The sequence below is a fragment of the Plecotus auritus genome (genome assembly GCF_963455305.1).
Source record: "Plecotus auritus genome assembly, chromosome: 13".
NCBI lineage: Eukaryota > Metazoa > Chordata > Mammalia > Chiroptera > Vespertilionidae > Plecotus > Plecotus auritus.
The window spans coordinates 29,914,143-30,026,087 of NC_137779.1; the positions used below are offsets into that span (position 1 = coordinate 29,914,143).

At 63.0% G+C, this 111,945-nt stretch overlaps 4 protein-coding genes across 6 annotated transcripts; all 4 read right to left on the minus strand.

Annotated features, from left to right (window-relative positions):
• Window positions 1-7,483: 7,483 nt before the first annotated feature.
• SUSD2 (sushi domain containing 2) lies at window positions 7,484-15,031 on the minus strand. Its single transcript, XM_080649816.1, has 15 exons — window positions 14,924-15,031; window positions 13,603-13,810; window positions 13,273-13,424; window positions 12,724-12,891; window positions 12,203-12,377; window positions 11,888-12,089; window positions 11,626-11,711; window positions 11,281-11,549; window positions 11,061-11,204; window positions 10,804-10,962; window positions 9,593-9,841; window positions 8,931-9,203; window positions 8,653-8,829; window positions 8,137-8,239; window positions 7,484-8,031 (listed from the first exon to the last, which is right to left on the minus strand). The coding sequence occupies exons 1-15, from the start codon at window positions 14,997-14,999 to the stop codon at window positions 8,007-8,009; spliced, it is 2,466 nt and encodes an 821-aa protein (XP_080505942.1). The 5' UTR covers window positions 15,000-15,031; the 3' UTR covers window positions 7,484-8,006.
• Window positions 15,032-18,699: 3,668 nt separating this feature from the next.
• On the minus strand, window positions 18,700-99,174 carry CABIN1 (calcineurin binding protein 1). 2 transcript variants are annotated; one of them, XM_080650108.1, is made up of 37 exons: window positions 98,764-99,174; window positions 95,745-95,807; window positions 94,460-94,552; window positions 94,093-94,206; window positions 92,552-92,686; window positions 91,534-91,714; window positions 90,265-90,394; window positions 88,813-88,962; window positions 86,573-86,859; window positions 85,160-85,328; window positions 84,556-84,692; window positions 83,136-83,353; window positions 82,035-82,113; window positions 81,457-81,647; window positions 80,207-80,359; window positions 79,320-79,514; window positions 75,867-76,109; window positions 75,008-75,164; window positions 73,469-73,584; window positions 70,638-70,799; window positions 69,323-69,529; window positions 69,048-69,193; window positions 67,177-67,438; window positions 66,182-66,442; window positions 64,261-64,412; window positions 62,469-62,560; window positions 53,138-53,320; window positions 50,905-51,236; window positions 44,661-44,774; window positions 25,575-25,738; window positions 24,827-24,923; window positions 23,349-24,032; window positions 22,650-22,724; window positions 21,589-21,871; window positions 20,090-20,254; window positions 19,232-19,458; window positions 18,700-19,142 (listed from the first exon to the last, which is right to left on the minus strand). In XM_080650108.1, the coding sequence occupies exons 2-37, from the start codon at window positions 95,745-95,747 to the stop codon at window positions 19,002-19,004; spliced, it is 6,498 nt and encodes a 2,165-aa protein (XP_080506234.1). In that variant the 5' UTR covers window positions 95,748-95,807; window positions 98,764-99,174; the 3' UTR covers window positions 18,700-19,001. The 2 variants fall into 2 exon arrangements, with proteins under 2 accessions (XP_080506234.1, XP_080506233.1); XM_080650107.1 differs by having other exon boundaries at window positions 62,382-62,560.
• A 2,016-nt stretch (window positions 99,175-101,190) lies between these two features.
• DDT (D-dopachrome tautomerase) lies at window positions 101,191-102,976 on the minus strand. Its single transcript, XM_080650444.1, has 3 exons — window positions 102,348-102,976; window positions 101,862-102,037; window positions 101,191-101,454 (listed from the first exon to the last, which is right to left on the minus strand). The coding sequence occupies exons 1-3, from the start codon at window positions 102,453-102,455 to the stop codon at window positions 101,382-101,384; spliced, it is 357 nt and encodes a 118-aa protein (XP_080506570.1). The 5' UTR covers window positions 102,456-102,976; the 3' UTR covers window positions 101,191-101,381.
• A 1,003-nt stretch (window positions 102,977-103,979) lies between these two features.
• Window positions 103,980-110,359, minus strand: LOC308238498 (glutathione S-transferase theta-3-like). Of its 2 annotated transcripts, none has more exons than XM_080650447.1 (5): window positions 109,640-109,911; window positions 107,413-107,500; window positions 106,455-106,605; window positions 104,945-105,121; window positions 103,980-104,649 (listed from the first exon to the last, which is right to left on the minus strand). In XM_080650447.1, exons 1-5 carry the CDS (start codon window positions 109,749-109,751, stop codon window positions 104,248-104,250), a joined length of 930 nt encoding a protein of 309 aa, XP_080506573.1. In that variant the 5' UTR covers window positions 109,752-109,911; the 3' UTR covers window positions 103,980-104,247. The 2 variants fall into 2 exon arrangements, with proteins under 2 accessions (XP_080506573.1, XP_080506574.1); XM_080650448.1 differs by having other exon boundaries at window positions 104,347-104,633; window positions 109,640-110,359.
• Window positions 110,360-111,945: the final 1,586 nt, after the last annotated feature.

The window sequence follows — 111,945 nt, forward strand, 5'->3', positions numbered from 1 at the left end:
CCGGCCTCTCCCGGAGCTATCAGTGTGGGGAGGGCTGGGTGGCTTAGGTCCACGGGACCAACCCTCAGAGCTGACCCAAACCCTGTGGCGAGGAGGCTGTTCTCGGGAGCCTGCTCGTGCGCCCCAGCCAGCCCTGTGCCAGCCCGGGGGCCAGGCGGCTGCCCTGTGCCAGCCCGGGGGCCAGGCGGCTGCCCTGTGCCAGCCCGGGGGCCAGGCGGCTGCCCTGTGCCAGCCCGGGAGGCCTGCCTGCCTGGGAAGGCCCTGGCAGCCCCTGCAGTGCCTGCTCCCCTCACGGAGCAGAGCGTGTCTCTGCACAGTGGCCCCTCCTGACTCCCCCTCGGCCCTCCACACCCAGAGAGGCAGCAGACCTGGGGGGGCGGGGGGGGACAGCAGGACCAGCTGCGATGACTGCCCACCCCCTGCCCTGACACGGACCAATCAGGGGAGAGCGACCCTGGAGGGGCCGCCTAGAAAACAGATGACTGTTCTGCTGAGACCCTCCCCGGGGACCTCCCTGGAGATTCCCGCCTGTGAGAGAGATCGAGCACCAGGACAGAGGACCCTCTGAGACCCCTTCCTGCCGTTCCCTCCCTCCCCCCATCTCCTCCCCCCACAGGTGCGCATCTCCTAACCCTAAGGGACCCCATGAGGCTGGCAATGGCAGTGATGGGCAGTGGCCCCTCGTCCCAGGCTAACCTCTGAACTTGATCCTGACCCCCCGCCCTTTTTTGTTAATGGAAAGTTTTTTTAAAGTTGATTTTAGAAAGAGGAAGTAAGAGAGAGAGAGAGAGAGAGAGAGAGAGAGAGAGAGAGAGACGGATGGATTGCCTCCCATGGGGATGGAACTGAAACCTGGGTATGTGGCCTGACTGGGAATCGAACCCTCCACCTGACAACACTCCAAACCACTGAGCCACACAGGCCAGGCCAAGGCCCCCTCTTCTCCGGCTCCCAGGTCGAGGGCCACCCGCCTGGGCGCTCCCGTGGCTTCGCCTATGCTCAGCCCTCCCCGGTGTCACTGGCCCCAGGGGTAATAAACGGTCCCTCAGCGTCACCTGGCCTCGCTTGTGAAATCTTTCCTGCACGGAGTCAGCGACCCACACCCTACGGGCGGGGGTCCCCTTTCTGTAACACAGCCCTGAGCTGCCCGGGGCCGGGGCTGTTGTGTCAGTGATCAGGGGAGCGGCTTCCTGGGGGCACAGGCCCGAGGGAGCTCGCCCAGAGGGAGGGGGCGGCTGCTCCTGGGACAGAGGGGAGGACAGTCCCAAAGACGCCCGGGCGGGAAGGAGGCCGTGTGAGGGGGACGTCAAGGATGGGCGGGGCCTGGAGCTTGCATAGCGCAATGCGGTGGGCGGGACGGACCAGGTGTCTGACCCGTGGGGTCAGGCCCAACCTGGGCTCTGTGAGCTCGGGCCTTGGGTTCTGGCGAGGAAAGAATTCAGAGCGAGACCCACTCGCAAGAGAACTTTTTAAAATTTATTTTTGGATATTTTTACTGATTTCATAGACGAAGGGAGACGGGGAGAGAGATAGAAACATCGATGATGAGAATCATGGACTGGCCTCCTGCACGCCCCCCACTGGGGATGGAGCCTGCAACCCGGGCCTGTGCCCTGACCGGGGAATCGAACCGTGACCTCCTGGTTCCTAGGTCAACGCTCAACCCCTGAGCCACGCCGGCCGGGCTGTAAGAGAACATTTATTGGGCCCTGGCTGGTTAAGCTCAGTGGATAGAGCGTCGGCCTCCAGACTGAAGGGTCCCAGGTTCAATTCCGGTCAAGGGCACATGCCTGGGTTGCGGGCTTGATCCCCAGTAGGGGGCGTGCAAGAGGCAGCCAATCAATGATTCTCATCATTGATGTTTCTATCTCTGTCTCCCTCTCCCTTCTCTGAAATTAATTTTAAAAAATTTTTTTAATAAAAAAAAATAAAGAGAACATTTAGAGAACATTTATTGGGTAGATCTCAGAACACTCATTGGAAGAAGGAATTCCTAGCAGAAATGGGCTCAGGAAACAAATGATGGAGGTAAAAGAAGGGCCCTTGGAGCTGGGGAGGGAGGAAGGTGATGGTGACGGGCCTGGGAGGGGGGCGGGGAGGGAGGAAGGTGATGGTGACGGGCCTGGGAGGGGTGGGGCTAGGTCCTCCGTCCTAAGGGCTTTAGGGGAGATTTTAGGGGAGGCCCCAGGGGAGGATCCAATAGGAAATTCAGCAGTTCCCCAGGTGTGTCCTTCAGGGTCGGGATCTCCCCTGATGGCTTGGCGGGTGCCGGGGTGGGGGTGGGGGTCACACTCACTGCAGCTGGCCCTGACCTCAGCCTCAGCCTCAGCCTCAGCCTCAGCCTCAGCCTCAGCCTCAGCCTCAGCCTCAGCCTCAGCCTCAGCCTCAGCCTCAGCCGGGGCCGGCTTTGCTGCTTCTCTGGGCCTGGAGCTGAGACACAGCTGAGGCCTAGATGCTCTCTCAGGGAGGAAAGGCCAGGGGGTCCAAACCACAGGACCCGCGATATGCGGGGGGAGGGGGGGAGGGGAGGAGGAGGGTCACCAGGGCAAGGTCCCGTCCACAGTGGATTGTCCCGCGAGGCCTGGGGCTCTCCGCCTGGGGACCTCCCGCTGTTCTTGCCCGACTCATGCCCACGGCCTCCAGCACCACCACGTGCTCCCTCACACGTGGCCTTGGTACCCGTGACGCCGGCGGTGAAATGGCACCAGCTGTTACCGGCCAAGTCGGATCCAGCTCTGGCGTGGGGCAAAGAGAGAATTCGGAGCCCAGGACTCCAACGGGAAGGGGTTGTTTATTTCAGACGTCACCGAGGGAGAGGGCAGCGGCCAGCTGGGCCTCATGCACTCGGGAAACGCGTCCCAGAAGCAAAGGAAGGGACCTTGGAGCTCAGCAGAAAGAAAGGAAAGTGCATTCCTTTGGAAAGAAGATTCCAGTCCCGCCGGCGGGGCTCAGGGGTTGAGCGCCGACCTGTGAACCGGGAGGTCAGGGGTTCGATTCCCAGTCAGGGCACAGGCCCGAGCTGTGGGCTCGGTCCCAAGTGTGGGGCGTGCAGGAGGCGGTCGATCTAATCACTGATGTTTCTCTCTCTCTCTCTCCCTTCCTCTCTGAAATAATAATAATCAAAGAATATTCCATCGGGTGTGCTCTTGGGCGGGTGGGGGCGGAGATCCTCGAATCTTAAAATTCTTTTTTTTTTTTTAAAATATATTTCATTGATTTTTTACAGAGAGGAAAGGAGAGATATAGAGAGCTAGAAACATCGATGAGAGAGAAACATCGATTCAGCTGCCTCCTGCACACTCCCTACTGGGGATGTGCCCGCAACCAAGGTACATGCCCTTGACCGAAATCGAACCTGGGACCCCTCAGTCCGCAGGCCGACGCTCTATCCACTGAGCCACACCGGTCAGGGCCGAATCTTAAAATTCTTAAATATTTAATATCAAAGATCAAGAATGCATTAGAAAGATGGACAGGGCTTGACTCATTAGACCACAGAAAGCTGCAAATGGCTGTCTCAACTGGGAAGAAAGTTGCTCAAACACACTCACAAATACGCCTTTCCAGTTAAAACAACGGCGATCCCAGGAGACAGAGGAAATAGCTCCGGGCCAGAGGCGACCTGGAGAAAAACAGCCTCAGACCGACTCTCCCGCAGAGCAGAGGAGCGGGAACGTTGCCCGGCGCTTCTAATGAGACCAGCATAATCTTGGGAAGAAAACCCAACAAAGAACCATTTTAGAAATATATGTTTTTATTGATTTTGGAGAGGAAGGGAGAGAAACATCCATGAGGAGAGAGAATCACGGCTCGGCTGCCTCCTGCCCGCTCGCCCGCTGGGGATCGAGCCCACAACCGGGCCTGTGCCCTGACCGAGGACTCGAACCCTGACCTCCTGGTTCCTAGGTCGACGCTCAGCCACGGAGCCACCAGGGCCGGGCCCAACAAAAACATTTCATGTAGGAACACGAGAGGCTGATTTCACTCCTACACAGGGGTGCAAGACGCCACACAATATAAGCACAGCAAATGCGAGAGAGAGGCTATCTCCACCCACGTGGGCGCACTCTTTGGATGCCAGATGGGTTGCACCTTGGAAAATCAAGCAACGCGATTCACCACGTGATCCCGCCGACAGAGAAAAGAAGAAAAAAAAAATTGTTGAGCATCTCCGTCAACGCAGAAAAAAGCATTTGATAACATTTCCCAACTTGCCCTCAAAATACACTCTCTCAGGGGAAGGCGGCTCGGCTGGGGCGGTAAACACCAGACAGTGCACAGAGGAGGGGCTAGAGAGCTGTCCCCCCAGACAATGCACAGAGGAGGGGCTAGAGAGCTGTCCCCCCAGACAATGCACAGAGGAGGGGCTAGGGAGCTGTCCCCCCAGACAATGCACAGAGGAGGGGCTAGGGAGCTGTCCCCCCAGACAATGCACAGAGGAGGGGCTAGGGAGCTGCCCGCCCCCCCAGACAATGCTCAGAGGAGGGGCTAGAGAGCTGTCCCCCCAGACAATGCTCAGAGGAGGGGCTAGAGAGCTGTCCCCCCAGACAATGCACAGAGGAGGGGCTAGAGAGCTGTCCCCCCAGACAATGCACAGAGGAGGGGCTAGGGAGCTGTCCCCCCAGACAATGCACAGAGGAGGGGCTAGGGAGCTGTCCCCCCAGACAATGCACAGAGGAGGGGCTAGGGAGCTGTCCCCCCAGACAATGCGCAGAGGAGGGGCTAGAGAGCTGTCCCCCCAGACAATGCACAGAGGAGGGGCTAGGGAGCTGTCCCCCCAACCCCCGCAGCCGGTGGGATTGCATGACCAGTGTTGTTAGCAGCGATGCTGGCCGGCGCTCGGTTCTTGGGTTCGGCAGATCGGGAATTCCGAGCCAAGAGCCGGGAGCCTGTCTTTGCGATCCCACGGGTACGTGAGGCCATAGTGTTTGTTTTTCTCGGTGGCTGCCCTGACCTAGCATAATGCCCTCAGGCCCTACGCGTGTTTTTGCAGGTGGCCCGATCTTTTTCTCACAGGTGAGGGAACAATATTCCATGGTACATATGAGCCACCTCTTCTCTATCTAGTCATCTCTTTTAAAAACAACATTATTATTATTTTAAATGTTTTTATTGATGTCAGAGAGGAGGGGAGAGGGAGAGAGAGAAACATCCAGGATGAGAGAGAGTCACGGACCGGCTGCCTCCTGCACGCCCCACACCGGGGATTGAGCCCGCAACCCGGGCCTGTGCCCCTGACTGGGAATCGAACCCTGACCTCCTGGTTCACAGGTCGATGCTCAACCGCTGCGCCAGGCCGGCCTGGCAGCGGCTTCACGTATTGACGCATTCATTGATTGATTCCTGTATGTGGCGTGACCACTGGGCTTGGATGTCTTGATTCCTGGGGGTTCCATTTCCCTGAGGTGGGGGTCCCTGCCTTTGATATCCCTAGGGAGGGAGTCCATGCCGGGCTCCGGGAACTTCCGCCCTCACACAGACCCAGACAGAAGCCCTGCCCCCTGGGGCCCCTGGGAAAACCCTGTCAGGTGTTGGGGCTTCCCAGCCTGGTCTGCCCCTGGCACAGAGGATGCCTGATGCCGGGGGCCCAGGCAGCACACCCCTCCTCCCGCTGGGGAGGGGCAAGGGCAGCTCCAGGCCTGTCCCAGAAGTGGGGGGGGGGGCTGGATGCTCAGGGGAGCCATGCTTTACTGGGGGGGGGGGGAGTGCAGCCTCAACGCCAGGGCCTGATGGGGAGGAGGCTTGGCTGCCAGGCCCTTCCTGTCCCTCCCCCCCCACAACCTTCCTGCTCGTCCACCTGGAGGCCCCTCACATGGTGGCTGAGGATCCCACGGTGCCTCTGAGGCTTGTTGTGGGAGCTGTGAGCCCCCCGAGCCCCCCAGGCGCATGTCTGCTCCCACGTGTCCGACTGCCTGGACCACCAGACTGACCTCTCACCCACAGACGAGCACCCGGCTGGGCTGCTCGGCTCAGGAGACGGGGGGGGGGGGGGGGGGGCGGGGGCTGCCCCACCTCCTGTGCAGTGGGAAGGACCCACCCGCAGCCAAGCCAAGGGGTCGCTCAGCCCCCATCCTGAGCTGGAAGCCGGAGGCGGAGAAGCGGGGGGTCTGGGGTCTGGAAGGGCAGGAGGCACCAACCTTCTTGCCCTCCTTTCCTCTTCTGGGCCCCGTCCCTGGGAGTCCCCCAAATCCCCCGCATTGTGTGTGCTTGCCCACTTCCAGAAACCCCGCAGACTAGACCTGCCCCTGCCACCCAGCCCCCTACCTCTGTCCGGGCCCCTCACCAAAGGGGGCACTCTGGGGAGGGGGGGCAGGTCTGGGCTGCCACCTGGCAGTCAGTGCCAGCTGGATAACCTGGGGTGACCGGTGCAGCTTCGAGCTCCTGAGACTTGGGGACGGCTCCAAGCCCTCCCAGCTGAGCTGCACGGGGTGAGGCTGTGAGCACAAGCTTGTGGCCCAGCTGCAGGCGGGGGCTCGCTGCCCTCCCTCCCATGTTCTGGGTCCTGGCGCAGCCTCCACCTGGGCTGGCCGTTCTTACCCTCTGCTTCCCCCATGTGGCCACGCTTGGTGCTGCAGGCCACGGTGAGGAGGGCTTCCCCAACCACCCCATTGGTTTTTAGAGAGAGTGGGGGAGGGAGAGACAGAGAGAAACATGGACGTGAGAGAAACACATCGATGGTTGCCTCCTGCACGCCCTCAACCAGGCCCAGGCCCAGGCCGGGGACGAGCCTCCAACCGAGGTACATGCCCTTGATTGGAATCAAACCCAGGACCCTTCAGTCTACAGGCCAATGCTCTATCCACTGAGCAACACCGGCTAGGGCCCTCCCGAGGCTCTTCATCCTGTAGGCACGCTATCCCCTTGGCCCCTGCCCCTCAGACGGAGATGCCCGCCTGGCACAGGGGGCACCAGCCTCCAACCCCACCCTCCTCGGTGCTTTCTGACATGCAGAGTGCAACTCCTACCCTGTCAGGCCCTCCATGACCCCCATGACCAAAGGGAACTTGGGGCTCCTCGCCGTGTTCCCAGGCCAGCCGCCTGGCCCTGGAAGAGGGGCCGGGGCTCAAGGGGGCAGCAGTGGCATGGCCCTGTGCTCCGTGTTCAGCGTCTGGACTCTCCTGGGTGGCGTGTCCGGGGACCCAGAACATGGACCCGGGTCAGAGGACGTTGGGCATGCCACCAGCTTCGGGGCACTGCCGGGACAGGGTGGGGGACCCAGGGCCAGCTTTCTGCAGGTGAAGGGGCAGGTGGTGGGACTGGGGAGGGCAGGCTGGCTCCATCCGTCTCATCGTCTCATCTCCTGGCCACCCAGGGAGGCATCCCAGACACCACCCCCTTCCTCCCCACGCCACCAGGGGTCCCTGTCTCAACCCACTTCTCGGACGGAGGGACGGAGGCCAAGGAGGGACCTGACCCAGGACGCTCTGGACCCTGAGGGGCATGTGGAACTCTCTGGAACCAAAGCACAGCACGAACACGGGACGCCAGGGCGGGGCAGCACGGCCTTGTTTTCTCCTGTTACAGGCACGCGGGCTGTTTCCGTGACATTTCAGGGCGTCGGTTACAAGCCTGGCGCTCAGAGGGTGACTCTTGGCTAGGGGTCCTGCGACCTCGCCATGCCCTGGCCTGGGCCCACCTGCCATGGTGGCTGGGCCCAGGGGCTGAGGATCAAGGCAGCTGAGTGTTGGGGCACCAGGTGCCCGTATATCAGGCATCGGGCGCCGGGATGAGGTATTGACAGTTGAGTACCAGACGCTGGAGGGCTGGGGCTGGGAGGCAGCTGTTAGAGCTCAGGGCCATGGGGCCTGGAGTCTGGGGAAACGGGCTCGGGAGTGCACAGTCAGAGGTCCGGGCCGAGGTGGCAGAGCAGGGCCCTGCCTCGGGACCACGGTGGTCAGGCATCTGGGCCCAGGTGCCAGGCTTTGGCGCGCTCGGGAGTTGGGGCCTTGCTCCGGGGAGGCTGGTCTTCGGCCCCAGGTGGCCTGGCCGGGTGCAGAGTGCCCCTCTCAGGGCCTCGAAGTCCAGGTGGTCCTGCAACAGAGAAGAGGGCTAGAGCAGGCTCCGCCATCCCACCAGCGCAGGGGGCCCCGGGGCCAGGGAGCCGAGCGGGGGCAGGACCGTGGGGGCGGGTCTCACGTGCGGCTTTTCCTGCGTCGCAGCAGCACGTAGATCAGTGTGACCACAGCCACCGTGGCCAGGCCTCCAAAGATGATGCTCAGCAGCACGGCGTGGCTCCGGCCTGGGGAGGGGGCGGGAGGTCAGCGCGGCCCGGAGCGGAGCGCGGAGTGGGGCGGGGTCATGAGCGCTTGGGCAAAGAACGTGGGCGGGGCCACTGTGGGAGGGGCGGGGCCAGTGTGTGGGCGGGGCCGGACCAGGAGGGTGGGGCCAGTGTGCGGGCGGGGCGGGGGCAATTGTGTGGGCGGGGCCTGGGGGCGGGACAAGTGTGTGGGCGGGGCCATGCTGGGCGGGGCGTGACAAGTGTGTGGGCGGGGCAGGGCGGGGCGTGACAAGCGTGTGGGCGGGGCCATGCTGGGCGGGGCGTGGTAAGTATGTGGGCGGGGCCGGGCTGGCCGGGGCGTGGCAAGTGTGTGGGCGGGGTCTTACGGGGTTGGGCAGCAGGGGTCGTAGGACCAGGGGGCCGGGCTTCCTCACCTGGCCGGCAGGTCGGGGTGGGCCTAGACCAGGTGCCGTCGGCCTGGCAGTGGCTGACCTCTGCCCCGTCCAGGCTGTAGCCGTTGTCGCAGTGGAAGAAGACAGTGGAGCCCATCAGGTAGCGGGTGCCATCCTTTCGCCCATTGGGGGGCGGGGCCAGCCAGCCGCAGGACACCACTGGGGCGGAGACAGGGTGCAGATGACAACCGTGAGCCGCTGGGAGGCCCTGTCCCCGTGCAAGGCGCCTGCCCCTCCCCGCGACGCCCTGCCCCCCTCACCAGGCTGCAGACTCTGCACATGCCGTTGGTGCAGCTGGTGGGCCGCCCGGGTGGCATTGCCCACGCTCAGGCTCCCGGTGGCGGCCACGTCGAAGCTGCAGAAGTGGTCGTCCCCGCACAGCTCGGCTGCCTCGGCGGCCTGCCTGGGGCTGAGGGGCATCTCCTCGGGGAACAGGGGCTGGAAGGTGGGGTCATGCTTGGGCCCGTACAGGAAGTTGTTGACCAGGAGCCGAGAGTCATAGGTGAGCAGGGAGGAGGCGTTCCTCACGGCCCCTGGGGAGACACGAGGCAGGCCTGGCTGGGGGTGTGGGCCTGGGGTCTCCTGGCTGGGGGTGGGGGCCTGGGGTCTCCTGGCTGGGGGTGTGGGCCTGGGGTCTCCTGGCTGGGGGTGTGGGCCTGGGGTCTCCTGGCTGGGGGTGTGGGCCTGGGGTCTCCTGGCTGGGGGTGTGGGCCTGAGGTCTCCTGGCTGGGGGTGTGGGCCTGGGGTCTCCTGGCTGGGGGTGTGGGCCTGGGGTCTCCTGGCTGGGGGTGTGGGCCTGGGGTCTCCTGGCTGGGGGTGTGGGCCTGGGGTCTCCTGGCTGGGGGTGTGGACCTGGGGTCCCCTCCCTGCACTGACCCCGCCCTGCTACGCTCCTCCCCCCAGCGTGGGCCCCGTCACTCACAGTCAGCCCCAAACCGGTGCAGCTCCCGGGAGCTTGCAGTGGGGGGCAGGACCTGGCCGTTGCGCAGCGTGAAGTCGTCGGCGGGGTTGTCATTGAGTGTCCCCAGGAGGCCGCACGTGTGGGTGAGGAACTTCTCCGGCAGCAGGACGGCCACGCTCAGGAAGGGGCCCTGGACGCTGACCTCCAAGCCCGCCCCCGACGAGAGCATGATGGACACTCTGTCCCCGGCGGCCACCGACAGGAACATGCCTGGCACAGGTGGTGTGGGGTCAGCCTCCTGTGGGCCCTGTGACCCCGCCCCCCCAGGATGGGTGGGCCTGCATCCTTGGGCTTCCGGGGAAGGACAGCGCCCCAGGACCAGCGCTGCTCCTGGGACTCCACGCCGGGCCCACACCGTACCGGGACCCCCAGCCCCTGCTGATCGGGGGTGCCCAGGCCCTGAAGAGACACCCCGCCCCCCCCGATCTGAGGCCATGCGTGGGGTTGCCTGTTGGCCCTCCATCCCTGACTGGGAGGCAGCAGCTTCTGCCCTTGCCAGGGTCCCTGCATTCTCAGTGCCCACAGCCGTCCCACGCGCCCACGCCCCCAGCCGGGAGCCATTTCACTCATTCACTCCCTGAGGCCGCGGCACCGGGAGGGCAGGGGGTGGACAGGGAGCGGCTGCTCCTCAGCCCCCAGCCAGCTTCCCGGGAGCATGGCAGCTCCCAGCTCCTCCGGTTCCAGGGAGGACGCACCCCCGTCCTGGCATCTCCGGACTCTGACCAGGGAGGGGGGCGGGGGTCAAGGGCTCCCTGGGCGTGAAGGCTGAGGACCAGACCAGGTTCTCCAGGCCGGACTTCGCTCTAGGATCCTAGAGCCATGTCTGCCCACAGCCGCCCTGGCAGGGCACTTCAGGTGGGGGGGGAGGGGTGCAGTAAAGAGGGCTGCCTGTGGCTCCATCTCCACATCTGGACCCTGGACACAGCCCTGTCCCCAGCAGGCCCGGGAGAGGCGGGAGGCCGGGAGAGGTGGGGAGGCCGGGAGAGGCGGGGAGGCCGGGAGAGGCGGGAGGCCCGGGAGAGGTGGGGAGGCCGGGAGAGGCGGGAGGCCGGGAGAGGCGGGGAGGCCGGGAGAGGCGGGAGGCCGGGAGAGGCGGGAGGCCGGGAGAGGCGGGAGGCCCGGGTGGAAGAGCCGGGTGTCGGGACGGGCAACCTGCCTGGCCGCCCACTCACCCTTCAGGTCCATCCAGTTCTGCTCGGCGAAGCTGAGCACCTCCTGGTTCAGCAGCACCTGCAGCGGCCCCGCCCCGCCCACCAGCCGCACCTCCACCACGTCCGAGTTGTCCTCTTGGACGGCCACAGCGGTCAGCCCGGTGCCTCGCGCCTGCACGCCTGGGGGGTTGGGGGGGGCGTGCAGAACGGGCCCACTCAGCTGCAGCTCCCCAGCCGGGTGACCCTGAGCCGCCCCAGCCCCTGGGCCCCGGCCTCACCCTCGGCCGTCATCCCGGGCTCGGCGCGGGCCTGCACACTCAGGCGGGTCAGCGCCGACTCCAGCAGCACGTACTCGCCGCGCCCGTTGAAGGTAAAATTGGCGCCATCGAAGGTGACAAAGTGCGGGTCCCCGAAAGCAGAGGCTGTGGACAGTGGAGGGTCAGCGGGCCGCCCCCCGCCGGGCCCTGCCCCGGGCCCCCCGCTCTGCCGGGCACCCACCGAGGCGAGGGGGCCGGTAGCTGCGGCAGTCGCTGGAGGGCCGCCGGCGCATGTAGCGGGGACAGTCGGGCGCCCAGAGGCAGCAGTGGTAGAAGCTGATGACGTCGTAGAGCCAGTGGGAGAGGCCGGGCACGCGGGGCGGGGCACGGAAGGGGGGTGAGCCCCAGTCGTGGCCGCGATCCGGGGTGCTGCCGCTGGTGCTGTCGGCCGTCAGGATCTGCGTGCCTTCCTTGGTGTAACAGCACTGCTGGCCGGCGGCGTACCGGGGGCTGGGGGGCCGGGCAGGTCAGCCAGCAGCGGGCACCCCGCCCCCGGGCCCCGCCCCCAGGGACCACCCGGGCTCACCTGGCCTGCACGGAGCGCACGCAGTGCACGGCCCCCGGGTGGTAGGTGCACACGCTGCCCCGCTCCACGTCACAGCCGTAGTCCGTCTGCAGAGCGGCGGGTGGCTGTCAGGCTCTGCCAGGCCCATCTCCCAGCTCGGCTCCCACCAGGGCCCTCGGACCCCGGCCCCACCTCCAGGGGCCTCCGTCTGCCCAGCCTGTGTGGTCCTGGCCCCACGTGCACCCTCGCTGGTCCCTGGGCCCCGGCCCGGGTGGGGACTCACGTGGAAGCGGCCGGAGTCGGCCCGGGCCTGGGCCAGGGTGCAGGGGCAGTCGGGCAGCTCCCCCAGGAAGTCGGGCAGTTGGTCCTCCAGCTCCTCCCAGGCCTGGCACTGCTTGCGGGCCCAGGCCACCGGGTCGGCCTGGAAGTCCTGGCCCAGGTGCCAGGCCAGGGCGTGCTCGTTGCTCCAGAGTGCCTGCACGTCCCTGCGAGACGCACACGGTAAGGGCTGCCTCCCCCGGCTGCCCGGCCTCCTGCCAGGTGAGGTGCGGGCAGCGGGCAGCGGGCAGCGGCCCTCCCGGCCTCCGCGCGTCCTTACTTGGCGCCCGCGTGGTGCTTGCTGCTGACGATCCTCAGCGCCCCCAGCTCCCACCTCTGGTAGTTCTGGGGCGCGGGCTTGGGCACGAAGGTGAAGGAGCCGGAGTTGGGGGTGTTGGTGTCCAGAGAGTACAGGTAGGACCATTTTGCCATCCACTCCCCTGAGTATGGCTTCCCTGAGGGAGAGAGGCCCCCATCAGCCCTGCACCCCGGCCGAGGACCCCCGGGGCAGAGGAGGCGTGGGGGACCCGCTGCTCCCACAACCCCCTCCTGCCCCTGCACTCAGGGTCACTGTCCCTGCTCCGGGCCAGACCCAGGACTCAGAGAGGAGGGGGCAGCAGCCTTTCTGTTACCGGGAGGCCAGGCATCCCCGCCCCCCGGCCCCCGCACTGTTCCCTCCGCCCTCACGCCCCTGCCAGTTCCCCTTCCGGGTCCACACTGTCCTCACTGCGGTCCCTGCTGGGGCTTCCCCCTCCGGGGATTCCCTTTCCCTCCTCCTGCGAGCAGCCGGCAGGGGCCCACCTGTCTCCTCGTAGCCCCACAGCTCGATGTTGACGGCGCTGCTGGGCAGGGCCGAGGCGTTCCAGGTGAGCGAGAGGTTGCCCCCGGAGCCCGGGGTGCCGTAGTATTGCCAGAGGGTCTCGTTCACCAGCTGGCTCTTCTCTGAATCCGACACTTTGCTGGGGTGCACTGAGCAGAGGGAGAGGAGGTAAGGGGGGCCCTGGGGCCCGGGGAGTCCAGGGCAGGAGCCCCTGGGGCTCTAAGGGCCTCGGGGACCCCCGGCCCCTCACAGTGGGAGGAAAGGACAGAGGCTGGGAGAGCGGGGCCCCCCCCCCCTGGCCTGGCCCAGCACTCTGGGGTGCCCCTGGGGCCCCCACACCCTCTGGGCGGAGACACCTGTCTGGATGCCACGGGGATGGGGGAGGAGCTCGGGAACCCAAATCCCTGTGTCGGGCGGGGCCTCTGGAGGGACTGGCTCGGCTTGAGTAGCAGGGCGGGGTGCGCATAGATCAGCACCGGGACAGTCCCCACGGGGCGGGGCGCGGGCCCGGACCAGCAAGGGGTGCTCACTAGCCAGCCAGGTGCCCGATCGCGGGAAGGAGCGGCCGTTGTCCATGGAGATGGTGAAGGGGATGCGGCCCGTCTCGTAGAGCAGGGGTGACACACAGTGGACGCGGCCCAAGGAGTCCACGTGGCCAAGGGTCTGGACACTCTCCTTAAACCTGTGGAGGGCAGAGGTGGCGGGAGAGGCCGGGCCAGGCTGGGCGGCGGGCCCCTGAGCTCCCTGGGGGACCCATGCAGCCCGCTGTCCCCATCCTGGGTTCTCAGGGCTCCACCCAGCACGTGGGCGGGGGGCGGGGCGGGGCCCCCAGCATGCGCGGCGGCCCCTCGCGCTCCCACCTGCAGATCACGGCCTCGGTGGGGCTGGACCACTGGAGGTGCTGCACCAGGAAGTCCTTGCCGCCCATCATGGAGCCCGAGTAGGGCTGGATCTCCAGGCAGAAGTCCCGCATGTCGGGGCAGCAGTTGCCCAGGCCGGTGCAGGTCGGGTGGCAGGAGCACAGGCTGCCCCGGTCCCCACAGCGGTTGGAGCAGGTCCCCTGGGCCCCTGGAGAAGAGGGTCCTGAGCAGCTGTTCCCGGCGGAGGCGCCCCCTCCCCCCCCCCCCCCCCCGCCATTCCTGTAGGCCCCGTGTGTTTCCGGGAGCCCATTAGAGAGGAGCGTGCCCGGCAGAAGGCGGCCGGGGTTGTACGTGGACAGTGGACACCCACAGGGCCTGTGGCCGGGTGATTCTCATGCAGGTCACCCAGCAGTTCACCGAGCGACGGGCTAGCACGAGGGGAGGAAGGGCAAATGCCTCCAGAGGTACAACTCTGTGGCGTCGGGAGGAGCCCCAGCCCCAGCAGGTTTGGTATCTGCTCCGGGACTGGCTGCCACAGACAGATGAACAGACAGGGGGACAGAAGGACAGGGGGATAGAGCCTCGGCCTGCAGACGGAAGGAAGGGTCCCGGGTTCGATTCTGTCAGGGCACATGCCCGGTTCCAGGCTCCATCCCCAGTAGGGGGCGTGCAGGAGGCCCCCTCCGCCACCAAGTCCGGAGCTGATGCACCCTCACTGGCCCCAGGGACCTGTCTGCACGACTTGGTAGAGGTGCTGAGGCTGGGGTCACCCCCTAAAGGGGACAGTCCAAGGTCAGGCCTGGGCTGAGCCTCCCCCGTGGCCACCCTCCACCCAGAGGGCCAATAAATATTTATTGACTGAGGATGAGCTGGCGGCTCCCGGAGGTGGGGCTGAGTGATGCCGGGGAGATAGGTGGCGGCTCTTCTCTGCTGGGGAGACAGGGACGGCCCGGCCCAGGTCTGGAGGCCCGTGACCTCTAGCCTTGCCCAGAGGGCAGGGGCAGGCGGTGGGGGGCGGGAGTGGGACTAAAGGGGGCTCCTCCGAGGTCAAGCACACCCTCCATCAGGGCTGGGGTTCAGGCCAAGGGCTTTCTGAGCCTGCCACCTGCCTAGCTACTCCCCTCCCGGGCAGCAATGCCTCCCGGCTCCCAGGGTGGCCCCTTGACCCTGGAACCCCCAATTTCTTCCCACGGCCCCCAGTACTGCCCACAGCTAGTCTGACAGATGGTCCGAGGCTGAGCCCGGAGGGGCATCTGCTCTGGGACTGTCTGCCACAGACAGATGGACAGACGGGGGGACAGGAAGACGGGGTGGGACATACCTGCCACGGGCCAGGGGCTGGGGCCGGGGGCCGTCGCGAGCAGCAGCAGGGCCCAGCGCAGCAGGAGCGGCTTCATGGTGCAGCGTGTCTGCAGCCGGTGGTGCAGCAGTGCTGGGAGGCTGGGAGGCTGCAGGCCGGCTGAGTTCCAGAGCCCGCCCCGCCCTCCCCGCCCGCCCCGCCCGCCCCGCCCTGCACCAACGCCCCGCCCTGCCCGCCTCACCCCGCCCAGACCCGCCGGACCCTCACTGGGTCCCTCTCAAAGTCCACAGGTGCCTGTGCGCGCCAGCAGGGCCCCATCTGCGCCGTTAGCACTTTCCTGGCCGGCCTGGGACTCGGGGGTGGGGCCCGGCCCCGGCGGCCAGACCTCTGGGGCCAAAGGAGCCGGATGTCCAGAGGCTGGGGCTCTGACCGCTGGATCCCAACCCTGGCGCCTGCTGAGTGGCCCGGGGAGGCTCCCGGAAGGGCCAGAGCTTTGGGGGTGGGGGGAGGGGGTCAGGCGGGATTGCCCTTGGGATCTCAGGATTCCACTCCAGCGGAGGCCCCACCTCTAGGCCTCAGTTTTCCTGCAGGGAGGTGCCTGGGCCCTGAAGGAGGGCCCCGGGGCATGGGGTGGGGGTAGGTGGGTGGGAGTTGAAAGGTTCCATCCAGTTTTGCTGGCTGCGATCTCAAGGGAGGTGGTGATTGGGGAGGGATGGGCCCGGGTGGGGAATAGGACCAGAGCCCGGGATTCTGGAGAGAAGCGTCCCAGCCCCACCTCGCCGGGCAGTCACTCCGGAGTTTGCATAACCTCCGTGTCGCCCTGCCTCCTGGCGGTATAGGTGAGGCGGCAGGTCCCCGGGGCTGGGTGTGCAGACTGACCGTCCCCCCCCCCCCAGAGCCATCGTCTCAGCCTCCCACCTGTCAGACAGGAGCACAGTGGGACCACCGTGTGTGTCACTAACAGATCAGGAGTAGTTGGTCTTAATTCCATTAAAATCAGATGCCTTTTTAGGATAGGGCCGTGGTTGGCAAACTGCGGCTCTTTGGCCCCTTGAGGATGGCTCTTCCACAAAATACCACAGCCTGGGCGAGTCTATTTTGAAGTGGCGTTAGAAGAAGTTTAAGTTTAAAAAAATTTGGCTCTCCAAAGAAATTTCCATCGTTGTACTGCTGATATTTGGCTCTGTGGACTAACGAGTTTGCCGACCACTGGATAGGGGATTGCCATATTTATTTATTTTTTTAAAATATATTTTATTGATTTTTTTACAGAGAGGAAGGGAGAGGGAGAGTTAGAAACATCGATCAGCTGCCTCCTGCACACCTCCTACTGGGGATGTGCCCGCAACCAAGGTACATGCCCCCGACCGGAATCGGACCTGGGACCCTTCAGTCCGCAGGCCAACGCTCTATCCACTGAGCCACACCGGCCAGGGCGGGGATTGCCATATTTAACCATTAACCTTGATCAGGATCTAGAAGTCCTGAAAGCCTTAAAGCAGATACAGTTGCCATTAACACTTGGACGAGGTTTTTATTTTACTGTTGTTTGTTCGTCCGCAGAGGATCAGTCCTGGATGTTAAGCAAGGAATCGCTGCTGCAGGTAAAACTGGTTTCTTCAATGACGTTGATGCGCTCACTTTCTCTGTTTTGAATATTGGAGTGACATTTATTAAAACTTTTAAAATTAAAGGGTGCCGTCGAGTTGCGAGAAGTCCACTGGATTCCTCGCCAGGAGCTGGGGCAGGAGCTTAGACCCTGGGCTGTGACCGGCTCCGCCTCCGGGTCTGCCAGCCTGTTCCCCGGGCACCGCCCCTCTCGAGTGGCGGGCGAGCCGGAGTTGCGCCAGAGAGGTGGCACCTGCAGGCACCCGGGAAGCCAGTGTTGGGGGGATGGAAACACACCTCCCAGCTGGGCTGCTGGGGGCCTGGGCACCTCCTGTGGGCATGAGGCAGGTTCGGAAGAAGCTAGGAAAATTCCTTGGCAAGTGGGATGGGAGAACAGAGGCAGAGAGACCCCCTGACCTTTCATATCGCTGCTCATGCGGTGTAGACAGAGGGCCATGACCTTTCCGCCCAACAGATAACAGCTAGGTTAGTGCAGCTCCGGGCCCAGAAAAGCAGCAAAACCAGGACCCGTGGCAATGACTGATGACACCTGGTGCTTTCCGGTCGGCAGAGACCGGGGCCCTGAAGGCTCCCAGCTGGAAAGCCGAGACATCTTCTAGTCATCAGCCCCTGCGCTCCCAGCCTTTGGCAAACTCTCAAAACAGCACTGACCGGTGTGCTCCGTGGTTAGAGCGCCGGCCCGCTAACCGTTCGATCCTGGCCCCGGTCAGGGCCGGTCGGGGAGGCAGCCTACGATGTGTCTCTCTCACATCGATGTTTCTCACTCTCTCTCTCGCTCTCTCTCCTTCCCACTCTCTCTGAAAATCACTGGAAAAAATATCCTCAGGTGAGGATTAACATCAAATGAAAGGCCAAGAAAACTCTCCAGGAGCGCAGCGTGGCGCCCCTAGGAGCACGCCCACACCCACGCCTTTCCCTTCCTCCTCTTCTCCCCCCACAGGCACCAACCTCCTAACCCTAAGGGTCCCCAGAGACTTGCGACCAGGGGAGCAATAGGCGGCAGCAGCTCCTCCCAGGCTCCCCCCTGAACTGTCTCCCAGGCCCCCTTCCCTCCCCCTCCCCTCCCCCTTCCCACGGAGCCCCAACGGCCCAGCCTGGGCTCCTCTGTCTGCTGAGCCATCCATGCTTCGCTGGCCCCGGCTCTAAGAAGCGTTCCCTCAAAATCACCTTTCCTGTAGGAGATCGGGAACCGCACGCCGGGCCGAGGCAGACCCGCTGGGGGCCGGGTCCCCTTTGGGCTAACGGGCCGGCGGGTGGGCACAGAGGCCCTGACCGGGGAGCGGCCCGGACACCCAGCCTGGGGGCTGGCGCGGGGCCTCAGCCCGGGTCCAGGTGTTCCTGGGGTCGGGTTAGGGAAGGCCGGTGGGGGGTGAGGGGCGGGTGGAGGTGTGCCGCTGGAAGGCCCTGGAAACGCCCGGCCGTTCCCAGGAAGCGGTCCGAGGACCAGGAGAAAGGAAGGCGCCATTTCCCCTTCCTAGCCCGGCACCGGAGCTGCGTGCTTCTATTTACTTATTTATTTATTATTGATTTCCGAGAGGGAGGGAGAGGGAAACAGCGATGATGAGCGAGAACCATGGATCGGCTGCCTCCTGCACGGCCCCTACTGGGGATCGAGCCCCCAACCCGGGCCTGTGCCCTGACTGGGAATCGAACCCGGGGCTGCAGTCTGCAGGCCGACGCTCCACCCACTGAGCCACACCAGCCAGGGCCAGGGGATGTTTTAGGAAGAGGAAGGGAGAGACGTCGGTTGGCTGGCCTGTGTCCTGACTGGGGACTGCGACCTTCTGGTGCAAGGGCCAGCGCCCAACCACCTTTGTATCTGGCAGGAGCCCCACTCGTGTGGCTGGTCCTGTGAGAGGGCGTGTGGGGGGCCCTTCCTGACACAGCCCCGGCGCCTCAGGAACCCCTAGGGCCCCACCACATTGGGGTGCAAGCCAGCTCCTCAGCACAGCCTGGGCCCTGCCTGCCCCCTGGCCTCCCCGATCCCCACAGCAGAGGGACCAGCCCTCACCCGTGTCCTCAAGGGGCCTCCTCACCCCCTTCCAGGTCTGGCTCGCCTCATCGGAAGGACCTGGGAACCTGGGGGCTGCAGCAGGCCGATGGGAGGAGCCTGGGGACTCTGACAGCCATCGGCCGAGGGAGCCCCAGGTGAACAAAGACACAAAAGGAACAGCTGCATCTTTATTAGAAAAGAAACCCAAAAAAGGGAGTGAGGGACCTGACACGGGCAGGGCCCGCTTGTCGCTGGCCTGGCCGCGGCCCGGCTGGGCTGGGCAGTGAGTCAGCATTCCACAGACAAGGCGGCCGCGGTGCCAGCTCCCACCATCGCCGTCCTTTCCTCGCGGCTGAGCTGGGCCTCCCCGGCCCCTTGGTGGGGCCAGCCCCCCAACCCGGGCGGGCAGGGAGGAGGCCCCGTGGGAGGGAGGCCCGGGAGCTGGGGGTGCGCGGGGCCGGGCGTGGCGGGCGGCCCTCAGATGTCCATGTAGTCGTCCTCGTCCGTGTCGCTGTCCAGCGAGGACTCCTGGCTGGACGTCTCGAGGACCTCCAGCGCCGGCTGGCACAGGCTCTCCTTCCGCACGGTGGCAGCCGACTGGGCGGACAGGATGGCTGACTGCAGACCGGGCGGGGCACTGGTCAGGCGGCCGGCCGGCCCCAGGCCCCCGCGGCCCCAGCCCCCGCCCGCCCCCGCCCGCCCGTCACCTTCAGTTTCTGCTTGGTCTCCTCCGAGACGCTGCCCTTGGGTGAGAGCAGGGTCGGGGTGGGCGGCGTGACGGTGATCTCGGGGGGGAACTTGGTGGCGGCCGAGGGGATGACCAGCTTCGGCATGTTGGGCAGGGGGCGAGCTTTGGCCCGGCCGGGCTCCGCCTGGCCCAGGTGGCCCTCGGGGGGCTGGGCACTCCCACTGCTGGGCACCCTGGAGCTGGCCGCTGGGGATGGGCCACGGGCTGAGCCTGGCTCGGTCTCCAGGGCCTACCTCCCCGCCCCTCCCCAGTTCGGACCCAGAGCCCAGGGGGTCCGTCCCCTCCCGCTCGGGCGGCATGGCTGTGTGTGCCGGAGCCCGAGGCAGCGGTTCCGCTGGCAGCCCCTGGGGAGCTGTGGGAGCCTGGCCGGCCTCCACGTCCCTCTGAGCCCTGCCTTTATAAGGAGCAGCTCTCTCAGCGCGGCGGCGCCAGCCCTGCCTCCGAGCAGGTCTGAGAGGCTCGGCCCGAGGAGTCCCGGGGCCTGGCTGGGTGGGGCGGCGGGCAGCAATGGGCTCTGACCAGGCCACTGGCCACCCTCCCTGCCGGCCTGCCCCGCCCATGTGCCTGCCTCCCGGTCCCGTTGGGCAAGGGCCCCCCTCCGCCCCATCAGCAGCTGGGCCGGGGCGCCGCCTGCCCTCGCTTCCCCTGTGGAGCTGAGGGTGGGAGAGGGACTCTCGGGGCTCCTGTCCTACCCCTCCCTACTCACCACCCCCACCAGGCTCCTCAGCTGGGGCTCCCCTGCCTGTACCCCCCATCCTTCCAAGGGAGGGAGGCGCTGCTGCTGGGGAGTCACCCTGGCTGCCCTCCGAAGCCTTACCCTGGCCACCGGTGGGCTCGGCACCGGGATGGGGGGCGGCCGTGGCAGGCCAGCCGTGTGGCTCTGCTGGGGGGCCCTGGGGGGCCGTCTTCACCTGCTCAGCGCATTGCGGCTCCGGGGGCGGGAAGCCGGCATCCTCTGCCCCTCCTGCCAGCTCTTCTCGCTCTGGGGGCACACAGCGGGCTGTGGCTACAGCCTCACCCAGCCCGAGGCACAGGGCCCTCCCCCACGCCCGGGGACACCCACAGGGGACCTGCTCGGGGGTGGGCGGGGGGCAGCTGTCTACGCCCCCAAGGGGCCCACGGACCAGCAGCGGCTCCTCTGGGACAATGGCTTAGTGAGGCCAGGCTGCTGCTGGCGGGAAGCCATCGCCCCTCCCCGCACCTGGACCGTGGGCACCTGGCACGGGGGTGGCCACGCCGAGGCCACGGGCCCCCACCCCCGCTCACAGGAAGGGCGAGCAGAAAGTGCGACGAACTGCTACGCCCAGACTGGAGGGGGCGGTGTGCGGGCGCCGTGCCCTCCCATCAGGCCACACCTTCCCTGGCACGAGGCAGGGCCAGGAACTGGCCTTGGTCGAGCCAAGACTGGATGGGCCCGACGGACGAAGACTGCACCATGGCCAGCAGCCAGGCCATTAGCCACCGTCGGCTTGCTCCCAGGCCCCGGCCCTGCCCTCTCCGCTCCCCGCTGCACCCCGGCCTCTCCAGGGTCCGGGTCCTGACCCTGCTCCCCCCTCCTGCTCACTCGGGCCCAGAAGCCCCTGCCGCACTGGCCAGCTCCCCTACCCTTCCCCTCTGCTCTGCCTGTGGAGGGCCCTCTTCCAGGAGCACCCGCCTCCTCCCGCAGGTGAGGGGCCGCCCTGCCCGGCAGGAATGACCGACCGCTCCTGGTGCCCGACACAGGCAGGCGTGGACACAGGCAGGCGTGACCAGCCCAGCCCCGGCCTGTGGCCTCAGGTCCCGAGGACAGAGGCTGCCCTGCTGCAGGCCTGGCCACTCCCGGCCTCACTGCCGCCTGGCCATCAGCGCAAGACTGTCCGCACACAGCGCGGCGGGGAGCTCCTGGGCCCCTGTGCGCCCTCCTGGGCCCGGGGCAGGGAGAGCAGGCCTCCTGCCAAGGACAGATGGCGCCCCACAGCCAGGCACGTGCCCACGAGGCAGGCCCCCTCCTGCATGAGCCCATCAGCCCGCCCTGCCCCCCACTCAACAGGCCTGTGAGGTCACGTGTGCACAGGGTCGCACCCACCCCAAGCCTCCCCCCTAGGACTTTATCCCTTTATCTGTTCATCCCAAGATAAAGAGATAACGGCTCAGCCAAATCAGGGCTGGGTCCCACCCTCCTCACTGCACTCTACAGACCAGGAGACTGAGGCAGGCGGGTGGGGGCGGGGGGAAGGTTCAGGGTTCAGAGAGGTGGTGCAGGGTGTGCCCCGGGGTGAGCGGCTGAAGCTGGGGGCCCTGCCCCCCCTCCCCCCACTCCTCAGGTACTGGACTCACCGGGGCCGGGGGAGGCCATGCTGGGGGTGGCCTCGAGCCTGTGTGGCTGGGGGGGCCCGGGGTCCTTGGATGGGTCTGGGGTGGAGGCTGACACGGAGGGGGGGCAGGGGGTGATGGCGGAGGCGGCCGGCAGCACAGGCCGGGGCTTGGGGTGGGTGTCGCCGGGACGTTGGAGAGGGTCTGCTGGCACCGGGTCGGGGGCTGCGGGGGCCACAGCCGCAGGGAAGAAGTTCTCCCGACTGTCCTTGGGGTGCTTTGGGGTGGTGGGTGTGTCCCCTGAGGCCTGTGAGGGCAAAGGGAGGTGAGGAAGGCAGGCTGGGCAGCCCCGAGCCTGCGCTGTCCCACAGCCCCACTCGGCCTCGCTCTGCCCCACGCTGCCCCCGAGGACCCTGCTGGGACCCGAGGAGGCTCCTGGGCACGGGATGGAGTGTCCGAGGTGGGGGCTGCAGTGCCGGGCCGTCCTTGGGACCTGACAGGACGCTACAGGCCTTCGGTTCTCTACCCGCTGGGCCGCCCTGCCTTCACCCCCCGTCTCTTCTACTGAGCGCTCACCCTCCGGGGGCGGGGAGACGGCACAGCTCCCCAGGAGGGGACAGCCACAGGGGCCGGGTGCCCTGAGCAGAGGCGGGTGCCCTGCACTGAGCGGTGGGACCCCTGCTGAGGCTGTACGGTCGGGTGAGCCTCAGGCCTGCTGGGGGCACCTCGCCAGGCCAGTGCCCCAGGACCTGCCTCTTCTGACACTGCTGCTGCTTGAGATCCGCCCCCGCTCCATGCGGTGGGGTCGCCCCGAGCCCGCGTGGGGGTGGGCGGGACACTGCTGTCTCCCGGGGGCAGGCACGCCCGGGCGAGGGCAGCACCGGTCCCTGTCCTCCTTCACAGAAAAGGGAGCTGAGGGGAAGCTGAGGTCACACTCCGAGGTGGGTCTGGGCTGTACGATGGCCCCCCACAGGCCAGTGGTCAGGGGCTCCCCGTGGGCCGGAGGCTCGGCTCCCTCTGCCCACCTCCCCTCGGCCCCACTGACCACAGGGCCCTGCGGGGGGGGGGGGGGGGGGAGGCCTCACCTGTCTCTGGGCGGCGGCCCCCAGGTGCACCTGACAGAACTTCACAGCCTGCTCCAGCGCAGCCTCCTCGTCCACCTGAGCAGGGGACACCCCAAGTCAGAGGCCCGGCCCAGCCCCCCGGGAGACCTGGGCAGGTGCACCTCCGCCCCCAGGTCTGCCCCTAGGACCGAAGCTCTGGCCCCTCTGGCCACGCCAACGGCTGCTTCCTGTGTGTGTCCTGACCGGGACTGGACCTGACCCCGTGGCGTATGGGGAGGCCTCTGACAAGTGAACCGTCGGACGGGCGGGCATTGCTTGGAGCGGAGGAAGAGCTGCGTGCCTACGGCATCTTTTTAAAGAGGCAGGCACCGTCGGAAGAAGGACTCCTCCGCTCTCAGGCAGGGCTCTGAGGAGGGGCCTCAGCGGTCTCCCTCCCTGGACTTGATCCCGTTTCTGTCAAGTGGCTTCTTCCCTTTGGAACTGAACAGACTTGCTGAAGGGGGTGTTTCTGGGTCTTTACTGTCCTATTGGTGTGGTGACAAGTACAGGTGCACACAGCACGGCGCCTCGACACGCTCGCTGTTTCTCTGAGCAGGGACCCTCGGACAGTGACGGGGGGTGGTGGGGACCACGCCGAATATGCCCAAGCCAGGCCCTCGACACCGGGAGGCAGACGGCTCCATGGGCCAGGGGACACCCCAGCCGCCACCCCGCACCCACCTGCTTGATGAGCATGTAGGTCTCGGCCATGATCCTCTCGATGCGACCCAGGTCGTAGGCCACGCCCTTCTGGCCCTGCTGCCACACGCGGTAGGCGTCCAGCAGCAGCGTCTTGCCCGACTCCGTGTCCTCCAGGAGCTTCCTCTTGCGGCTGGGCCGCGGCGGCGGCTCCTCGGGGTGGCCCCCTGCCCTCGGGGCGGAGGCGGCCGGGGCGGAGGCGGCCGTGGCCGGGGCCGGCACCGGCTGGGGGGCGGTGAGCGGGCTGGGCTGCTGCCTGGCGCTGATGCTCAGCTCCTCCAGGGACAGCTCGGCGGGCCGGCTCTCCGGGGCCCGATCCCGGGGGGGGCGGCCCAGCGGCTGGGGCAGCGCCCGCTCCGAGTCCAGGCGGCGAGCGGCGGCCTCACCGGTGTCCATGGGCTCCGTGGGGCCTGCCCGGGGGCTCTCCTTGTCCTTCCGCTCCCCGCCCTGGTCTGCACCGGCCCCTGCGTCCACCACAGGCCGGTGGTTGAGGGGACACGCTCTGCCTCCTGGCTCGGTCCCGGGCCCTGAGCCATCAGCCAGGGGCGGCTTCTTGGGCTGGGGGAGGCCCTCCTGGCCGTCTTCGGGACTGGCCTTGTGGGAGACGTCGGTGGTCATCCTGGCTCCGGGGGGGCCGCAGGCCTTGGGCCCTGGGTGTTCTGACCCCTACGAGAAAGCCGAAGGAGAAACGGCAGCCTCGGTGTCTCCACCGAAAGGCACCCGGCCCCAGGCTGGCCCGGCCAAGGCCACTCTGGCTCTGCCCGTCTGCCTGCGAACCCCCAGCCTGGAGAGGGCAGTGGGGCTGGAGGGGCCCGGCTGCAAACCGGCCTGGGCCGGGCCAGCGTGAGCCTCAGGGCAGCCCTGGGTGCCGGGTGGGGGAGGGGGGCGGCTCTCACGTGCCCCCCGTGCAAAGGCCGGGGGGAGAGGCTAGGGGGCTGCCCTGGGCCCTGCACCCTGCACCCCAGCCCAGCCAGTCCTACTGGGCAGGGGCGATGCAGGGCACTGTTCTCGCTCAGGTCCCATCTGCAAAGCCAGTGGCCCACCCCCTGGGCTTCTGGTGCGCAGCTGTGAAACGGATGAGGACTGCGCGTGCCTCGGGGGGCGGGCAGGGACCGGGGGCCGGGCTCAGAGCCCTGCTCAGCCAGCGGAGCCGGGGGCGAGGGGACGGCCCGCTTTGCCACGCTCTGTCATTACAGCTGCTGTTGGCAGGCTCAGGGCTGGGACAGGGACCGTGGGCGCAGCAGCCTGGGGAACGTCACTGTCGCCCTCACTGACCACAAGCCCACGTCTGCCTCGCGTGTGGGCACCCGGCTGCGTGCTTGCGCACTGCGGTCCAACTCCCATGTGGGGCAGCAGGAGGTGCCATTCACAGGCGGTGACAGGAGGGCAGTAGGAGTGCACGGCGGGACCGGGACCCCGGGAGGAGAGGGGGGCGGGGAGGGGCAGGGGGCGGGCGGTACCTCCGCGAGCTCGCTCAGCGAGTCCTCCAGCACCTTCACCGTCAGGATGAAGGCCCGCTGCGCCAGGACCTGGCGGTCGGCATCTCGCAGGTACTTCCTGCGGCACAGGGCGCGGCAGAGCGTCAGGGCCACACAGCACTGCTGGGCGGGGCCCAGCCCCTGCTGCCCGCATACCTGCTGGACCCTCAGGCGCCCCCATTTGCCGGGGCTGCTCTCCAGGAGCCTGTCCTGGGCTCGCAGTGGGGGGGCCAGCTCAGTGAGCACGGGGCTCTGGCCTCTCCCCCACAAACCTGTGCGCCCCAGGCCCCGCCCCGCGCCTGGCACAGGGCAGTGGAACGAGAAGGCGAGGAGGGGAGGCGGCACAGGCACCGGGACAGCTGCTGGCAGCGCGGGGACCCACAGCCGGGCCAGACCACGTGAGCTGCGTCTCTCCTGGACCCCCACTCCCTGCACGTGGCGGGTGTCCCCCCGTTCTCTGGTAGAGGATCCCTGGTTGCCTCTGAGGCCCAGGCCCTCCTGGTGCCTGGCCTGCCGTTCCTGGCGTTCACCTGGGACCCCAGCTCTGACCTGACCTGTTCCCGGGCCTGGCAGCATCCCTGGGCCCACGGTGGGGGCGGCAGGAGGAGAGGAAAGACTGGGACGCCAAACCGCACAGGAGCCTGTGCTCCCAGCGTCGGGCGCGGGTGGCGCGTGTGGGCCCTGGACTCTGGCGCAGACGCCGGGCAGAGGGGCCGCGCGCTGCACTCACTTGCCCTGGTCCGGGGTCCGCTGCAGCATGGAGGACACCCTCAGCAGGGTGCCGTGGTCCCGCAGCTGGGCCAGCACCTTGAGCAGCAGCACGATGGAGCGGTTCATGTGCCAGGCAAAGCTGCCCGGCCGGTCGATCTCGTCCACGGGGATCCGCCAGATGCCCTGCGGGGTGAATGGGGGGTGAGGAGGGCTGCCCCCGCAGCCGCCATGGAGCCAGGGGACTCTGCTCAAGGGGGCGGAAGTGTGGCCACCCCACCCTGCTTCCCCCCCAAATGGCATGAAAGGGTCCCCGCGCTGCTGTGCCCCCCCCTTCTGAATGCCTCCCCACACGTGTTCTGCTCCTACGGGAAGCACGCGGGTCACAACCGGTCAAATGCCACCACCGGCCACATGCAGGCAGCTCTGTGCCCGCTCGCCCACACGGGCGCAGATCCGCAGGGAGCCCAATTCCGGGAGGTAAACTGAGGGTCAAAAGGTCGCTGTCATGAGCGTGAGCGTTTGGCAGGAGCCACCAGCCAGCCAGGTGCAGGCGCGGACCCCGTCCCGCACGCGCACGCCCTCCAGCAGCGTCAGGGAACCCAGGTTTAAGCAGGAAATGACCTGCGGCTCCAGAAGGCTCCGTTCCCGCTAACGCGCCTTTGTCCGCGGTTTGCTCTGGCCAGGACCCCTCCCTCCGCCACTTCTTGCCCATCCTGCCCGCTGTCGGAAGGCTGGGCTGGGAGCACCCCTCACCTCCCTCCGCCCCCAGGAGGGCCAGGGAGTGGCTGACAGCCAGCGGAGAGCACCCTGTGGGCGGGCCTCAGGCCTGGGACCAGGACAGGGACCGTGAGGCCTGGAAGGGCTGGCAGCCCCAGACAGCCCCGTGGCCAACACCCTTGAGAAATCGCGGCCCCGAACGGCCCAGGCTGTGAGCGACCCTGCCTCCTCCACACGGCCTGTCCCTGGACGCTGCCTCCCCGCTGGCACCCACCCTCTGCAGGCCGGGGCGGGGAGCCCGGCACCAGGAGGACGTGAAACCCTCAGCCGAGTCCCCGCGGACTCCACACTGGGCGGGGGCAGTGGAGCTGGCAGCCACCCGCACGCCCGGCAGTGCCAGAGGAGGCCCCAGCGGCCCCCTGGCCCAGGGCACGAACACCAGCGCTGCACCCCCCCCCCCCCCCGGCAGGTGTGGCTTCCGCCGCAGCTCAGGGCAAGGTGCCGCTGGAGAGGACGGGACGGCCGAGCGGCTGCCCCCAGGTGGCCCCGGCAGCCCACCCTGCTCTGCTGCAGCGGCCGGGAGGGTGCTGCTCTGTTGCCCGCAGGAAGGGCCCGGCCCTGCGAGGCCCTCCAGACAGCGTGGCCCTCACACAGCTTCGCGCAGTGACGCCAGGGGCAGCGCAGAGCCCTCGGGTCGGTCACGCAGTGGGGCCTCCCCCCGGAGATCAGAGGGAAGCCTCGGCCGCTGGCCCCGGGGTAACGGCAGGGAGGAAAGCTGGCAGCACTGCCCAGCCTCGTGCCGCCACCACAGGCGCGTGCCGGGCGGGCCAGGGCCCCAGGCATGACCGCATCCCGGGTCTCACTCAACCACAGAGCCACACCCCACGGAATACCTCCTAGGGAGCGACCAGGAAGGAGGAGAAAAGGGCCACATTTGCCCCCAGGTCGTGTCTGGGGTGGGTGTGAGGAGGGGGCATTGACTTCTCTGGGCCCCTCCCTGGGAAGTGGCCCTGCCCCTCCTATGCCACCCCTGCCATCCATACCCAAGCGGCCAGGGCACAGGCGAGGGGGAGGGGAGGGAGGAGGGCTGGAGACGGCCTCCAGGGACTCGGGGTCAACCTGGCCGAGAGGTGGGCAGAGGCAGGGGCCATGGGGGCCTCAGATATGGTGCCAATGCCCTGGGAGGCTCCAGGTACTTGGGGTATCTGGGCCTCAATGTCTGCCCTCCACGCCTGCAAGGGGGTGCCCACCTCGGTCCGCACACCTGGGGAGCTCACCGCCCTGGGGGACCCGTTCCATCTCTGGTTAATTACTAGACAAGGCCCCTTCTTCACACTGCGCTGGACCCCAAACCTGCACCTCGTACCCCTAAACCCCTGCTCCAGCTCAGGCCTCATCCAGCCTCTTCCTTCTACTCTTGCCCCCAGATCCATCCACCCGGCCTGGGCCAAGGCCCGGGCCAGCTGGGAAAGGACAACGCGCGGCCTCCCTCCCTGCTGACCGCCCCACGGGGTTCCCCGTGCCCACTCAGCCGGTCTGAGCCGTGGGGCGCTCACACCGCTCCTGCCTCAACTCGGGACACTCACCGCCCGTTCGCACGGCCGCGAACCTCACAGTGCTCACCTTTCCAGGTGCCCTCCTGCCGCCTCTGCCCAGCTGTGGCACCACCTCCTCCCTGAAGCCCTCCTTGCTTGCTGCCCCGCTAAGACTCTGCCAGGACCACTGGGGGCCAGCCCCTCCAATGGGCGGGAGGGGGGGGGGGTCTGTGGCTGGGGATATGTCCTACACAGGAGCGGGTCCTTCAGCCCTGGGTCCGTCCCTGGGGCCCCAGCGCACACCTGGCTGAGCGGGCGAGGCGCCCAGCCTGAGCAAGGCTCGGGGAGGGCTGGCCCCGCATCCTCGTGGCCCCTCGCCCTGGAGACTGCCAAAGTGGGTAGGCGCGCCCAGCCCTGCACGGGGACAGGGGAGCAGGCGGTGACACTTCTCTGCCCTGAAAGGGCAACAGCAAGTCACCAACCCCACACTCACTGGGGCGCGGGCCAGGCTCCTGGTGGGGCGAGGCTGGCTCTCCTCCCCCAAAAACGGGGCTGCGAAGGCTCTGCCGAGGCAACACTCTGGCTCTCGGCGGGGCAGGGCAGGGCAGGCGGTGGGCACAGCGGCCTTCGTGGAGGGGGGGGGGCTGTGGAGGGGGATCCCAAGCACCTGCTGCTGCTCCCAAGCTCTGGAACGGAAGCCAAGGGCCACGCACCGGTTTCAGTCTTCCCTCCGGGGGGGTGTGTGAGCCACCGGGCAGCCACAGAAACGCCCTGCCGCCGCCGTGCCCTGCAGGGGGCTCCCGGGGACCGCGCAGCACAGCCCCGCTGCCAGCCTCTCCGGGGAGGGGATCGGGGGCGCCGGGGCTGCCCTCTGGTCACTGAAGCGAGCCGGTGCTCATCGAAGAGGCTTTCTGGGTGCACGACCTGCCCGTCACGCACGCACGGCACCGCTCGCCTCCTCGCACCCTCTGGGCCCGCCCCCCCCCCCCCGCCCTCCTTCCTGCATCCCCTCCCGACTGCAGGACGCTGCCCACAGGAAGCTGGGGCATCAGTTACACAATCGCACCCACGTGCCAGCACACTTGGCTGGCGGAACCTGCTCCCGGTGCAGTGGGAAGCCGAGGCCGGTGAGGGGCCGCCCGCCCCGGCCACACTGCACGGCCGCCGAGCCCAGGCCGTGCGTGGGCTCCCGCCTCGAGTCGGGGCTGGAGGGCCTGTCTGAGCCGCCACTCCGTGGCCGGGCAGGGTCCCTGGCCCAGGAGCCAGCTTCCCGCAGGCTTTCAGCTAGTCCCCGAGGAGGGCCAGGGCCCGGGCACACCCCCGAGGTCAGGCCTGGCCGCATCCCCGCACAGGGGGGCTCCCTACCACCATATCCTCTCCTGGTAGAGGGTCCGTCAATCCACGTTCCCCCAGGTGCCAGCACGCAGGCATCACACACCGCCACCTGGCCCGGCTGGCGGCGGGGCCGAGCGGAGAGCGGGCTCTGCTCGTGCCCAGGCGGGTGCCCGTTGGGCTGGGGAGGGGCCTGGCCGCTGCACAGAACGCCAGGGGTACTCCGGGCCGCGGGCCATGCGGATGGCCAGCCACGCCCCCCAATGGGGGCTCCACTAGTGGGACAGAGACACATGGTTGCCATCCAGGCTGAGGGGTTGGACGAGGCAGTTACCAGGGTGACAGGCCGAGAGAGCAAGGAATCTGGGGGGGCCGGAGAGAAGCCAAGAAGGAGCAGGAGCTAGAAGAGGGGAGCCTCTCCCAAGTGGGGGACAGGGGCAGCCCCCGGGGCCGACTTGGTCCCCTGGGAGTCCTGAGCAGACGGAACCGAGGGCAGTGACTTCTGCCGGAACTTTGACTCAGCGTATACAGCACACGTATTTTCCCGCATCATCAAAAACTCCCCATCATTCAAAATGGCCAGGGCACGTCACCCCACGGGATCCCCTCACTAGTCAAGGCCCCACTGATGGGTGTTGGGATCTGAGTCTTCAGGTTTATGATGAAGGATACTGGCTGGCCCGGCCGGCGTGGCTCAGTGGTTGAGCGTCGACCTACGAACCAGGACACAATTCAATTCCCAGTCAGGGCACGTGCCTGGGTTGTGGGCTCGATCCCCAATGGGGGGCGCACAGGAGGCAGCCGATCCATGATTCTCTCATCACTGATGTTTTTCTCACTCTCCCTCTCCTCCTCTCTGAAATCGATTAGAAAATAAAAAAGGCAGCTGAACAGCCTTCTCCACGTGGCTTCTCACCCTCCTCAGGACGGAGCCGAGGGGGCCACGAGGGCGGGCGGGCAGCCGCAGTGCACTCCTGGGGCAGGCCTGGGCCCTGTCGCCATGTGACAGATGAGCATGACTCCCGGGCCCTCAGCATCCACAGCCCTGTCCCCAGGGCACCCGGGGAGAGCCCCCCGCAGAGGGATTCCTCCGGGCCCCCTTGGCACGGGCGCAGCGGTGACTCAGCTTCAAACAGGCGAGGGCGGGCGCCTGCTGGCATCCCCGTCTGGGGAGCAGCAGGCTGCTGCAGCTGAGGACCAGCTGCTGCGGGGGCAGCTGGCCTGGAGAGCGAGGGAGCCCCTCAGCATGAGGGGTGCTGGGGTAGCCTCTGTCCCCCGAGAAGCTAAGAGTTGTTTCTAGGACAACCAAGGAGGGTGGAATCTCTGCAGGCCCTGAGGTTAGGAGCAGCCTTAGGGAGAAGACCAACGTCCTCCAGGCTTGGGGAGACACCTGTCACCCACAAACACACAGGAACCTCCCAAACAGCAAATCCACCTGGTGCCCATGAGCTCCGGGGGCCAACAGTACCCGCAGGGCGGCTGCCCAGCAGCAGGAATGAGCCCACAGCAGCACCCAACCCGCCCACCCTGCTGCCCCCAGTAAGGAGGGCAGCCCCTCCCGCCGGGGAACCCTGGGCTCAGGCTGTTTCCAGGTGTCAGCCCCACACCTTCCTGAGGTCCCGAGGAGCTAACGGCCTGCCCCTCCGATCTGCTCCAGGCCTAAGGTTGGGGTGACCCAGGGCCGCGACGCTGAACACCCCTGGGGGCAGGAAGTCCTGCAGTTCCCACTGCAAACCCCTCAGGGCTGGCCCCGCCGGCCGCAGGGTGTACAGAGGCCGCCAGGGGCGCCATTGCCCTCCCCGAGCCGCCAGGGCGAGGGATTCCCCGCCATCCACAGGTAACCCCCCAGCGCGGGCAGGGCCGGGGAAGCCTGCGATCGGCCTGCAGGCGGCCCGCCGTTCCAGCCTCTTCTGCCAAGTGAGACGTCGCAGGCTGGGTCCCCGAGCTGCCGGGGCGTCTCCCCCCCCACACTCCCCTCCCCTCCCGGGGAAACGCTGAAACTGCTCAGTGCGTCGGGGAGCCGGCGGGCAACTCCTCCGCGGCCCCACCCTGGGCCCGGCCCCCGCGTCGCTCGACCCACGCCTCCCACTGACTCGGGCAAGGGCCTGGCCCGGCCAGGGCTCTGAGCAGGCTGGGCGCCGCAAAGCGCTGGCACCATCTTCCCGCCCCGCGCACAGCTATTCTTAGCGGGGAAGCCCCGCTGCCCACCCGGTGGTCCGCTCACCATCCCTGGGAGCGCCCCGCGCAGCTCCTCGTCCCGCCGCCCGCCGCGAAGTTGCTGGGGCCCGAGGCCCGCGAGCAGCTTTCGCTTTCGCGCGCGGCGCTGCGCACACCCCCGCGCGCCCGCCCGCCCGCGGCCCCGGGCTGGGTAGGCTGGGCGCGCTGCGCCGCTGCTCCCGGCGACGCGGGCGAGTGCGGCTCCGCCGGTGCCCGGTGGCCGCCCCCGCACGCCGCCTCCCGGCCCGCCCTTCCGCCCACCTGACGCCGCGCAGGGCGCCTGCCGGGGCCAGGGGCGCCGCGGCCCCCCACCCGCCGACTTCCTCCGCAGCGGCGCCCGGGAAACCACGGCCCGCGGGCTTCCTGCTGCGCCAGGCGGGCTGGGGCCGGCCGCCCCGGTGGACTCGGGGAGCTCGGAAAAGCGAGCGCCGGGAGGGCGGAGGGGAGGCAGTGGCGGCCCAGGCCCCCGCCCCCGGGCAAGTTCCTACCCGCCAGCTCCGTCGTGGCATCTGTGCAGGAGCTGCTGCAGGCGCCGGGCCATGGCCGCGGAGGCGCTCGCGGCGGGCCGGGGCGGGGCCCCGGGCAGAGCCGGACGGGGCGCGGGCTCGGCTGGAAGCGGGCCCAGCAGCACAACAGACTTTTGTTGGCCAATCCCCGCGGGCTCCGAAGCGCGGCAGAGGCGGTGGGCTGCTGACCCGCGGGCTGGGCAGAGCAGTGTAGAGGAGGCCAGGTGGGCAGCGGCCAGGGGCTGGCCTCACCTCGCCCCTCCCCCCCCCCGCCCCCAGTTAGCTGTGTGAATGGCGCCCTGGAGTTGTGCCACGAGGCCGTGGAGGCAGAGCCGTGGGTGTGGAAGGGCATGCGGCCACAACACGCTGTCCTTGCTGATCCCTCAGTGGGCAGGACACCCTCAGGGGTGGGGCAGGACAGAGGGGCTCAGCTGGAGGGGCCTCGCTGAGGCCCAGCGAGAAGGCACTGGGCCCAAGGGTGCGAGGGCGAGGCTGGGCAGAAGCCAGCGAGGCTCGGGCCTCCCCTCGGCCTCTGTATTCAATAGGGCACAGCCTCCCTCTCAGCGCGGGCAGCCTTCTGTAGTGTTGGGAGGCCTGCTCTTGGGCACGTTTGCCCTGCTGATGCCAGGAAGGGGGTCCTGTGCCCATTCCACATGAGTGGGCTCCGAAGGGAAGAGCTTCACCCAGGAGCAGACGGCACCCAGCGCTCCTGTGTGGACAGCACCTTCCTCCCGTTTCCTGGGGGCAGGCTGCCCGGGCACTGCCCACCAGCTGCTGGTGGGTCCTCCAGCCCAGCTCAGGAAAGGCCAGCAGAGGCGGGGGCAGGGCTGGAGGGAGAGAGGTTGCCCCCAAACCAGTTTCTCTCTCAGCACCCCAAGCTCCTTGCTCCCTCCTCCCTCCCACACCCAGACACTTCCGGTCCGCCTGGCCCCCATACTGGTGGCACTTGTCTAGGTGTCATCTCCCAAGATGGCTCGTCTCCACCTGTCTTCCACCCAGGCTGGCTCCAGCCCACGAGCGTTCCCAGGTTTGCCACGCCCCCTCGCCAGGTGCCCCCAGTCCATAGCAGCCCAGGTCCGACCTATCCCTCTAGCCAGGTCCCGATGTGGCACTCTGTCCTCTGCCCTCCCCCTGGGACCCAGAAGTGGCATCTCAGCACCCCTGGAGGACTGCTACTCTGCTAGGTACTGGGAGGACCAGGCCTGGGCACCAAGAGGTCCCCCACTTGTAGGCGCCAAGCATGAGGACCAGCCACCCCGAGGCTGGGTGAGGAGAGCATGGGCTCCCACTGAGCGCTCACTAGGGGCTGGGTCTCAGGCAAGGAGTTTAAACCCACACATCACTCCGTCACAGCAGCCCCTCCTCACCCACATGTGTAGCATGACACCCACATGTGGGGACGGGTTCAGTCGGGCACTGGTTCAGTCCCACAGCAGTGAGTCCAGTCTGGCCAGGACTCACCCCGGGCCTGGACAGCACCATAGCTGGCATTCCTCCTGGCTGTCCCCAGGGCTGGAGCAGACATGTGACACTGTGCGTTGCACAGCTCATGACCTCATTTCATACCTTATCCACTTCCTGGAAGGCAGACCAGAGGAGGCCGAGAACGTGCCCCTCACACCTGAGCCCGGAAGAAACGGTCTGTTGAGGGTGGTTAGAATCAGCCCTGCGCCAGGCCTCCGGGTCTGACCCCTGGGGGCCCCCGCCCACGCGCCCTCCCACCCGAGCCTGGGACAGCGGCCGAGGCTGGCCAGGGCAGCCCAGGGTCCTGGGCCTTGGCTGTCACAGCAGGAGGAGCCGCCGGTGATGGGAGGGAGCTCAGGGGTGCTGTGCCAGGCGCCTGCTGAGCCGAGCCTCTGGGGGCACCTCGCTGGGAGGAGGTCTGTTCTTGCCAGTCGCCAACCTCCTCAGTCCTGCTCCTGGCACCACAGGATGCCTGTACCCTGAGCCCTGCTTGTGCCAGAAGATGGGCATCTCCGTCTCTAGCTGACAGGCCCAGGAGAGGGAGGGAGGTCACGCTCCCTGACCCCCAAGGGTAGCACGCCTGCGTACACTGGGAGCCCCAGGGTGGCGGTGGGGGTCACATGTAGAGTACCTGCAAGTGCAGGCTTGGTGGGCCTGAGCCTCCTGGGACTTGTCAGCACCCTATGCAGGAACCCCTGGGTCCTAACTGCCACAGGGCACCTGGACATGCAGGCACACCGGAAGAGACAGACACCTAGGCCACCCCGAGGGCCCAAGGGGTTAGAGGTCCCTGCAAGCCTTGGGGACCCAGGAGGCCAGGCCACCCTGACGGCGCCCTGGGCCAGCAGGAGCCCGTGAGCAGGGAGGGGCTGGCCTAACCTGTGAGCTGGCCACTCTGGGTCAACCCTGGGTTTGGGGTGTCCCTGGCCATGTGTCCCAGCCTGTCCCTGAGGCACTGCTCTTGCCCACTGGCCTGGTCACAGCAAGAGCCCAGGTCGCTCCTGGCTCCTTTCTGCGACTGGTACCTCGGGCCCCACCGGGCCTAACCCGTCGCCCCGGGGCTGGGCCCGTGCTGCCCAGCAGGTGGCCAGAATGCTTCTGGGCGTTGGTCTGAATTCTCAGCCTTGGCGCTCCGAGATGCCAGCGAATTTGGAGCCACGGGCCTTTGCCACTTCTCCCTGCCTCCCTGCTGTGGGGCAGCTTCTCTGCCCAGTGCCCGCTGGAGGCTGCGGGCCTGAGTGCCACACCAGCCGCGTCCTCTCTTCCTGTGATGCTAGGACAGGGAACATGCCGCTCTGCACAGGCACAGGGGCCAGCCGCACCCACGGCACTCTGGCCTGGCCTCTGGCTCGGACTGTTCTGACTGCGCGCTGAGCTGTTCTGACTGCGCGCTGAGCTGCGCAGAGTCCAGCCAATCTTGCCTGTCTGACCCCTGAGTGAGGACACGGGTAGAACAGGGTAAGGACCTGCCCAGGGAAACAGCCAGGCTCGAAGCAAGGGTCCCTGTCCCTCAGGAGACAGTCACGCCCAGGCCACGCTCAGCTGCACGGGCACCAGCACGTGAGTCCCTGGTATGCCTGCACCGCCGGTGCTTACCGGGAGGGAACGGAGTGCCCTGAGAGTCCCCCACGTCCCCGTGTCACCAGGAGGCAGGGTCATTCCCCAGAGCCTGGGCGGAGCCACAGCGCGGCCTGAGCCCAGGGCCTGCACCGCCTCCGAGTAGGGCCAGGGGGTCCCTCTCTGGGAGCAAAGCCGAGCGCCGAGCCGAGGTTCCCTCCAGAGGTTCCTACAGCTGGACAGACCGTGCCCCCACCAGGGATGGGCGGGGTGCGCGGGGGAAGTGCCACCTGTTCTGACACGCCCTAACTTTAGAATTCTCACTCGTGTAGAAAGCAGCATTTCAAAATTTGTTTTTAATCAGCGAAATCCCTGCACTTCCTTCAAAGGGCCTTCTCTACGGACCTGGGCCCACCTCGCCTCCTCCTCCACGGAGCCCTGAAAGCCCGCTCCCTCCGGGCCCTCGTCCACAAGGCCCCTCCGTGCAGCCCAGAGCTGGCCGCTCCCCTCCTCCTGCCCTAGGGTCTTCCTGGAGACCATGGCCCAGGGCAGCAAGTCCCCTGTGGTCCTCCGTCCCCCGGGAGGCGGCCTGGGCAGGCCGCTGTGCAGGTGAAGAAACAGCCTGACAGATGCCGGCCCACAGGCGGGTGAGGTGAGCCTGGGGACAGGACACCAGCGAGAAGGCAGAGCGTGGGAGACCCACGTGTCGGAGGGAGTCCGCACCCATCACTATGGGAACCAGGCAGGAGTTCCTGAGCCCAACGCTCTGGTTTGGATTTCCAGCCCAACGCTGTTCTTTCAGAAGCCACTTGGTCAAACTTTCCAAGTAGGAAAAGTGGAAAAAACGAGGGGAGCAGGGGGACAGGCTCCCAGACTGAAGCTACTCCAGAAGGAAGGCCTGGCTGCCGAGCTCGGGGGCGTGTGTGTGTGTGTGTGTGTGTGTGTGTGTGTGTGTGTCAGAGACCCCACGGCCTCTGGGGCGCACGCCCCTCTCCAGGAGCGGGGTGGGGGGGGGGTGGCACGGGGTGCAGCCGGAGCAGCTGGGCCCAGCCCTTCCTGTCCCTGCCGGAGGGGCTGCCCTTTCCGGCCCCGGGGGCGAGGAAGACCTCTTTGGGAAAAAGCAACAAGGCCCACCCTGGCCTCAGGAACCCGTCCGCCTGGGGCTTCACTGGAGCTTAGGGAGCCTCAGGGTGGCAAGGGCTGCCTCTCTGGGACCCCCTGAGGCCACCAATGACCTGCCACGAGGGACCCCCAGGAGGCCTCGGCAAGGGAGGCGAGGCCAGAGGTGAACTCCAAGGGGCAGCAGCCCAGGGGGGTGGTGACAAAGGTGACCAGCATACCGTGCCCTCCCGTGCCCCCACGCCTGCCACCGCCCACACCCAGAATCCTCCCCAATGGGGATGCTACAGCTGTTTTCATGTCCAGGCAGCGTTTTTGGAGGCACATGGGAATGTCAGGGATAATGGCCCGCCAGTGCTGTGGCACGTGTCAGGCAGGGCAGGATGGTCCCTCCGAATGACCTGCGGCCCATCTGCCTCCCAGGCCTGGGCGGCCCTCCCGCAGGCCCTGTCCTCCCTGCACTGGCTGCTCACAGCTCCCGCCGCCGAGGTGAGACGGGCTGAGTGGTCACCTCGCAGAGGACAGCGCGCTTCCAGGCCTGGCTCAGTGGCCCAGGACTCACCACCTCCTTTTCCTCGCTGCGAACAGGGAAACGCGCTGTCCCTCCCCCTGCCGGGTGGGCGGGGTGGACGGGAGGGCCCGGTAAGCAGGACACAGCCAGGCGGGGGGGGGGGGGGGGCGGGGGCGGGGCGGTGGGCGCTCACAGCAGCCCTGCAGGCTCCCCCCCTCTGCCCAGCACCACGCCATGCGGTGTGGGCTCTGCCTGTGCTTTAACCTCGGACCCCGCAGGCTGGGCGCTCTGTGGCTGGGATCCCAGCTCTGCTCCTCACAGGCTGAGCAACCCCGGCCTGCGCTGCCATCACGGTGGGCCTCACCCTGCTCATCACGACATGGGTGTCACTGGGCCGCGGGGAGGAGTAGATGGGAGAGGATCTGGAAGGTGCCTGCCACCCCGAGACCCTCAGCACCCCACGGAACAGTCCCTGTGGCCTCCCTCCCCTGGCAGAGGCCACTCACTGCCATTGCGTCCCACCCCCCTAGGAGCCAGGCTGCCCACCGCCTCCCCCAGGCTGGGGGCGGGCCCAGGGAGGACCTGGATCTGGGGTGAGAGCCACATGGGGCCGAGTGAACAGAGCAGAGGCTGGCATTGCCAAGCCTTCTTTTCCAAAGGGCACATTTTCCAGTGCCTGCCTCAGCGAGGGCACCCACAGCCCCTGACCCCCGCCCCGGGTCTTGCACCTCAACAGCCACTGCCCTCCCTCGGCCTCTCCCCTGGCTCCTGGCCACCCGCAGGTCCTTGGTCTGAGCGGGCTGCTTGCCCTGTTCCGCTGTCCAGGGCCTCAGAGGCCCCGTGCCTCCCCCGCTCCCAGAAGAAAGCCTCTCCTGCACCCTCAGGACCGGGGTGCTGCCCCTCCGGACGGGGGTGGTGTGGGGGCCCCGGAGGACCCGGCTCAGCGCTCGGTCACGCTGAGCGGGCAGGTCGGCCTCAGGAAGGCACAGAGGAAACTTCTGAAAAATAACGGGGCCGCTGGGAAAGCTCCTCTCCTCAGGAATGCGAAGCAGCCGGCTCCGGCCTGAGCCCCAGTGTACACAAACACCGCCAGGGCCCGGCCGGCCACAAACTCCGGCGTGGAGGCCGCCTGCAGGATGCGGGGCCCGGCCTGGGCTCTAGGCAGGGCTCTGACGTGTAGGGGCTGCGTGACCCACGGTAAGTCGCGGCTGTGCAGGCTACGGGGGTTCCCACACCCCCCTGCAGGACTGCAGGGTGCAGCTGTGCATGCAGCACATCCTTCCTCTGCCTGAGCATCCCAGCACGGCCACACTGAATCCACACCTGGAGACGGACAGTCCCAGATGGCTGCCCGAAGGCTGCTCACCGTTGCATCTTGGTTCAATTCTAGCCGTGAACGAGGTGGCTTGGCTTGGGCAGGGGTTTCTGTGCGGTGGTTCTGTCAGGGCAGGGGTCTGGGCATCCTGGGGCCTTGTCCTGCCTATACTTCCTGCCAGCCCCTGGGGTGAGGGCAGGAGTCAGCCCTGCCCTGCCTGCTGCCTTGGGCTCCCGGGCAAGGAGGCAGGGAGAGGAGAGGGGAGGGGAGGGGAGGGGAGGGGAGGGGAGGGGAGGGGAGGGAAGGCCTGGGACTCGGCTGCAGGCTGAACCCAGGCCTACGCGCTGGGAGCTGGAAGTCAGGGACGCCGGCAGAGCCCAGGATGGAAGGAGGAGCTCGGGGTGGGTTCAGAAGCCACAGTTTGCTAGCCTTTTCCAGACGCACGGACTGGGCCTTCTTCCCTGGAGAACTTGACCTGATCCCTTTGTTTACTCTGCTTTTGCAACTGGCCCGCAGATCATCCCAGCAAGGCTGAAAATAGCGCCTGCGGCCACTCCTGCTGCGCCACGGAGCCCCTGGCTCTTCAATGTAAACTCCCCTTCTTTTGTCCTGGTTCCCACTGTGATGTCACGGGGTTTCCTTGCCCCTCACTGCCGCAAGCTCGGATCCTACCGAGGAAGGGGGCCAGGGCCCTGCCCGTCACTGCCAGCAGGGCGGGCCCCGGCGCAGAGGCCATCGGGGACCAGGCACCCTGGGGAAGAGGAACAGTCACAACAAACCCCGGGCAGTCCGCTGGAATCGGAAGACAGCACAGGAGCGAGGCCACAAGGGAACTGGGTGACGCAGCGGCCCTTCAGGGACCCACAGGCGCACGCACAGACTCGGGCCCACACCAGGCAGACGCCTGGGACCGTGGACCTGGTGCCCCAGAGCAGAGCTGAGTACCTTCCAGGCCAGGCTCCCCGCCCCCATAGTCCCCGTCCTTACAGCCCTGCCCACCTGCCCACAGGCCCTGGTCCTCCAGCGGCCCGTCCCTGGGGCCTGTCCACTCTGCCATTTCCATCGCCTGTGTTGGCGTGAAGGCTGGCTCCCGCCTTAGAAGCTGACACTGCTGTGGATCCAGGTCCCGGCCCCAGGGCTGACTGGGGACTGCCCAAGCCTCAGTTTCCTGTCTGTAAGGCAGGGATAACGGCACCACCGATACCCTGAGGGTCACGAGGACGCAATGAGCTGTCGGGTGTGGCGCAGTCCGAGAAGGGCAGTCGGCAGCACTCCCAGGCCCCGCCCAGCCGGCCCTCCAGTACACCTGTGTCCTGGCGTGACGTGGGCAGGTGTGGGGTGTCTGCCAGCCCCCGCACGCACACAGCACTCGGCCATGCCCCTCGCTGGCTCCCATGCTCCCTCATTCGGAAGCTCCTCCCTGCTCTGTCAGGCAGGTCCCTCCCCCAGTGTCACTTCCTCTGCCTTTTTCACACTCTGCCCGCCCTCAGGTTATGGGGTCTGAGCTCCAGGAGGTGTTGGGGCTTATTCAGGCCTAGAGACCTTAAACAGCTCATGTCAGCCCAGTCGGCGTGGCTCAGGGGTTGAGCGTCAACCTAGGAACCAGGAGGTCAGGGTTAGATTCCCGGTCAGGGCACCTGCCCGGGTTGCGAGCTCCATCCCCAGTGGGAGGCGTGCAGGAGGCAGCCAATCGATGATTCTCTCTCATCATGGATGTTTCTCTCTCTCCCTCTCCCTTCCTCTCGGAAGTCAATAAAAACCTATCTTTAAAAAGGTTTAGTTAGGAACAGGCAGCCACAGCATGAAGTGGAGAGAAGGTGATGTGGGCGGGGCCAACTTCAGGAAAGGCGTGGGGCTGCTGCCCACCGGGCCCTTCCGACCCAACGTTCCCTGGTCCTGACCGAGGGCGGGGGGGGGGGGGGAGGGGCTCGGAGCGAGGCCGGGCGGGGGGGCACCTCACTGAGGCCCGGGGCCTGCTTGGGCTCAGATGCTGTCTGAGGAGTGGGGCTAACTGGCTGGGTGCAGACCACACCTCCCCTGGGCGAGCCTTGCTCTGCTAAGTCTGCCAGCAAAAGCCCTGAACGTGGGGCAGGCGTCCGGGCGGGTGTCAGTGACTCAGCTTTGGGGTGGATGTGAGTGAGGCAGAGGCTCCACAAGCCCCCCAGCGCGGTGCCTTTCGGGGGCTGGGAGGGGTGGGAGGGAAGGGCCAGTCTGGCCCCCCAACAGGAGGGGCTGTCTCAGGCACAGACCCAGGCCTGACCAGGCTGGTGGCGGGGCCCGCAGCCAGGATGGCGCCTGCTCCCGTGCTCTGGGGCTGCGGCTTCCTCGAGCGCCTGTCCCGGGACCTGCTGCTGGCGCTGGCCGAGGCGTCAGGAGCACGATGGCAGCGCTGCTGAGGCCCCGCCCAGGGCTCCACCTGGACCGCCGCTCTCTCTGGAGGCTGAGGGCACGGGCCGAGGCCTGGCTGCAGCAGTGAGCACCCCTCTGGCGGGCCATGCCTTAGGTCAGCGGCTGGGGTGCCCTGCCAAGGCCTCCTCCTTACCGCCTGGCATCTGCTCACTGGGTGGGGGAGGCCACCCCGAGGTCACACCGCCAACTGGCAGTCACAGCAGAAGGGCGTGACTGAGTCTGGCCGAGAAGGATGGGTGGCAGGGGCGTTAGAGAGAAACCCTCTGTCCTTCCTCCCAGTTGCTGTCCCACCAGTGAGGGCCCTGCTGTCAGAGGAGCCCCGGGCGGGCCGCACGCACAAACGCTGCAGAAACAAGACGGCTTGTGGCGACTGCACCTCCGTCAGCGGGAGCCACACAGCGTCACGACGGAGAAGCACCAGGCCTGCGTGAGCCCGGCAGACAGAGGGACGGGCCCCAGGTGGGGGAAGGAGCTCCCCTGGTCCCCACAGATGGGCCAGAATGAGAGCGGTCTGTGGTGTGAAGGCCAGGAGGGGGCAGGACAGCGGCTGGGGGAGGGGGATGAGGGGCCCGGCTCAGCTCTGCAGAAGCGCTGGCCATGAGTGGAGGCTCTGGGGGCAGGGGCCTGCAGCCCGGCCTCCGTCCAGCACTCTCCCGGGGCCTGCAGTGAGGAAGGCGACCAGGGAAGAACTGGCGGCCACCTGTCTGCGGGGAAGGGCGGGCAGGTGCTGGGAGACGACAGGCAGACAGTGGACAGCTGCACGGCGGCGACCGAGGACAGAGCGACACAGGCTCCAACAGCCCAGCCAGGCCGCGCAGAAGCGGGTCCACGTGGCGAGCAGGGAAGGCCCCGTCTGCATCTCAGGTGGCCCCACTTGGGCCAGGGCAGCCGGGAGCCTCTGGAGAGCCCTGGCCAGGCAAGAGCTGGGGCTCCCATCCCCCGCCCCCTCCAGCTACATCTCTCTGATACCAGCACTGTCCTCCGGAGGTGCCACTAGGACCCAGAGAGCAGGCCGGGCTCCGTGCAGGCCGCTTTCTGTCCTGAGAGGTGTGGGATGCGCCACTACGTGCTGAGGGCGCCTGTCCACTGTGGCCACTGCCTGTGCCAAGAGCTGAGCCTGCCTGAGCCCCAAATCTGTGCTCTTCTCCGTGACCTCGAGCCCAGCGCCCAGTCCCCCAGGACATGGGCTGCTCCCCGTGCTGCAGGCTGTGGAGGCCGCGAGGCAGGGCGGGCCCGCTGCAGCAGGCAGCACCTCCCCCCCCGGCCCCCGCCCGCCCCCAACACACACACTCAGGCCCCACGCTGCCAGCCGGCACAGCCTCGGAAACAGGAAGCAGTCCTGGCCGGGCCTCGGCCCCCTGTGCTGCTTCACAGTGGCTGGGAACTGCGTGGAAACAAGACAAACCTACTTGCTAAACTACGCAGACATTTGGGGGAAGGAGGAAGCACCCGCTCTAGCTTGGTTGCTATGGGAACGTTTCTGCATCAACTACCAGAGGAAGAGATGTCCACTCTGGCCAGGCATCCCTGCTCCACGGCCCTCCTGCCAGAGGCGTGCACACCTGCACGGGATGTCTGCGCCTGCTTTCCTGGGCCCTCTGCCCAGGGAGAGGCCGCCCGTGCCTCCCCGCAGGGATGGCACTGTCTCAGAGGGCCTCAGGCCCCGGCCAGGCCCAGCCTCCATGTCCTCCCTGTCCCCATCCGCCCACCCCATGCTGTGACCTGTGCAAGGACAGGCCCCTGGGCTCAGGAGGACTCACTGGGGCAGGGAGGGCACAGGACCTCAACCACAACGCCCGACGACTCTGGCTGTGTTTTGGCAAACACCAGGCTCCCCTGCCCGGCGAGGCTCCGGGCTGCCTGGAGCAGAGCCCTGCCAGAGCGCTGACCTGCGCGGAGACGGCGCAAAGCGGGGGGCGGGGAGGTGCCCTCTCAGCCAAGTTGGAAACGGTGGGACTGGAAACGCACAAGTTCACTCCTTTCCCAAGGGCTCACCCACCCTCCCTGCTGGGACCTGCTACACGCCGCCCGCGTCCTGCTCGGCGCCCTCCAGCGCCATCCCGCACGCCCCCACTGCGTGGGCCTGCTCCAGCCTCAGGAGCTCTGAGGGCTCCCAGCTGGTCTCCTTCTCTTCGCCCCGTCCTTGCTGAGCAGCACCCACCCTCCCAGTGGGAGCCCTGCCTCCAGCCCACCCCGGTGCCCAGAGAGTCCTGCACAAGGGGCCACGCATGTGGGCTCTACTGAGCCTCCCGGCGTCCCTGGGCCAGAGCATGCTGCGGGGCCATCTGCTAAGGGAGGAGGCGTGAATGGGAACGATCCGCGATCGCTCATAAGCACCGCCTTTGCGCCAGGCAGGCTGGCCGGGACTCCGGGAGGAACGCGGGGACACCACAACGACGCTCAGGACGGAGGCCACTGCCGCCTGCGTGTGCACCAAGCTGCCCCACACACGTGCTCACCCCACGCACGACGCAATGCAGGGCGGCAACTGCAGAGCGCGGCCAGCCTGTACTTCTCACAGGGCAAGTCCAAGACTTCGTGTCAGTGGAAAAAGCAAGTCGCCTAAAAGCATCCCCCCCACGCCCACGCCCACGCCCATGCCCACGCCTTTTTTAAAGCTGCGTGACCAACGTGGCTGGTTTATACACGCACCAGAAAACAGAACAGCCGGCCACTCACGCAAGGCCCTCTGGAGAAGGACACGGCGCCGGGAAGAGCAGAGCGGGCGTCTGGGCTCTGCGCGTGTCGGAACTGCGTCGCTGAAATTAGCAGGAGGGTCCCTTCGCCTGGACCCAGTGGGGCCCCAGACAGCCTCCTGGGGGAGTAACACCAAGGCTGGGCAGTGTGGGTGGCCCAGGACAAGGGTTGCTTAGAGGGATGACAGGGCGGGGTCCCCGATGGCCCTGCCCTGCCCCGTTCCCCATGCTCCCGAGGGCTGGCCCGCCCGTGCTTTGCCCCGCCCAGGCGGTCACCAGTGCCCGTCGCAGAGAAGAACCAGCCGCTAACCCTGACCTGCAGCCCGGCTGCCCCGGGTGCTCGTCCCAGTGGGAGCTAACCACTTCCCACACTTGGCAAAGTCTGCGACAGCCTCGTGTGCGAGGGTGCAGGTCCCACTTTCAATGTGCTGGGTGCGAGGTCCGCTAGAGGTGTCCACCCTGGAGGTGCACCTGTAGCAGCAGCAAGGATGGGGGGCCCTAAGGGCCGTCCTGCCACCAGCCAGCTGGGTGTGCTTGTCCCTCGGGGACTCATCAATGAAGGCGCGTCTGTCTGGCCTCTGTCCAGAGGTGAACGTTTCAGGCTCCAGGAACACAAGGAGCCCGACTCACCTCCAAAGAGAAGAGCTAAGGAGGCAGAGCCCGGGGTCAGGCTGGGAGAGGGCGAGGGACAGAGGCTGTGATGGGGCAGCGGCGAGGCCCGGGCGCCTGGGTGGGAGGGACTCTGTCACTGCCAATGCCCTGGCCCCACGGAGACTGCAGGTGCTATCTGCCACTTGTCGATAACGTGCCCACACAGAGGGCTGGCAGGCGCAGGGCTCCCAGCTCCAGCGCCCCCACCTGGCCGCAAGACGCTCGCAGCCGGGGAGAGGAAGGCCATGGACCCCGACCCCCCCCCCACCGCTCTCAGCGGCCCTCACCCTGTCCACCTGCTTCCAGAAGCAGCCTCGGCCACACCTTCTAGACCTGAGACCTGCCCTCCCTGGCTCCTGTCCAAGTCAACCCGCTCTTCCCTTTCTCTCCATGTGACAAGGAGCCGGGAAGATACAGAAGAAACCAACGCTCGGCGGGTCCTGGACTTGCCAGAGCCATCCCAGCTGGGAGCTGGCTGTGCTGAGACGGTGGGAGGGCGGGGACTCGGCGCGGAGCAGAATGAAGTGCCATCTGTCTGCAGGACAGAGAGAACGAGGAAGGACGCAGGTCCCAGGGCCTCGGGGACGGGAGACACAGGCCTCGGTGCAGGGCACGTCCTGCCCGGCGGGGGGGTCTCCCTCTGCAGAGGATGTGAGGGCTGGAAGGCCTTTCTGAAAGCCCAGCCACTCGCCACACTTGTTTGTAAGCAGCAGCCAGCTTCAGTCCCGTCCGTCAGAACCCCCAGGGCTGGCGCGGGGCCCAGGGGCTGCCCAGGAGGAAGCGTGGGCGTGGAGCCCTCCCCACTGCCCGCCGTGCTCCAGAGAACACACCGAGCTCGCCCATGCCTCTCTCCAAAGACGAGCAGACCGGTGCCCGCAGCGGGCAGCGACACGCCAGGGGTCCCTCGGCAAGCACGGCCCCACGCCTGAGCCTGGCGCACCTACTGCACCCCCGTGCCTGCCCCTGAGGATGCCACAGGCCCGTGGTCCTGGGAGCGCCCCGGGGTCCATGCGCACGCCTCTGGTGAAAAGCAGTGGCAGGAGCGGCTGTGGAAATCCACAAGGCAAAGTACTCACGTTGAAGAAATTGGTCTTGTTCCTCTCGCAGAAGAGCCCCTGTGCCGGCATGTGCTGCAGTTGTTGCCACGGGATACTGCTGCCTAGCAACACGTCGCGGGCCCACTGGAGGTTCTGGGGAAACAAGAAGTAGGTTGGAAGTGAGTGTGTGGGCAGCTCAGGGCACCCACGGGAAGGGAGGCTGCACTGGCGACGCAGCGTGGAGCAGCAGCTCCGCCGACATCGACACCGCGGCTCCAGGCAGCTCGGGCTGCTGGCTCTGACCCCCTGGCCGGGAGCGCGTTTCCGGGACTGAGCTCTCGCCCAGCACAGCTGACAAGGGGAGCGTGGCCTCAAGCTGCCCAAGGAGGGCCCTCACCCCGACTGACCAACCTTGTAAAGCTGCCGCAAGGACCAGGGCCCCCCTTTCTGCAGGGAGACCCCCACAGCCCAAATGGTCGTCCTGGGGCTCTGCCGGGGCCAGGCCTGCGTGCTTCCGGGGAGGGGCTCTGTCCAAGTGCTCAGGCCCGTGCTCTCTGGGCAATGGTGCCCTCGGGGAGCCTGGCAGGGTAAGAGCAGAGTTTGCCGGCCTCGGGGGTGCTGGGGGGCAGAGTGGGGCAGAGTACAGCAGGTGCAAACCTGGCGGCCTGGCCTTCTCACCGAACCAGAGAGCAGCCCTTCCCACCAGTCGCCGGGCCGGCTCCGAGCGCCTGCATGTCCATTTCAGCCACTCAGGACAGAACTGGCTGCAGGGAGAGCCCGCGGGGCAGAGAGGGGCAGAGCGCAGGACTGCACAATGCCAGACCCTGTTTGTCCCCAGCCCCAGCCGGCCCGGCCCCCAGCCAGCCAGCCCTCGGCCCTCCATCCCCAGCAGGTGCCTCTGCACGGGGCCAGGCCTTCCTCACCTCGTGTCCCAGCTACTGTGAGCTCCTCTCCCTTCTCAGCCTGCGTGCGAGCCGCCCCCGCCTGCTCCCACTCTGGTCGCTGCTGGCCCCGCGGAACTTAGGAAAGAGCTCCTTTTGTCACGGCTTCAGACAAAAGCGCAGACCCAGCTCCCTGGCTTGCTGGGCTGCTCCGGAGCCTCTGCTCCCACCGCTGCGGAGAGGGACCAGCCCGAGGCTACTGTGGGGCTGCGGGCTGCTCCCCGGGGCGCAGGCTGGCAGGCACTGCACAGGCCTGAGCGACCCCAGAGCTATGACCCCACACCTCTTCTGGGGCTCCCTGGGCAGTTGTGGGAAGTATCCGGGTAACCCCTTGGAGTAGCAGCAGCCTTTGGGGGCTCCGTGGGGGAACAAGGCTCGGAGGAGCACCTCCACAGTGGCCATCATGTTCTTAGGCATGCCAGAAAAACAGAGCCAGCAGAGCCTTCCTGCCGGCGGGGACAGCGCAGCGCGGTAAGGAGCCGAGGGAGGCGGGGCGGGCCCTCGTCCAGGCCCAAGGCTGCGGGACAGAAAGGCACGTCCTCGTCTGCCGCCATGGACACCAGCACCAACTGCGGCCCTGCCGACCGACCGCCAGGCAGAGCGGGAGGCCCAGGGAGGGGAGGCCCAGGGCTCTCAGACCTGGAAATCAGGCCCCTGATGAGAGTGCGAGACGCACTGGCCCCCAAACCCAACCAGGATGGGCAATTAGCCTCCTGCAGACGGCGCCGGCGCACCCCGCGGGGAGCGTGCTCCCCAGCCTCCCCGGCCTCCGGAGGAAGAGCCGGTCGATAGCGAAGGCACAAAGTGTCCAGTCAGACCTTCACGCCTGAGGCCCCAGCTGGGAGCTGGCAGAGACCAGGCCGGTGGGTGAGGGGCGGGGGGCTAACCCGCATGCTGCGCCCAGAGCACAGAGCCTGGCGCCGTGGCGAGGCAAGGCTTCGTGCCACGTGGGCGGAGCAGAGCTCTAACGCCTCGTCCCATTAGCTGTCCTTTTCGCGAGGAGGTTTGGAAACTGAGGCTCAGACAGGGCCAGAAGGGGTGGAGCCAGGCTTGCCTTCTGGTCCAGGCCAGAGGGACTCAGACGTGGGCGCTTCCCCTGCCCCACAGGGTGGGCGAACCACTTTACCCATCTGCCTGGTCAGGTGCTGTGTGCCTGGCCCAGGGCCGGCCGCCAGGGGACCGCCCATGGCAGCACCGACCCCTGCCAGCGCCTCTGGCTCACCACCCCCTCCGGGATGGGAGGCACACGCAAGCCAGAGCGCGGCACCGACTCCCCGGGACCCTCCTGGGACAGGCAGAGCACACGAAACCTCTGAGAAGGGCCAGACAGGGCGGGGCCCTCACCAGAGGCACCCCTCTGCTCCAAGGCCTCGCCTTCCGCACTACAGACAACCGCCCCCGCCAGTCCCTTCCCGTCTCCCCATCAGCCCCCTAGCCACACCTGCCTCTGCCCCCGCCGCCCCCCCGCCTCTGAGTCTCTCGCCTGGCACCATATCCCCCCCACCCCCACCCCCGCCATCCTAAACAGCCTCTCCCCCTGACTGGCGGGCAGCTCTGCTGTCTGTCAGCCCCAGGAGGACAGGCCCACGGTCTGACTTCCCTACCGATGGCTCCTGGGGGCCAGGCCAGGACCAATCTAGAGAGGAGGCGGGTCTTCAGGGAAAGGCCTGAGGGAAGGGAACAGGGCTGCAGCTTGCAGAGAATGCCGAGCCCACGGCCCACGGGCGAGAGGACAGCACGTGGAGGAGGGGGCCCAGGGGGCCTGGGGGTGGGAGCGCGGGCAGAGCTGTGGGAGGAGAGACAGCTGGAGAGCCCTGTGCTGGGAGCCGGGAGCACGAGTCTGCCTTTCCCGAGTGACCCAGCCTGTCCCCCCCCAGCAGCCACGCGGAGGCCCTGCTTGCGCACAGCTCTCCGTGGGCCAGCACACACGGCCACCGGGAGGGATTCCCTCTGCATCCCAGCACCTCCCACGGCTCGCGGCTCGCACACACCGCCGCTGCCAGCCAGCTGTGGAGCGAGGGAGCGAGCCAGCGGGGAAACGCGCAGGAACCACGCTGCAGGGGACACAGGACAACACCAGCGGTTCTGCCGCGGCGTCGTGGTGGCGGGACAGTGAGCTGGTGGTCACTTCACCCTTCCGTCCAAGCTGCAACGGACTTGTAATGGCTGCGGCCGGCAGAGGGCTCGGCCCAGGCACACGGCTGGAAGCACGCTTCCTGTGCAAAGCAGCCCAGGAAGGCAGCCGCCCGATGGGGCCCTCTGGCCCACCTCTTCTGGCCCTAAAGGCGCAACCGAACCTTCAAACCACGTGGCGGACAGACTTTGAAGTGCCTGGCTAAGGTTCCCAAGCTGAGAAAATCCTGAGTTTTCATCTTGCCAACCACAGAGCCGGCCGGGAGCTGCAGCAGCCGCCAGGCTTCCGCACGGGCTGGGCACGGCGGCCCTCGGCGGCGGGGCCACTCTGGATGCAGAAAGGGCAGGGCTGAAGGAAGGCGGAGGGAGACGCCCTGCTCTGTGGCCGGCACGCCCTGTAGCGCCTGTCCCACGTCTGGCTGGAGCGGGAAGCTCACCACCTGCCCCTGGGACGCCCACCTGCATGCCCGGGCCGGAAGGGGGCGACTGCGTCCCGCCCTGGAGGAGCGGCCCTTCAGAGCACCCAGCCAGAAGGGCACCTACCCAGACGCCCTCTCGTCTACCCTGGCTCTGCAGGGTCCACACGTGAGCTGGTGGCATAGGACATAGAGAACTGTTCCCACAGCAGACGGGTGAGGGGCAAGAGCTCCCGCCAGCAGCACAGCTGCCTCTGAAGTGGAAGCCAGCAGCTCGCCCGGAGAGAGCAGGGCACCCCAGGCCGCCAGGCAGGAGGCAGCCTCCAGGCAGGTGAGTCCTAAGCTGACATGGGGCCTGGGCTCGTCCACAGGAAGGGAATCTGATGGGGCTGGGGCGGCCAGGCCGCTGGGCTGCCACACGGACAGGCCCTTGGGGGCTGGGTCGGACACGGTGCACACTGGGATGGGAACACACTGCTCAGAGTGAGGGCCTTCTGCTCCCACCGGAGGCTCAAGCATGTGGGGCTTGCAAGGCAGGCTGCTCGCTGAGGGCACGTTTCCCACCTGGTGAGGCAGCACTGACTCCCATGAACCCCACAACCAAGCCTCCAGCTAAGGGGCCGTGATCCCCGCCGGCCTGAGAGCTCACGGGACTGAAGCGGGAAGCCGTCTGGCTGACCCTGAGGGAGGGAGGGAGGCGCGGGTGCTAGCACGGACACTCGCAGGGGGACAAGTGGTGAGAGGGGGTGCACCCTAAACACGGTGTCCAGGGAAGGTCAGGCCTGTGACCAGGGAAGGCTGACTAGCCTCTTCCTCCTCTCGCACCCCTCAATCTCCTGGAAAATGCGCACCTGGGGTCCCCTCCTGGTGACAACTTGGTGCCAGCTGTGTCAGAGCTGCTCCCGCCCTGAGGGGAATCACAGCAAAGGGCTTCGTCCCACAGCACCACGGCCGTGAGCCCCAGGCCCCGCGAGAGCAGGCGGAGAGGCCTTGGGCCGAGCAGCGCCGACTGAAGGGCAAGCCTTGCCGTGGGCGGTGCGGGGCTGCCTGAGGGGCACGGAGGGGGTGCCAGGCGGGAGAGCCCTGGGCAACAGCCGCCGCACCCCTTCCTCCCACAGCTGTGAGAGCCGCTGCCCTGGAGGGAGAAGGTCCCAAAGCAGCGCTGGAGCACGGGCAGGAGGTCGCACCGGCCGGCGGGCCCGCAGCTATACTGAAGGGCATCAAACCCAGCTCGGCCGGGGTCCAGAAAGCCCGGACACCAGAGAGAAGTGCCACTGTGGGTGCAGGGCGGGCACCGGCAGCGTTGGGCAGCGGCGCTGGGAAAGACAGGCGCCCTGCAGCGGAAACAGAGCGCAGAGATGCCCCGCAGCCCCGGGCCGGAGGACCGCAGTGCCCTGCTCTGCTCGGAGAGACCAGGGAGGCCTCGGCAGTGCTGGGCGGTGTCCACGGCCACAGCCCCTGCCCTGTGCCCCGCCTCACACAGAATGTGGCCCAGGAACAACCTCCTGACACACTAGTGCCCGGCCAGTGCTGTCTCAGGCCACCTCCCCTCCCCGGTGCGGCGGGCAGGGGCGCTGGGAGGCGGCAGCTCGGAGGCCGGGCCTTGCTGAGGAGGCAGCAGACAAAACCTAGACCGCAGCTGCCCCCGCTGCTCCTGCCGCCCGGGCCGCGCCTCACCCGGGACGCTCCCAGGCCTGCCAGGCGCCCAGGCTGCTTCCCCGCCGCCCTCCACTGCGCACCGGGCCACCCCAAAGGGCTCAGCATACGGATGCCTTCAAGGAGCACAGCACCCGCCCCCCCCCCCTTGTGCACCCCTTCTCCTCTCTGTAGCGTTTATTACAATGTGCTTGCTTTATCCTTACCTGAGGGTATTTTCCCATTGGTTTTTGGAGAGCGGATGGGAAAGGGAGACACAGAGAGAGGAACATCGATGTGAGAGAGACACATCAACTGGCGCCTCCCGTGGGGATCGAGCCTGCCACCGAGGTCCATGCTCTTGACCAGAATGGAGCCCAGGACCCTTCAGTCCACAGGCTGACGCTCTATCCACTGAGCCACACCAGTTAGGGCTCAGGTGCACATTTTTAATCTGCCTGCCGCTCTAACTGTAGCTCAACAGGGGCCAGAGACCGCGACGAGGGCACTGTCTCCACAGGGCCTCCTGGGGAAGTGACGGGAGAGTGAAAGAATGCACAACACGCCACGATCCCTCCTCAGACACGGAACGCCAGGTCAGAGGCCTGGCGGAGCTCCCGGGAGGCTAAGCCTGGGCAGCTGTAGGAAGTGCTGCCTCACCCGCTTTCCAGAGCGCCAGGCCGCTGGCAGCAGCAGAGGCTGCGAAGATCTTGGACGGGTGAGCCCCGGGGCCAGGCCGCGCTGAAAGGCCTCTGACGCAGCCAGAGACACTGGCCCAGGGCACGCAAGGCCTGGACCGAGAGGGGGAGACCTCCGGCCTCTGGGAGCTGTGCACCTGGGCCTGCGGGGGTGACGAGGGAACCTGGCAGCGGAGCGCGAGGCGCCACCCAGATCCTCAGAGGTCAGAGGTGAGCCTCTTGCCCTTCTCCTTCACCCACAACAAGCACCCACACCTGTGCCGCTGTGGGAGCAGCCTCCACGCCCACTCCCCCTGCAGCCCTCCCTGCAGCCTGCGCCTCACCGCCGGCCCCTGGAAGCGGGCCCGCCCCTGCCCTTGCTTCTCCCATCCCCCCAGGAGGCCACCAAGCCCTGGAGCAGCTCCCTGCCTCGTCCTGCTCACCCAGCACCCGCTCGCGCCGCGCCCCCGGTCCCACTCACGCGGTGGGTCTTGCTGTGGGTGTAGAGGAAGGCCAGCCGGTAGAGGCTCTTGTAGTGCTGGGGGAAGCGGCTGAGGCACAGGCGGAAGGCGGCGATGCACTGCTCCGTGAGGAACTGGCGCTGCTCCTCGGCCCCGGCCGGCAGCCCCTGCGGGAAGGCTGCTGGCTCCCCGGGGGCGTCCCCTCTCTTCCTGCCGTCCCACAGGGTGGGGGCCGACGCGGAGGCCTTGACAGGGACGCAGGCAGAGGCTGGGGGGTCTGCGGCGGGCTTCTGGCCGCCCTGCTCTGTGGCTCGGAAGCCTTCTGTGCCCTCCGAGGACTCCTCGGGTCTCCCTAGTGACGAAGGAAAAGACAGTCCCTCAGCGTCAGGCTCTGCCCTGGGTGGTCCGTCCCCCGCGGAGGAGCCCTCGGGGAGGTGGCAGCACAGCTCCCCTCCTCCCGTGAGACAGGGCATCCAGTTGGCACACAAAGGGGCCCCGAGAAGGGGTAGGGTTGGGCTTGATGTGGTGGCACAGGGCTGTCCCGCCTCCAGGGCCTGTGCAGGTGCGCATGGAAGCGGCACCCAGGGCGGGTGTGGCCGCCGCCGCCGCAGAACACAACAGCGGGAGAGGCCCCCCAAGGGCTGCACCGCAGCCCACAGGCCTGGCACCCCTCTCCAGGGCGGCGGCGGTGAGTGAGCCACGAGCTCAGCACCTGGGCTCCCAAGGCCCGCTCCCGGGGCAGGCAGGCAGGCGGCTGGGGGAGCGTGCGCCGGGCGCAGGGCTGCAGAAGGCTGTCTGGCCAGCGGGAAGGGATGGAAGGAAGGCGGTGGGTGCAAGTATCAAGGGAGAGACAGCCCCAGGCTCCCAGGCCCGGCACAGACTGCCTGGAGGCGGCCAGCGGAGCAGGCTGGTACCAACGCTCTCTGTCCTGTGCGCTGAGGCCTTCCCAGTGCAAATGGCTCCGGCCCCTGCCACCACCCCCCCCGCCCCCCCGTGCGAGCTCCTGAAGCTTGATGCTCCCAGCCAGGCCTGTGCGGGACTTCTCGGGGCCAGGCCTGGACACCGGGGTGCCCAGGTTATCATCAACCTCCCCTGCCCATGCACCCCCACCCCCCGGAGAGGCAGCATGGGGTAGAAGTTAGAGGTGCAGACCAACCCTGGGCAAATTACCGCCCACACTGAGTCCCAAGCTCCTCGCCTGTGACATGGGACTCATCAGAGTGAGTTTTTCCAGGGAGGTTGAGTTAAAACCGTGTCTAGCATGGGACCCCCGCGCGTGGGTCTGGGTGGTGGGGGTTACTGTTTGACAAGCACCTGTCTGGTCCTGGCCGGCGCGGAAAAGCTTTCAAAATCCTTGGCCGGCCGACCAGTCCCAGCCTCAGGGCAGCACCGGATGCCTGGCCTGCATCCCTCTCCCAGCAAGCCTGGCTGCGGCGCTCTGGTCACAAGTCCACAAAAGGGACTTGGGGACCCCAAAAGAGCTGGGCACACCCCAGGGTGAAGTCAGCCCTACTCCCCACCAAATAAAGGGAGATTTCCTTTTTCTAACGGTCTGATATGATTCAGACTGAAAAAAAACCCCACATTTGTGACATTTACAATCCAAAGACTTTGTAAAGAACCATTTACCAAGAAGGAAAATAGGGGCACTCATGCGGGGACATGGCTTCCTACACTGGGCCGGGGGCGGGGGGGGGGGGGTCATACCGCCAAGGACAAGTGTGTCTCAGGGCCATGCGGGCACCTGCTGAGCTCTCTCATCTAATCCTCACAACCCGGGAGTGGCCTTGGCAGCACGCGCATCCACAGAGGAACCACGGAGGTCCAGACTGGCGAGGAACGTGCCCAGCCAGGCGCCAGGGCAGCAGGTGGGAGCAGGAGGACGGAGCCTGGCTGGGCCTGGGCCACTCCAGAGCCCGCTTCCCCAGCGCTACCCGGACTGCCAAAGGACATCAAGCAGCCCTCGCCGGTGTGGCTCAGTGGATAGCGCATCGGCCGGCAGATTGAAGGGTCCCAGGTGCGATTCCGGTCAAAAGGGCACCTACGTCGGCTGCAGGTTCCCCGGTCCTGGTCAGGGTGTGTGCAGGAGGCAACCAATAGATGTGTCTCTCTCACATCGATGTTTCTCTCTGTCTCTCCTCCTTCATTCCACGCTCTCTCTGAAAATCAGCGGAAAGGTATCCTTGGCTGAGGATTAACAACAAAAAGACAAGGACACCCCAGCAGCGCCATCCCCGAGAGAGGGCTCCATACCTCTTTCCTCTGTGGCCCCTGGCAGGTCTTTGCCAGCTGGTCCTGCTTGGGAACTGGGAACGGGCGGCCTCTTTTCAGCACAGGGTTTCCGGGCGCCCTCCAGCGAGCGGGGGGGCTCGTTAAAGAACTCCTGGGTGGAGCTGGAGTCCGAGAGTGCCACGGCCGTGCTGTCCTGGCTGCGCTCTGAGGGGAGAGGCGGGGAGGGAGGGAGGGAGCAGCATGAAATACCACCGCCCACACGGAGGGGCCTCCCCAGGCGAGCCGCCCTGCCAGAGGCCTGGTGGCCGCCCTGCGGACCGGCCCGAACACAGCCACTCTGCCACTGCCGAGCCGACTGCCCTGGAGCCGCGAGCCCTCACCAAAGGCGCCCCTCTCCATGGTCCCCTCCTGGAGTGCCCCCAGCAAGGCCTTCTGGCCAGTGTTTAACAGCCGGCTCTTGGGGGGCGGGAAAAGCCCTCCTTTGTAGCATCTATCGCTTCTGTGGTATCAGCGCTCCCATCGGGCTGATTCCCAGCTTCCAGTGTGATGCTGCTGAGCGTGGGGCTGGGAGGAGACGCAGAGCAGGACCCTGTAGGGAGCCCCCATCTCGATACCATGGGCACAAACCACCGAAGTGCTAAGAACTCAGCCAACACGGTTCACCAGCCGCTCAAGGCCAAGCGGCGTCTAGCGCACGAGCACAGGTTCCCGGGAGCCGCAGGGACAGGGAGGGTGGCGCCTACTTGCTGGCTCCTCCCTCAGGCCTGCACAGGTGCTCTTGGCAAGCGTCCTGGGGTGCAGGCCCGGCGGAGAGGAGTGGCCGCTGCCTGGAGGCCTGCGGCCCTGGTGGGCCTTTCTCCCTAAGGAACAAAGCCAGGAGCCAATGGGGGGGGGGCACCTGGTGCCTCCGGGTACAGGGGACATGCAGCTGGGACCTGGAGGAGGCCAGAGGAAAGCCGGCCCTGGGGGGGGCAGGAAGCCTGCCGCCACGGGGAGGAACGAGTCACGGAGAGACCCACCCCCGACGCGGGGCACGGCCTGCCTGAGTCTGCGGCTGGACCACCCTGCCCCCCTCCCACTACCGAGCGTGAGTAACAGGAAAAGCATCGCCTGCAGAGCGAGGCAGGGACCCGGGCAGGAGAAGGCGGGATGGAACACTAAGACAGTCCCACAAACCGGCTCCCATGTTAAGCATAAAAGCACACGGGGGAGCGGGAAGCTGGGGCAGAAGACTGGCAACAAGATGCAGAGCCGGCTCCACAGGTCAAAGCCGGGACTCCGGGAGACGGCTGCTCTGCGGCTGACGGGGGCGCCTGCGCGAGGCCACACCCCCTCCTCCGGTCCCTCACGTGCGAAACCGTGACTGTAAGTGCGCCCTTCCTAGGACTGTCTGAGGATTAACAGGTTCATCCGTGTAAAGTGCATGAAACCGCCTGATCGCGGTGAATGCTCACGGAAGGCCAGCCCAGCCACATCCCTGCTTCCAAGAACCGGCCCCTATTTCCCTGCTGTCTGCCACGTGCTGTCACAGCGCGGCCTAATGAACGGCAGAGGCTTGCTCCTGCCGGAGACGAGGCCGAGCAGCGTGCCGATGGGGTGGTGACCGCTCTTACACGCTGACAGGACAGGCCCTCCAAAGCGGGCCTGCGCACAGAGGACTGAGAGCTCTGCCCCCTTCGCCCACATCTGGTCACCGGCCAGGCCTGGGGCAGCAGCCTCTCAGCCTGGGCCATGTCCACTGCCCAGTGACCGGGTCATCAGCGGCAGCAGAACGGATGGAGCCTACGAAGCTAGGCGGCCAGGTGTGTGAGGCCCGAGTGACCACGCGGAAGCTGTGTCCCACTTAGAGGGGAGCAGGGATCTGCTGGACCCCTCTGCCTCACACTCAGTAAGTAAGGCCAGACCCCAAAGCTCCATGAGCACTGACGGGATGACAGGAAGGCCCGCAGCCCCCAGGAGTCCCAAGCCAGTCCCCAGTGGGAGGTCACTTCTCCCAGAGGGGCAGGTGCCACTCATTCTGTGGTGCAAAGGGAGGGCCAGAACAGAGACCTTGGTCCCAGAGGCCGTGCCGGTCCCTGCAGAGCTCGGGACCCAGCAGGTCCACACCTGCCCTCCAACCCCAGACCGGCCCCTCGGCCACTCCAGGCCCCACCTGACACTTTCTAACGTGTTTGTCACCGCTCTCCCTGCCTCTGTCCCTGGCACACACGCAGGATCCCACGGGGCCTGGCTAGTGCCGGGCACGTGACAGGAGCAACGGCCGCGGAGCGTAAGGAGTCCGCTGGACGTCGGGCGGGGCGGGGCGGGCTCCGAAGCGGCACCGCGCCAGGTGGAGTCACTGCACGCTGAGCAGCAGGCCGCGGGGCGAGCATCCAGGAAGCCAGCCTGGCTGGAAGGAGCGTGAACGCTGGCACGCTGCCCGGGGAGCGCATGCCCGTGCAGCTGCTGGGCTTTGGGCCTGGAGAGCTGCTAATTCGGTGGGATCCAGTGCGATCACCACGAAAGCAGGGACGGGCGTACGCAAGCGGAGAGCTACTCCCAACGTGCTGGTGGCCTCTCGCAGCTGCTTGCCAGTGAGCCTCCAAGCACCGGAGCGTGCGGCAAAGGCAGCAGCCCACACCGGAGCGTGCGGCAAAGGGCTTCGGGGCCCTGCTCCCGGGACAATTCCGTCCACAGCAACAGCCACCGCGGAAGAGCAAGACCTGAGCGAGCACGACCTGGCAGCGAAGGGGCGAGACGCTTCCCTGGAGCCTCTGACGCGGCGAGAACCCACACGCTGACCCGGAGGGGCGAGAGCAGCGGCGGCGCTGGTCCTGGGAGGCACTGCGTGCTTCTGGACAGGCCCTTGTCCTGGGGTGACCGGGCACCTATGAAGCCCTGAGGTCTGGTGCTCGGAAGGGAAGGAAAAGGGTTGTGGTGCCCGGGGTGCTCCCTGCGGGCTGCGGGGTCAGATCTGGGGGGTGGGACTGTGCACTCGAAGCCCCGGCTGGAGCGGCCACGCTCTCTTCCCCAGGCCTGCGAAGCAAGGGGCGGCGTGCTGTCCAGGTGCTGCCGGGACTGCGGTCCCGGGACACGGAACAATGCATCGCTGCCAACTAGCCACCACCAGGACGCGGGCCAGGCTGCTCCCTCCCTCTGGGTCTGTGTGTCTGGAAGGGCGGGCACGGGCTCTGTACAACGATCCCGATCAGCCTGGCCGCATCGCTCAGTGGCTGGAGTGTGGCCCACGCCCCGAAGGGGAGCGGATTCAATTCCCAATGAAGGGCGCGGACCTGGGTTGCAGGTTCGATCCCTGCCCCACTCGTGGGAGAGGCAACCAATCGCTATGCCTCTCTCACATCAACGTTTCTCGTTCTCTCCTCCTCGCTCCTTGCCACTTCCTCTAAAAAGAAACAAAACAAGCAATCGAAAAAGTATCCTCAGGTGAGAATTAGCAAAAATAAAATAAACAAGATTAAAAATATTAAACGTTCCTAATTTTAAATACTAAGAAGCAACCCAGGGTTTCACACCAAGAAGCAAGTCAGAACACAAGAACACCAAGTTTCATTTCTTTTACATCAACAGCGTGCAAGAACGAAGAAGCCTTTTTAAAACGTCACTCTACAGACCTGGGCACTGGCACCTCACCCCGCCCTCCTCTCCTGTAATCGGGACCTTCCCTGGCCCAGCAAACCAACGGCCTCCGGGAGGCACAGAGAGCGGGCTGAGGGGGGATCTGCGGTGAGGGCCATCCCTGCCAGCAGCCACGCTGCTCGGACGGGACAGCTCAGGGCTGGGCCAGATGGGACGGGGAAGGCTCACAGGGCTGGGAAGCCGGTCTCGGAGACCAGGGCCCCGCCTTACAACACTGCAGCCAGAGGAGCTGGTGGGCAGGTGGCAGCGGGGGAGTGGGGAGCAGAGACCAGAGGGGACTCTGGACTGGGGTGTGCTCCTGCCTGAGGCAGCTGCAGGGGCAGGAGAGGGGAGGATGCCACTGGCCCCTCCCCTCTCCCCACTCCCACAAGGCCCCTCTGTTGCGGTCAACTCGCCGGCCAGGGTACCCAGGGAATGACCCTGATTAGGCCTGGCCATCAGCACCGGGGAAGCTCCTCTGGGAAAAGCAAATAGCCCTGGACACACACCCCCTGCCCGAAGCTCGGTGCCTCTGGGCAAGGACCCGCCCTGAGCCACACTACGCCTGCCTCCGGCACAGCTGAGTTCCGCACGGGCTCCAGCACCACCGTGCACAGCCCTCCCGCTGCCGCTCCCTGATCAAGGCGCCTGGGGAGCCAGTATGTGTATGGAGGGCGGGGCTGTTCTGACCTGGGGACACTCAGCCTCCAGCCACGGGCCGCACCTCCAGGCCTGGCTCCAGCCGGCCCTCCACAGGGGCCCTGAGAGCCAGTCCTCTTCGGGGACTGTAATCAGGCCCAGGCTCTGAAGGCGAGGGCACGTGGCATTGTGCACGGCGCCCTAACGGCCTGGGTGCTTCCTCCGCATCCCAGAGGCCCAGGCACAAGCCGGGCGCAGCGGGACCTGCCCAGGGCGCTGGCCTGTGCTGAGAAGAACCGGGTGGGTCTGCTGATGCTCTGCAGGCAAAGGATGCCAACCTGGCGGCAGCACCCTCCACCCTCCCGCCTGCCTGGTGGAGGAGGGCCCCAGAAGCGGCTGCCGTTCTGTCCCAGCCACCCCCTGGAGGTTTTGCGGAGGGACCCAGGCCGGGCTTCTCCTGGCCCCTGGGCCTGCGGCAGAGCAGGAGGGGGGTGGGTACTGCTTCTGTGGAGAGCGGGGAGCGTGCACGCTGAAGGAGACCCCAGGGACTGCCCGCAGCCCGGGCTCCCATTTTCTGCAGAGCGGCCTGCAGGCCCCGGAGAAAGGAGACTGGCCCCAGTCTGCCCACAAAGCCCGCTCACACTAATTCAGTTGTGGCCGGATTATAATACTTCCTCCTCTCACTGTTAACCACGGGACTCCTCACTCCCATCCTCTGGGACGGCCCGCCCCGCCGCCGAGTCCTAGAGGGATGCGCATCACCAGCCAGCTGCTGCTGACACGCCTGCTTCTAAGCCCCGGCCCCTCCGCTGCAGAGCACGACCCGCAGGGCCAAGCGCAGAGCAGTGGGAGCTGGGGCAGCGGCAGGGATCTGGCGTGGTGACAGGAAGGCTGCCCGTCCACCTGACAGGGATGCCACGACCACGTCACTCCCCACGCCCCACAGGAAAGAAGCCCCTCTGGCCCAGCTGGTTTCCCAAGCTCTCGCCTCTCCTACCCACCCTGGTCACCTCGGAATTCAAAAGCCGTAGGACTCCCCAACCTCCATGTCTCTGCTCCCATTGTCTGTCACCCAAAATGACCCAAAGGCCTCTCTGGAGGCCTGCTCCCGCCAGCAAGTCCTCCAATCCACCAAACCCCAGGGCCAGCTCAGGCACCGACCGCTGCTCCGCGACACCGCCTGCAGACACACAGATGCAACCCGGCAGCAGGGTCGGGGCCCAGCGTGGCTTTCCCTGCGGCACCCTCTTCCGTCCTAGCGCTCTGCAGGCATTCGGTCATCTCCGTGACCAGCTGTGGCCTGAACAGGCTTTTTATTTTGGGTAATCCTCACCTAAGGATATTTATTCATTGATTTTTTTTTTTTTTTTTTTTTAGAGAGTGGAAGGGGTCGGGGGGCAGAGACACACACACGCATCGATTTGAGAGAGACACATCGATTGGTTGCCTCCCACCTGTGCCCGACTGGAGTGGGGCTCAAACCTGCAACCCAGGTACATTCCCTTGACCAGGGAATCGAACCTGTGACCCTTCGGTGCACAGGCGGACACTCTCGCCACTGGGGAACACCGGCCAGGCAGCCCGAAGAGGTTTTATAAAAGGTAAGAATGAAGGAGAACCAATGAGGGGACTGGCTCTGCCCTCCAACAGCCTCCCTCCCCGCCCCAAGCCAGTCCCCACTCGGTGGGGGACACGCAAGACGAACTGAGCTGTGCTCGGAGTCCCCTCCACTCTGAGGAGATCTGTCCATGGACACAGCTTCCCACCACAGCTGCCTCCCTGCCCACCCGGGCTGTGAGCAGGGACCAGGCCGGGCCTGCCCTCCAGCACTGACTGCCCTCTGAGCTTCTCCCTGTGGCACTTTGGCTACTGCGCACCACCTGTACTTCACACCTGTCCTTACAAGGTAGCCTGGGATCTTGGAGTCCGTTGCCTTTTTGGTTTCTTTAAAGCAAGAAAGAGCGAAGCAATGGGATACAGGACTGAGACACCCGCGGGCGGCAGGCAGGCGGGGAGGCCACGGCTGCGCTGCACCCGCCCAGAGCTGGGGAGATGGGCCGGGGCAGAAGCCAAGCACATCAGACACACGCTCTCCAGATCACAGACCAGCGGATGTGCAGGCGCTCGGGGCACAGGGAGCAGGGAGCCGGACTGAGGGCGGAGCATGCGGTCTGCGCCGTCCCCTGAAGCGAGCCGTGACCGTGCAGGCAAAGGACAAAGCCTGGAGACAGAGCGTGGCCGGGTTAGGGGCGGCACGGGCAATGCTGACGGAGGCGTGTGGGCGAGCAGCGGAGTGAGCACACAGGACACGACACAGACGGGACAGCATGGAGGTGAGGATGAGTCGCATGGGGTGCACGGGCACTGGCTCTCCGGGAGGCCCCCGAGCCCACACCGTGACCGCCGGACATGCCATCTAGTGCAGCTGACTGCAGGGAGCCACGCCAGGCAGCCCTATCCTGGGCGCAGGGCAGCCTCTGCTCCTGCTGTCAACGGGGCCGGATGGGCATCCTGAAAGCATGGACAGCAGCCCTCCCGGCCCCCTCCTCTGACCCGCCCGGTCCCTCCTGCCCACCCCTCATAGGAAACACCAGCACACTGAGATCCTGGCTAAGCTTGGCTCCTCAGGAAGACCCCCGCCCCCCAAGAGGCCAGGCCAGGTCTCTTTGGGAATTTCAGTTGCACCCCAACCAGGAGCTGTGCAATCACTGGTTCCTCCCGGCCCCCTCCTAAGAGCCTGTCGCGGGGCTCCCTGGCCCACGGGCTGGGGCTGAGCAAAGTGGGCCATGGCGTCTCAGTGGCTCCATATCCCTGACAGAAACCGCTTTCCACAACCACTGAAAACGCCTTGGCACGGCCCCCTCTGCAACGCCCACAACCAGCACCCTCATACCGGCAGCCAGGCATGTCACCACAGCTCCGGGCACGTGTGCGCCAACATGGGATGGCTGGGTGGCAGTGCCCGGTGGCACCACGGCCCCTGTCTGAAGCAGTCCTGCCTCGTCCTCCGCTGCTCCCCAGGGTGCCCACACCAGGGGAGGCACCCCCAGCTCTGTGGACGGACAGAGCCAAGCACAATCCTGCTCCCTGCGTTTGGCTCGAGCCTGAGGGCTGAGGAGGGTGCAGCCAGGCTGGGGGCCAGGTGAGAAGAGCCCTCCCTCCTGGAACCAGCAGGTGAGAACAGCCCTCCCTCCTGAACCAGCAGGTGAGAACAGCCCTCCCTCCTGAACCAGCAGGTGAGAACAGCCCTCCCTCCTGAACCAGCAGGTGAGAAGCAGCCCTCCCTCCTGGAACCAGCAGGTGAGAACAGCCCTCCCTCCTGAACCAGCAGGTGAGAACAGCCCTCCCTCCTGAACCAGCAGGTGAGAACAGCCCTCCCTCCTGAACCAGCAGGTGAGAACAGCCCTCCCTCCTGAACCAGCAGGTGAGAACAGCCCTCCCTCCTGAACCAGCAGGTGAGAACAGCCCTCCCTCCTGAACCAGCAGGTGAGAACAGCCCTCCCTCCTGAACCAGCAGGTGAGAACAGCCCTCCCTCCTGAACCAGCAGGTGAGAATAGCCCTCCCTCCTGAACCAGCAGGTGAGAAGCAGCCCTCCCTCCTGAACCAGCAGGTGAGAAGCAGCCCTCCCTCCTGAACCAGCAGGTGAGAAGCAGCCCTCCCTCCTGAACCAGCAGGTGAGAACAGCCCTCCCTCCTGGAACCAGCAGGTGAGAACAGCCCTCCCTCCTGAACCAGCAGGTGAGAACAGCCCTCCCTCCTGAACCAGCAGGTGAGAACAGCCCTCCCTCCTGGAACCAGCAGGTGAGAACAGCCCTCCCTCCTGAACCAGCAGGTGAGAACAGCCCTCCCTCCTGAACCAGCAGGTGCTGAAGCGCACGGGAAGCGCATGGGAGAAACGAACCCGAGCAGGATTTGCTTCCAACGCTTTCTCGTGTTGTCATGAGTGAAAGGTTGGAGGCAAACGGGAGGGAGAAGGACCTCGCTTTGGGACTGTCTCAGAGGGAAGCCTGGGGGAGCAGGCCGGCCATTATTCCACCTCTACTCACCCCTCTGGGCGGTCAGGGCCCAACAGCCAGATGACCGGAGGGAGGTGACAGAGCCAGCCAGCACACACTGGGATCCCAGCCTCTCTCTCCGCACACTCACTTGGGCCCGCCTGAGCCCCGGAGGGGACGCTTGCAGGTCTCCTTGCCTCTCAGGTCACATGTCCCCTGGTCCCCCTCCGCCAGCTCTTCTCTAACCCTGCTCTCCACCCACGCACTCCTCGATGCCCTGGGGAAGGCAGAGCGAGGCCCACCCCCACAGCCCCCAGGAGATGGTGACGCCTGAGAAGCTGGTGTCATTCAGCACTGTCACCACCTCCACGAGGCTCTGCTTTAAAGGCCCTCTAAGCCCGCCAGTTTGGCTCACTCCGGCCAATACCCCGTCCCCAGCTTATCCTAGATATGTGGGAGCATGAAGTCGAGCTGCGAGGGCGCATGCGAGCCTCCAAATGTTAGTAAGGAATGTGGTTGAACAGTCGCCACCTGCCCCATCCCACATGGATGGCCTTGTGCAGTCCCAGCTGACACCCCCCAACCTGTCTAGATTCCCAGGGGTGCCGACAGTCATAGCCTGCCCGTGACCGCCAGAAGGGCATGCCATAATAGTGCAGCCGACTGCACGGGAGCCACGCTAGGCAGCCCGCGGACCTACAGCAAGCCCCCCGTCTTCAACTGTCCTTCCAGGCCCCCAATTGGCAGGGGGGAGGATGCAGGCTCCGAGAGGCAGGCACGGAGCTTTAGCCTGCCTCACCCACCCCGGCCCCCAGAGGGCAGGTGGCGACCCTGAACACGTCTCGGAAGCACAGAATCACCGTGAGTCCATGAGGTTAATGAACAGCCACAACATTGCCCGTGTCACCCCAGACCCAGCACCCCCCTCGCCGAAACAAAGCGACTCATCGCCCAAAGCTCCCGCCCCCGACTGGCGTGCCGCCCTGGGCTGGCAGTAGGGAGAACAGGGACTGTACCGTCCGGCGTCGCCTGCTGGTGGGGTTTTTTACATTTGACGTAATCGTGGTCAATCGGAGTGGCTGTGTAAGGTGGGGATGTCAGACCTGGGCCAGAGGAGGAGGGAAGGGAGGCTCCGGGGCCCGGCAGTGTCCCAGCTGAAGAGTGGGAGTCCTCGTCCACCAGGCAGGCCTTCTCCCTGTGGGGCAGAGGGGTGCGGGTCAGCAGCTCCACGTGGCACTGAAGGACGTGTGCAAGGCTGGACAAGGCCCCTCCCAGCTGTCGAGTCCCCAAGCCACCCTTCCCGGGGCCCAGCTCCCAGGCACTCCCCGCACCCCTCTGGCTGGTGTTCCAGGCCCCGCAGGAGTGGCCCACGTGGCACCACTCAGGCCCAGCCCCCAATATGGCTGGGCTCTGCAGGCGGCTCAGGTCTCAGGCCCCGGAGACTGGCGGGACCGGATCAAGCCCACCCCAGCGCCCTCCACACCCAGTCAGGTCCTTCTGTGCGATGCCGGGGCCAGGAGACTAACCCCGACCAGGGCAGCGAGAGGAACGCCCGCTCCCGTGCCCGGGACATCGCTGCAGAGCTAGAGACACCTGTCACGTCGCCACGGCCGCAGAAACAAGGGCATCCCTGCTGCGGCCAGGACAGCCACCGGCCACCGGCAGCCACTAGGAAGCTTTCGTGTGATTTCACTAGAAGGAATGAGGAAAGCGGGGCACTAGCTCTGTGGGTGGGTCCCAGGCCCGTTGCCAGGGAAACGAAGACTCCAGAAAACACCTTCGGGATTCGTTTTCCCGGTAACTGTATCTGTACGTGTAAGTGTGCACACGCACAGAAAACGACTTGAGAAACTAATCAGTGATCAGCGATGAACTCTGGGCAGGAGAGGGTTTCTCTGTATGTTTATGAACTGTCAGAATTTTCTGTAACTAGGATACATTCATGTGTCATTTGTGTAACTCTTAAATTTTTTGAAAAAGAAGTATGGGAGACAAAAGGTAACGTCACTAAATCGGGAGCCCTTTGTGACTAAAAAATATGTCTCACCCTAACTGGTTTGGCTCAGTGGATAGAGCGTCGGCCTGTGGACTGAAGGGTCCCAGGTTCGATTCCGGTCAAGGGCACGTACCTTGGTTGCGGGCACATCCCTAGGGGGCGGTGTGCAGGAGGCAGCTGATCGATGTTTCTCTCTCATCAATGTTTTTAACTCTCTATCCCTAACCCTTCCTCTCTGTAAAAAATGAATAAAATATATTTTTAAAAAATAATAAAAAAAGAAAATAAAAAATATGTCTCTCTAACTTTGGGGCATCCTGTGTCCCCTGGTGTGACCTGCCACGCGTGTGCCCATCCCCCCGTTGGCCTGTCCTCAAGGCCAGGGCCTGGTGCTGGCCCCCGTGGACTCAGCTGAGCCCTGCCCAGTGCCCGGCCGGGCAGAGGCCCAGAAGCGGGGCGAGCTGAGCCAAAGCTCCAGGATCTGGACACCCACAGAGATACAACTAAGTCGAGGGGAGGCCGGGGACACCAGGGCCGCAGCATCCTCGAGCCCTCTGACCCTGCAGAGCCCGTGCCTCCCACACCTCTCCCTGCTTCTTGGAACAGCGGGTGGCAGAGGCCCTGGGGAGGCCCCAGGAGCAGGAGGCACAGTGTCCTGCACAGGGCGGAGCTGCGCCCCGGCGGGAAGGGGTGGGGGCACCAGGCACGGCCACAGGGTGAGGTGACACAGCCTCTCCTTCTCAAGTTCAACAGAAAAGCCTCAGCCCAGCCTCAGGAACTCCAGGCGAGGCCCAGAAGCTCCCAGAACTCGGCCTCCTCAGCAGCCCCGTCGGCGCCCCCTTGCCATGAAGGACCCTCCGGGGCACAGGGACGAGGGGCTGGGGGAGCGTGCCACTCACTTTTCTGAAGCTTTGGGGGTGTTCTTCTCCTCGCCCCTGGCAAAGGGCCCTTCCGCAGCCTCCTTCATGAAGTTGACCAGGACCTCGGCACCAACCCCCAACTCGGGCTTCCCCAGGAGCTTCAGGATGGAGGCGTGGAGCCGGAAGTACACCTAGGGGATACACTCAGGTGTGAGCAGCCCCCCAGGGGCTCGGGTCGTTCCACGGGCCAGTCAGCCACACAGGAAAGGGGACCCCGCGGCTCGAAGCCACTCGGCATGAAGCATTGTAAAAAGGCAAATGGTTTAAATGAGACTTTCTGCTGGCTCCCAAGATTATCAAACATTAAAGAGGACACCAGCTAAGTTGATGAAAAGCATGGAAGTTCACAGGTCAGTACAACCTTTTAGGGCAACGCGACATCGTGGATCAAATGTTAAGTGACCCTTGGCAATGAGCTGGCCCTTGAACCATTCGTGCTTTCATTGGGCAGATACACGTATACGTGGACTTTTCTCAGTTGCCCTGTGCAGCTCGAACTCGCACTGTTCCGAGGTCGGCCGGTGGCTGGGAATCTGAGCGTGTGCAGGGCCAGCCGTAGGTGTACGTGATCTTCCACCACAGGCAGCCGGCCCGAACCTCCCACGTTCAAGGGACAACTGTGCTCAGGGTGTGCTCCCTGATGCGTGTCCAGCTATGCCCTGACGGCACCCCGTCATGGAGTAAGTGGGAGAGAAGGCCAAAGCCAGGGAGAGAGGGCCAGGCAGATACACGGATGCCCAGCCAGACTGGATGGAGGGCGCAGGACAGGGAAGGAGCCCGCACGCCTTCTACCACATCGTGTCCAGTGAGAAAGGCAGGTTGCTAAATAGAATGTATCCGTGTTAATAAGAAGAACATCCAGACAGGCAGGCGTGCCCACACTGGACACAGGTATGACGGGTGGGGGGACTAGAATCACGGGGGACTTCAACTTTTCGTTTTTAACACTTCCCAATTGTTTGATTCTTATATATATTCTTGAACCAAGAACATGTGTTAATTTTACCTTTTAAAATCCTCACCCAGGGGGATGTTTTTCATTGATTTGGGGGCGGGGGGGCAGAGAAAGAGAACCAACCAGGATTGAACCCGAAAACTGGGCATGTGCCCTGACTGGGAATCAAACCTGCAACCTTCTGTGCCCACCCAACTGAGCCGCACCGGCCAGGGCGTAGGCTACGTTACTTTATAATCGGAAAAGACACGAAAAGGCATAAGCAAGTGGCTCTGCCCCAAATCCCAGAAGCTGGGCCCGTGCACGCTGGGGGGCGTGGGGAGGGGGGATGGAGGGGGGGACCCAGGCTCTGGGCCTTGGAAAGTGGAGAGTCCTGGGTCGGGCCAAGCAGGGTGGATCCACACCCGTGTCCTAGTCCCCTCCCTACAGAATGTGCTGGTCACGGCCACCCATCCACTCGCAGGACTGCGTGAGCATCATGTGAAATGGCCCTGAAAACACAGCCACGCCGAGCAGTGAACAAGTGCTCTCTGCTCTTGGGGGGCGGTGGGAGACCCCAAACCTGAGGTTAGGAGAACCAGCCGCTCCCCCGGCTCAGTCCTGCCGAGGCAGGCTGTCTCCTCTGCGCCTGGAGCACAAGGGCCCGCTCCCTGACACCTGCCAGCCGCAGGGTGGATGCCTGCCCCAGCGCCATCGGCCAGGCCCTCGGAACCTGCGTGTGCTCATGAGGAGGGACAAGAACGAAGAGCTCCCTGTCCCGGCAAGGATGGCGCGCACCCCTCAGAGAGCGAGCGAAGAGGCTGCTTTAATGTAACTGCACGCAAGGCTGCTAAACACAGGGTTCCGCCGGGCAGCAGGGAGTCACTGGGACCGCAGGCCCCGTGCCCAGGGAGAGACGGGCCCGCCCTGGCCCCGCTTCCCCGCCCAGGGCTGGCCCAGCGTCACCTCCAGGGCCTCCATGGCCAGCTCAGGCGGGTTGTGGTAGTGGATCTTCTTGGGGTACCGGGCGGCCTCCTCATGCAGGTAGTGGCCGGCCTGCCGGTAGTGCAGCAGGTAGACGGTGGGCGGCTGCTGCTGCTTCTCGGCCACCTTGCCCAGCATGTAGTGGATGAGCCACTCCTCCTCGTCCCCGTCCCCCTCGCAGCGCGCCGCCGACAGGAAGCAGTGCCGGGCCGTCTCCAGCATGCTGTCCCGCCGGCCCTCCATCTGCAACGAGACCACAGGCCAGACCGGCCTTAGGCGCACGCCGAGCCGGCAGGACCAGCTCAGGCCGGCACCGCAGGAAGCCCGCTGCCTGGTTTGCGCAGGGCAATCCTCTCACCAAGCCCGAGCCCCACAGGAGTGCGGGCGCCACATCCGGCTGGGACACCGCGCGGAGGCCCCCACTCCTCAGAACCCCACGTCAAGTCAGGCAACAGCGCTGGACGGACAGCAGGCCCCCTGCCACGCCATGTTCTTTCTCCCCTCCCCTGCAGCACCGGTGTGGAGCGGTTTGTGCGTTCATGAAGTGCCCCTGACACCTTCTAACGGTCCCAACTACCACCAGAGGCTGTAGCGAGGCCCTGCGCCTGGGCGGGGGCGCCAGCAGGGGCGGGGGCGCCAGCAGGGGCGGGGGCTGCGTGGCTGCCGGCATCACTGCAGGGGCCTGAGGAGACCGGGACACCAGAGCTGATGTTCTGAGAAGGGCCCCCAGGGCAGACAGTGAGGCCCTATCCCCCTCCCCAGGGGGGGCCAGCAGAGCTGGGGAAGGCACGCACCAGCTCCCAGCTCCACGGCCCCAGAGGATGCCCAGCGCTGGGGTCCAACAGGACTGCCCACCCTCGCTCCCCACGCTTCTCAGGACTTGGGGTGCTTCTAAGAGGGCAGATCCCCCAGCCCCACCCCTGCTCCACTGACTGGGAGCCTGTGATCCGGAGCAGCGCCTCCAGGCCCCTCCTCACCTGCTGCACGAGCTCGGAGGGCAGGTCGCCCCTCCACTGTTTGAGCTGGCGCGAGGCGAAGGCGTGCAGGGCGTAAGACATGGTGCCATACTCGATCCACAGGGACAGGTTGGAGCTGTCGATCTCCAGCGCCCGCCGGAAGCAGTTCAGGACGGGCGTGGCGTGCTTCCAGATCGGCCAGTCACTCTTCAGCTCATTGGAATTCAGCTTGTCCTGAATGCGACTGGCCCGGGCCAGGGCCATGCCTGCCCAGGAGTCAAACCTGTGGTCACGACAAAGGCACCAGTAAACACTCCTTGTCTTTTGTTGTTGTTTTTTAATATATTTTTATTGATTTCAGAGGAAGGGAGAGGGAGAGGAAGACACAGAAACATCAATGATGAGAGAATCATGGATCGGCTGCCTCCTGCACAACCCACACAGGGGAGCGAGCCCGCAACCCAGGCATGTGCCCTGACCAGAGACTGAACCGTGACCTCCTGGTTCCTAGGTCAACGGTCAATGCTCAACCACTGAGCCACACGGCCGGGCGAGTCTGGAATGTTCTGAGTGCTGTACAGAGAGGCACTGACTTTGAAACTGCAAACTGGCTTCCTGGACTCTGACAGTCCCCGGATGTGACGCAGTGCAGTGCTGGCAGGAGCCATAGTAAGTACGGGGGGGAATGCAGACGAGCCCCCTGTGTCCAGCTCGTGCTTTCCTCCCACTGTGCTGGCGGCTTTTCCTTAAACTGCAGCGATCGGCCTGCTGTCCTGCGGTGCCTGCTAAGCTCGTGAAGTGTGATTTGCTTGACTGAGCGGGCATATTTTCTCATGGCTGCCAAACCTAGGAGGTGAACCTCGGGTCAAGGTCAAAACGAGGCTCCCCTCTATGCTGCCCTGCGCCTGCAGGGTCCAGAGCAGCATGTGCAGGCAGCCTCCTGGGAGCAGCCAGGGCCAGCCTCTGGTGGTCGCCCCGAACCGGGGGAGAGCCCCCTTTTCTACCTTGTCAGGACCCACCTGGCCCCGGGGACAAGGGGCTGCGGTCTGAGCGCAGAAGCCCGTTTTCAGGACTTCATCCCGGGGGGGAAAGGCTGACCCCCTCCGCTCAGCCTGCGGCTCCTCCAGGCAGGGAGCCGGGTGGCCCTGTCTGAAAAGTGAGGGGTCACACCCGCCTTTCCACGGCGAGTGAGAGCCTGGCGTGGCACCTCGCACAGGACATCCCTCAGCAGCGTGAAGGTCACGACGGCGCCACGGGGCCCCTCGGCCTGTGCTCCCACTGGGCCGAGGGTGTCAACTCCTCAGCCCAGCCCCCCAAGAGCCGTGCAGAGAGGCGGGTGTCCTGGGAGGACATGCCCAGGACCAGGAGGGGCTTGGTGGCTCGCCCCTGGGCGTCCTTCAGTCCAGCCCTTACAGGCACCCGCCCGGGAAGACGTGACGATCACTGCTGCCGACAACGCACTGCGGCGGAGCGAGGAGCGAGAACTCCTGCTTCGGTGTCTCCGTGACTGCCTCCCCGCCCCCAGAGGAGAAACCACACAGACAGTGCAGGGGACGAAGCAGAGGGCACACCACCAGCCTCCAGGCGGAAGCTAGGCAAGCGGGCAGCACGCAGGGCACGGGACAGGGCCAGGCTGCACATCCCTCCCTGCAGGCAGACGCGGTGCGCGCCTCAGCCCTCCTCTGACCCCGTGCCCACCCCAGAGGACTTCCCGAGGGGCCCTGTCCCTTGCTTCTCTTTTTATGGAGAGCCTTTCCCAGTAACTGTGGCGTCTAAGCCACCTCGTCACTCCTCCCCCCTGGGCAGGGAGAGCCTCCTGAGCTGCAGGCACCCCGGCTGCCCACCAGCCTGGCCCACACCCAGGTCCCTGGCCGCAGCCGCCGGGCACTCACCTGTCAGGGCAGATGCAGATGTCGTGCATGTAGAATCGGATCGCCTTGGACTGCTCTTTGTTTTTAAAGTGGTAGTCGGCCAGCAGGTAGTAGAGCTCATTCACCACCGCAGGGGAGGGGTCAGCCCCTTCTGGGAGGCAAGGGACCTGGCAGGGGAGAGGGCAAGGGTCAGGGGAGGCGGAGCCAGGGACTCCACGGTGGCCAGTGATGCTTCAAACCCAGGACCGTTGACGTCAGCATGGCTGAAGGAGCAGGTGACGGGACACGGCTCCTACCTCGGCCGAGGTCCCCTCAATGTACGCAGAGACCCTGTCCAGGCTCAGGGCCGGCCGCTCCGTGCGGGGCACTATGGTGGCGATTCTCTTCAGCAGGTTGGCCAAGTCAGCAGACACGGTGCTCGTCTTGTAGCTGTCAAACTCAGGAAGGGTCTTGGGCTTAAAATACTCAAACATAAAGAGGGCATCTTCCCAGATGAGGTCCACCTGGAAGGAAGACAGAAAGCCAATCGCAGTGCGGCCAGGGAAGCAGAGTTCCCCTAAGTGCCCGCTGGCCGTCCCAGACCCACGCGCCGGAGAGCGGACAGGGACCCGGCCCCAGCCTGCCCTTTATGAAGAGCGTGCTGGAACTCAGGGCTGCACTTTGTGGGTCCATGTGGCCAGGCCGGGGGGGACCGTGGGCCCCTGACCCTCTCCTCACCTCAGTCGCCCCATCAACCACTTGGTTGTCAAATACTGACCAAGTGCTTGCTCTGGGCCGGGGGGTCCACAACCGGTGCAGTGGCCGAAGCAGGGGCCCTGCGCAAAGGAGCTGCCACTCGGGGTGACACGCTTAAGATCAGAGAACTACGGACAGCACTGCTGAGCGGGACGCACCCCGAGTGCTCTGAAGACCAAAACATGAAAAATGAGCAACCTCTTGCCCTGACTGGTTTGTCTCAGTGGATAGAGCGTCAGCCTGCGGACTGAAGGGTCCCAGGTTCGATTCCGGTCAAGGGCACGTACCTTGGTTGCGGGCACATCCCCAGTGGGGGTTGTGCAGGAGGCAGCTGATCGATGTTTCTCTCTCATCGATGTTTCTAGCTCTCTATCCCTCTCCCTTCCTCTCTGTAAAATATCAATAAAATATATTTAAAAAAAGAAATTATTCATATTATCCAAATTGTTAAAAGAAAATCTCCTGCCCGACCGGCATGGCTCAGAGACTGAGCGTGGGCCTATGAGCCAGGAGGTCACGGTTCCATTCCCGGTCAGGGCACAGGCCCGGGTTGTGGGCTCGATTCCCAGCGGGGGGCGTGCAGGAGGCAGCCGATCCATGGTTCTCTCTCATCACGGATGTTTCTCTCTCTCGCTCTCCCTTCCTCTCTGAAATAAAAATGTTTTTGAAGAAGGAAGAGAATCTATTAAAATCGCATGTTGCATTCTTGAGGGATTGGGCAGCACTTAGGAAGCGCGTCCTGCAAGGTCGGACCCATCGGAGCACCTTCATCCTCCTGTCGCCTCCACCCGGGCCTTCGAGGCTGCGTGTCGGCAGACGCCGCCCTCGGTGCGGAGCCCCCCTCCGGGGGCGGGCACAGCGGCCTGCGGGCCTCACCTGCGGGGCCGAGTGCTCCTCCAGGTACCGGGCCTTGCTCTTCTTGCTGGGGAAGCTGTACAGGCAGTAGAAGCACTGCTCCAAGGCCGTCTCCAGCTCCTCCTTGTAGGGGTGCGTGTCCTCGGCGGGGGGTTCCGCAAGCTCCTTCTGGAGAACCCGGACCTACAGCGGGGGCGGGAAGAGACGCCTGAGGAGAGGGCCCCGGGGACACCCGTTAACCTGAGGAGGAGGCCTTGTCTACTTGGGCCCTTGTCTGGAAAGGGCCTGTCACCCTCCCGGGAGCCGCTCCAGGCCCAGCCCTCGCAGTGGCCTTCCTCTCAGCACACCCAGTCAGCGTCTATCAGCTGCTAGAGGAGACATTATACGCCCTCTGAGAAATTCTGATTGACTCAGCCGTTCCTTTACTCCTCCAGTATGTACTGAGCACCTTCCTATGCTGGGCACAGAGCAGCAAGTCCCTGCTTTTAAGAAGCTCAGATTCTGCCCGACCGGCGTGGCTCAGTGGTTGAGCGTCGGTTGACCTATGAACCAGGAGGTCATGGTTCGATTCCCAGTCAGGACATATGCCCGGTTGGGGGTTTGATCCCCAGTGGGGGGGCGTGCAGGAGGCAGCCGATCAATGACTCTCTCTCATCATTGATGTTGTATCTCCCTCTCCCTTCCGCTCTGAAATCAATAAAAATATATTAAAAAGAGAAGCTCAGATTCCAATGGAGGGCAGTTAAACAAATTAATCACTATTGTTATGCCCAACTACTAGCAAATATACATTCTTTTCAAACATCCATGAGATTTTGACCAAAACTAGACAAGCAAATCTCAACAAATACCACAGACTAGATAGGATACAGACAACATCCTCTGAACATAACTCAATAAAGTTAGAAGTCAATTCCATAAAGAGCGCAAACACCAAATGTCAAAACTATGGCATGTGGCTAAAAATGTACTTGGGAAAAAATGATAACCTTTAATGCATGAATTACAAGAGTGAAAACTAAAATAATCATTCAACTCAATAAGAGAGAAAAAACTTAGTAAATCCGAAAAAGAGAAGATAAATAAAAGAGCAAAAATCAAATCAAATTTTTTTTAGATCCTGGCAGCTAAAATTCATGTTCCACCAAAAAAAGACACAGACCAAGAAAAACCAGGAGAACCCTCCCCTCCTCACCCCTCTGCCTGCTCTTGCCTCTCGGTGCCACTCTCACTGGCCGCCCGGCTGCAAGGGCCGACTCGGTCTCGCCTGGGCCCTAAGCCAGCATGAGGGTGCTGCCTTGGAGAGGCGCCCGGTGGGAGCGCCCCACGTGCTCTAATGGGAGAGCAGGCAGCAGGGGGAGGCACTGGCGCCTGGGCAGCATTGGAGACTCAGCCTAGCACCATTTTTCCAAAACCGGAGCTGACCCAGGGTGAGCACCTAGAGGCCCTCGAAGCTCACAGGTGGGGCAGGCACTCAGGCCTCTACGCTGGACCCACCTCAGACGCTAACCAGCTCTGGGGTCCCGGGCCAGCCAGCCAGGTCTCCTGGCCAAGTCCAGGTCCTCCTACAAGTCTTTACACATACACGAGCTCCGTGCATATGCTTTGTCTCATTCACTCATATTTACTAAGCACCTACTGTGGGCTAGGAGCTGTGCTAGGTACTGGGATCCAGTGGTGAACCAAACAAAAACCCCTACCTTCATGGAAGGTGCATTTCAATGGAGAAGAGACACACAACACACATCTTAAGTAAATTCCGGCTCATCAGAGCCAGGAGGAAAGCAAGGGCAGTGCAGGAGGGTCAGGATGGGGAGGGAGCTGGGAGGAGGATATGCTCACTAGCGGGTATAAAGCAGAAGAGGGCAAACCTGTCCCAAAAGGCCCGATATTCCCAGACCGTATGGACTCCACCAGAGCTAATCAACCTGCTAGCAGGGGTCCTCAAACTGCGGCCCACCGAGGACATGGCTCCGGCCCGCCGAGGACATGGCTCCGGCCCGCCGAGGACATGGCTCCGGCCCGCCGAGGACATGGATCCGGCCCGCCGAGGACATGGATCCGGCCCGCCGAGGACATGGATCCGGCCCGCCGGGGGCCGCTGCCTGTCCTGCTTAGCAGCCGACGCGCCCCGGGCCCGCGGTGCTCACAGGAATTTGTTCATAGTTTTTTATTCAACTACAGTCCAGCCCTCCAACGGTCTGAGGGACAGTGAACTGGCCCCCTGTTTAAAAAGTTTGAGGACCCCTGTGCTACTGCATTGCAAAACCCCGCCCTGGTTAACATTAATATGCAAATGATGGGAGCGGCTACGTTCCACTACAACATTCACTGACAGACATTACAGGTGGGCTAGGGGCCCCTCCTGTGCCCTGTACCTTGTCTAAGTGCTGCTTGGCCTCTGACTCAGCAGTACGATCTGGGGCCTGGGACGATGCTGCTGTCACCAGGAAGCCATCAGTCACAGCTGGCGAGTGAGGGGAAGGCTATGTCTGCTCACAAAATACGCATTTACTGACTGAATGAATGCAGTAACTACTCACTGAGCAACTCCCAGCTGGCATGGGAGTGGTGCTTGGCAAACAGGACTCACTGGAAGGTGGTGAATGCAGTATTTACTTCTAAAATTACTACTGAAGGCTGGCCCCGTGCCCGACACATAACAGACTCGGTAACAACGAGTGGATCTAAGTCTGCCTACAGTTCAAGGCCAGGTCCAGAGCCCCCGAGCCTCGGGTGCACAGGACGCCACGTGCAGACTTTCTGAAAACTTTGAGTCACATCTGGGCCACAAGTCAAAGCAGCACAGCAGGCCCCGCAGGGGGGGCCACGCAAGCCCCGGCAGCACTTACGTAGAACCGCAGCAGCGCCCCGTCCGAATTGCAGCACCAGGACCTCCTGCCCAAGTACTCGTGGGCGGTGTTGAGCAGCATGAGGGAGGATGGGAGCATGGATGTCTCGGCCATCGCTGGGGAAAGACCAGACCGACAGGGAGTGAGCGGCGCGGGGAGAGGGGGAGACACGGGAGGGAGCTGCAGGCACAGTCTCTCCTTTGCGGGCTTTGCTTTCATTACTAAGGTAGCCGCAGAGTTTTCTTTCTTTCTTTCCTTTTTTACCTTTTAAAACAAGTAGTGACCTGACTGGCTTTACCAAGCCATGCAGACCCTGCAGCATGTACAGGAGAAACGCTTCACCCACGGAGCAGACGTTTGGGGAGCATTGCGGGGAGAGTCTATCTGTGCATTTAGGAAGCCTTTTGAGAGAGATGAGTAATTTATAATAGTTCTAAATACACCATTTCTCAAATGAAAAATTCTCACACTTAGGTCTACCTCAATATTACAGAAGGAAAAAAACTATCAAATTTCAGTTCAGTGTTCACCACTGGAACTATTACTAGTTCCTTCTCAGTATTTTAGAAGCTGTGGGCCATAACCCATTAGTGGACTTGTAACTAACATTTTTAAAGAGGGTTAGGGTTAGGAGAAACCGGAAATGAGGCTCATTTTTTTGTCCCATGAAGATTAACTTTTTCAGTTTAGAAATCTAAAAGAATATTATTTAAAAAAAAATGTTTATTGATTCCAGAGAGGAAAGGAGAGAGAGAGAGAAATGTCAATGATGAGAGAGAATCATTGATTAGCTGCCTCCTGCACGCCCCCTACTGGGGTTAGAGCTCACAACCCCTGTATGTGCCCTGACCGGGAATCAAACCATGACTTCCCGGTTCATAGGTCAATGCGCAACCACTGAGCCACGCCGGCCGGGCTGGCCTCTCATATATAATGACTACTCCAGACTCGGTGCCTCCATGTGTCTGCACTGATTTGCTGTGGCAAGTGATGGATTTTGCTCTCAGAACAGCCCCTGGGACAGGTGCCACTGCTCCCAGCATGGATACAGGGAATAGAGCTGAGCCTTTACATGACTGCCCACCGCCAGGAGTGCCAGCTGGGATTTGGAGCCGCACTGCCTCCAGCCGCCCACACGCCCAGCCTCACTGGCCCACACCCAGGAGGAGCGGTTCGTGGGGGTTTAAGTGCGAGGCCTGGCACACGCTGCCCATCTCACAGGGCTCTTGCGGGGATCGAAGCGGTTAGCAGGTCTGAGGCCTCAGAGCGCTGACGGCGCCTTCGTAAGCACTCGCCCCGCCGTCGTGTCCTCTGCACCGCCGCTGCAGCAGACATGTGACATTCCACACGCCACTGACCCCGGCCCCACTGCACAGTGAGCTCGCTCCCTGGGGAGCCTCTGCCTCTGTCCAGGTGCCCCAGAAATCCTGTCAGCGACACCCCACGCCACTCACAGCCCCGGGGAGGGCTGCCGGGCCCTGGGCAGAGGCCGGGGGCAGGTCACACGGGCCAAGGCCACCCCAGACGCACTTCCCTCACCTTCCTCCGCTGAGCTCTGAAGCTGCTGCTGCTGGCACAGCGAGCGGAAGGCGTCCTCTTCCTGCCAGATGATGCGATGCAGGATGATCCAGGGCAGCACCGAGGAGACGTGGGGCTCCTTGGGCTCCTCCTGCACAGCCATGCTGCAGTCAATGATCTGGGGAGGGGGCAGCGATGTCACAGCAGGGCCAGCTCCCCGACCCAGGCTGAGTCCTCGGGGCAGAACGGGGCTGTTTTGCTGGGGGAACACGGGCGCAGCGGCACCCCATCAGGTCACCAGACAGAGGGTCACAGAGCCCGACGGTAGGGCCATGCTCGACTCCAGAGGAGCCAGCTCGGACCAGCCTCTCATGCCACCTGCAGCTTCTCCTGTGAGCTGGGCCCTGTGCCACGGTGAGGGGACAGAGGTGAACAGGGCACAGAGGAGCTGACCGCTCAGGGGGAAGAGAGCCAGAGACAAGCCACACGAGAGCCATGGGTCAGCGTGGCTGCTGCAATGGAAGCGACTGAGGGCTGCAGTGCTGTCGCAGAGGCGCGGGGACAGGTAGAGCCCTTGCCAGAAGGTTTCCAGGTGAGTAGCTGTGGGTGCCCGATCCCCAGAGAGGGAGGAGCGGGGGCAGAGGACAGGCAGGCAGGCCGAGGGCCCCGAGGCGGCCACGAAAGCCAACGAGAGGGTGGAGAGAGAGGCTGGCGGGCCAGTGCACTCTGGGGCAGGCGCCCTGGAGCGAGTGTGAAGGGTGAAGAGAGGGAGAAGCACATTCGCACTTCCGTGTCGGAAAGGGCCTCCTGGCAGGGTGGGGGCTGGCCTGGAAGGGGACAGCCCCCGTTGCGGGGCAGGGCAGGAGGAGCAGGGCATCACCTGGATCAGGTTGGTGGTGAGCCGGGTGAGGCCGGCGGCCGCGGACGCGTCCCTCAGGATGCTGCCGCCGCTGTCCGCCGAGAGCGCCTGCTCGATGCCCAGCAGCAGCTGCGTCACGGTGGCCACCCACTCCTCCTTGGCTGCAGCCTCGCTTGCGTTCACCATCTGCTGGACCGCCTCGTTCAGAGCCACGTCGGAGCACTCGAAGCACTGCCGGTGGTCCTTGCACCGGAGCAGGGAGTCCTACACACAGGGAGGGGCGCGGGGGCGCTGACGTGCCACCCACCTGGCCTGAGGACGGAGGGCAGGCAGGCGGGGCGAAGACGAGGGGCAGCCCAGGAAAGGGAAGCGCTATAGCCCAGCCCCGGGGCGTCTGCCGGGGCCTGCGGGCGGGGCCTGTGTGCAGGCACAGCGTGGCAGGCCACAGCCAGGAAGCCGTCGGAAAGGTGCTTAACCTCGGTGCCTCAGTTTCCCTTTAGAGCTGGGAGCAGCCAAATAAGGCTGACTCCACCACCTCTGTCAGCCCTGACTGTGCCCAGGCCGCCCAGTCACGTGCTCACCCAGGGCCATGGCTCTGGGGGTCTCAGCGGGGGGAACTGCCAGGAGGGATCGCCTCGGGAGGAGGGGCACTGGCCAGGCAGCCCTGAAGCCAGGTGCCAGGCGGAGCAGGGCTTGAGCCCCCTGAGCCCCAGCCACGCCCGGCCCGCGAGGTGCCCGAGCGCGAGGTGTGCTGACGTCCGTGCGCCCTCGGCGGGTCCGAGGGAGCAGCTCTCGGTGTGCACACCGCACTGTTACTTTAAAATCTCCCTCCGGGAGCCATCGCCTCTGCCAAGCTTCCTTTCCTTCTGCTCCAGAACAAACCTCTCGGCTTCTCTCGCGCCCGAGCTGGCTGCGGAGTCACAGATCTGGCTGCAGCCTGCAGAGCCACGGGAAGCACCTGCCCCCTGGCGCCTATGGGCTCTGACTCGGCACAGCTGAGGCCCAGCAGTGGCTCCTGCCCGCCGCCTGCCAGCCTCGGCACGTGCAGCTGCCGCACGCTGAGGTGACACGGACAGGTGTGGGGACGGAAACGTCCCAAACTGCCCTGGTATGTGCTGCGACATCCGAGCACAGGTCAAAACCACCCGATTTAAAAGCCCTAATTACCAGGGACACGTGGCGGGTGTTTCTTTAGAGAAAACGCGCCCTCCCGCAGGCGGCCGCTGGGTGCGAGGGTGCCCACGCTGACCCTCCCAATCAAATGCCGCACGTGCCAGGGCGGGGGCTCTCCTCGGGCAGGAGGGAGACCACTGACTGTGTAACTGCAGCCAGAGTTGCCGTGAAAGTCAAGGCCAAGACGAGGACCTGCCAGCAGCACTCCAGTGTGACACAATCCCCCGTGCTCAAGGCCAGGAAGAGCTAAAAGGCAGAAGAATAACTGCCAGCAAATGAGGAGACCAAATTACCGCCATCAGAAATAACAGGAATTCAGTGCAGTGGCCGGATTCCAAACAAACATGCAAAAATCAACAGGGTTCCCGTAAACCAGAAATGCGCTGAGAAAACAGAACGACGGACCAAAAGGCCCTGCACGAAGCAGCAACCCAAACATCAAGGACGAAAACTCAGCTCAGCCGTCAGAAGGACACAGTCGTCTTGAAGACTGTAAAAGGCGGAGGGACAGCCGCCACACGTGGCGGGGAGGGTCCCCGCAGACGCCCACCCTCTCAGCTAGATGAAGTCACTGAAATGCAAACGGGAACCACCAACATGGCTGAAGGAACCAAAGCACGCGGGCCTTTCTGTGCGTTTGCTGAGTGCCCTGTCTGTCTGCCAGGCACCGGGAACTCGATCCATGTGTGTGGGACGAGTGGGTGAATGTTTTTTCACTCTCAGAAAGGCTGTCTAAGCGTAATGAACAAAATCACGAGCATTTGACAACATCAAGAGATTTGACAACATACTTCAACACTTCTGTATGTCAAAAAACACACAAACTACAATTAAAAAGCAAACATCAAACTGGGGGAAATATTAGCGACGTTTGATGAGAAAAAGGTTAGTCTCTTTAATACGTAAAAAGGATTCCAAATCAATAAGAACCCCCCTCCCACCAACAGGAAATTGAGCAAAAGCCAGGATTCACTTATTTGCAAAGAGCAGGAGCTTCCCTGGTGCTTGGCCCAGGCCTTAGCCCACAGGCTGCTCGGTGCCTGGCCAACGGGCATGTGCCACTCCAGGAGTTCTAGACCGCGGGAGCAAGATGGCCCTGAGCCATTGGGGCCTTTTCCCAGAGGCAGAGAGGACTGGCCTCTGCCTTCCTCCCCACCCAGTGGCCCCGGGGTACACCCAGCTGTCCCTCCCACACAGCCACGCTGGACTCTTCCCGCACCTGCCATGGTAACTGAGGTCGGACGAATCTCATCCCTCGACCTCAGCTTGGGCCGCCTGACTCCCTCCGCCCAGCTCTCTCCTCCACACATTGACCAGGAGCGAGAGGCCTCTCCCTCTGCTCCCACAATTGCACCCTTCATCTACTTCCCAGTTCAAGAAAGTGAATCCTAGTAACTACAATGTCTCACGTAGTCTGAGCAAAAAAACCTGAGCGAAGACTGGGCTGGCTTTCCAAACTGAAGGGGAAGGACCCAATAAGATAATAACTATAGGGTGGTTAGTGTGAGAACCGTAAGGGACAGGACACGGGACCACCCAGTGCCATCAGCGCATCGTTTCTATCATCTTCCCCGTCAGCCTCCGTGGCCGACTCCGTGCTTCCTGAGGATGCTGGCAATGATGACAGCTGGCACCCACATGGCACTTGCTACAAGCCAGGCATGGTGCCCACACATGCTAATTCTTAGAATCCCACAACAGCCGTCTGAGGTAGGACAACGATCATCCCCATCTAGCGCTGGGAGGGGAGCGAGGCACAGGGGCGTGTAGATTCCAGCGCCACCACATCCTGGCACCGCGAGCTCTCAGGAGGGTTTACTTCCTGAGGAGCAGAGGCGTAAGGAAGCCGAGCGTGCACATGGGCTCCACGTCACACTGCTGTTCTTTTCCTTCAACGACGAGACCACGTGGGTATTCGTTTTATCTTGATTCTTTACATTATACAGATATTTTACCCACTCTCTTATCTACTCACTAGTTAACTTTTAAAGTGATTCCAAAGCCAGGCAAAGGAACAAGCGGTTGGATGGATGGCTAAGGTCCTGACTACGCGTCCTCCTCTGCCGTGCGGAGTTCAGAGTCAAGTGCGGGCTCACGCTGAGCCGCGTACATGAACCCTGGGACCCGCACTCCTAAGTTCCCGCTTCCTCCCGTATCTGCTGACTGGCACCCTCCTGGCTGCCGAGTTAGTGGTGTTTACTCCCCTTTTTGTAGGTTCTCAAGGGCCACCTCAAAGCCTCGGGGAATAAACGCACACCAAGCGAAGGAGGTCCGATGGGGCGGGGCCAGGGTAGCACGCACCTGCAGCAGCAGCAGCTGCGCCGGCCTCTCGGGAACGGACGTCATGAACTCCAGGTGCTTGGCCCGGTCGAACCCACCGGTGCACAAGGTGGGCCGGAGCAGCTGCACCACGGCCGCGTAGTCGCCAGCCTCGTACAGCCGCTGAATCTCCTCCAGGGACTGGCACCGCTCCAGCGACTTCAGGTTCTTATCAATCTGGAAGAATCCCAGAATTCCGAGCGGTGGTAAACCCCTCACATGCTCCCTGAACCCGGCCAGTGTTTGCATGTATCAAACCCAAGATCAGACTCCCCTTAATATATCAGCATTTACATTAGGCAAATACTTTATCAAAAGTATTTCTATGAAACCCTGGCGGGTGTATCTCAGTTAGAGTGCCGGCCCACACACCAAAGGGTCAAGGGTTCGAGTCCCAGTCAAGGGCACGTACCTGGGCTGTGGGTTCGCTCCCTGGCCCTGGTCAGGGCACATGCAGGAAGCAACCAACCAATGTGTCTCTCTTGCATCGATGTTTCCCTTTCTCTCAACCCCACTCCCTCCCCTCCACTCTCTCTCAATAGAAAAAATATCCTCAGGTGAGGGGTAACAAAACAAACAAAAAATTATTTCTAGTCAAGGCATTCCATTCTTTAAAAAACAAACCCAAGAAAACAACAACAAACTCCCCAGAACCAGAGCGGATCAGAAAAGTGTCTGCCAAAAGAGGAGTCTTGTAGCCAGTCAGCAAACCAGACTCATGGAGCCCTGGGCCAAAGGTCACATGCCCCATTACCCACAAGCCTCTCCTCACCGGGAGGCCTGCAGGGGCCCCGGGAGGTAGCAGCTGGGGCGCCGCACTTGGCCTTGCCCTCCAACAGCTCTGCACCGTGAAGACAGCGCCCACGCACCTCCGCCAGGGAAACGACCGAGTCGTTGTGGAGGTTGGGAAGCCGGATGACAGTGTCGCCTTGCTCAGCCCCTGCCTCTGCCTGGATGGCAGCGGGGCTCTGGAGCATCTCCGTGCAGATGTCATAGTTCTCCAGGGCCTGCTCCATGGCCCCCTGGTCAAAGGAAGAGCAGAGGACAGAGGGTGAAGGGAGAGGACTCGCTGCTATGCCAGGGCCTCACCTCCCTGACCCACCAGCCTGCAGGCACAGGCAGGGCAGTTTCACCCAATTCCTGCCAGACCCTAGAAGGGGCCTGATGCACAGCGGGACTCAGGGAGTATTTGTGGGATGGATGGATGGATGGATGGATGGATGGATGGACGGATGGACGGATGGATGGACAGACGAACAAATAGACAAACGAATTCACATCACAACTCTAAGGGGAGGTATCATTACCTCATGTTACAGGTAAGGACACTTAAGACACTTGAGTGAGGCTGAGCATCTTGTTCAAAAAGCACGATAATATGCCCTAACCCGTTTGGCTCAGTGGATAGAGCGTCGGCCTGCAGACTGAGGGGTCCCAGGTTCAATCCCGGTCAAGGGCATGTACCTTGGTTGCGGGCACATTCCCAGTGGGGGGTGTGCAGGAGGCAGCTGATCAATGTTTCTCTCTCATCGATGTTTCTAACTCTCTCCCCCTCTCCCTTCCTCTCTGTAGAAAATCAATAAAATATCTATTTTTTTTAAAAAGCACGGTAATAAATGCAGGGCCAGGACTACAAGCTAGGCCTGTCCTAACTCCAGAACCGACCATGCACTCCGTGGCTCATGCCACCACAGGGCACCAGGGACCACCATGTGCGAAGGGCTGGGTAACAGCCCGTCACTGGCCTTCCAGTCCAGGCTCCAAAGCAGCTTTCCGGGAACGGACTCCCTCTAGAAAGCTCTGCAGCCGCCGGTGCGCTCGCTCGGGCTTTCTCAGGAAAGCGTCAGCAAAGGGTCCAGGCCCCGAGGCAAGCTTGGCTGAGGGCTGCAGGGGGGCACAGGAGGCCCCTTTCAGGCCCCGTTGTGCTGTGATTTACAGACTGGAGCTACGCTGGGATTCCCGCGATGCTGAAAATCCCCCACCGGGTCCCCCTTCCTCAAGCTGAGCCCGGGCAGGGGCCACACACGTGCACACGCACGTCCTCAAGGAGGCATCCAGCTCTCTTCCATCCCGCTGGGTGCCAGGGCATGCTCCCCGCTCGGCCGAGCACAGAACCAACCTGCAGTGCCAGGAACCGAGCCTTCAGCCAATACACGCGGACCACAAACTCCAGCCAGCCATCCTCAAACAGGTCCCGCTGAGACGAGGCAAATGACATTTGCAGGAGGTCCCCCAGGAAGTGGGCTCCCGGGAAATCAGGCCCAAACCTGCCATTCGCCCCACCGGCGGCAGGGCAGTTCCGAGGAGACACTGAAAGCAGTCAGACAGAACAAGTCAACTTCATGTGCAGGTCCAGGCGCCCTTCTGCTTCCAGAGCTCTCCCTCGGCCCTCGCTCTGCTGGAGAAATTACTGGGACACGGAAATGGTCACGTGATAACTTGGGAACACGAAGCTCTCACTTCCTTCCATCCCAAGGAAGAGAAAAGCAGGTAGGTGGCTCCCTCTGGTGGTCAGCTGCTGCTAACACTTCTCGGCGGAGACCCTGGATCCTTTCAGGCCTGACAAGCCAACCCAGGAAATGTGCCCACTGCAGATTCGCAGACTCAATCTGAATCCCAGGGCTCGGCTCCCCACGCCCCTTCCTGCTGACCGCTAAGGGTCCGAAATGCTCCCGCCACAGGAAACAGTGCTCCTACCCGAGGCGCTTCTGCCCTTGGTCAGCAGCCACTGGTCCAGCTGCAGCTCCATGCAGCAGAGAGACATCAGCATCATGCCCTGGGGGACAGGCACCACGAGGTCAGGGACGGGCACAGAGTGGCCAAAGGGTGGGGAATGGAACAAATGAAACTGAAATTTACTTTGACTTAAAAAAATCCCTCTTCTACCCGCTTCCCATCTAGCACAGCATCATCAACGGCACCCTGCCAGGACACAGAGGGAGCATGTGGACCTACTCGGGGCGTCACCTGGAGGAGCCTGGAAACCGGTCTTCAGTCCTGAGGGACTAGCCCGGACGGGCAGCTCTGTCACCTGCCCAGAGCTGGGCCAGCTGCCGTGTCCACAGCGCAGCACTCAACCCGTAAAGGGAGCCGGGGCCGGCCCTGGTCAACTTGGTTCAGTGGTTAGAGTGCTGGCTCTTGGACTGAAAGGGTGCGTGTTCAATTCCGGTTAAGGCACGTACCTCGATTGCAGGCTCCATCCCTGACCCCGTGCAGGGGGCAACCAATCGATGTGTCTTTCTTACATCGATGCTTCTCTCTCCCCCTCCCTTCTACTCTCTCTAAAGATCCATGGAAATATCCTCGGGTGAGGACTAACCCAACAAGGGTCTGCAGGGTCAGAGCACTGCTCTCAGGCACAAAAGGAAGTGGCCAGCAGAGGCTGCACAACCTGCAGTGCCCTGGCCGGAAGGATCACCAGGCCAGGCAGGCCCTGCAGGCTCCGGCGCCCCCTCCTCAGCATCCGGCCTCTTCCCCCACTGGGAGCGGGGCCAACACGCTGGGCCCCCTTGAGCCCTGGGAGGCACCGAGGGGAGGAGCCTGCGGTACGGAGTGCTGTGGGCAGGTGGACGGCATGGCGTGGCCCCTACTACTAAAGACCCACCACCCGCTCAGCCACCAGCGATCTCTCTCGGCACAAACCAGGTTCCATGCTTTCCTGCTTCAAACCCCCAGGGGCCCGCGTTCCAGGCCCAGAAGTCAGTGCAGCTCAGCAGGCTCAACGCAGCAACAGCCCCGTCCCCCAGAAGGCCCCCGAGCCCCTCCCTGGTCCCAGTCTGACACGGGCCTGGCCCCCACCTTGATGTGCTGGTTGCTGCAGTCGCGCAGCAGCGGGTTGGGCAGGCTGGTGCTGTGCCTCCGCCAGCTGTGGTGGATGCTGAGCACGACCTCCGCCAGCCCGGGGGGCCACCTCAGCAGGAACTTGTGGCCCATGGCCTTCAGGTAGCGCATCATCAGCTCCAAGATGCCCCCGTTGGTCAAGTTCTCCAGCAGGAATGTGTGCACGTCCTGCCGCTCTGCCGGGGAGGGGGACAACCTGCTTGACTAAAGGCCCTTCTGTGCCAGGGTCTCCCATTTTCTTTGGAAGAGAGGAGGTGGGCAGGGGCGGGGGGAGCAGAAGAGAGCCCGTGTGCCCCACCACAGGGGCCCCATCCCTGGCTCCAGCCCTCGGCGGCCGAGCAGGCCTCTCTGAACCTCCAGGTCTGAGACGGGCACTAAAGGGCTGGCCTCTCTGAACCTCCAGGTCTGAGACGGGCACTCTGAACCTCCAGGTCTGAGACGGGCACTAAAGGGCTGGCCGCTCTGAACCTCCAGGTCTGAGATGGGCACTCTGAACCCCCAGGTCTGAGATGGGCACTCTGAACCTCCAGGTCTGAGATGGGCACTCTGAACCCCCAGGTCTGAGATGGGCACTCTGAACCCCCAGGTCTGAGATGGGCACTCTGAACCCCCAGGTCTGAGATGGGCACTCTGAACCCCCAGGTCTGAGATGGGCACTCTGAACCTCCAGGTCTGAGATGGGCACTCTGAACCTCCAGGTCTGAGATGGGCACTCTGAACCTCCAGGTCTGAGATGGGCACTCTGAACCTCCAGGTCTGAGATGGGCACTCTGAACCTCCAGGTCTGAGATGGGCACTCTGAACCTCCAGGTCTGAGACGGGCACTAAAGGGATGACCTCTCTGAACCCCCAGGTCTGAGACGGGCACTAAAGGGCTGGCCTCTCTGAACCTCCAGGTCTGAGACGGGCACTAAAGGGCTGGCCTCTCTGAACCCCCAGGTCTGAGACGGGCACTAAAGGGCTGGCTTCTCTGAACCTCCAGGTCTGAGACGGGCACTAAAGGGATGACCTCTCTGAACCTCCAGGTCTGAGATGGGCACTAAAGGGCTGGCCTCCAGGTGCTGCCATGCACACTCGCGAGACTGCGCACAGAAAATACAGAGCCTGGTGCCTGGCACCACGTGCCCTCCAGAGCGGGGTCGGGTAGACTGGCCACAGAGCCCGCCCTGGTTTGGCCTGAAGCCCACGCCCTGCAGGAAGCAGTCGAGTGTGAGCAAGGACAGACCTCCCAGCTGCCATGGAGCTCAGGCCCAGACCAGTCCAGGCAGCCCCTTGGCCACACTTTAAACCACACCAGATGCATTCTCCCAGGAGAAACCGGACAGGCTCGAGGGTGGAGGAGGACGATCCCCACGGGACATGATCACAGCCCTCCTACCAGATTCCATGAACGTGGCCGCGTCGAAGGACAGCCTCTGAGGCCCCGAGCTCGGGCAGCTCTCCAGCTTGGCTTCCGACTGCACCTCGTAGCTGTGGAAGGGGTCGTCTTCCTCCTCGGGGTCCAGCTTCCTCAGCCTGCAGGACACACCCAGTCACAGAAGCCACGCACACATCTGCCCCTGAATGCTTGCTGTTCACCTCGTTCCCCTGGCAGAGTCAGGAAGGCTTCTGAGGGGCGGGGGAGAGCGTGCATGCCGACCCTGGAGGGCGGGCCAAGCAGACGCAGCAGCCCCGGCCCCCGAAAGCGGGTGTGAGTGCACGGGGACCCGAGTGCGTCGCCTCCAGCTCCGGAAGCCACGCATCTCTGAGGGCCCGGAAGTGCCTGGCCTTCTAAAAGATGCGCAAGTCCTGGTCCCTGCCCTCACGAAGCTCCAAGGCAGGAGAACAAGGACCACGGAGCCCAATCCAGGGAGAGCCGTGCTTTGGCCACTGGCACGGGTGTTACGGGAAAACAGGTGCCGGAGCGGCCGCAGTGGAGGAGAAACACGGGCGGGGCAGGCCGAAGCTGGGGTGTCTGCAAATGCGAGAAGGTGGGACTATACCTGGGCGGCAGGAACTTGAGCAGAAGCTCCTGGAAGTCTACTTTCTCCTCCTTTTTGCACTTGGTGTTCCGGACGCGGGCGGACCGCCGCTTCGCTGTCTCCCCGTTCTCCTCCGAGATTTTCTTCCGCTTCACGCCCTTCCTGGCTTTATCTCCGGCAGACAGGTCGCCTGCACAGAGAGCGCAGTGCCGTCACCCGGGGCAGAGGACTGACGGCGCACACAGGGCGAGTCTCTCAGTCTCTGCCCGCAGGCTTCATCTGCATCGTCCTCAACGTCCTGAGCAAGGTCACTTTCAAACCCCCAAACTGTCTAACCCCACACCTTCTCAAAGTCGCAGGGCCCACAGCCAGATCTCAAGGCTACTCTCCGTGCTACGGAACACGGTCTCCAGCCAGGCGTTCCCCGCCCCCACCCTCACGCCGGATGGCTGCAGGGGCCTCTGCGGCCTCGCGGACCAGCTGGGATGGGTTAGAGCAAGTAGCAGGCACACTGACTCCACCCACTGTCCAGCCTGAGCACCTGATGCTATGATGCGAGGGAAAGAATCCCGTGAATTCCACAGAAAGCAGAGGAGTCCCGTGTGACTGAGTTAAAAAGGTAGAAACAACTCCATGTGTGTTCATTCAGAAGCTTTTTTGTGTGACACAGAAAATCAAGAAAAGGCCTGCGAGTTTCTGTCTGAAATGTCTTACAATTTCAATGGCAATAAAAATTGGTAGACCTTGCCCTAACCGGTGTGGCTCAGTGGATAGAGCGTCAGCCTGCGGACTGAAGGGTCCCAGGTTCGATTCCAGTCAAGGGCATGTACTTTGGTTGCGGGCACATCCCCGTGGGGAGTGTGCAGGAGGCAGCTGATCAATGTTTCTCTCTCATCGATGTTTCTAACTCTCTATCCCTCTCCCTTCCTCTCTGTAAAAAATCAATAAAATATATTTTTTTTAAAAATTGGTAGACCATCCAAAGCGATTCTAGCACACGTGGTGGGACCTTGCTGACTGTTCGTTCAGGCCGAAGAACTCGGACTGCTGGTGCGGCCGTGCTGAGCGCTGTGCAGCCTGGCCAGCAACGGAGCCGAACCAGCGGAGGGACCTGCCGGCTCACAGCACGAGCAGGAAGAGCGGCCTTTCTGCCGGGACAGGCCGGGTGCCGAGGGCCCGGGAGCTGCATCCTCAGCCCCGGCCGTCCCTGAGGGGCTTCGTTACTGAGCGGCCCCTGAGGAGGGGGCCCGAGAAGGGGGCCCGAGGAGCAGCCCCAGAGCAGGCGGAGACTCCCCTGGGGTCCAGGGCCTCCTGCTTAAACCTCAGACCAGGGGGATGAGCAGCACCTGTCCCTCTGAGAGACCCAAACAGCCCAAGATCCTTCCTGCCCAGCAAACTGGGCCTCCCCAGAAGCCAGCCCCGGGGGGTGCTCACCCAGGGGGACACCGGACTCCAGCAGGCTGGGGCTGTGCAGCGGGAAGCTGGCTGCGGCCACAGGGGAGCAGGAGAGCGCAGGCTCCGCGACGGCCACGGAGGAGCTGGCGCTGACGGGGCTGGGCTGGCCCACGCTGACAGGCGCCGCCGCGGCCGCGGGCACTGGGGGCTGGCTGGGGTCCTGGTAGTCAGACAGGTCCACCCGCTTGCCGAGGCTGGGCCGCGGCGGCTCGCAGGTGGTGAGGTGGTTGTACATGGCCAGCAGGCTCTCGCCCAGGCACTTCCAGCTGCAGAGACACGGTCAGCGCAGCGGTCAGCGCCGTCTCCCAGGCGCTCTGAGCGCAGGGCCAGCTGGCCTCGGAGAGGCGGCAGAGGTGGCCCCAGGGCTGCGACCGCCCCAAGGGCAGGGAGAGCTGTCGTGGTTTTACTGTCATTACTGACAAAATCTTGAGTCTAACACAGCTGAAGGGGAGCAGCGGGGACAGGGGCAGGGCCTAGCAACCCCCCCCCCCCACCTCACCCCATCAGGAGCCCTGTAGCACCTCAGCCTCAGGCACCTTCAGACTCACTGACTCACCTGAAAAGGTCCTTCCCCACAAGTCAGATCTTTAAAACATCTGTGAGTTCTCTGCTGCACCATCTGGGGTATTTTTTGGGGGGAAGAGGACTGCTAACAAGGACCTGGTCTGAGGAGCTAAATGGGCCCTTAGGGAGCAGCATCTCAGCGTGTCCCATGTGGGTCAGAGCAGCTGGAGAGCAAACCAAGACCACTGGTTTTACGGTGCACTACGGGGTGTGCGTGATGTGTCGCTGTGCGCTACGGGGTGTGCGTGACGCGTCGTTGTGCGCCATGGGGTGTGCGTGACGCGTCGTTGTGCGCCATGGGGTGTGCGTGACGCGTCGCTGTGCGCCATGGGGTGTGCGTGACGCGTCGCTGTGCGCCATGGGGTGTGCGTGACGCGTCGCTGTGCGCCATGGGGTGTGCGTGACGCGTCGCTGTGCGCCATGGGGTGTGCGTGACGCGTCGCTGTGCGCCATGGGGTGTGCGTGACGCGTCGCTGTGCGCCATGGGGTGTGCGTGACGCGTCGCTGTGCGCCATGGGGTGTGCGTGACGCGTCGCTGTGCGCCATGGGGTGTGCGTGACGCGTCGCTGTGCGCCATGGGGTGTGCGTGACGCGTCGCTGTGCGCCATGGGGTGTGCGTGACGTGTCACTGTGCGCCATGGGGTGTGCGTGACGTGTCACTGTGCGCCATGGGGTGTGCGTGACGTGTCACTGTGCGCCATGGGGTGTGCGTGATGTGTCGCTGTGCGCCATGGGGTGTGCGTGACGTGTCACTGTGCGCCATGGGGTGTGCGTGATGTGTCGCTGTGCGCCATGGGGTGCACGTGATGTGTCGCTGTGTGCTATGGGGGTGCTGTGCTATGTTGTGTGCTGTTACTGTGTTCTCTGTTGTGTTGTGTGTTGGTGTGAGGGGGAATGACATGCTATATCTATCCATCCATCCATCACCCCTGAATGGCTTCCCATGCTCTAGAGCATCGGCCTGCGAACTGAAGGGTCCCAGGTTCGATTCCAGCCAAGGGCACATGCCTGGGTTGTGGGCTCCATCCCCAGTAGGGGGAGAGCAGGAGGCAGCCAATCAATGATTCTCTCTCATCACTGATGTTTCTATCTCTCTCTCCCTCTCCCTTCCTCTCTGAAATCTATCTATATATATAAAAGCCTAAGCGACCGTCCAACCTGTAACTATGATGCACAATGACCACCAGGGGGCAGACGCTCAATGCAGGAGCTGCCGAGCTGCAGTGCCTTGGCAGCTGCGGTTCTCGGGTGAAACACCAGAACCGGGGAGGAGGAAGCCCGATTCCGGGGTGCGTCACCTGAGAACTGCCCTCTCGCAACCCGGGACCCCTCGGGGGATGTTGGAGAGCCGGTTTCAGCCGGATCCCCATCCCCACAGGCCAGCCAGAGGGACCCCACCGGTGCACGAATCCATGCACCAGGCCTCTAGTAAAAATATATTAAAAAAAAAAAAAGAATGGCAACAGCAAAGAGGGACTTAGACTGGGCCTCCTGGAGAGGCCCCACTACTTCTTATGGGTCAAAAAGTAGTCTACACGCCTCCAGCCGTCTGTCAATGTGCCCCAGCTCCACCCACGCCACCGCCTGGAGTCAGACTCTCACTGTGTGCAGGGCCCACCGGCCGACCCAGCATCCCAGAGGCACAAACCACCTACGTGAGAAAGGGGATGGGCCGCACGAGCTTCAGGTCCGGCTCCTCCTCCCGCACCGTCAGCGCCTGCCTCTTCTTGCGCAGCCCCAGGGCCTCATCCACGATGGCCTGTGTCTCTGCCGCGCTCACCGACACATCGTGGATCGACATGTCACTAATAGCACAGCATATAAGACAGGGAGAAATTTCAATGTTACACACCAGCGCCGAAGCTGACATTTCACAGGCAGGGACGCGGCTAAGTGAACACCCTTTAATCCATATTAATTCTTCCTACAAATAAAATAACCACTTGAGTCTGGCCTCTGAGGGCAGTAATTAGCATTCTGAGTGCCCACACACACTAGACGTGACTAATACCCTTTGTTCCTGCTGCAATTTGAAATTGAGCAAAGGGTTTTAATATGCATTAACAGTATCAGAGTGATGTCAGAAAAGCCGCAGGAAAACCAAATCTTGCTCTTTAATTATTTTTAAAGAATTTAACTAGACCATCCTGCCCATCCCAACAGGAAGTCATCAGCCAGCCACGCTCGCCAGTCTATGGTGTCTCCACAGACACACCTCTGCCTGCGGTGGCCCAGCAGGACCGGCCCTCCCGCCCAGACCGTCTTGACGCCTCCCATCAGGGCTCCAGCACAGAGCCACCTGGCTAAGGACCTACCTGCTTTCTCTCTCTCCAAAGGTCAGGCCCCGGAGGACAGATGTGGACCAGAGAGTCTTACACGGGACAGACTGAGCTAAACAACCCCCCACCACCCGCTGAGTTCCCGGCCCAGGAAACACCAGAGGCGGAGGAGCTGGCGCAGCGGGAGGGAGGGAGGGAGGCAGCCAGAGCATGGCACGCTGCGGAGAGGCGGCCTGAGAACGGGAACGTGAAGGAGGTGCGACGGCACAACACGTGCAGCGGTGGGAAGTCAGCGTTCAGTGAGAGCAAAGAGGGAGCCGGGTGCAGGGACAGGACAGAGCACGCGGGCGCCAGGCCTCGAACCCCCCAGGGACCTGACAGCTCTCCTCCTGGGCAATGCTATCGAGGATGGGTTTTGCCCTGGAGGCAAGGCAGGATGGTGCAAGGTCAGAGGTATGTTTGCGACAATGAACGTGGGCACTAGGAGCGAAATCCCAGAAAGAGGAAAAGCGAGTGTTGAGGAGGCCTGGTGGCATCAGGCTGCTGCAAGCGGCCAGAGCAGAGCCGGCAATGCCAGGAGCTGGCGGGGAGAGGGGCCGGGAGGAGGCAGCAGCCAGCCGAGGCGGCGGCGCTGAGCTGGGGCGCACAGCTGAGAGCACACAAGGCAGGCCACACCGGTTCCCGGTGCTGATGAAGGAAAGGAGTGCAGGGGCCTGTCCCCCAGGAGTCAGGACCCGAGAGAACCAGGTGCGCACGCCTCCTGACGTTCAGCAGCTACTCGGGAGGGAAAGAGGGGGTGCAGCCCAGGAAGGCACAGGCCGGACCCACCATTTAAGGAACATGCGGAGGGAGTCTTTCCGGAGGCAGGGCTGCTCCTCAAATATCTTCTCCTTGAGGACCAGCCCTTTGCTGTAGCGGCAGTCCTTCTCCAGCGCCTTGCAGATGAAGTACAGACACGCTGCAGGCACAGAGACAGTTAGGACGCTGACGCGCACCCTGAAGCGCCACCTGCCAGGTACTATCAAGAACACGTTCCCGCCCTAACCGGTTTGGCTCAGTGGATAGAGCGTCGGCCTGCGGACTCAAGGGTCCCAGGTTCGATTCCGGTCAAGGGCATGTACCTGGGTTGCGGGCACATCCCCAGTGGGGAGTGTGCAGGAGGCAGCTGATCGATGTCTCTCTCTCATCGATGTTTCTAACTTTCTATCCCTCTGTCTTCCTCTCTGTGGAAAAATCAATAAAATGTATTTAAAAAAAAAAAAAAAAAAAAAAAAAAAAGAAAGAAAGAAAGCACCTCATCTAGCTTTGAGATTGTGCAGTTTTAAAAAAAAAAAAAAAAAAAAAAAGAACACGTTCCCGCTCTGGGATCGAAGAAACGCATGGCCATCGATCACGAGGCCCCATTTTAACTGACTCAGGCAGGAAGTACTTCTGAAAACAATGCTACCCGCAGCGGAGGGGGCCACAAGCAAAAAGGAGAACGGGGTTCTGCTGGGACTGGCCTGCAGCGCACTGGCCAGCCCTGCTCAGAGCGCTCCTGGACAGCCACCCTCTCCTCTGGCCTCAGAGAGCACCCAGCGGGGGCTGACCCCCCCCTGGGAGGCCCAGGACCCCCAAGGCCAGAGCACTTCACCAGTGCCTGCTTCAGGGCCAGTCCGGGCCAGGGCAGGTGTTCTCTGCAGAGCAGAGGGCAAGGCTGAGACCGGGGAGCTGAAGCAACGGGAAGGCAGTGGGGGGCTCTGTCCGCAGAGATCGCCCAGGAGCCCTGCTGCTCTGCTAAGGCAGTGAGCGCTCTGGCACCAGGAAGGCCAGCTGAGCTGCCAGGCGCTGGCACAGAGGGGCACGTCAGGGATGAGAAGGGTAAGCAGAGGGGGAACCTCCGAGAACATGCTGCTCACTGTCACACACTCAGTGAATCTCAGCTGAGTAGGAAAGACAAGCGGAATAGGGCCGAGATGCAAAAACATCTCCGTTCTCCCTGACAGTCAGGCAAGGAGACCTGCAGGGTTACCTCGGGCTTCCTCTTACCCAGGCCGCCCTCTCCCCGCTGTCCCCAAAACACCAGCGCCTGGGAGAGAGGATCACAGCCCGACTCACTGGTATAGTCGCTGAGGGTGTACAGGACAGTGATGAGGTTGTCCAGGCAGGGCCAATGGTCAGGGTTGCACCGCAGCCCCTCTTCAAAAGCATGGCGGGCCAGGGGCACCCGGAGGAGCCTCAGGGCCACGTGTCCGATCTTATACCAGAGGTTGACGTCCGTGGAGTCCAGCATGACAGCCTGGGAGCGGCACAAGCAGAGGACGCACACACCCGCGGTCAGCCCTCTCACCGAGCAGCTGCCTGTGGTGAGGGAGGGGCACAGCGCCGGCCTCGCCACGCAGACTCCCCAGGAACATGGCAAAGAGACACTACAGGGACCAATTTACCGAGTTCAGAACACAGGCTTTTTAAAAAATATGTTTTCATTGGTTTTTAGAGAGAGAGGGAGGGAGAGAGAGAGAGAGAGATGGAAACATCATCGATCCACTGCCGCCTGCACGGCCCCTACTAGGGATCGAGCCCATAACCTGGGCATGTGCCCTGACTAGGAATCAAACTGGTGACCTCTTGGTTCATGGGTTGACACTCAACCACTGAGCCACACCGGCAAGGCCCAGAACATATTCCTGATATATTCTGTCACTCTGAACATCTGTATACTCACATATTTGACAGAAGTGGAAGAAGTAAAACTAAAAGAAAATATAAGCGCTCTAGCCGGTGTGGCTCAGTGGATAGAGCGTTGGCCTTCAGACTGAAGGGTCCCGGGTTCCATTCCAGTCAAGGGCACATGCCGTGGTTGCGGGGTCATCCCCAGCCCTGGTCGTGGCACATGTAGGAGGGAACCAATTGATGTGTCTCTGTCACATTCTTTCTCTCTCTCTCTCTCTCTCTCTCTCTCTCTTCCTCCCTCTCTTCCCCCTTCCCTCCCTCCCTCTGTCCCTTCCATTCTCTCTGAAAATCGATGGACAAATATCTTCAGGAGAGGACTAACAAATAAAGAAATAAATAAATTCTGTGCAGCCAACAAGACCACAACCTCCCCCTCCACCAAGAACTTCCAACAGCGCCGCACCTCCAGGTAGAACTCCATGGCTGTCTCCAGGTCCTCGCGCTGGGCGGCCAGCTGGGCCAGGTTCTTGTATGTGGAATACTTCAGCATCAGCCCCGGGTGCTTCAACCCTTCCTTCTCATCGCCAGAGGAGACTGCCTGGGAACAGAACAGACAGAGCAACGCAAGTGCCACGAGGCCCTCAGGCCCGCAGGCAGGAGCAGGACACTGGCTCCCCGCCGGCCGCTGCCACTCCTTGGGCCAGTCCGCTGCCATCCCCCAGAGAGTGAAAGCGCGGCTCCGGGTGTTCTCAGAGGAGCCCTCGCTGGGACACACGGAGAAGAAGGGCCAGACTACCCCGAGGCAGCCTGCAGGGCACCAAGAGACACAGGGCACTCTCCCGCCGCCGCCGCCTGCCTGAGGGCTCCAGTCTGGATAGAGACAGTTACGGCATCAGTAAGCCAGCCAGTGGGCCCCAGAGCAGGTGTGAAGATGGGGGACAAGAGTGTGAGGGGAGCCCTAACCGGTTTGGCTCAGTGGACAGAGCGTCGGCCTGCAGACTGAAAGGTCCCGGGTTCGATTCCGGTCAAGGGCATGTAACTTGGTTGCGGGCACATCCCCAGTGGGGAGTGTGCAGGAGGCAGCTGATCGATGTTTCTCTCTCATCGATGTTTCTAACTCTCTATCCCTCTCCGTTCCTCTCTGTAAAAAATCAATAAAATATATTTAAAAAAAAAAAAAAAGAGTGTGAGGGGAGTGTCTGGGGACAGCAGGCAGAGGTGCCCGGCGGCCAGCACCCTGCACGGCCCCCAGGTCCCACAGCAGGAAGAGCACGGGGACAGGTCAGAGGCTGAGCTCTGGCTCCGGAACTTGTCGCTGGTCCACGACAGTTACTTGAACTCTGAAGTCGGTGTCCCAGACACGCGGTAACGTAAAGACAATAATCCCACCCTAAGTATCAAAGGGAGTGGCCCAAAGAGCATAAGACTGTGAGCGTGCTTCTGTGAAGGGTTATGACAGCTCTAGAGAACACCGCTCCTGAGACCGCTGGTCAGAAAACCTCTGCTCCGAGCACAGGACTCGAGCAAAACATGTCCTGACACGGACACTGGCTGGCACCAAGCAGTTTCCAGGACAAGCCCACGTCCCGGCCTTGTCTGGGGACAGGTCATGTTCTCACATCACCCTTCACGTTCAGAACAGGCAAGCCCCCAGGAACCTTCAGGAAGACCCCTTGGCGAATCCTACCCTAGAGCTCTGAAAAGAGTCCCATCAAAAACCCGGAAAAGCTCACAATCAAGCCTCATTCACTATTTCCTACTGCCGCCTGGCTCACAGCCGCGCCGCCTCCCTGACAGAGTGGCTGTGAAGACGAGAACAGTGACAGCGGACACTTCCAGGCTCTGACCTATGCACCAAGCACCACGCCACGGGCTTCACTGGATCCACTCAACCCTCACAGCAACCCAGCAGGCACACGCGCTGCAGGCGGAAGCTGAGGGGCAGACGGAGGTCCCCCAGCCGGGGGGTGGGGGGGGGGGTGCAGAGGCCTGCCGGCGCCTCACCTCCCGCAGCAGGCGCGCCTCCAGCAGCTCATGGTAGGCCTTGGCGGACTCCTCAAACTGGTCGTGTTTTTGCAGGTCCAGGGCCTTGTGATACAGGGCGAACGCCTCTGCTTCCTGCGAACAGAGACAGGCGGCGTTTTCAGTGGGACAGAGGCTGTCTTCCTTATGCCAAACATGTACGCAACGGGGCTGAAGGCAAGGCCCCGTTAGCTGCCGCTGTCCCCTGTCGTGACAGCAATCCTGACACGCCAGCCTCCCAGACCGCACCGCCCCCAGGCCCTGGAGGGCACAGCTGGGTGACGGAAAACGGGGCCTCTGCACAGTGAGCAGCAGGGGCCGCCCGAGAGGGGAGCCGTGGCTGGCACACCTGGGCCTCCTTCGTCTGCGTCTTGTGGCTTTTGAAGCTTCCCTCCTGGTCATCCTCCACCGCGGAGCTGGCGTTGAGGGCCGCGATGCGAATCTAGAGGCAGAGGGTAAGGAGAGAAGAGCTGCTTTTAGATGAGACGCCGCTCGTCTTTTCAACAACCCACCATGAACACAACTCTGCTCCCGAACCTGTTCTGCCTTGACAGCTGTGGCCCCTCAGAATGTGGGCAACAAAGGATAAGAGATCATCTGGTAGCCCTGACCGGTGTGGCTCAGTGGATAGAGCGTCGGCCTGCGGACCGAAGGGTCCCGGGTTCGATTCCGGTCAAGGGAATGTGCCTTGGTTGTGGGCACAACCCCAGTGGTAGGTGTGCAGGAGGCAGCTGATCGATGTTTCTCTCTCATCGATGTTTCTAACTCTCTATCCCTCTCCCTTCCTCTCTGTAAAAAAATCAATAAAATATATTTAAAAATAAATAAATAAATAAATAAATAAATAAAAGAAATCATCTGGTAAAAAAAAAAAGTGTTAGAGGGCCATCTGTAATACTTCCAACAACAAAGATAAATTTTAAAAAAAGAAGTGTTCGCTAGGACAAGGGTCTCAAGGTCTGCTCAAGGCCATGCTTGCTAAATGCTATTCTCGCTAAACGTGAAAACGTAGCGGAGTGTTTTGCAGACCAGCTATAAAATGAATAAGCCTGACAGGAACTCAGCTCACAAATGCAGCCAACCACCAAGAACGGGTGGTTACCGGACCAAGCAGGCACACAGCAATGCCCCGCCTCCCTCTGGGAGGGCCCTGGACCGGCTCCTGCGGCCTCTGCCCTTCAGGGCTGCGGTGAGACCACCCTGGGACAGCTGCCTCTCTCTCGTGAACAGAGCACCCCACGCAGTGAACCCTTTGAGGTCAGGCACAGAAGGACCAGAACGTGTCTGGGGGGATCATACCCATCTGTGAGGGAGCGTGTCCTGGGTACCGTCCGCTGCGAAAGGGACGCAGCCGGGGACACCCAGCAACGACCCAACGCAGAGGAAGACCCGGGAACTGGAGTAACAGGTCCCACAAAATGGGTTAACTTTGCCCTTTCTAGCAACCAGGGTGAGGCCTGCAAGCCACTTCAACCGAAGGTCAAGCAGTCACACCCTCGAATGTACCGACAGCCAGGAGGAAGGCTGCCACAGGGACAGCCTTCGGGGTCCACTCGGGAAAACGCCCCTCTCCCCCAGGCGTGGAGAAGCCAGCGATCACTGCCGCCAGGAGAAGAGCCAGCACCCGTCCTCACCATGCTCGGAGCTTCAGCTGCCGCTTCCCATCACCTGCGAGGCCGCACCAGTCCGCCAGTCTCCTGGACAGAGAGGACAAAGGACAGAGAGGGCCATGAAGGGCCAACAATGTCACAATGCAGGGGCCCACCGGGAGCCAGCCCAGACAGGGCCTCCCCGGCTCTGGGCGCTCGGGCAGGTGACCGCCTGCCTGGGAAGGGCTGTGCGCTGCCACGCAGGGAGCCCCTCGGTCCCTCAGCTTGAGCATGTGCCCTTGCCAGGCAAGGCGCCAAGTGCCAGAACAAGAAGAGTGAGACCAACTCCTGTCCCAGGCCTCACTGCCCGCAGAGGCAATGGATCTATAAACAATGTTTTTTTCAAAAGCTGACTAAAATAAAGAGAAACAAGCAACATCGAGGAGTGGAGAAGAACGATTCATTCCAAGGGATCATGGAAGGTTGAGTAGAGTGAACTTGTGTTAGCCTCGAGGGAGGGACACATGGCAGGGAGGACAGGGTGGCCGACAGGTGAGGGCCAACAAGGGGCCTGACCCCGGCCGGCGGGGCTCAGTGGTTAAGCGTCAACCCATGAACCAGGAGGTCACAATTCCATTCCTGGTCAGGTCACACGCCCGGGTTGCGGGCTTGATCCCCGGGGGGGGGGGGGGGGGGGGGGTGTGCAGGAGGCAGCCCATCCATGATTCTCTCTCATCATTGATGCTTCTATCTCACTCTCCCTCTCCCTTCCTCTCTGAAATCAGTAAAATTATATTTTAAAAAATAAAATAGATATACTAGTATAAGTCAAATCACTATGCTGTATGCCTTAAACTTACATAGTGCTATATGTCAATTATATCTCAATAAAACTGGAAATTTTTTTTACTATTTTTAAAAAATCAAAAAAGTCAAAAGACAACTGATAAATGGGCAGAATATTTGCAAGATATATACCACAGCCGAAACCGGTTTGGCTCAGTGGATAGAGCGTCAGCCTGAGGACTGAAGGGTCCCGGGTTCAATTCCGGTCAAGGGCATGTACCCTGGCTGCGGGCACATCCCCAGTGGGGGGTGTGCAAGAGGCAGCTGATCGATGTTTCTCTCTCGTCGATGTTTCTAACACTCTATCCCTCTCCCTTCCTCTCTGTAAAAAATCAATAAAAATATATTTTTTTAAATCAATAAAAATATATATTTTTTAAAAATCAATAAAAATATATATATTAAAAAAAAAGAAAACATATTCTGACACATGCTACAACATAAATGAAACTTACATTATGTTAAGTGAAATAAGCCATTCACAAAATTATACTAATCCATTTATATGAGGCACTTAGAATAGGCAAATTCATAGCGACAGAAAGTAGAATGGTGGTTGCCAAGGGCCGGGAGCAGGAAGGATGGGGAGACAGTGTTTAATGGAGACAGAGTTTTCGTTTCGGAAGATAAAAAAGCTCTGGAGATGGATGGTGGTGGTGGCGGCACAACAGCGTGGAGGGACTTAATTCCATGGAGCTGTGCACCTAAAAAATAGTTAAAATGGCACATTTCAAGTAAAGCATACTTTACCGCAATTTTTTAAAATGTATTTTTACTAATTTCAGAGAGAGGAAGGGAGGAGAGAAACATCAATGATGAGAATCATTGACCGGCTGCCTCCTGCACGCCCCCTACTGGGCACCAAGATCCAAGCCTGGGCATGTGCCCTGACCTGACCAGGAATCGAACCCTGACCTTCTGGTTCAATAAGTCAATGCTCAACCACTGGGCCCCATCAGCCAGGCATACTTTACCACAATTTGGAAAAGCAAAAAAAATGACCGCGAGGGAAGAAAAACAAAAACCTGATAGAAAAATGGGGAAAAATATATTAGCAAACAATGCACCAAAAAAGACATACACCTGGCTCTCTCAAACAGATGAAGATCTGTTCAAACGTACACATTAACCAGAGAAATAAAACTTTAAACGGCACCGGGACACCACTCATCCATCACAGGGGCGGAGATTAAAGTGGGACAGCAGCGCCCTCTGCTGGGGAGGCTGCGGGGAAGCGGGCCTCGCTCTCACGCTGTGGGTGGAATGCAACCTGGTCCAAGCCCTCTGGAGGGGGAACCTGACAAAATGACAATATGCAGCTTTCAACCCAGCCATCCCACTCCCTGAAGATGCGCCTCCAACCACGGGAAAATACACATGACATGCGCACTGCAGCACTGTCACTGCAAGACACTGAAAGCGACCTAAATGGCCACAGCTAGTGGCGGGGATGCATTCACTAGACTACAAAGTCAGAGATGCTACCACTAATATAAAAATTAATGAGGCCCTAGGCGGTCCGGGTTCGATTCCGGTCAGAGCACAGGCCCGGGTTGCGAGCTCGATCCCCAGTAGGGGGCGTGCAGGAGGCAGCCGATCCATGATTCCCTCTCATCACTAATGTTTCTCTCTCTCTCTCTCCCGTCCTCTCTGACATCAATAAAAATATTTTTAAAAAGAAAAAATAATTAATGAGGGCATGCGAATAGCAGCATTATTCATAATAACCGAAAAGTGGAAACAAACCTAACGTCAACTGATGAATAGGTCAAGAAAATGTGGTCTATCCAAACAACGGAGTATTAGCCGGCGATTAAAAAGGAGTGAACTGCTGACAAACGTGGGGGAGCCAGGAAAACAGGAAGCTCACTGAAAGAAGCCAGTCCAGGGCCACGTGGTAAATGACCCCATTTATATGAAATGCTCGGAATGGGAAAATCTATTTAGACAGATAGGATATTTTTATATTTGCCACCAAAGTTTGCCAGCCTCCAACGAAACCACTCTAGGGATATTTCGGTTCCAAGCACAGACTCCGGCCGTCCCCCGGTGATGACCTGCAGTAACCCCGGCCCCACAGAGTGAAGGGGCCCCCAAAGCCATCGGTGCAGACGCCTGCGAGCGCCCACAAGTCCAGGCCACATTTTCAGCCCGGAGTCGGGCTGCCCCACTGCCGGCCTCAGTTTCCACCGCCGTCTATGGCGCTGACAGCACTCACCTCGCGGGGCTGCGGCCAATGGGAAGAGAAAGGACGCCAGTCAGGGGGTTCCTTAGCGCCGGGCTTGGCCCCCCGGCAGACGCCGAATCAATGGTGGCCCCAGCTGTGGTCACAGGGAACCCCTCCCGTGGCCGGAGCCCGTCCGAGGCCCCCCCAGGGCGGCGGTCAGAGCCGTGAAACGGCCCGCGAGGCAGCCGAGAGCCCCCCGGCCTCGTCGTTCCCGCGCTCCGGCCTCTGCTTCCTCCACTGTGGGCAATGGGGCTGCCCAGGAGCCCCTCGCGTCCGCACCGGCCTCGGCCCCGCGCCCGCCGCTCCTCAGGTTCGCGCGCCCGCCCCCGGCTCGGGAGAGCCGCACCCCACCCCTGGGGTCGCCCCCAAACGCGCCGCCTGGGAAGTCACCGGGCGTCTCCACGGTAACAGCCGGTCCGCCCAGACCCCCGCGCCGGCCAGCCGGTCGCGCGCCTGACAACAAGGCGCACGCCCATTGGCTGCGCTGCCGGCTCCGCCAGCCAATCAAGGAGGGCGCACGCGCCGCGCGCCTGCAGACAGGCTGGTTAAAAGCCGGCCGGGGACCTGGGTGCCGCTCGCAGCCCCTGGGCGCTCGGTGGCGGCCGGGCCTGAGCGCCGTGCTCGGCTCTCGGGTCGGAGGCTTGGAGCGTCAGCTCGCGGTGGGACTCTCGGCGCCACCACTTGCAAAAACTTGCAAGGCACCGAGTTCGGTGCCTGGCCCCAGCGGTCGCTAAGTGACGGGAGATGTTATTGTTACAACCTGGGGCGGGTGTTCTGAAGGCAACGGAGCCCAGCTGGTGTGGCTCCGCGGCGGAGCGCCGACCTATAAACCAGGAGCTCCCGGTTCGATTCCCGGCCACGGCACAGGCCCGGGTTGCGGGCTCGGACCCGGTAGAAAGTGTGCAGGAGGCAGCGGATCCATGCTTCTCTCATCGTTGATGTTTCTCTCTCTCTCCCCCTGCCCCGCCTCAAATATATATATATATATTTATATATATATATATATATATATATATATATATATATTTTTTTTTTTTTTTTTAAATGAAAGCAACGGAAACTTGGAACACTTAAGAAGGAACCAGGGGAGGAACAGCATTCCCCTTACCTGTCATCTCTTCTGAAAAGGAGCGGAAGCCCCCAAAATAGATACAATCAACTATTGAAACTAAAGGAAAAAAAAACAAACAAGAAACAAACAGCCAGGGAGGGAGGCACAGAATTTCAGAGCCCCAAAGAGGGTCCGGGTGGAAGGGCATCTGACAAGGTCTCGGGCTGGGAGAGGCGCCTCTCTTGGGAGCTAAGCGTGTTGGGGAGGGCTCCACACTGGCTGAAATGCACAGCTCCCGGAGTCCAGCAAGAATGACTTACACAGGAATGAACGCTAGGCTTTCTCTCTGACACCCAGAGACAGTAAAATCAGGAAGAATTCAGCGTCGGTTCGGTACAATAAAGTTTTACCGATATCCAGGATTTACAAAAATAATGAAGTCACCAACCTTCTTTAAAAATTTCTTTATTGAGTTTAGAGAGCAGAAACATCCCTTTGTTGTTCCACTTATTTATGCATTTTTTAAAATTAATTTCAGAGAGGAAAGGAGGGAGAGAGAAACAATGAGAATCATGGATTGGCTGCCTCCCTGCACGCCCCCCACTGGGGATCCAGCCAGCAATCCGGTTGAACCTGGTACCCTTTAGTCCGCAGGTCAATGCTCTATCCACTGAGCCAAACCTGGAAGGGCTATGCGTTCTTGCTAGAGAAGGAGGAGCCAGTCCCACTCCCCCCACCCCACCCCCTGCAGAAAACGATGACATCTCTCTCACCAGAGTGGTGCTAAGAGATTTAAGGTGGAGAGGCCAGATAGGAGGCTGCTGTTTCAGCCTTATGGTCCTGACAAGGGATAGGCCTGAACCCCTCCTTGGGCACTTCACTCATTCATTCACACTCAACCTGTGTTCCCGGAACCCATCTGGGAAGCAAGATACCCGTGCAGGTAGAAGGAACAGAAACAGCTGGACAGGTAGGTTGCTAAGGGAAGGAACTCCAAGCTCTAGATAGATAGATTAGATAGATAGATAGATAGATAGATAGATAGATAGATAGATAGATTTCAGAAAGGAAGGAAGAGGTAGAGAAACATCAATGATGAGAATCATTGATCGGCTGCCTCCTGCACGCCCCCTACTGGGGATGGAGCCAGCAACCAGGTATGTGCCCTTGACCAGAATGGAACTGGGAACCCTTCAGTCCGCAGGCGGACGCTCTATCCACTGAGCCACACCGGCCAGGGCCCATCTTCCAATTGAGCAGCCTAAGTGCAACCCATGAAGCAGCAACCCTGAAGGTAGGAACCACCCCACCTCACAAGCCAACCCCACGGCCCGGGGTGAACAGAATGCCTTGCTCAGGAAAGGAAGTCATGTTTGAAAGACGAAGCTCTCTTCATTTATTTGGCATGAGGATGGGGAAGAAGAGGATTGTGAGGTCACAGGCATATCTGCAGGCGGGGGTGCCGGAAGCTGGTATCCACCAGGCCCTCCCTCCTGCCAGGAGACCTCTCCGGAAGTGGTGGCCAGCTCACAGATGCCCTGGATGCACTCTGTGCCAATCACAAAAATGTCATAACCGTCCCTTTCTTGCCAATCTGCCAGGGCTCCAGGGGGAAAAAGCGGATAAGTATCCTTCAGGGGACAGAGAAAAGAGATGTCAGCAGCTCCTTGGCCAAGGCCCCCCTCGCCAGGCAATCCCACCACGGGGTCCCCGGCCAGGCTGCCCTAGCCCACCAGGCAGATGCTGCTAGCTGCTCGCCCCATTATGTTCTCCCTCCAACGGGGCGGTGGGCATGTCAGGGGCGGGATGGTGGCTGCAGGGCAGCTGGCTCACCCAGAACTCACTCAGCCAGAACTTCCGTTCCCCTTACGCTCCAAAGGTGGGCCCACACCGGGAGCCCCAGACGCTACACCTTTCTGGGCAAGGTGAGGCATTTGCTTGTCCCCCCTCCCACCCCTTTAGGAGGGGCCCTGACGTGGGTCACAGCCCCCTGGTGGCGCAGCAGACTCGAGTGTGCCCGCTCCCGGCCTCTACGCACCGGTCCTGGCCCAGCTGCAGCTCCTTAGTGAGGAACTCGAAGAAACGGGCGCTGTGGTCCCGGTTCTGCTCCGCCGTGCCCACCACTCCGATGGAGGAGACCGTCAGCTGCGCGCAGGGATCGGCCGAGCCGCCCACCGCCATGCCCAGGCCGGGCCGCACCGTCGCATTCACGCGCTGCGGGGGACACGAGAGTTTCTCCTGAAGCCGGCGCGGGCCAGGCTCGCGCGGAGCATCCCGCGGGGTCAGGGCTGGGGGTTTGGGCCGAGGTCCTCGGAGGTCACGTCGGTGTCATGGCTGGGGAAGGCGATCCTGAGCAGACGGGGCGGGGAGGGGGTGGGAGGCGCGAGGTCGTGGAGAACGAGAAGTCGGCGCTCGGTGGGGGTCCCTGGGAGGCGGAGTCACTATGGGGGAGTCGGGGCGTGGAGGGAGCGCGACCCCAGCCCCGGGGAGCTCGCCCGGCCCGGGCTCCCCGGCCCACGCTCACGTCCTCGGGTTTGCCCAGGATGGCGGCGGTGGCTGCGCAGAGCCGCTTCTCCAGCCCCGCGGGCACGCGGGCAGCGGGCAGGTTGGTGTCCAGCTCCACGAAGGGCATGACGAGCGGGAGGACGAGCGCGCTGCGCCGGCGGAGAGAGGCTTAGCAGCCCGAGGGGTGCTCCCGAGACCCCCCACGGGGCGGCGGGGGCGGGGCGCCGGAAAGCGGGCTCCTCACTGGCTCTGCGGGCACGCAGCGCCTCCCGATTGGCTGCCTGGGCTGCACCGCCCGCCTCAGCAGAAAACCTTTGTGGACTCTGGCCCAGCTTTCCGGAAGTCCTTTTTTAAAATATTTTTTTTGAAATGTTGGTCCCCTTGATGTCAGAGAGGAAGGGAGAGGGAGAGGGAGAGAAACATCAATGATGAGAGGGAGTCCTGGATCGGCTGCCTCCTGCACGGGCTCTGCTGGGGATCGAGCCCGCACCCGGGTGTGTGCCCTGACCGCGAGTCCCACCGTGACCTCAGGTTCACAGTGGAGGGTCATCCACTGCGCCAAGCAGCCTGGGCTCCGGAGGTCCTATTGCCCGGCCCCTCCGGTGTCACGGCGCTGCCAGAGTCATTGGCAGAATCATGGCCCAGCCCACCGCCCCCAGCCCCGCCCCCCTGGCCTCCTCTTTCCGTTTCCGGTGATTTTCCAGAGCTGCCGTTCTGCCATTAGTAAATGCATCTCTACCATTTATTAGTAGATGGAGGGCTGAGCACCCCCACATCCCCCCTCCCCATACACACACCTGTGGGGGCCTTCCCCAGGATCAACCCTGATAACGTTGAGAATTGAAAAATTTGTAATGCATTGCCACCACTTCAAAGTTAGGCAACTTCATGCTCAGTATGAGAACCTGCGCTGCTCTGGATCAGGAGCCCTGGTGACACGTGTGGGTGACACGTGTGGGTGACACGTGGGGCTGGGCCAAGAGGCTCAGGTCCAGGGTATTCCTGCCTGGCCCGGACATCTGTCAGTGTGTCCTCGTGCGCCCGTAGCAGCTTTGCCTCAGTGAGGAACCGTCCCGCAGGGGATGGGAGCCAGGTCCCAGGAGAAATACCGGCACTGTTCATGGTACCTCACTCTTCTTAATTCTCACCCGACGACATGCTTTTTTAGAGAGAAATATCAGTGTGCGCGGGAAACATTGGTTGCCTCCCGCACGCACCTGACCAGGAACGGGACCCACAACCTGGGCATGTGCCCTGACTGGGAATGGAAGCTGGGACAAAGCTCCAACCAACCAAGCAACACTGGCCAGGGCTGCGGTGCCTCATGTTTCATAGGCAAGACAGAAGGTGTTCTTTAAAACATGGAAATCTGCCCTGACCGGTGTGGCTCAATGGATAGAGCGTCGGCCTGCAGACTGAAAGGTCGCAGGTTCGATTCCGGTCAAGGGCATGTACATTGGTTGCGGGCACATCCCCAGTAGGGGGTGGTGCAGGAGGCAGCTGAATCGATGTTTCTCTCTCATCCATGTTTTTAACTCTCTATCCCTCTCCTTTCCTCTCTGTAAAAAAATTAATAAAATATATTAAAAAAATAAAACATGGAAACCTGTTGGTGTGACTAACCGGGTACTATCATCAGTGTTTCGAAGCTGTTTGAATTGTAGATGAAAATATAACTGAGCCCGACTAGTGTGGCTCAATGGTTGAGCGTCGATTTATGAACCAAGAGATCATGATTCGATTTCCGGTCAGGGCACAGGCCCGGGTTGCCGGCTCGATCCCCAGTGGGAGGCGTGCAGGAGGCAGCCGATCCATGATTCTCATCATTGATGTTTCTCTCGCTCTCCCTCTCCCTTCCTCTCTGCCATCAGTAAAAATATATCTTTTAAAAAGAATCAGTAAAGCTCATTCCAGAGGTCTCAAGCAAGCTGGAGTGGAAGGGGCAAGCGTGGAGTAAGAAGACAGACAAAAGGAGGAACGCGGGCCTGATGCGTGGAGGGATCTCGAGAACAGAGACTTCGGGGGGTCTTGCTCAAGGCCAAGGAGAGAGGCAACTCCATCCCTTTATTTTGACAACAGTCTCCATCATCGGCTGCAGGCCCGCCCCTCCTCCCTACAACAAAACCTGCACCAAGGGCTTCAGCTTGTCCTTCATGTCGGTATCCACTGGCGGCAGGTCCTTGGCCTTCAGGACCACCTCGTGGGCCTCCTGGAAGAGGTCCTCCCCGACGGCCGCCTCCACGCGCTGGCGCCAGGCAGCCAGCTTGGGGCGGGTTTTGAAGACGTGGCAGCCAGCTCCGACCGGCTGTGGGGAGAGGAAGCTGTAAGACAGCGTGACCCGGCTTAGGGACCCACCGGGTGGACTTGCCCTCCTCTGCCCCATGTGTGATAGGCTGGGGCCCCCTCCCAGGAGACACTGGGAAAGCCCTCGATATCCCTGCAGGGTGGGGTTTTAAAGCCCCATTTCACAGATGCGGACACTGAGGCGCGGAGCAGGAAGTACACGCCCTGGGTCCGCAGCCAGGAAGGGCAGCATGAGCTGGCACACTGGCTCCCTCCCGGGCGCCCCCTGCCCCGTGGGCCACGCGCCCCCCCCCCCTCCGCCCCCGCACTCACATGCATCAGCTCCGTGATGGCCACCAAGTCAGCCACCGAGATGCAGGGCCCCGCGAGGAAGTCATCGTCCTTCAGGAACTTGTCCTCAAGCAGCTGCACGCACCTGTCCAGCTCGGCCAGAGTAGATGCCAATGTCTCGGGGGGCACCCATTCGCCAAGGAACACAGGGAGCATCATCTGGTGGGGGGCAGGCAGGAGAGGGCTGAGGTTCTGCCCAATGCCCAGCCTAGCTTCTCCTTGCTCCCGCCCGCCCCCTTCCACCACCCCCTGCCCAGGCCTCATCTCCCCCTCACGCGGGGCCAGCCTCCACCCTCCCTAGATGCTCACAGGCCGCTGGCAGAGCCTCTGCAATCCCAGGCTGCCCGCACCTTCTCCCTGCATCAAGCCTTCCGTGGCGTGGCGCCCACTGCCCTCACCACAAAGGCCTCGGCAGCGCAGCCGCCACCACTCCCCCACCTCCACCTCCTACCGCACCCAGACTCCTCACATGGCAATGCGCCCGGGGCTCGCTCTGGCTATGGCTCCAGAGCTCACTCCTGAGCGGTGTGCTTGGGTGCGACTGAGACTCGGCCCGGCCAGTGAGCTCCCAGGTGACACTGGCGCTCCTTGGCTGTGGACCAGCCTTTTTTTTTTAATATATTTTTTTATTGATTTGTTACAGAGAGGAAGGAAGAGGGATAGAGAGTTAGAAACATCGATGGGAGAGAAACATCGATCAGCTGCCTCTTGCACACCTCCTACTGGGGATGTGCCCACAACCAAGGTACCGTACCCCTGACCGGAATCGAACCCGGGACCCTTCAGTCCGCAGGCCAACGCTCTATCCACTGAGCCAAACCGGTTAGGGCTGCGGACCAGCCTTTTGAGGAGCAAAGATCTACACTCGCTCACTTGACTTCTCTCCGTTCTGCACAGAAAGGCTCCGGCCCCCTCCAGCAGGAGTGGGCTCCTCTCCCAGCCCCTGGACCTCAGGAGAACGCTTTTCCTTTTCTTTTTTTTTCTTTTTTAATATGTTTTATTGATTTTTTACAGAGAGGAAGGGAGAGGGAGTTAGAAACATCGATAAGAGAGAAACATCAATCAGCTGCCTCCTGCACACCCCCCACTGGGGATGTGCCCGCAACCAAGGTACATGCCCTTGACCGGAATCGAACCTGGGACCCTCCAGTCCCGCAGGCCGACGCTCTATCCACTGAGCCAAACCAGTTAGGGCGAGAACGCTTTTTCTTAAATATATCTTTACTGATTGCAGAGAGGAAGGGGGAGGGGATTAGAGAGAGAGAAACATCCGTGATGAGAGAGAACCATGGATCAGCTGCTTCCTGCACGCCCCCCACTGGGGATGGAGCCCACAGCCCGGGCATGTGCCCTGACCGGGAATCGAACCGTGAGCTCCTGGTTCATAGGTCGATGCTCAACCACTGAGCCACAGCGGCCGGGCTGCAGAGTGTTTTAAACAGAAGGCGCCGTCCCCTGAGGGCCCGGGGAGGGTCCCTGCCCCCAGGCTCACCTTCTGCCACATGACCAGGGAACAGCAGCTCCGCAGAGCCGTGTGCTGCCATGCCAGGTACTCGTCCACACGGGCGCAGGCCTGCAGGTCCTGGGGGTACCAGTGGTCAGGGGCCTCATACTTCCGGCTAAGGTACAGCAGGATGGCCACACTGGGAGGGACAGCAGGGGCGAGGGAGATGTCCCAGTCACTTTTCAGCTACTCTCCAGGGGCCAGGCCCTGGGTGGGATAGGCCTCGGCTCCTGACAGGTGTTTCCCCACGTGGGTGACGCGTTTCACCGTCCCCATGGTACAGAGTAGGCGTGTGAGGCTCAGAGAGGTTAGGTGATTTCCCAAGGTCACACAGCGCTACGCTGAGTTATCCCATCATCTGAACTAAGGGCACAAAGTAAAAAACAAAAATGTGCCCTAGCCGGTTTGGCTCAGTGGACAGAGCATCAGCCCTAGGACTGAAGGGTCCCAGGTGCAATTCCGGTCAAGGGCACATGCCCAGGTTGTGGGCTCGACCCCCAGTGGGGGGCGTGCAGGAGGCAGCCAATCAATGATTCTCTCTCATCATTGATGTTTCTCTCTCTCTCTCTCTCTCTCCCTATCCCTTCCTCTCTGAAATCAATAAAATATTTTTAAAAAAATGCTATGGGATTTCAGAAGGGGGGTGTATGCTCAGAGAAAGCTCCCACAAAAACAGGGGCACCCAGATGGGCCCTGAGGGTGAGAGCAACTCACCCAGCACCCAGCACCCCGCAGCACTCCCCAACCTAGTCAAAGCATGGACACCACAGGAGCAATGCCAGGTGCCCTCCCAGCCCTGGCATCTCCGCCCGCTTCAAGCCACTGTCCATCCTGGTGCTGGCACAGTTGCTCACGGAACATAAACCATGTCCCAAGCTATTGGCAGTGGGCACACAGGGGGCTGGCCAGTCACCCACGGCCATGCGGCAGTTCAGGGGCCCATCACCTCTCAGCCAGGGTGAAGTCCCCATCCTTCAAGGTGGGCACCTTCCGCAGGGGGTTCACCTGGGCGAAGTCATCGCTGCAGTGTTGACCTATGGGAGAGAGCAGTGAGGCAGTGGGAGAACCCTGAACCCTCCGAGGTCTCTGGCCACGCCCACCCAGCATCCAGGATCTTTCTTTTTTTTTTTTTTTAAATATATTTTATTGGTTTTTTACAGAGAGGAAGGGAGAGGAATAGAGAGCCAGAAACATTGATGAGAGAGAAACATCGATCAGCTGCCTCCTGCACACCCCCCACTGGGGATGTGCCCGCAACCAAGGTACATGCCCTTGACCGGAATCGAACCCAGGACCCCTGAGTCCTCAGGTCGACGCTCTATCCACTGAGCCAAACCAGCCAGGGCCAGAATCTTTCTTTTTTTCAATATATTTTTATTGATTTCAGAGAGGGAGCGAGAGAAACATCAATGATGAGAGAGAATCATCGACCAGCTGCCTCTTGCACCCCCTCCCCCGGGGACTGAGCCCCGACCAGGAATTGAACCGTGACCTCCTGGTTCATAGGTCAACGCTCAACCACTGAGCCACGCCAGCCAGGCCACCCAGGATCTTTCTGAGGCTCCTATCCAGGGAAGAGGAGGCCATTCTCCTGTCCCCTGACCCTCCCGGAGGGCCACCATTCCTGTGCCCGCCTCCCTGCACCTGGGCCACGCAGCACCGTGGCTTGGGCCCGGGAGGAAGGTGACGCACATCCCTGTAGCCAGCCGACTCCATCCGTCAGGTACTGCAGCCTGCCCCGCCCCCCCCCCCCCCCCCCCCCCCCGCAATCCACCTCCCTATGCAGGCTGCGTGAACTGTGCAGAGCCCAGAGCGCCAGCCAGACCTGTTCCCAGCCCTCGGCCCATCCTTGGTCTCACCAGGGGCTCCTGACCCCACCACCCAGCCTCTAGCAGCTCAGCTCCTCTTCTTTCCTTGCCAAACGCCCAGTGGGGTTCCCAGGCCTGACTCAATGCTGCATCTCCCCCCGCCCCTGCCAGTGCTGAAGGTACAGCAGTACAGGGGCGTGGAGTCAGAGGGCCCCGGAGCCTTCTACGCAGTGGACAGAATCCCTCCTACCCAGGCTCCCTCCAGAAACTGCCTGTGTGCCCAGCCCAGGGAGGGCACGGTGGCAGCATAGCAGGCTGGGGGCACCAGAGACGGAAGGTGGGCAGGCTCAGCCAAGCAGGGGCCTCCCTCGGGGCCTGCCCAGGGGGCTCTGGATCTGAAGCTTGCCCTACTGTCCAGGTCCAGTCCGGCCCCCTCCACCGGATTCTGCAAACGTGGAGGGGACCCTGGCAGGGGTAGGGAGGAGCAAAGAAGGGACCGGATCGGGACAGAACCACCTTCTCCTCCCAGCAGATGCAGAAGCTCAGAGGTGGGGAGTAAAGGAGGAAGCAGCTTCATTGTCTTCTCCAAGTCGGGGTGTAGAGGTCCTGGGGCACTCACTCCACTTCCCCACGCTCACCCCCAAACCCTAATGACTCTTCCTGCCTCGCTCCCTCTTAACCTGCATTTTAAAGAATATTTGGTTTTCACTAGACAAAGGTCGAGGATCTACAAATACACAACTGATGCTCAGCTGGTGTTGCTCAGTGAGCATCCACCTATGAGCCAGGAGGTCACAGTTCATTCCCAGTCAGGGCACATGCCTGGGTTGCAGGCTCGATCTCCAGGGTGGGGCGTGCAGGAGGCGGCGGATCCATGATTCTCTCTCATCATAGATGTTTCTCTATCTCTCTCTCCCCGCCCCCTTCCTTCCTCTCTGAAATCAATAAAAATATATTTTAAAAAAATACACAACTGCCCTGACCGGTCTGGCTCAGTGGATAGAGCGTCGACCTGGGGACTGAAGGGTCCCAGGTTCGATTCCAGTCAAGGGCATGTACCTTGGTTGCGGGCACATCCCCAGTGGGGAGTGTGCAGGAGGCAGCTGATGGATGTTTCTCTCTCATCGATGTTTCTAGCTCTCTGTCCCTCTCCCTTCCTCTCTGTGAAAAATCAATAAAATATATTTAAAAATAAATAAAATTAAAATAAAAAATACACAACTGATAACTGGTGTTACATTTCTACGCTGGAGAGTGTGTCTGCCGGTCTGTCCGCACACGCAGCCCCACCGAGAGGCGGCGCCTGCGGGCGGGGGTGGGTCTGCACGCAGCGGCCCGACCCCCAGGCCGGCCCGCCCCGCCCACCTTTGAGCAGCTCCACGGTGCGCAGCTCGAAGGGGACGCCGATCTTCTTGGCGAAGATGTAGACGGCGCGGCAGGGCTGCGACAGCAGGTCCAGGTAGAGCTCCAGGCCCATGGCGGCGGGGGCGGCAGGCCGACCAAAGAGAGGCAGGCAGACCCGGGAAGCCGGGCCAGGACGCGAACCACCGGCTGCAACCGCCGGACCCGCGGGAGCCCCCGCGCGCAGCCCTGGGCCCGCGCCCGCCACGCCCTCCTCGCCTATTGGGTGGCTCGGATATCTGCGGGCCAATCAGCGGAGTCCCGCATCTCCCACCTTCTCCCTCGGGGGCCAGGTCACACCCCTTCTCTGGACCTCAATGTCTTCCTTTGTCAAATGGACGTGGCGGGGGGGCGGGGGGGTGATAATGGGAAACGGGACGCGAAGGGCGCCCCAGCACTGACCCCGGGCCCCGGGAGGAGGCTGAGAGAGGAAGGAAGTCAGAGCCGCTGAGAACACTAGGGAGGAGAGAAAGGGGGGCAGCAGCCTCCCCGAGGCCGGTGAGCAGTGCCAGCGGGGAGGCTGGGGCGTCTGGACCTGCTCTCTGCAGAGGCCTAACCCACATTCCGAGAATTAGCCGCGCCTCCCCAACCCCTAGAGTCGCATTCCTTACACTCCAGTTCATCCCTCCCTGTGGGTTCATGTAAGGTTTGGAGGGGGACCCAGACCTTCCCCGCTGTGACCCTGGAGCTCCTCGGGCCCGTGGCTATAATGGCCCGTTCTCTAAGAGCGCCTCCCGGGTTAGGAAGACTCTGCCCCGCCCAGCCTGCGTGGCTCAGTGGTTGAGCCGTGACCTGTGAACCAGGAGGTCACAGTTGGATTCCCTGTCAGGGCACATGCCCGGGTTGCGGGCTCCATCCTCAGTGGAGTGTGTGCAGGAGGCAGCCGATCGATGAGTCTCTCTCATCATTGATGTTTCTATCTCTCCCTCTCCCTTCCTCTCTGAAATCAATAAAAATATTTTTGGGGGGAGGGGGGAGAAAACTCTGCTCCCAAGCCCAAGAAAGCCAGCTGGCAAGACTCCAGGGGTCCTCAAACTTTTTAAACAGGGGGCCAGTTCCCTGTCCCTCAGACCGCTGGAGGGCCGGACTATAGTTTAAAAAAAAAAAAAAAAACGATGAACAAATTCCTAGGCGCACTGCGGGCCCGGGACGAGTCAGCTGCTAAGCAGGACAGGCAGCGGCACCCGGCGGGCCGGATAAATGTCCTCGGCGGGCCGCATATGGCCCGCGGGCCGTAGTTTGAGGACGCCTGGAAGAGGATCAACCACTGGAAATTTTGAGAATAGCTTGGCCTCCCGGGTCCCCCAAGCTCCCCAGTTAAGGAAGCCCTATTCCCCGGCCCCCCACTCCAGGCTGGGAGGAGCCTGTCCTCCACGCCTATTGGGGTCTGCCCCCCTCCACCAGTCAACCTTTGACTGGGTCACTGCAATAGCCAATCTCCCTGCCTCCTCCCTGGCCACCCCCCAGTCCCCCCAGCAGCCAGAATATTCTTCTGAAATACAACCTGAGCACACCATTCCTGCTCACGGCTCACAGGGTCTAGCTGTGGCAGTGAAGGCTCTGAGTGACCGAGTCCTGACCAGGTAACAGAGAAATGCTCAGTCCCTCTGGGACTCCATCTTGCTCCAGGCTGCCTTGCTCCCACGCCCTGCAGGCTAACGCTTTCTGCTCAGTCTTGCGTGTAGACACGCCAATCGTTGGAGGAATTCTGCCTGAGGTTTGAGTTCTACTAAGACAGCTCCTCCCGTTTCCCCTTTTCTGGACATGAAAGAAGCCTGAACTCTACTTGGGTAAGATGGACTCGAGGAACCACTCAGCCTCCCCTATTCTCAGCCGGCGCCTTTCCTTAACTCCAAACGCTAACCGACTTTGAGTCTGGGCCTTTCGAGGCATCGGGCACATGAACTTTGGACCGGTAGCAATCAGGAGGGTGGCGATTCAGATTTCCCCCTCCCCTGACCGATTCCTCGGGACAGATGCAGGGCTCATGACTTAGAATATTTGGTGCCAAAGGGCAATGTCCTGGGAAGCCGGCCCAGCCAACTGGTCTACCACCATGCCGACAGCCAACACATGGGGGGTGCTTGCTGACCCCTATGCTTTCTGGGAAATTACTTCCCCTGGGAATTAGAAGGCCAGAGGGCTGCTGTCAATTTCACTCTTGGCAACCAGCAGAGAGAAGCTGACCCACGGGGCCTACAAAGGCGGGTTATCTTTTGGACAGAGACCAAGAGGAGGTGAAGAAAGGTCAGATTGCCAAAACCGGTTTG

Excerpts from the sequence above, each read along its gene's own strand:
- SUSD2 (XM_080649816.1), bottom strand. The coding sequence starts at position 14,999 with ATGAAGCCGCTCCTGCTGCGCTGGGCCCTGCTGCTGCTCGCGACGGCC. Across the intron at positions 13,425-13,602 it reads ACCGAGGCCGTGATCTGCAG|GTTTAAGGAGAGTGTCCAGA; the intron begins GTGGGAGCGCGA and ends TGCCCTCCACAG. Across the intron at positions 8,240-8,652 it reads CACCCCGACCTGCCGGCCAG|GCCGGAGCCACGCCGTGCTG; the intron begins GTGAGGAAGCCC and ends CCCCCTCCCCAG.
- CABIN1 (XM_080650107.1), bottom strand. Across the intron at positions 86,860-88,812 it reads CGGCCCATCCCCTTTCTCAC|CTGGAAGTGCCTGGGCGAGA; the intron begins GTAGGTGGTTTG and ends GTGTCTCTGCAG. Across the intron at positions 76,110-79,319 it reads CGCAGCTGCTGCTGCTGCAG|GACTCCCTGCTCCGGTGCAA; the intron begins GTGCGTGCTACC and ends CCCTGTGTGTAG.
- DDT (XM_080650444.1), bottom strand. The coding sequence starts at position 102,455 with ATGCCCTTCGTGGAGCTGGACACCAACCTGCCCGCTGCCCGCGTGCCC. Across the intron at positions 102,038-102,347 it reads TCCTGGGCAAACCCGAGGAC|CGCGTGAATGCGACGGTGCG; the intron begins GTGAGCGTGGGC and ends TGTCCCCCGCAG. Across the intron at positions 101,455-101,861 it reads CTGCAGCTGGGCCAGGACCG|GATACTTATCCGCTTTTTCC; the intron begins GTGCGTAGAGGC and ends TGTCCCCTGAAG.
- LOC308238498 (XM_080650447.1), bottom strand. The coding sequence starts at position 109,751 with ATGGGCCTGGAGCTCTACCTGGACCTGCTGTCGCAGCCCTGCCGCGCC. Across the intron at positions 107,501-109,639 it reads CACCGTGGAGCTGCTCAAAG|GTCAACACTGCAGCGATGAC; the intron begins GTGGGCGGGGCG and ends TCTCTCCCATAG. Across the intron at positions 104,650-104,944 it reads CCATCACGGAGCTGATGCAT|CTTCCTCTCCCCACAGCCGG; the intron begins GTGAGTGCGGGG and ends GCTGTCTTACAG.